Raw genomic sequence first — 122,876 nt, 5'->3', positions numbered from 1 at the left:
TATGGGGTTAGTGCTAGGACTGGTTTGTTCGGTGTCAGAATAATGTGACTGGGTGAGACATGAAGCCTGTGCTGCGACTTCTGTCTTGTGTGTGGCGCACGTTATATGTCAAAGCAGCACCGCCCTGATATCCATGGCCCTTCGTGGTCGGCTGGGCGTTAAGCAAACAAACAAACAAACAAAAGTTGACTTGGGTATCCCTCAAATTTGACACATAAACATCTCATCCGTGAGATCGACACATACATCAGTAGGTACAATGGCACAACACTAGAAATATGCAAGATGGCGAAATAAAACAACCTGTTCTGGATGGATAATCAAGTTGACTTTCTCTTCGTATACAACAGTGACCCAGTTGTGCCTCAGGAATTGTCGTCGGCTTTTTAAAAGGTACCCGAAGTTTTTGTCACATCTCTTTGTCACGTCAAGGGTATCCTTATTTTGACGGCGTAAATGATGATGTAAAAAAAATGTGCCAGATAGCGAAGATGCGAGCCTTTAATGGCATAGACAGTTTGAATAAAATGACACAGGAATAAATGTTTGAGTTGGGGTATGAAAATGGGTGCAATAATATTTTTGCACAGTTTAGATGCTGACAGTTTTCACAGGCATGCAAGCACATTTGCAGAGAGCTGTGCTCTGCAGTCCTTCTTAGCAGCATTTGCAGCGTTTTGTTGTACAGCTCTTCTTGCAGGCACACCTCATGAGTTCTCGGCACACGCTGGATACCTCTTGAAAGCTCGTCCAGAATGACTCCCACTTTCCAGCCTTGAACTGCCAGCCCACAGAGTTTGGAAGTCTAATAGGTAGATGGCTCTTCTCAATCTCATGTCCTGCAGCAGCACCTCACTTGTAAGGGGATTATGGTCAATTTGGCAGCTCTTTTTACTGAAGAGGTACCGTCTAGCACTGTTTACACCCAGTACGTTGCTGGTTTTGTCCTACAAATGTACACCAAAAAGCTCTTGTGGTACTCAGCTTACAAAGAGGAGCAGACAACCTGAAGAAAGTTTGAGTGACGTCTTCAAATGCTTGCCATACTTCCCAAGCCTTCTGATTCCCCAATACCATTGAAGAACGACATAGTGTCACAGCCTGTAAGGCTATGCAAAATGGGCAGACAGGGTGACTTCTCTTGGCCAATGGCTTTGGCAATGTGGCAATACACTTCACGAGCAGAAAAAAACGCAACACAGCTGGAATGAGAAGCAGACTGTCTGGCCTCCTCTACATCCATGGTGCAGGAAATCAGCCTGGGGTACCCTTCACACAAAAGATGAAAAGTGACATTTTTATTTGAATGTATTTGAATAATGTTTACTATCTCAGAGAGTCGGTCAAAGCCGGGGCAAGTCTTCACACAACAGACCAAAACGAAAGAAAATTTTATTTCATGAATTCGTATAATTCTTACTGTTTCAGGTTAAAAAACAAACAAACACAGTTTCCAGTGACCCAACTGATTCTGGAATCTTTCTGACCGCTACATTTATTCGCTTCAAACAGTCGCTAACAGAATGTTGACCATAGTGAGGGTACGTTAAACCCATCAAACTCACAGAGGTCGCTTACAAATGATGTGCAAACATGTTCCAATTAATACAAATAAAAAAATCTTACTGTTAAGCTAGACAGGATGTATTAGGTAACAAACCTTGATACAGTAGTACTAGTGAAATCAGCTCCCTTCTGTGGCACCGGAATAAATGCAGAACGCTTGCTCCCAGGAACCGACATGTGGTGTAGGCCTAACTCTTGTATATATCCTGTAAAAATAAAATTCACACCAATGCACGGTCAACTTAAAATAAGCAAAAGGATGAGAAACAAGCAACAAACCAAAATTGTAAAACTCAAAGAGCGGTACCTCTTCATTTTTCAAAACCACTTATCTCATTTGATTAGCATACACTGTATGCTTTTGTCTGTTACCTACCGTCTTTGAAAGTTTGATCACAACACTGTAAAGACATGGGGAGTGGGGTGTTTTTATCTCCAGCTGGTCATCCTACTATCTGGCCTACCCTCACTCAGTTTTTGACTCTACCCCTCCCCACCTCAGCCGTTTAGAGACTTATGGAAGTCCTTAACGTAGGCAGGACTAATCATTGATCATACCATGAACAATCTCTTTCTCCTCGCCTTTTATTCAAAGTTCGTTTAATCTGTTTAAAATCACCAGCGTGGCGATCATGATTTCTTTACGTGTAATCAACAGATAGATCTAGATCTATCAGCATCACATGTGTGAGCTATTGCAAGATTAAACAAAGTCTCTGCATTTCAGCGCTTCACCCGATGAATAACAGACACCAGGGGAGAATTAAACAGTAAAATGATGTGACATTGGTGAATGGATGCGTATTCTTGAAAACTTACCTTCAGAAACGTTGTTTTCGCTCAAATCAAAACACGCAATGTTGCGGAGGCCGCCATCTTGAATTTTCATGCTGCGGATATATAAAATTCTAAAAACGATCAAATTAAATACCAGAACACAAAAATACCCATAAGAGTATTTATGTCATGCATGTGTTATCAGCAGACAACTTCTGGTGCATGGTAAACCATTGAATTTTACATTTGCTGAGTTGGGAATATTTACTGCTGAGCGCTTTTGGTACGAATTTCGTCTGCTGTAAATGCAGCCTTTTATTCCCTATCAAAAACAAAAACAAAAACGATTTCTGAAGTGGCTCTGTATCTGAAATCCCTTAAATAATCATAAGGAACAATATCACAAAGTATGATGTTTGTTGCAAGATGTGAATGATTGATTAGTGCGTCTGCAACATACGAGCCCCACTACAAAGATCGAACGCGGCAGCGACAATTTAGCTAGAGTGTGTCAAACGTGACAACCCTCAAAAATGGAATTCACAACAATGGGAATCAGTGTCAATAACGCGTGTGCCCTCCGTTGTGTGCCAGGCATTCAACACATCGTTGGCGCATGGAGTGGATCAGGTTGTATATGAATGCTCTGGGAACTCCATTCCACTCCTGCTGGAGCCATTGCAGCAGTTGACCCAGATTGGCAGGAGGAGGGTGATGTTGCTGTACCCGACGACAAAGCTCGTCCCATTATGTGCTCTATGGGGTTCAGGTCCGGGCTGTTGGCTGGCCACAGCATCCTGTTGACCCTGGCCTGCTGGATGAAGGTGTTTACAGCTGCAGAGCGATGGGGAGGTGCGTTGTCATCCTGAAGAATCGCACGAGGGCCGATCGCTTGGAGGACTGGAACGACCAGGGGTTGCAGGATCTCATTCTGGTAGCGGACACCGGTCAAGTTGCCCATTACATGGTTCAGAGGTGTCCTTAGACGTGTGCTGATCCCTCCCCAGACCATCACAGAGCCTCCGACAAAACGCTGTTGTTCCAGAACAGCGCCTTCTGCGAAGCGCTCTCCGCGGCGCCTCCACACTCGGATGCGACTATCAGCAGGTTCCAAGCAAAAGCGGGACTCGTCTGTAAACAACACCTGAGCCCACTGCTGACGTTGCCACCTCACATGTTGAGTGCACCAGGCTCGGCGAGCTGCTCGGTGATTAGCAGTCAGGGTTGTTCCTCGGACTGGACGCCTTGCACGCAAGCCAAAGTTGTGTAAGCGGTTTCGGATCGTCTGACCACTAACAACAGTGTTGGTGGTAGCTTGTAGGTGTTGCCTAATGTTGTTTGCCGTAGCCATTCTTTGTTGCATGGCCTGCCTCTGAATGAAGCGATCCTCTCTTTGTGTGGTGACTCACGGTCTGGGCCGACTGACCAGAACGGTGTCGCTCCTGCACTCTTCCAGTTGCTTGGAATCTCTGTTTTAGTCTGATGATGACAGAGGGAGCCACTGCAAGCCTCTGGACCACTTGCCTGGCAGCAACACCGTCTTGTAGCCATCCTATTGCCCTTTCTCTATCCAAATCGCTCAGTTTTCTTCGTTGCTACTGTGCATAATTGTGTCAGCGTGTCAACCTTTAAACACAAGCTGGCGAGCGATGTTCATTGCCAGGACCCTGTTGTAGCACGTGCACCACAACCTTTTTCCCTGGCATGCGTTCCGCAAATTTCATGGGGCTATAAATAACACCCTTTTTCTTCCAAAATGCAAAAGCTTTTGAGAAGTCCCACAAAGGGAGATAACTCTGCCTGCCAAACAAAATTCTAGGTCAAGACTCATTGTTCATTTGTTAATTCAAACACATTAATCTTTTAATTATTATGTCGATGTTTAAGTTTTTGGCAATTTTTTATAATTAGATCCGTTTTTTCATCCGATCCTTAACTTTTTTTGAAGAGTGTATACAAACCAGAATTGTGAAATATGGACTGAAGCTGAAGGAAAGATTCCAGAAAATATTGAGCATCCTTACAGCCTTCTCGGATGGTTGGACTTGATAAAATCTGACATACGTTGCGCTGACGTATGGAAGGGTTTGCTACGTGAACACGTAGGCCTACCTAATCACCACATGCAGCGCGACCCGCATGTGAGATACGTGTCCTGGTAGGTGACGTAGCTGATAGGTGACGCAGTTTCAAAACCTCCTTAATGTTAGCGCGACATTCCGTTTATGCGAGATCCCATTTGGGCGTTATCCCATTTCGCCCCCAATCCCATTTTCGGCCCATTTTGCAAAGCCAAGCGTCATTTTACTCTCGTGTTATATCGCTAGCGGGACATCCCATTTTGGCGCCATTCCGTTTCGCCGCCATTCCATTTTGCCCCCATCCCATTTTTGCGACATTTCACAATTTAAGCCAAGCGTCATTTTACTTCCGTGTCATCTACCACTATCTCCATATGTCATCACATTTTGGCGCAATCCCGTTTCGCCGCTATCCCATTTTGCCCCCATCCCATTTTTGCGACATTTCACAAGCAAAGCGTCATTTTACTACCGTGTCATGCCACTTTGCCATGCCGTTTTGCCGCCATCCCATTTCGCCGCCATCTCTTTTTCGCGACCCATTTCGGCAAAATGGGATTTCGCGAAAACGGAATGTCTCTCCAGTTGAACGATGACGCAATAGAGTAAGACTCGGCACGAAAATGGGATGGTGGCCAAACGGGATGGTGTCAAAATGGGATGTCGCGCTAATGTTATGACACGATAGTAAAATGACGCTTGGCTTGTGAAATGTCGCGGAAATGGGATGTAGCCAAAATGGGACGGCGGCAAAACGGGATTGCGCCAAATTGGGATATCGCGCTGGTGGTATGTCACAATAGTGACTCAGTCGACTCGAGATTGACGCTTGGCTTGTGATCCCATGAGTACGAACGTTCACCGCGAAATATAAACCAGGGAGTAAACATCTCGTACGAGGTTTTTACTGGGAGAAAAAATTTGGGGAGTAAAAATTTTGTGGAGCGAGTAATTTTTTCGTTCCTTGTGGAGTTCCTTTTTCGTACGAGATCATCTTTTACTCCCAGTAAAAAATTTTTAGTCCGGAGTCACTCAGTGAATTTTTCGTGGAGTAAAACTTTCGTGTTACACCGGCAGCACGCACAAAATGGCAAAATGGCAAAATCTGAAGTTTCTTATGTAGACTACATTTATATCTATAAGGCCTAAAAAAAAAATAGGTGTGGTTACGGTAACCCGACCTACCCTATTTTTAGGGGCCGATCCTATAACTTTTTATTACATTTGTCAAAAAAAAAAAAAAAAAAACCGAGTGCAAAAAACGCAATGAGCGAAAGCGCCCGTGTCGCACACTTATTTCCCTGTCAAGTAGGTTTAATTTGTACACATTAGAAAAAAAAGTTAAAAAATAAAAAAAAGTGATTGCCTACCTACCTACCCTATTTTTTTTGGCTATGTTACCGTAACCACACCTATTTTTTTTTTTGGCCTAATCAATATTTCGGCACGTTACTGCCTTCTCAGTTCGGCCGAACGGCCGTAAGCTTATAGAAAGAATAGAACTATAAACGTCAAATACGAGACTGGATTGTTTTAATAAAATTTAGTTTTACACAACGACCGAACAAATTATTGTCGATATTTAGTCCCAAAACGTTGTGATCTCCTAGAGACAGAGAGAAAGAGCGAAATACCGTGCTGAGCCTCGGCCTGGTGGAAATAGAGAAAGAACGTGGCACGTAAAAGACCTCCGCTCGGGTCTTTCTGCCATAAGCGCAGGTGGCTGGTTACCCCTAAACACGCAACTATGTATCTGATAATCTAAAGTCAGGGTAACACCCGGGAACATGCCCCTATAATGGTTTTACCCATGGGTTTTACCGTGAGGGCGTTAAACAACAGTTGTGCGCATCAAGACTGACTCGGAAAGAGCCTGGCAGAGACTGGAAAAAAAAGCTAGCTTGTAGTTGTATGCTTGTGGGACAACCCTTGTAAATAAAGATTTATTTTAATATTCTATTGTATTTAATGTGATCTTGTCTCTGTCGCTGTACATCCCCGCTCAACTGACGCACCGATCTGACGCCGATCAAAACTGTCTCTGATCAAAACCACATGAGTAAGCCAAGAACTATAACCCAGTCCTCCACGCGAATCCGGAAACAAGTTCTAGTTTTCTCCCTTACGTCTTTCAGTCAGACTTCCGTCTGAACACGTTCCTTTCTTTCATCAACTTCAAGAAAGTTCGCACGCGAATTCCTTTCGGCCAGGGGCAATGCTGTTGACAGTCACCACCCTTTCCGACTACATATTCACTTTAGAAGTCGGGGAGGATTTGGATTTAGCAAGTTTCAAAGGATTATGCGAAATAGAAACTGGCGTCCCTGCGCAGCAAATTGCTATTTTATGGAACGGGCGACCACTGCACGATGACAAGCTTACTTTGAAACAGTACGGTATTAACAATGGCGACATGCTACTGCTTCAACACATCCAAGGCCAAGCCGGACAGAGCCAAGGTGGCGGTGGGCAGGCTCGGTCGCAGTCTGGTAAGAACCAATGTTTTAAAAAATCGGTCTCTTGTTTCTTTTCTCTGAAAATGAGGTACACACTAGACTACACGTAAAACCGGGTTCTTTGCAGTCAGTGTCACCGTTCAGTGATCTGCTCATTTCTAAGAAGCATACAACAGGGTCGTACAATTTGACGATGTCTTTTATTTGCATTGCTCCCACTGATAATTTCTGTATTTGAACTTGAGTTGCAGAGGGATGGAAAAAAAAAGAAAATCATTCATACATTGTTCGATCTGGTTCTTCATTTGTACAGTTCAGCAGTAGCCTGTAGGTGTGTTTGAAGTGAAGGAAAAAAACATACACGTCTGAATTACTAGACAGCAAGTATACATGTAGAACCCAAAGGAAACCTATGCTTTAAATGAAATGATAAGTTGCGATTTTAAAAGGGCCTTTGATTCCGTGCCCCACCAAAGACTGTTGCTTAAGTTAAAATCTTACCGTATTGGAGGAAGTGTTATTAACTGGCTAGAAGGCTTTTTAAGTGAGCGTACTCAAAGGGTGAGAGAAGAACAAAGCCCCAGAGCTAAGGTCTTGAGTTGTATTCCCCAGGGGAATAACTTGGGACCAATTCTTTTTACCATCTTTACCACCAGGATGCAAAGGAATTTGTCATTTCAGAGTGTGAATCAGAAAAGGATCTAGGTCAGTAGGTGTTACCTTTGATCCACAGTTAAAATGTGATGTTCATGTTCAAACCGTGGTAAATAAAACAAACAGGATGGTTGGTCTAACAAGAAGAGCCTTCTCATTTTTAATTCGTGAAGTATTTCTACAACTATATAAAACACTTGTCCGGCCACACTTAGAGTATGGCAATGTAATATATATGGTACCCTCACCTTAAATATCAATCAGTCGATATTGAAAATGTACAAAGAAGAGCAACTAAGTCAGGGATATTGCCACTAATTCATTATCATTCATACCTATAGGACACATGTCCTGGGCTCTTCGGCATCAATAGAACATTTGACAGTCCTGCTTTCAGACATTTTAATAGGACATTATAATTGTGTGCAAAACACAAAATCATGTGCAAACACACATATCAGTATATGCACCAACATTGTGTGCATATATTGTTTTATTACTTTTGTTTCAAACAGGACACACACAAAAAAGAAACAAACAAACTAAAAAGCAACCAAAAACTTCAGCACTCTTACTTTGATTGGCACACAAACTGCATGATTTCTTGACAGAGCTTTTTCTTGACAGATTCGACAAAACGGTTTGTCTTTTTGTTTGTTCCGCCGGAAAAGCAAAAGTGTCCGCCGAAAAAATAATGGGGGGAGGCACACAAAAAAAAGCACCTGTTACTTTTGCCTTTGCGCAAAAGCCCGCGAAAACTGTCCGTATTTTGTTCACGCACTGCTACCGCCCGCCTCAGTTACTTGAACTTTGAGTGAAACAGCTCGCTGTTGATTCGTGGGCATGCTATAGTATTCGCGGGCACGCGACAGCATTGAACGCAGTGTACCGGTGAAAATGTCGATCGCGCGTGTTGTAAAACGTAGTCAAAAATTCGATGACACTTGATGCGCGAACAAATGGAAATGGGAGTGGGTGTCGGCTGTTGTGGAAGTGAATAGAGACAAACAGCGCGTCGGCACCCGATTTAGAAAAATTGATGTCCGTCGTTCAGCATGGTGCATCGTCTGCAACACCTGCGTTTCGTATGCCAGTCGGGGACTTCAAGCACTAACTGACCATCTCCGCAGGAAGAAGCACATTGAAACGTGCTCTTCTCTGAAGGACAATCAACGTTTGCCAGGTGGTTTTTTTATGCTCAAGTAAGGCACAGTGCTCCTGAATTGTTGGATTTTCCTTCGATTTTATACGGCAGAAGAACAGATTTTGGCTCAAGTCAAGCGAAGAACACTGCTCTAGATCTAAACTTTAGTGATCGACAAGAAGAAGAAGAAGATCTAAACTTTGCGCATCTGTTTCAGTTTTTCTCCATTCGAATGTCACTGTGCTGATCGTATTCTTCGAACTATATTTACCAAATTTAAGCAAGGGTTGGAGCTGGGCTAGTACCCAAACCGCTAACCCACAAATCGAAGAAAAATCTATGCGTTGAGCCTTATTTTCTTCTTCTTCTTTTTTATATTTAGTCAAGTTTTGACTAAATATTTTAACATCGAGGGGGAATCGAAACGAGGGTCGTGGTGTATGTGTGTGTGTGTGTGCGTGTGTGTGTGTGTGTAGAGCGATTCAGACTAAACTACTGGACCGATCTTTATGAAATTTGACATGAGAGTTCCTGGGTATGAAATCCCCATACGTTTTTTTCGTTTTTTTGATAAATGTCTTTGATGACGTCATATCCGGCTTTTCGTGAAAGTTGAGGCGGCACTGTCACGCCCTCATTTTTCAACCAAATTGGTTGAAATTTTGGTCAAGTAATCTTCGACGAAGCCCGGGGTTCGGTATTGCATTTCAGCTTGGTGGCTTAAAAATTAATTAATGACTTTGGTCATTAAAAATCGGAAAATTGTAAAAAAAAATAAAAATTTATAAAACGATCCAAATTTACGTTTATCTTATTCTCCATCATTTGCTGATTCCAAAAACATATAAATATGTTATATTCGGATTAAAAACAAGCTCTGAAAATTAAATATATAAAAATTATTATCAAAATTAAATTGTCCAAATCAATTTAAAAACACTTTCATCTTATTCCTTGTCGGTTCCTGATTCCAAAAACATATACATATGATATGTTTGGATTAAAAACACGCTCAGAAAGTTAAAACAAAGAGAGGTACAGAAAAGCGTGCTATCCTTCTTAGCGCAACTACTACCCCGCTCTTCTTGTCAATTTCACTGCCTTTGCCATGAGCGGTGGACTGACGATGCTACGAGCATACGGTCTTGCTGAAAAATGGCAGCTACTTGACTAAATATTGTATTTTCGCCTTACGCGACTTGTTTAAACTTTTTTTTAAAACTCCTTGTAAGAGATCATGGGAAAGTAATTTAATTAAGTAGGCAATTCTTATTGGTGAGCCTTTGTAACTTTTATGTTTGAAAGTAAACCAGATTGTACAGATTGTGTTACAAGTTACATTTTCCTGTTTGTCTCAACAGATGAATTTTTTAACAAATTTCAACTATATAATACATGTATATATATTTTTTATCTTCAAAAAATCAAAAATTGGTACTAAAAACTCTGATTCTAAAAACAGAATTTAATGGCAAACTTGGAGCTCAGAAGACACTAGATTGCACCATCTGGGTTCTTTGGAGAAAAAATTTCCGGGGGGGGGGCATGCCCCCAGACCCCCCTAGTAAGACTAGGCGCTTTGCGCCGTCGACTTGACGCTTCGCGTCTTCAGTTAAAAAATTTCAGCCTTTTTTTTATAATTTTCAATTCCCATGCATTGATGGTCTCTTTGCTGTCAAATTCTAACCAACTAGGGTCAGCCCATTCTGATCATCATCGTTCCACGGCTATCGCCAGTTATCTCTCTGACCGGACGCTAAAGTCCTACGCGATCTATCAAAACAAGAATACAGAGTTATCTCCCATATATGTTGTTCACGGGCAGTGTTCGCGAGACGAAAGACGAAAATGATTGCAGATTGGCCGACTTCGACTGTGATCTCCGTTCTGTTCTTCACAGTTATGATAAAGACATCGTTCTAACTCTAAGGTCAAAACAAGTTGAATATTTGGGACTGCTGCCAGAAGGAGACCGTAATATGTGGCCATTTTTGCGAAAAGGGACACTCTTGACAAATTTATTGATTTTGAGTTTTTGATTTTATTTGACAGACTGTTATATTTAGAACGTGATGTGAGAATTTCAGACCTTGAAAAAAATTTCACAGAGTTATGACCCTTTTTCGGAGATACCCCCAAAATGACTTAAAATGGCCAAACTGACGGGCAAACTTTTGCCGGGAAATAGCAAGTTCAATCATCTGCCGTTATGACTTGTAATTGTATGGGTTTAGGTCAAAATAATGCCCTTTTTGTAACGTTACCCTAATTTGTACTTTTCTCGTCTTTTTCTATCATTCTCTCATCCCATGCAAGAAAAACAATCAGCCATATGATTTTTTTTCTTGAATATCTCTTCTTCTTTCATACTACCTCTCCCCACTCCATGTTCTATTCTTTCTTCACCCACGCACATACAGACACAAACTATTTGAGGCTGTCTGCTGAAAACAATACCAGATTCTGCTGCTTGTCGACTTGAAGTTGTGGTACTTCTAATTTCATAACAAGGATTAATTGTTCAGTTTTCATGGTAAATACAGCTTCCAGTTGTAGAAAGTAACATGGTGCTGTGTGTCCTTGCACACGTGGGTCTGTCAGTCTGTCAATCACTTCACTGAATTGAAAATGTCATCCCTGCACTCTGCTAGTGCTATCGAACGTCTCCCTTTACTTTCAACAAACTGAAATGCCAGTCAGGGTCGAACTTGATGTGGCCAACGATCAAGACATTTTCAAAATGGATTCGTGGTGTTCATTCACACACAAAACTGCATGCCTAAGTATTGATGCACCATGCCGAAGACTGAAGTTGCTACCCTCCTCTGTACCCCTGCCTCATTCGCAAGGTAAAATTAAGACTTGCTTCTCTGAAACAAAGTTGATCAATATATTATTTACTAACTACTATTTGCACAGCTCAAGTCTGATTTTGGGTACCTATCTACTTGCTATTTCTAAGCTGGTTTGGTGATATTATTGAAAATGTAGTGTGTGTGTGTGTGTGTGTGTGTGTGCTTCTTTGTTGGAGAAAACAGCACATAAACACAAATATAACTGTATTTTCCCCCTTTTTACATTTAGTCAAGTTTTGACTAAATGTTTTAACGTAGAGGGGGGAATCGAGACGAGGGTGTGTGTGTGTGTGTGTGTGTAGAGCGATTTAGAGAAAACTACTAGACCGATCTTCATGAAATTTTACATGGGAGTTCCTGGGTATGATATCCCCAGACTTTTTTTCATTTTTTTGATAAATGTCTGATGACGTCATATCCGGCTTTTCGTGAAAGTTGAGGCGGCACTGTCACGCTCTCATTTTTAAACCAAATTGGTTGAAATTTTGGTCAAGTAATCTTCGACGACGCCCGGACTTTGGTATTGCATTTCAGCTTGGAGGCTTACAAATTAATTAATGAGTTTGCCAAGTTGTCATTAAAATTGATTTTTCGCAAACAGATTTAAAATTGATTGCATCGTATTTTTCATGACATTCTGAATCTAAAAATATATACATATGTCATGTTTACTCTTAAAATGTGATCACAATTAACGAAAATAGATTAATTAGTCTTACGATTAAAATTTAAGAAATCGATCCAAATATGATTTCATCTTATTCTTTATCGTTTCCTGATTCCAAAAACATATAGATATGATAGGTTGTATTCAAAACAAGCTCAGAAAGTTAACATGAATACAGAAAAGCGCGCTTTCCTGCTTAGCACAATACGCTATCGCGCTATTCTGGCGTGTGCATATCACTGCGTTTTGCACGTGGGAGGTGAGCGATTTCCTTCTCGCAGGGATTGACGAAACTGTACTGTCTTGGTGAAAAAAATACAGTGCGTTCAGTTTCATTCCGTGAGTTCGACATCTTGACTAAATGTAGTAATTTCGCCTTATGCGACTTGTTTTACTGAGACTTGCCAGAGCTTCACATCTCTCTTTGTAGAAACTGATTTTGACACGGGCAAAATCTCCTCAATTGACCTCCTCAAGCCTAACCTCTGTTTTCCGAGCTATGGACGACCTATTTTTGATGAACGGGGTTATGGAAGCAATCATCATGCCCATTCCATGGAAGGTATTCAGGCCATCAATTGTTCCAGTGTTATGATCGACATTGTCTGCCATGTACTGCATGAAATGTTCATCTGTGGCTGGCACGATTATCTCCTGGGTGGCAGCCGCACTCATTTCGTACGTCTTTACTTCTCTGTAAGAGGAGCTGAATCCAAGGGAGTACACCGTGTCAATCAGGAATTTGGAACCAAAACAGTGGTGCATCTGAACTCCAAGACCAATCTGCAGCGAGCTGCTTGCATAATTGCTTGGCCAATTGAAGCAACCTTCACATCAGTGTCCTTTCCACTGAAGATCTCTCCGAGGAAAGTTTGCAAGGATTTTGGCACAAAATCAAGGTTTGCTGTAATTGAGGAAGTGCTGTCTGGACTTGGGTATTCTTTTCTGCTGGTGTTTATCTTCTTAATGTCACTTTTGATAAGTTCAGCAGCAGCTCTGATGATGTTGTCTTTTTGAGTTTCTTCGTCGGTCGTCTCAGGTGTCAAATAAAAGGAATGAAGAATAGACCATGTAGTCCTCTGAAATGTTACCACGTTTGCTTTCCCATCCATTTCTGTGATGATAATTTCATCACCAAAATGTTTCTTTAATTCTTCTTTCATCTTTGAGTGACTATAACAGTCACCACCTGTAAACTCTTTCATTTTTGTGATGAGGTGGATGATGGTGACTTGTTCTGTATCGTTTTCTTGCAGATAATTGACAACTTTTCTGAACGCTTCTGCTCTTTTTTTTTAATCGACTGGTCTTCCTTGTTTTGGCCTTTTGTTGTCAGTGTCTGATGCAAAGCACTTTGGAAGTTTCCCTTTTGTTCTAAAATTGGTGCTGCATGATTGGTGGTACAAAGCATCAGCTGCTGGAAGGTTCGAGACGAATTCTATCCTGCCTTTTACCTTTTCAGCCCATTCGTCTGCTCTTTCAGCACAGATTCTATAGACGGTCTTCTGAAAATCTAAAGTGCGAACAGGAAGTACTGTTGGACCTCGTTTTGAAACAAGTTCTGCATGCATGCCACAAAATAAACAACATTTCCTGAAATCAAAGGGCTGATTCTTTGACCGCAGTCCTTGGTTCAAATTTGCAGCAGTATCTTCATCTTTTTTTCCCCGAAGGTAGGCTGCTATGTTGTGCTTGTTCGTATGAACTGCGACAACGTACATGCACAGCCTGCCCCTCTGCAACAACAATTGAATCACCACGCTCGGTACTGACTCTGTGTATGGTGTCTCTTCCCTTCTGTTGCGGAATGACGATCTGCTCCCCTGAATAAAGGCTGCCTCCACACAGGAAACACAACTGCTCCATGATCTGGAATTTTTTTTATTTATAACATAAACTTAAATAAAGCAGTTGGATTGACACTGTATGTATAATTGTCCAGACACTAATTAGCGCAAACATATTTTTGGTTACAATAGTCAAATTTTGTCTTTAAGTAGTACAGCATATTTTATTATAAAATATCTTGAATACAGTGAAACACCCTTATTAAGACCCTCCATTTTAAGACCTGGTTTTTTCAGATTATTTTGTTGGTCTTAAGAAAGGGGGTTCCACTGAAACATGATTTATTGAAAATATAAACATATACGGGATTTGTTTTATAAAGCCTTTTTTTTTAGCCTTTTATAGAAACTGCTGATATGTCAAACCTTCCTCATTCTTATCTCATTCGCAGTGGTCACTGGTGTAGAGCAAGGATTTTGCCCAGAAAGCAGGTGACTGTAGAAAAAAATGATAACATTAATGATTTACGCATCAAATAAAGGCTATCGTGATAGCATTCCATCAGAGAACTGCCTAAAGTGTCAGCAATGGCAACAATAACATAAAAAACATAAATAAAACATCACCGAACAGTGCAACAGGAAGGTTATTTTTGACAACATTCGCCTACCAAACATACTGGAAGCACGATCAACAATTCGCACGGTCTTTGAGTATAATATATATACATTTTTTTCTAATCTAACTTCATAATTGTATTTGTGATGCTGAGCTTATCCACTGCAAAGATTATCTGCACGTATGAAACGGTAAAACAAGTTTTAGACTCATGTTGTGCTGTCTGGAAGCAGACAAACTTTTAGCGAAGCTAGGTCGTCTTCATATCAGGCTTTTTTCTTTCCAATGCATTCGTATGGCATAAATAAAGAACTAGCGCTACCCCCCGCGGGTTAGGGGGAAGAATTTACCCGATGCTCCCCAGCATGTCGTAAGAGGTGACTAACGGATTCTGTTTCTCTTTTTACCCTTGTTAAGTGTTTCTTGTATAGAATATAGTCAATTTTTGTAAATATTTTAGTCAAGCCGTATGTAAGAAATGTTAAGTCCTTTGTACTGGAAACTTGCATTCTCCCAGTAAGGTAATACATTGTACTACGTTGCAAGCCCCTGGAGCAGATTTTTGATTAGTGCTTTTGTGAACAAGAAACAATTGACAAGTGGCTCTATCCCATCTCCCCCCTTTCCCCGTTGCGATATAACCTTCGTGGTTGAAAACGACGTTAAACACCAAATAAAGACAGAAAGAACTAGCGCTAGCATTCTACACATGCAGCCGAGAAAATGAGGTGGTAAAAATGTTAAAGGACGAATAAAAACGTAAAGATTATCGATTACTCACCTTTTTGCATGTGGCCACACGAAGCACGTTCGACCAGACTTTGAGTGCATGGCGCGCATAAACTTCCGGCTTTGCGACGGCAGGCCAAACCAGTCAAATCTGCTTGTTCCGTGTGATTGCATGAGTTTTCTGATCCGATAACTCACTTATTCCATTACCTCAGGGCTTAGATTTTGAACTGGGTACTAAAGGACACTTTATCTACCAGTCTGTGTTGATTTCATTTTTTGTTGCAATAAGTGGTACCCCTTTAGCTCCGTAATTCCACTACTATGGCAATGTACAGAATCAATTGAACAGCAAAATTCCAGTCTTGTACAGAAACTGAGAAAGGATTGTGATTGTGATTGTGACCACCAAGTGGAATGATGCTCAAGAAAGAAGATATCTTTGATCAAGGTAATGCTTTGGAAACTGCTTTCAATACTTATCTGACAGATACAATTTCTGCATTTTACCATGGACCCTGATAAATAAGATTATAATTTATATTACGACAAACAAAATCTCGGCCTGCTTAATTTCTATCCATATCAAAGCTATCTCCAACTCATTTTAATGATAGGAATGGTATGACTTTGACCGCAGCAGTAAAAATTCTAAAACTAAAAGTAACAAGAGGCGAAGCCTTCAAGGCTCACGTAAGAAATCGACAAACAGTAACACAAACTCAATCACTCCGTCACACATACACACACACAGTAAGCACAGGTGACACGGTGCAAGAGTGCGAGACAGACACTAGATCTAGTGTCTGTCTGTAGCCTACTTACGGGGACATGACTGCCAGATGGCCAGATCGACACTGCGCTTTCGACAGCGCTTCCTCGCGCAGACACTGGAAACACGCTGTGCAGATTAACCTGTAGGAAATCTTCTTTATCTATTTTTCTGGAGCTACGAAACCGAACAATGGGAAATCGTCTTCTCCGATTCGGCGAACTGCAGCTCGGTGATAACTGCATCTATACCACAATCCTTCACGCGATCTGACCTAACCTTGACCCCTGACCTGGTCTACATACCACACACGGCACAAACCAGTCAGCTGTTTTTACCCCCCCAAAACCCCCCACCACCCGTTTTCTTTGGATACACACTTTAACTACATACGTGCCGACAAAATGTTGATCATTGCTTCAATACTTTGAAGCTGTTGCTTGAATAATAACCAGGTAAAATGAGTATTTTGGTATTCAGTCAAATGTTAAAGTTTCTACCACAGACATACATACATACGCACGCACGCACGCATGTACGCACAGACAGACAGAAGTTAGCATCGCATAGGCTACACTTACGTGAGCCAAAAACAGACCCCAAAAAATAAGAAATAAGAAAAAATAAAGAACTTATGTCATGTTTGTTAACGGAGGCTTTTTTGAAGGAAAATTTGGTGGGGGAAATCTAATTTTCTTTTCTTTCTAAGTTTCGTATTATTTTGTGTGCTAATCTGTCTGATTTGATTATTTATGGGGTTACGGTCACCTGATGCCTAATGCTAGGCTGCTTTATCTCTGGTATGAAGTACATCATCTGGTTGGGTCACAAAGTTCCCCCCGCGGGTTAGGGGGAAGAATTTACCCGATGCTCCCCAGCATGTCGTAAGAGGCGACTAACGGATTCTGTTTCTCTTTTTACCCTTGTTAAGTGTTTCTTGTATAGAATATAGTCAATGTTTGTAAAGATTTTAGTCAAGCAGTATGTAAGAAATGTTAAGTCCTTTGTACTGGAAACTTGCATTCTCCCAGTAAGGTAATATATTGTACTACGTTGCAAGCCCCTGGAGCAATTTTTTGATTAGTGCTTTTGTGAACAAGAAACAATTAACAAGTGGCTCTATCCCATCTCCCCCCTTTCCCCGTTGCGATATAACCTTCGTGGTTGAAAACGACGTTAAACACCAAATAAAGACAGAAAGAAATGGGTCACAAAGAGAAAGCTTTGTTTCTGGCTGGCCCTTTTTGCACATAGATCTCACATTTTTAACCATCAGTGTCGTGAGCTTCTGGCTGACCTTTTGAAACTCATTGGTAATGTTCACCTTGTTGTAGATGTTCCGAGGATTGACTTCGCAGGCATTCAGCTGCCAGGAAGCAGCCAGGCGGCGGCAGCAAGTCGAGCGGGACCAGCAGGAGGAGGAGGAGGAGGGGAGCATGATCCAGCCACCGTTCGCGAGATGTTTCTTGAAAACCCTCACCAGTTGGCCCTGCTGAAAGAACGCAACCCGCCTTTGGCAGAAGCACTGCTGAGTGGGAGTTTAGGTTGGTTTACCTGCAGATGCCCAGGGATGTAGTGATACAGTTTTTCATGAATGGGACAAATGTCCTGACCACGTCAACATGAAAAGGACATTTGACCGGCTTCATGAATTTCAATAGGGCATTTTTACGTGATGTTTGGTTGTCAGGTTTCATGATGGCAGTGAATAGTGGGGCCCCAAGAGCACATTTTGGAAAGAAGAGGGAATCATATTGAGTGGACACAGGATAGCATGCACAATGGAGCTGTGATTCCATTATCACTTACAATTACATCCAGTGATGAGGGGCTTGTGTTAAACTTTGCTATCCAAGGGGCTTCAACAGCCAATTAAAATCAGGACAGGATTATTCAAAATATTCAGATGATCTGGCACAAGTTTTCAGCCAAAGACTATTGGTCTGGAAGTGGAAAACACTAATGTTTTAGATCCAGACGCTTGTGTACAAGAGACAAGCAAATGATTTAAAGAGTGAGACCAACAAAAGCAGACCCGTGGTGCTAGCCAGACCTCATCATGCTTCTTGGGGCTGTGAGTTTAACTGAGGCCGTGATGTTGGTTTCAGACTGTTTTTTTTTTTTACACACCCGACTTCTTTTTTGTTTGAATCTGTGACGCACATACCCATATATGGTCAGGAATCTGTCAAGGTGTCCAAGTGCCTAAATCCTGTTCTGGATACTTTTATTACTTTGTATTTTATTCTGTTTTTAAATGACTACAATATAAACAATACAGTTATAAAGTATTCTTCATGCAGATTCTATCCATACCAAATTTACGTCTGTCAGTCGTCTGGATGCTGAGAAAATTGACTTTGTTCAAGAAAAAAAGCACCTTTTTGGGCACACAAGGCGTTACACGAAACGCATGGTACATTGTGCATTGAATAACCAAGTACTGATAAGGGTATCATCTCAATCTAATTTATAATAGGTCCAGAAATGGATGGAGAAACATATGTTAGATTAATGAAAGTTTGATCTGAACATAGGTTTTGGATTTTGAGCGTTCTTTTTTAGCTCGTCTGTATGTTACATTTGGTGTAAATAATCATGAAAAAAGGGAAACTATCTTAAAAAAATGTTTTTGGTCAAACTTACTTAAAAATCATAGCAGAGGAAGGTCATTAGGTAGGATGATTGTAATTTTTAAAAAATTGAGCGAAAAAGTTGTGTTTGATGTAATTTAATTGTACTTCTAAGTTGAAAATATGGGTTTGGTGTAAATGAAATTGTATCTACTTGCCCAAACAAGTTTTGTCACAGTCTTTAAATAATGCCATAATACACAAAAGTGTGTGTTTTCTTATACCTCAGACACCTGGTAGTTAAACTATGGTCACAGGATTCCTAGTTAGTTAGTTAGTTAGCTGTTGCTTTTCGGGTCCAGCGGACCATAATAGGCCAAATCAGGACCCCAGGATTCCTAGTGCTTGCACCTGTTGGCTTGTAGAGACTTAAGTGAGGCCTTCTGACAGAGGTGTAAATGTAACGTACATACTGAGAATACTTGAAAATGACAATAAATTTGTTTTAGAGACAGAAGATAACTTATCATTGTTTAAAAACAACCAGCAAGACCAAACCTTTGTTTCAGCATGAAAACAAGCAGACTGAATGACAAAATTTACCTCACCTTGTTTTTTTACTGAGACCATATGCAGCACATAATAATGCTAAAAACAGCACATAAGTCTGTTGAGGGTTTATGAGCTAAATAAAAGAGAAATTACCCTTGAAATGGACCTGCAGATCTTCGGAGCCTTCTGTATGTTACTTTACACTATCCTTTTGTGTAAAGATGTACACACAACCAAAAAGGCACAACCATTAATTTAACCCTTTATTTTGACTTGAGACAGGTCGCTTAGAACAAACAAGTTAGAAATACTGTTTAACTGATGTGAGCATAGCCCATTAAATGTAAATTCAGTACCTTGTACTCGCTGTTTGGTGTAAAGTAACGTACAGATCATGGGTAAAATTATCATTTGGTACCGTAGTGGAGTACCAACCTGACTATTCTATCGTTATGATTTCTTGTTTGTAACTAAAAAAACTGCAGACCAAAATAGTGCAAAAATATTTAAAGAGGGTGATTTGATAATAATTTCTACACCGCTGACAGTGCTTTTATCAAATTAAGTAATAACCTTATGATTGAGGTTAACACTATTGTGACTAGCATTGCCACGGCGTTAACGTCCTGCCTGCCCAAGCTTGCCACCAAGAAACTTCCCAAAAAACAGTAACTGTAAAGAAATCTGTCTAGCAAGCTTGAATTAAGTCCAATCACCACCAAATTTTGTGTACTAATTAAAAAATGGATGCCCAGTTCAGTCGTGCTATTTATAAGTTTGTCACGCGATTTGTTTTAGCAAAGGGGGGTGAAAGGGGGATAATTTGTGTTTTTTAACGTTTTTTTGTGTGTGTTTTCTTTTCCACTGCTTTTTTAAAAGTTATTTTTTAACAGAAAGTATTATAAATAATGTTATAACCAAACAAGGTGTAAAACCTATGAATTAGCTGAAATATTGTTAAAATTCTACACAGAAATAAGGAGACAGTACAAAGAAAAAAACAAGCAAATCCCGCATTCACTCACAGCATCCTGACTCAAATGAAACAAAACTGTAACACTCACCAAATGATGTCTAGGTAATCCATATTGAATATAAGTCACATTTTCACAACAAAGTCCCAACTGTACACCTATGAACATTTCCAAAAGGATTAGGCTCCAGCCATCCATTGTTATCAGTGCTGCCACGCCCCCCTTGCAACTACACATTCGAAGATTCATGCAGTACCACCCTAACACGTGTAGTTTGCCGACTCATACTAGCAGCAACAACGGGACTGTTTCTTCCTCAATATCACTGCTATTATCGCTTTCTTGAGGCGAAAACATGATCTACAGGGTCCTCAAGATCCAACATCCGGAGAATCTCCTCCCGTGACAAGGCTCGCCTTCGATTCATTTTTTTTCTCGAAAAAACCGCACAAACCAGGCTAATTTTACATATGGCGGAAGGGCACACCAAGTGTGTCAAGGGAAACAACTCAATTTACTGCAAGCTTCAAAAACCGGGAAGCAATCACGAGTCGTGTACCTTGTATGTCTAATACTAAAATAGTCACTTCCCGTCCGTGGGCGTTGCAGCGCTATTACTAATATAGTCACCTCCCGTCGCGAAAGTGTTAAGGTTTGCAAAACAAATGACATGAACATTTACTGGAACCTTTTCTGCACTTCCATAGAGAATTTCATTGTTTTAAAAACAGTGTAAATAGGTAAATGTTGAATTGTATCTTTGATTCTGGGCTTTGGTGTAAAGTAAATAACGGATAAATTATTTTGCTTATATTGAGACAGGAGAAACTTTGTTCAAGTGTTGCTTTAGTACAGATCAACTCTACATTCAGCCATCAAGCCATTGGATAGTGAAACAGTTGCCTAAAGCTGAACCTAAGAAAATGACAGCACCTTAAAATTATGTTATGGTGTAAATGTAACATACAGTCATTTGTGCTTTATCTGCAAATATTTGATAAACCGAACACTTGACTGAAAAATGAAATGCTGCAATTGAAGGACAGGAATACCGAGATGTTTATTCATGTAAATTTAAGGAGGTTTAAAAAAGTCTAAAAATTTTAACACTTTTTAGACTCCTTGACAGATTCTTGGCCATATACATATGTTAATAGATATGTTTGTCTGCTTGGTTACAGAGAAATTCACCGGAGTGTTTCTGCAACAGCAGGAAGAGAGAAAGAAAGCGGAGCGTGACAGGATATCATTGCTCAGTGCAAACCCGTTTGACCCCGATATTCAAAAACGTATTGCAGAAGAGATAAGGTGAGCTGTAGGAAGCAGTTATCTCATGCAGGAATACTACTAGTGTTGTAAACAAGGCATGTTTGTGTTTTCCCTCAATGGCTTAGTGATTTTATTGTTATTATTTCTTTCTGTAATCTTGCATTTCTTGTTTTTGTCTGGATATGTTTGTTGTTTAGCTAATTTTCTTTGTTTTTTTCTGTTGAAGAGCCTTTCAGAAAGTTTAGGCTGGTTAACACAATAGCACAGATAGTGTAATTTTAATGCAGAATTGATCTGGTAGTTGTAACTTGTATGTATATTTGATCCTTATCTGACTTCCTTACTATATAATTGCATCTAATTTGAGATAAGTGATTTGACACTCATGTACCAGATGAAAGCACCACCAGCTGTTTATAATGTATTGCTATTTTATATGGCACCAAGTAGTAGTAAAGGTAACTAGGTATTACATGTTTGTTTTAAGACAGACCTTTCCTGTTGGATGTGTTTTGATATTCCAACTCCTACTCCAAGTCAGGCTCAATGAGTACCTAATGTTTTTAATCTGTAAATTACAATTTTGACTAAGCCCCAAGTTGTTTGTTTGGTAAATGTTGATATGTTTTCTCCCAGTAAGGTAATATATTGTACTACGTTGCAAGCCCCTGGAGCAATTTTTTGATTAGTGCTTTTGTGAACAAGAGACAATTAACAAGTGGCTCTATATATCGCATCTACCCCCCTTTCCCCGTCGCGATATAACCTTCGCGGTTGAAAACGACGTTAAACACCAAATAAAGAAAGAAAGAAAGAAAGTTGATATGTTAACCTGACTGGTACTTTTGATACACTCTGCTCGCATGCAAAGTTGTGTATATCTCTCTCCCCTGACTGTTTTGGATTTTAAGTTTATGTGGTGTTGGTGTGATTTTTCTGCTTTCTCTTTCAGTTTTTTTTATTTTTTAATTGTCAGTGTTATTGGAGGCTTGCATATTGGAGTATTCAGTTGATGTTTTGGGGTGTATTTGATCATCAAGGTTTGATCTCTGCCCGTGTGGATTTATTTGGTGCCTGCTGTGTTTATTATTTGCCAGCTAAGAGAAGGTCAGGATGCTTGCAATATTGTGACTGAACAGCAAATTGCACGTGTCCCGGCCTATTCTTGACTGGCCAAGCCTGCTTTAATTTCCTTTCCAGTTTTCTGTTTTGATTTGTTTTGTGGTTTTGCAGTGTTTACACCCCCTGATTTAGTTTTTGTGGAACTGAATGGTTTAACACATACATTAATGTCTTCAGAATTCAATGATTAGCACATTCTGTTCTGCAGAATGATTTTGTGTTTGTTGTCATTTTTGGTTTTCAGAACCTCAGTTGTTTTTCTGTGGTATTGAATCATTCTGTGGTTGGATTCAGTTGTGGTTTCTTTGATTTCATTCCCTTATGGACCCTGGTTTTCTTTCAATTCACGATTTCTGCTAAGTTCCTGTGGTTGCCCCATCCATCTTGTCACCCTAAATGGTGGTGATTAGATGCAGTTGTTTGTCTTTTGTTTTGCTCACAAGGTAATGAAGCTGTGAATCTGTGCAGTGTTTTAGGTTTTCAGTGTTGTCATTTTTGTTTTGCTTTGTTTTGTTTAATGTGTGCTGGGTGTTGTTGTGAGCTTGCAGTCCCTTGGAATTGAAAAACTAGTTGCTGCAGTTCTATAACACATGGTTCATATTTCCTGCTTGCTAGTTCATGCATGTGCTATCCGCAGAAAAGGAACAGTTTTAAACAAAAAAAGGTGCAAGAAAAGATGTCCGTTTCAGTCACACTGAGCTCAGACATACATTTTATCTACATGATTTACCCTGGACTACAAAATGTCTGAAATACTCAAATGTTAATTGAAAAGTATAATTTATGGGTGCTGAAGAGTAGGTTAGGATTTGAGTAGCTTGTGTTGCATGGAACAAATTGCACAAGTCCCGACCTTCTCTTTGCATCTCCTTTCCTCGCTGCCACTTTTCCCCTCTCTTTGCTTTGGAATGCTCACTGCTTTGCCCTGAAACTTGTTTCTGTGGATTAGCAATTTGAACTTTTGTTTGCCTGCACAGTGTCCTGGTTGATCAGATGTGACTGAGGTACAGTGTGGGTGACTATAGAAGGAGTGATGCGCAGTGAATGCTTGGTTCTTGAGGGGACTGGCTCCAATTTTGCTTGCTTTGTCCAAGCCTGTACTGCATAGGGCAGTGTTCCTAGTTTAGGTGATTGTCCATGGAAATCGGTCACCAGTAGTTTGTCCATATTGTGACTCACAGAATGATTTTACAGCGATAAATGATAGCTTAATCATTGTTGCTATTACTTATTTGTTTGTTTGTGTTTATGAATGAGCAGAACTAGATATTGTGCACATTTTTACTTTTAGTGTGTCGGTTGTCACACTTACTGCACCATTGGTCATGGCGTTGTTATGGTAAAGCAGTATTTGTGTGTGGAAGTGAGCTGCCTGTAGTTGATGCATGTTGTTGATGTTGGATTGCACTGGATGTTGTGGGCTGCTTGCCTTGGGCCGTGGGCTGTGCATTACTGTAGTTCTGTGTCAGATTGCACATCCCTCGGCCTTTGGTAGGTCCAGAGTCTCACCCCTTTCTTCTGCCTCTTGTCTTGTGCACCTGGCTTTTCATCGACCTCATTTTGTGTTGTTTGGTTGATGGGCTTGTTTTTCTCTGCTTCAAGATGTTGACCCACTTGTTTCGCTGCTGGTGGGCTTGGTTTTCCTTTGCTTCAAGATGTCTACCCACTTGTTTCGCTGCTGGTGGGCTTGTTTTTCTCTGCTTCAAGATGTTGACCCACTTGTTTCGCTGCTGGTGGGCTTGGTTTTCTCTGCTTCAAGATGTTGACCCACTTGTTTCGCTGCTGGTGGGCTTGTTTTTCTCTGCTTCAAGATGTTGACCCACTTGTTTCGCTGCTGGTGGGCTTGTTTTTCTCTGCTTCAAGATGTTGACCCACTTGTTTCGCTGCTGGTGGGCTTGTTTTTCTCTGCTTCAAGATGTTGACCCACTTGTTTCGCTGCTGGTGGGCTTGGTTTTCCTTTGCTTCAAGATGTCTACCCACTTGTTTCGCTCTTGCATGGTGCACCTGGTGTAGAGAACCTGCATAGCCTTTTTTCTAACCTTTTATTTTATAATTTATTCACTTATTGTTAATTGTTGTGAAAAAACTTCCTTTCTGACCCCTTATACACTGAGTCAGTGATCGTACTATTTTTTATTTATTTATTTATTTATTTGGGGGGGGGGGGGGATCAGTTGTAGCTTGTTTTTTGTGTGGTAATATGTGACCCTCCACCACGGAATGAGTCGCATGTCACCTCGCGCGGATCTGCGCTAGGCTTAATATGAGTCCGGGGGGTGTGAGGGTCACCTTAGACACAGGCTTATAACTCAAAAAGTTTTCGCTCTTTTCTAAAAACGGTTTTCACCACTGGATAGAGCATAAAAAACTCTTTAGGAAAATGTAAAAATATGAAAATCATGCAAAGGTGACATGCGACTCATTCCGTGGTGGAGGGTTACATATTGGCTGCATTTGAAGGTTGTACTTGTAATGTATAGGTATTTGCTGCACTTTCCAGTTGTGCGAGGCACTTTGTGAACTACATGTCAACTTTCACATCTTTCTCTCCGATCGTGCAGTATTGATCGGAATCGCTGTGCAAATTACCTGTTTTGACTCACCTGAGTATTCATTCAGTGAAAGTATTGAGTTAGGTTTGGATGTAATGAACTCAACTGGCAGCCGTCCAGCTGGTGGTCTGTTTGTCTGTCAACAAAAAACTGTTGTTTTACAGCTACTTTCTAAGATGCTATTTTTGAGATTTTGACGTTATTAGGAGTCCAAGGGACATTGGCTGTCATTTAGACAATGCAGTGATTTGCGAGTTTGAGGGGTCTGACTGCAAACATTCTTGACAAAAGTCAAACTTGCTGCAAGAAATGTAGAAAAAGTCAAATGTTAAATGTTCAACAACAAAATGGCCCCAGTGTGACCTTAGCTCACTTAGAGCTTTGTTCATTCACAAAGTTTGGATGACCTCCATCAAATGTAAAGGTCACTGCTAGAGCTACAATGAAAGCCCTCAATGTATGACTTTGGAAAATTCTAAAATTGAGGTCAAGACGGTTGTTAGTGTTACCATTGTGAAGATGGGTCAGACTTTTGCCATACTTGTTTTGGTAGATAAAGGGCGTGCTTTAATTTTTGTCTTTTACTGGAAGTGTGCTCTTGCATGTGCTCTTGCATGCGTTTCTGATGAAAAATGTGAATACAAGCACAGTACGCCTCCTGTAAACCTTCACAGATACTGTCAGGCTTTTACACACAGTACAAACACCCTTCCATTTGAACGCTCACCGAACGGGAACATCCTAGGTGCCCTACGTAAAGAGCGAGCAATTTTCAAAGAATTTGATTTTGCGGATTGTCTGATAACAAAATCGGACCGTGGTGCGTTTTGGTGCTAGACCTAACTTTTGAAATCTAAATAATAAATTGACAGCTTGTTACACAAACATTCTTAAATCATAAAAGAATTCTTTTTTCATCAAGACAAGATCAGTACAATTAGAAGTTTTGAAAGTTTGAAAAAAGAAAAGCCCGGAAGCAGGGTCACGCAAGGTCGTGGTTCTCGTAGCAGACGACGGTTATGCCTATCGCCAGTTCCTCTGAACAGTCAAAAGCCATCGCAAGAGTTCTTGTGAATCACAGCCGTTTGTTTCGTTTAGATTCAGAGGTACATAATAATGTGTTATTGCAGATAAGCTTACAGCGAGTCGCATTCAAATCACAAACTGACGCCTACAACAGATGACTGGGATTACAACAAGAACAACCAAATGCAATAGCACTGTAACAGACACACGCCCACTAAAAACTCGGAGCAAGCACCAAAGGTCTGAAACGCTGCATGCAACTGTATTCAACAGACTTTTTCAAGCCAGCCTTGTTGCCGCCAAGCTGATGTCATTGGTGTCTGTAATAGGGTTGTTGCATTGTAGAGGTCAGGTAGACGAACATATATATATATAATGATAGAGAGAGAGAGAGAGGTTACAACACGAGTGTTTTTTTTATATGACTTGTATTTCAGTCAAGACCCAGCGGATGAATATCAAGGGACTCACGAGCCTCTGGCAAGTGAGTCCCTTTGATATTCTTGCTGGGTCTTGACTGAAATACAAGCCATATAAAAAATCATGAGTGTTGTAACCTGTATACAGACCTGTTTACCCTTACGATTTTGGCGTAATTTATTACGATTTTCTGCAAAAAATACGCCATTCCGCTATCCGTGTCAAGACTACAATTTTCATTAAAAAAAAAAAAAAGTAAAATTTTTTTATTTTATTTATTTATTTTTTTTATTAATGAAAAATGTTTGGCATTGTTTTTTTCAATGGTAAAATGGGGTGAAAAAGCACATGACTGACCAGAGATCATGTCTGTCTGATGAGACGCTGGAGAGCCTTCTAGTGGTAAAGTCTCACCCTCACTCATGCGGCAAGCGCAAGTACCGTAGAAAAGCGCTTGACACACTGAAAAAGGCCTACTACGAGCAAAAGAAAAAGAATCAGTGATGCATGTGCTTTTGATGTGATCTTCTTTGAAATTATGATGACTACAAAAACTGACTGATGTGTTTTGTTTGTGAATGATGGATATAGGTGCATGATTGCGTTTCGCAGACACAGTTGTCATGTGCGTTGTAATTGGCTGGATGATTACTATTTTTGTGCCAGGATTACTATTTTTGGGGCTGAGCATTACTCCAAAACACTCATGGGGGTAAACAGGTCTGTGTATATCCCATGAAGATCTAAAAGACAAAGTGTGACGGAAACATCAAGCTTTAGTTGTCTGTTCAGATGAGGCACTGAGGGCTTAACCTCTGCACATATCTTATTCTAAAGGCACGCCTGTTGATCTGTGTCAAGTCGGTGCATAATGGTGGCTTGGTTGTCCCCGTCAGTTGAAAGCCTCTTACACGGATTTGACTGAATACCTAGTGGTTACACAAGCATCTCCTGAGATCTTGGACACCTTCGTCTATACTGCGCCACAGAAGAGCTAGAAATACTCGGAAAATGCATTAAACAGCTTGTCCAGAGAACAATCGTAGTCGATGATGTACTGATAAGGGCGTGTGTACCGAGCACGCCTGTAACTTCACATGAGCATAGCCTGAACATAGCAGTGCTGGTCGGACGGACTGGGTTTTTAACAATTGCTAGTTTGACTTCTGTTTTAGTTGAGAGAGCCGGCACCAACGAGCATGCACACTCAAACACATACGGCTTGTCATGTTGATCACAAGAGAGAAATAGAACAGCCAATAAAAGGAAACGTAACAGATTACGTCCCCAGAATATGACGCGATGGACGACAGATGTCATGAAATCTATGACGCTGTGATGATGGTCTCGGCAAGTCGAGACTAAAACTCAGCTATAGCACTGAACGACTCTCGCGCAAGTTCTCAAAAGCGTGGTAACCCCTTGCACATCCGGTCGACAGGTACATGTGCATTTTGGAATGTCAAGGACGACAGAAAGTAGAGCCAGCTATGATGTATTTGTTGCACCCTTATTTATCCACTATTTTATGTGTTATAAGAGTGCAATTGTTACATTATAGATGTAACAAGAGAACAATTGAAATACAAGAAATATACCTAGAGTACATTTACAGAGACAAAGGAGGGAGGTCATGGGATATATATGGTGTTCTTAGCTTGAAAAGTCAGGTATTCCAAAATGTTTGGAAAGGTTAAAGTATGGTTGGAAACTTAAGTTAATAAATGCATGGTGGTCAGTCACACTCACAAAACCTATGTTTTTAAAGGCTCAGAGGTATTTCTTGTTGTATTAAATAAGAAATGTATGCCTTTATGTTCTTTTCAAATTTTTACAAGTACGTTGGTACTTTTACTACAGCAGTCCCTGCAATGTACGGCCCCCGGCGTGAGCGGACACCTGACATGTACGGACACATTTGCTCGGCACGGAGTGTTTTCCTTCTATATTTGCCCCTCCTTAAACGGACACCTGCAAAACGTGGACGCGGACACTCATTTTCGGTCCCAACAGCAGGTCATACCTCCAATGTACGGACAGACCATCGTCAAATTTTCACCACAACAAAATCGATAACAGAGCAGTCCGGCTCTTGGTACAAAGATCACAGCCGCAATGGTGTGATGACAGTCACTGATAACTTGAGTGCACGTGTACCCATCGTGTGTCTGTGTGTAACCTCTTTCATTGACAAGATACTCTTGTTTCCCCTCAGCCTTGACCAGTGGCAGTGAGTCGGTTGCCTAATCTGTGAACCCTTCAGTTGTCTTGCTTTGTCAAAAGTTACGACACAGTCAACTGGTTTTGCTCTGAGTGAACAGTGCAGCTGGCCTCTCTGGCCACAGCCCCCAACAGTACATGGCTGGAGGGAGTGAGAGAGAGAAAGGGGGGGGGGTGGAGGGGTAGCTGGCTATAGTACTCTGTGGGGTGTCCGGTAGTCACCGCATGTCAGCAGGAAGAGCATTGGAGAGAAATAGAGAGGTGTACTCTTCCACACAATTTCCAAGCATCAGTTGTCACGGCTTGGAGTAGGCATTAGTGAGGGAGAGTGGGAGCTGTGTTATGTACAGTGTATTTCCGACTGAAGAGTGAAAAGTCACTGCCATGCCACATGATCGGCATGCAGTCAATAAAGCCAGACAAGAAACAAATAAATTACTTGATTATGACATGCAGCTCTATCTGCTGCTATTTATTCAAACTGGTTTTCAAGCTTATTCTTGCAAAGCATCTGCACACGCTCCTCTGTGCTGTGTTTGTGTGGCTGCTTTCGTATGTCAGTGCATGGTGAGTGTGTTCACTGCCTTGAGGATTTATTTTATCTCTTCTTTTCAACACTTTTCATACAAATCCTTTTTACAGAACGTTTAAAGAAGTATTAGGAGTTTATTGTTATTGTTTAGTAGCCACAAGAAGTGATTAGCATAGACTCAATCCTGTTGTTTGTGTGTCTCTGTGTGAGTGTATGGGGGAGGGGGTGGTGTGGTCACCCCTCCCGTGACCGGACACCTGCAATGTACGGACAGTTTTGCTATGGCCCAAGGGTGTCCGTTCATGAGAGGGACTGCTGTACTAATGCATATCACACAGTACGTTAACAAATGTTTAGCTCTTTCAAGGTATTTATTAAGAAAAAAAATTCCTTACTTTTTCAAGTGTTGACTAACTGTTTTCAGATAGACTATGAATCCAGACGAGGATGATGGTGTGTGTGTTTGCGTTAAAACTTAAATGATTCCCAGAAAAAGACTGGACCAATCTTTATTACAGAAGTTGACGCAGCACTGTGGCAACCTCATTTTTCTATCAAATTAATTAAAATTGATTGAAATTTTGGTCAGAACATTCTTCAACCCAGTGCGGACTATAGGATTGCATATTAGCTTGGAAGCTTAAAAATTGATGAATAAATTTCTTCATGAAAATTCTAAAAATTTGCATTAATATTAAAATGTTATTGACAGATTAGAAAAATGAATGCTTTGCATTCTTCATCATTATCATTCTCGGATTCCAAATATATAGTTATGTCATGTTGACTCTGAAAATGTGCTTGCTCAGCAGACTAGTTGAAGAAAATGGGTTCTGTATTTGCATGCTTTGTAGACCCCACTGCAATTCATCTTGATATTCGGGTTTCGGCTAGCCATTAGCCTCACAGTCTCCATAATGACTGATCCTGGGTATTCAGTATTGATCTAATGTTTTAATATCGCTTCATACAATTTGTTTTTCTTTTTACAATTTGAAGCAAGCGAGTGTTATTGCTATTTGAATTTGTAATTACATTTAGACAAGTTTTGACGGGGAGATGAGCGTGACCCATCTTGGTTTTCGGCTAAGACAAGCCTTACTACTTGTACAAGTAATGTAGTCTATGTGAAGACTGGTTTTGAGTGTTGATCTTTTGTTTCAGACCGACATATTGACTAAATGTTTTGTCAGTTCACGCGACTTGTTTTTATTAACAATGACATTTACACCCTATTTGTAACAAGAGGCGAAGCCTTCAAGGCTCACGTAAGAAATCGACAAACAGTAACACAAACTCAATCACTCCGTTACACATACACACACACAGTAAGCATAGGTGACACGGTGCAAGAGCCTGATATGGCCCTTCGTGGTCGGCTGGGCGTTAAGCAAACAAACAAACAAACGGTGCAAGAGTGCGAGACAGACACTAGATCTAGTGTCTGTCTGTAGCCTACTTACGGGGACACGGCTGCCAGATGGCCAGATCGACACTGCGCTTTCGACAGCGCTTCCTCGCGCAGACACTGGAAACACGCTGTGCAGATTAACCTGTAGGAAATCTCCTTTGTCATCTTCTTTATCTATTTTTCTGGAGCTACGAAACCGAACAATGGGAAATCTTCTCCGAATCGGCGAACTGCAGCTCAGTGATAACTGTATCTATACCACAATCCTTCATACGATCTGACCTAACCTTGACACCTGACCTGGTCCACATACCACAAACGACACAAACCAGTCAGCTGTTTTTCCCCCCCAAAACCCCCCACCACCCGTTTTCTTTGGATACACACTTTAACTACATACGTGCCGACGAAATGTTGATCATTGCTTCAATACTTTGAAGCTGTTGCTTGAATAATAACCAGGTAAAATTAGTATTTCGGTGTTCAGTCAAATGTTAAAGTTTCTACCACAGACATACATACATACGCACGCACGCACGCACGCATGCACAGACAGACAAAAGTTAGCATCGCATAGGCTACACTTATGTGAGCCAAAAAGGAGCGGTATGTAACTGTAAGGGGTGTAAAGTAAAGATAAGCCTTGCTGTTTGTGACAGAATGAAGAATGTGGAGAGCAACATGGAGACTGCCATAGAGTTTGCCCCAGAGAGCTTTGGTCAAGTGGTCATGCTCTATGTGGACTGCACTGTTAACGGTCACCCTGTCAAGGCTTTTGTCGACTCAGGTAAGCTTGAGTTATTCAGGGAAATTTACTTCATTTTTTTTCTCAGAAAGTAGAAAGCATAGTCTTGCAGATGTCAAAGGCTTCTTCTATTTACACTAGCGTTTGACCCGTCCTTGAATGCTACTCGTCGGTTGTTGAAGGGATTGCATGGCAATGCTTTCGTGAAGGCAGTGCCCACCTTGTTGCGTTTACATTCCCCATCCTTGATTTTGGTCAGGTGCCCGTTTCATCATATATTTTTTTTATAACGCAAAGGCAAAAACTATATAGAGATTACACAAAGTTCTATTTATAACTCACGTTGCGAATCCCGAGAGACTTTCTTTATTTAGTGGGGCACTTACGGGGGTCGAGGCTTGCCGATTTTGTTTCGAACATTCGATGTCACAAGTTCTAAAGTCAGTCTGCTGGCAAATGTGTGTCGCGCGACATTTCAATGTGCTGTCGTTCACAAAGTTCTAGAGATCGTTTACAGTGGCCGGGCGTAAAATAAAAAGAAATGTTCTTGCAGCACGTACTCATAAGGCTACAGAAAGTAAGTACTTGTTGTAGGAATTGTCGTTATCGTTCATTCTTTAACGTTCACAATCTCTATTGCTTGTCGCTTTTAGATCTCACAAGCAGAAACACTCTGCAGCCAACAGAAATGTCACAGCGTTCAAGGTTTCATTTCTTAGGTGCATTTTATTTGTAAGTGGACGCAATTTAAGCAATATCCTTTTTTCCAGATCCATGATGATAAATATAGGTGGTATGAAATTATTCCAATGTGACTAGACTGGAGATTTTGTTTTGAACCTGTGAAAAATCTCTTTTTCCTTGGAGCGCCATTGTTGTTTCCAAGCCAGGCGTTGGAAGATTCGTGCGCAGCTAAAATTAGACGTACAGTGAATTTTGACGAGTTTTCACCACGAGTGCGCATGCTCAGATATTTACTAAACGTTTTAGCTCTTCAAAGCGCATGCTCAGATATTTACACAATGGTTTCCTGGGTTTTTCCACAGCTTTACACCACCATTTACCTTATATGGAGATTAAAAAGATGCGTTTGACCATATAAGGAACATAAATTGCAGTCAAAGAGTGTACTAAATATATATTTGGCCAAGAATCTGTCATGGCGTCGAAAGAAGAAAAGAGCCCGCTTGAATTATTTGGCAGGCTCCTGCTTCTAATAAACTTTCTTTGCAAAGAACATTTTTGTGTTTGATGAAAGAGGATGAATGGACGAACGTTTTTGTATAACATGGTGGCAAATTTATGCCGTAAGCAATGAATAACAGACATGTGATTCCAACCTTACCTAGTCATTCTGGAGAGAAAAGCGTTACGCGATTTTGGGTGCTTTCAGTTTTGTAAGAACTGTACTCCGAACACCTGCGCGACGGGTAAATCCTTCATACAAACCAGACAGGAAATGAATGCAGTGTTTAATGAGACCAAAAATGAGCTCAACGGAGCTGCCAACTTCGTTCATTTCGCTTGATAAAGTGATGCGAGATGTACGTTATTATCCTTGTGTCAATTCGGTATCGGTCAGTCAAACGGTTGCACAAATCGCGGTAATTGTAAGATGGCCGCCAAAGATCGATTTCGAGGCTCACAAAGTCTAAGTCTAAACAAATTTTAAAAAATTGCTTGCAATGCATGCTTTGTCTGTGATTCGTGAAAATCGACACGATTTATTGATGTTGTGTAAAGAAAAATTACTTTTAACCAAAATAAAATGTTCTCGTTTTGCCGAGATGTTGTGACGAGCGTGACCAAACTAGTCTCCCTTGGTCATTTGAATATGATCTATCAATGACAACAGGACTTTCACACCTACGTGCGAGATGGACGAGCCCAGCCCTACGGGTAAGTGTGCATGGTCGTCATCCAAATAGTAACGTACATACTTTTGAGAATGAAACTGCTATAAATCGAGTGATTTCTTACGAAACATGATAAAAACAATGTTTGAAAGGAAAAAGTATTCGTACCTGAATGATTCAGTCGAAAATCGGAGGCAGTCGGGCTTTTGAATGTTCGCTAGGTTGAATATGGTTTCAGATTTGTTGTAAATGTAACGTACTTAGGATTTATTCTGCACTTCTTGCTTAGGACGATAGATTCTTAATGAAAAAGCATTTTTTAGGAAGTAGCATGGTTAACATTATCAGGGAGTAAAAAACCCCACGCGTTCCATCCCGATCTGGCGATTCGATTTATTGCACGTTAACTTTACTACAAGGCTTTTGTGTCGGCTGTAACGTACAGTGCAAAATTCCTCTCTTTTCAGTTTTGGTGGTGAAAAATGTACAGTTTGCAGAATATTGTGTCACTAAGCTTTCAAAATTGACTCCTTTAATCCATAATTAAGCATTTTGGGTTGATATCTCCGAGCTTCGTCACTTTCACCCGCCGTTCGTTAGTTTACCAAATCTATGTAGTGAAAAGTAGCGTACCTTTCGGTCTTTGTCGAATCGAGTGTTTTCTTAACTTTTTTGATGTAAGATTTGCGTGATATATGTTGAAGGCCAATGTTACCAACTTCACTGAAATTAAAAACGCCGAACACCTGTGGTTTAGTTGGTCACATCCGTACGTTTACACAAAACGCTGGCTCTGACCGGATGTGTAAAGTGGCGTACGTACGTGCTACATGGAATGTTCCACTTTCCCCCACCAAATTCATGGAGGCTACACGTTTTAGGATGTGGATTTTGCTTGCCTTCCAGAATTTGTCTTCCTGGCTGTTGCAGTTGGGATTTTTTTTAGGGAGGGGGGGGGGGGGGGTATTGTGAGTTGGTGTAGGTGTTAGTGGTGCTTCTGATAGGTCTTTATTTATATGATCAGAGCTTGCTGGTGACTGCAAATATTCTTAGTGTTATTTATAACCAGGTATATGTTTGTTTTCATAGGACCAACAAAACAAAAAGATTGTTTCCAAATGAGATACTTAAAAAGTCCCGAGGACAAGTGAAAATAATAAATTTTAGGATTAACTTTTTATTTTTATTTTAACCATGTGGCATGTGCATACACTTTTTTAATGGCTGGATTTGTGCAAGAACCATGTCACCTGGAGTTTAGAAAAGTGTTTTGATCTGGAGGGGTGGATAAATGCGTCCGGAGTCAGACACCGATGATTTTTTAAAGTTGGGATTTTGTATTTGTTTTGTAGTTTCGACTGTTTTCTGTGGGGAGAGAGGTATTTTTAGTTTATAAAAAGACATATTGTTACAATGGAAGGAAATTTGTTTGGCAGTATGTCTGAACATTGATTTGCAATTGCGAACTAGGTTTTGTGAAAGAGATTACATAATGGCTGTGCTGTAGTGTATTAGCCTTGGTATTCACATTCAGCTTTGCATGTGGTGAATCATTATGGGTATTATGACACACATTACTTGTAATAGAGGGGCATTTCAATGTTTTCACCACAGCTGTTCTTCATGAGTTATAACAATTTTTAAATTGTCTTTGCAGATGATGATGCTGCATGATCAGCGAAGGCTACATTTCCAGCAGCGAAGAAATATGTGGTCCAAGTATTTCCACGACTGGATTAAGATTCTTTTCTGTATTATGGAGCGACCAATAGCAACAAGCTGAGAGTCAAGCTGCGACCTAGAAGAAAGTGGTTGGATGACGAATGTTTAGAAATGCTACTGCCTCCAAGTCCAAATACAACCAGACCCTACAAATGCATGAAGCTCTAAATACTACTTCATCATTTTGTGAACAAGAGAAGCAGCTGTTGGTGCAGTTTCAGAGAAGTTTGACTGGTGACAGGAAGGAGAATTACTAGTTGAACATTTGATTAAGGCAGCAACCTTTCTTCGCCTGTACCAGAGGCAGAGGCGGGCCAACATGTCGCAGTAGTCGGTCATGCAATGATCAGAAGTTTCTTGGTGTAAAATAACATACCATCTGACCACACTGGGTCGGAAACAACACAAATGCATCAGATTGTACAGCATTCTGGGTTGTTTGGCCATATTTCTAGTCTAGTTGATCATATACAGTTGTTTTCAGTTCACCATGTATTTTAATTTAATATCTTCCACTTGAACATAATAGTTTGAAATGGCTTTGGTGTAAAGTAACGTACAGCTTAGTTGTTCTACAAGTTATGTCTCCATTACTTATTTCATGATAGTTACTTCTTACAACTACTGAAAATCACTCCTGATAGCATTCCCTTTGTCCGTATCTTACACAAAAGACTGATTTAGTATGCTTTGAGGTTAGGCACATATTTGGTGTAAAATAACGTACATCTGGCCATACTACTTCTAAAAAAGAACAAATGCACAAGTTTGTGCCACCTTCTGAGCTTCTTGTTTTTCTCTCAATTCTGAATTGTGGCTCTAAAAATGATATTAACTCATGTTTTTTTGATTTTGTACCTTATCATTTATACAGGCGTTGATGAGACTAAACGTTATTGGTGTAAAGTAACATACACCTAGCATTTTAATTTACAAGTCTGCCATGTCATGCATCATAATCACACCTTTGACAATTTTAAAAGTGTGGAGTCAGTGTTTCTTGAGATTAAGACATTTTGGAGCAATCTAGATGATTGTATTCTACCTCTGAGCTCGTTTATGTGCTTTTTATGGTGTAAAATAACTAACAAACAGGTTTGGCGGTGATTTTTGGGTCACATAGTTGTCTTTTTAAAATAAATGTTCTTTATAACAATTCAGAGCTAAAGTCTTTTTGTTCCTGTGTGCATATGCTGTAGTATGGCAGTATGTTTGGTCAGTAAGAAGTGAAAAACTGTGTACTTTGGTGTAAAATAACATACTGACTGGAGCAGTTGTTTTTAAAAAGGCCACATTTCTTTCTGGATTCATATTTCACAGTAATCAATGTCATCCCTGCTTACAAGGGACTTCCACAGATGTGTTTGAACTGAAACTAGCCAGAGAATTATAACGGCTTGTGGTGGAGTGAACTTTTGTTTTAATTAGATAGTACAGATTTATGCAGTGAAGCTGTTTTTATTTTGTTAGCATGATGCTGCCTGGAATAAGACTCTCATTAGTCTTAAAAAAGAATATGGGTACTCCTTAAACCTAAAATACTCACCAGGCTCTGAAGAGATTAAGCATGGGGTGAAGTTTACACATGTATGTAAAGTGATTTTTGGTGTAAAGTAACATACGGCCACTAAACATCCTGGCAGGCATTGATTATAGACATCTGACTCGCCATGTTTGTGGTAACAGTAGTACCAAACACAAGACTACATGACTGCTGAATTTTAATGGGAGAAATAACTCAGGGGAGATTCCATGATACTTATTGTATGTGTTTTGGTGTAAATGTAACATACATACCTTAAGTGCTCGAGGCACTATACTGACCCCCCCAGGCGGCCCATACCAATAGAAACAGTTTTATTCTGCTAAAAACCACATATCCTTCCTTACCCACAACAACATTAATAAGATAAAGCAAGTCTAAAGAATGGTGTTTGTGTAACACTTTTTGGACACACTGACAGATTCCTGGCCAAACACTATATTTATTTTTAAGCTTCCAAGCTGAAATGCAATCCCCGTAGTCTGGGCTTCGTTGAAGATTGCTTGACAAACATTTCAATCAATTTGATCGCAAAATGAGGATGTGACAGAGCGACAGTGCCGCCTCAACTTTCACAAAAAGCTTGATATGACGTCATCAAAGACATTTATTAAAAAAAAAATTGGGAAAAATGGTCTGGGGTTCTCAGGAACTCTCATCTAAAGTTTCATGAAGATCGGACCAGTAGTTTTCTCTGAATCGACACACACACACACACACATATCTCTGTATACACACACACACACACACATACACAACTACCCTAGTCTCGATTCCCAGTCTATGTTAAATCATTTAGTCAAAACTTGACTATTTTTGTAAAGATTTTAGTCAAGCAGTATGTAAGAAATGTTAAGTCCTTTGTACTGGAAACTTGCATTCTCCCAGTAAGGTAATATATTGTACTACGTTGCAAGCCCCTGGAGCAAATTTGTGATTAGTGCTTTTGTGAACAAGAAACAATTGACTAGTGGCTCTATCCCATCTCCCCCCTTCCCCTGTCGCGATATAACCTTCGTGGTTGAAAACGACGTTTAACACCAAATAAAGAAAGAAAGTCAAAACTTGACTAAATGTAAAAGGTATATAAACTGTGCGAAATAATTATTGCAACAACTTCCATACCCTAACTAAAGAACTCATTCTCGTATCAATTCAATCAGACTTTCTATGCCATTTAACTTTTAAGGCACTCAACTTGGCTATCCGGTACACATGACCCCTGTAAAAGAAATCTTTGATCTTAAAATTGTGCCAGAGAGCCAAGTATGGCATAGAAAGTCCGACACAAGAATTTATTCTTTAGTTGTGGCAATAATTTTTTGGGCACAGCCTAAAATAACTGTACACACAATGGTACCGTAGGCATCTCTTTAATGCTCTAACCATAAACATGAGCACTTTCCTTGACATGTCCTTCGTTTAGCTAATCCTGAGGATCATGTGCACACTTTTTGAAAGAAAGCAGTTTTTATTTATTTTTTTTGGACTGAGAATCATAACCAAATAAGACAAGGGGCTAATGACATTAAGATCCAATTTGTTTGATTGATTTTTTAATGAAATATTGCAATTTTGATAAAAAAAAGAGAGACAAAATAAAAAGAACAATGGCTATCCACAAGATAGGTCAGGTATAAATATTCCGTCCATTAAGGCTTATATTAATTCCTTAAAACTAAATTGGATGAAGAAAGTTCTGAAGACAACATACAATCCAAAATGGAAAGAAATATTATTGATAAGATGCCCTAAATTAGCACTGGTGTCAAAGTTTGGAGGGAAATTATTTAACGACTGTACAGTAAATTTGTTTTGGAAAAATGTATTTGAAGCTTATGAAGTTTATTTTAAAACAGAGATCACTACATCTGAAGAACTGTTGATAGAACCACTTTTCCTCAATACCAAATTCAAGATTAATAACAGAGCGTTTCATTTTGTGGATTGGACTGAAAATGGTATATTGTACGTAAAAGACTTATTAAAGAATGAAAAGTTTTTAAGTTTTAATGAGTTTAAAGAAATATTGCAAGTTGAGACATCTTTTCTGGGATATTACGGTTGTATAAGCACAATCAAGAGTATATGCGGAAAAAAAGTATTGTTATTGAATCAAAAAAATCAATGGACATTAACAATGCACTTACTCTTTTCATATCTGGTGGAAAAGGAGCAAAAATATTTTATGAATGTCTTGTTAGAAAAACTGATACAATTGTGTCCCAAAAGCATGTCAAAGTTGGGAAAACATCATTGAAACTGAAATTGATTGGAATAAAGTCTTTTACAAAACAAAAAAATACAAGAGGTAAAACTACAATGGTTCCAAATTAAAATAAATAATAGGGTTTTAGTGACTAATGCAATATTGAAAGACATGGGGGTAGTCACAAGTAATGTATGTAATTTTTGTGAATTAGAAAAAGATACAGTTTATCATTATTTGTGGCAATGTGAACATGTCCAGGTTTTTTGGACTGAATTTGAAAAATGTCTGAAAGAAAAATGTTATAACTGTGACAGACTCAGACTTACACCAACACTGGTACTATTGAACCATGAAAACCACATGAAAACAGACGCTGGTTTTGATTATATTTTATTAACAGCAAAGTTTTTTGTTTACAAATGCAGAATAAACAAAATTCGTCCCCACATACAAATATTTTTAAGAGAATTATATAATTTGTACCAAATTGATAAATATGCTCACAATGTTCTCATGAAACAGACTCAGTTTATCCCCGAGTACGCTAGTACTAGGGCTCAGCAGACTTTAATTGTGTGTCTGTCTGTCTTTCTCCACTTAACAGCTTATTGCTGGGAAACTACTGGGCGCAGTTCGTTCAAAAGTTGATACACTAACTTGATAATAGGTCCGATTGATCGTATTAAAACTTCATAATGTTACCTGGGACCTAAATGCGAAATAAACCACAAAAACGACTTGGCCGTAGGAGGAGTTCACACTGGCGGGGCAACACGCAGCCATTGACCTGATAGAACAGCCGAATGCGTCGCACAAAAATACGTCATGACAAAGTTACACGCAAAGCGAAAGAGACTTTGACGTCATTTACTTTTGTTCGGAATTTTCCGTCTGTTCCTAGCTTGTCAGTGAAGACCTGACGTGAGTAAGCTTACCCAAAACGTCTTTGTTCTCTATTCTCATTGCAGCTGTGAAATAATCAGTCTTGTGTCTCGGTCGTGTAGGTACAGAGTTTGCTTCTGCAATCATTGTGTTCGTGTTGATGACGGCTTCATAAGACAAAATAATAAGCGAATCTATCGCGAGGAAGACGTTTATGTACAAATCACCGAACCCAACCCATTTTTTGTGTGCATTTTTCTGAAGAATAAACTGCATGTGGTTAATTTCATCCGTTTAATGCTTGTCGAAACATATCTGATCACAGATGAGGTCGCAGTTTGTAGGTTGAATCTATGAATCGGCCAGAGATAGATCTGCATTTCTGGTCAGAAACCAACATTCACACCACAGACATTCCAAACATTTATATTTATTGAGCGAGCCAGTCTGAAGAGTACTCGGGTCCAGCGCGAGCATTTTTTATTAAAAAATGGATTCCGTATCGACAGCTTAAGTAACGGTTGGATAAAGACGAGTGATGTACATTATTACAATTTAGTCAATGTATTCCTCTGATTTTTTGGACGTACTCTGAAAATGTAAGAAGTAACTGAATATCGCATGTGTGTTCAGCTCTGTCATTGCTGTGACTTATCAGTGACAATGCTTTTGAATGTGTCATTATAAATCTGTGCTTCCTGAATAACAAATTGTTGAAGAAAAAAAACCACATTGCAATTTTATGTTTATTTGTTTGTTTTGTCTCAGTAATGATCACATTTATAAGTGAGACTGTGTGTTTTTTTATGATGCAGGTGCTCAGATGACGATCATGAGCCAGGCATGTGCCGAGCGTTGTCACATCATGCGATTGGTCGACACACGCTGGGCTGGTGTAGCTAAAGGAGTTGGTACTCAGAAAATCATCGGCCGTGTGCATTTATGTAAGTTATGTTTCTCTCTCTCTTTCTGCATCCTTGAGTAATAAGATTTGTTCGTTCGTTCTCTCTCTCTCTCTCTCTCTCTCTCTCTCTCTCTCTCTCTCTCTCTCTCTCTCTCTCTCTCTCTCTCTCTCTCTCTCTCTCTCTCTCTCTCTCTCTCTCATTTTTTACATTTAGTCAAGTTTTGACTAAATGTTTTAACATAGAGGGGGGAATCGAGACGAGGGTCGTGGTGTGTGTGTGTGTGTGTGTAGAGCGATTCAGACTAAAGTACTGGGCCGATCTTTATGAAATTTGACAGAGTTCCTGGGTATGATATCCCCGGACGTTTTTTTCATTTTTTCGATAAATACCTTTGATGACGTCATATCCGGCTTTTTGTAAAAGTCACACCCTCATTTTTCAATTAAATTGATTGAAATTTTGGCAAAGCAATCTTCGACGAAGGCCGGGGTTTGGTATTGCATTTCAGCTTGGTGGCTTAAAAACTAATGAGTGAGTTTGGTCATTAAAAATCGGAAACTTGTAATTAAAATTATTTTTTTATTAAACGATCCAAAAACAATTTCATCTTATTCTTCGTCATTTTCTGATTCCAAAAACATATACATATGTTATATTTGGATTAAAAACAATCTCTGAAAATTAAAAATATAAAAATTATGATCAAAATTAAATTTCCGAAATCAATTCAAAAACACTTTCATCTTATTCCGTGTCGGTTCCTGATTCCAAAAACATATAGATATGATATGTTTGGAGTAAAAACACGCTCAGAAAGTTAAAACGAAGAGAGGTACAGTAAAGCGTGCTATGAAGCACAGCGCAACCGCTGCCGCGCCAAACAGGCTCGTCACTTTTACTGCCTTTTGCACTAGCGGCGGACTACGTTCAGTTTCATTCTGTGAGTTCCACAGCTTGACTAAATGTAGTAATTTCGCCTTACGCGACTTGTTTTGTCTCAGTTTGGTGAGGTTGCTTTTGTTTGGTATAATGTTTTATTTTTCACAAATTGTAGGAAAGTTAGCATTTGATGGTTTCATATTTTTTCACCAAACATGATTTTTGTAACCTAAAATACATTGAAAAAATTGCAATTTGTGAAGAAAAACTGAAGGAAGTATTGTAATGAAAGCATTTCAGACAATATCTGTTCTCCACAAATCTCATCTCGTCAAACAACACTAGTAAATGGGGCAGTGCTAGTGCTAATCATGTGATCTTTCAATTTTTAATGTGTGCACCAGGCACCTCATTTTGCTTCTTACACTGCTAGACTGCTTTGTTGCTTTTATTGAGTCTACTTTTTCATGATTCTGAAACTTATCTGACTTTCTAACACAGTTTTTATTGCTGTTTCTAACCTTGATACCACTTGTGAGTATTTTCTGTTTGCAAAGTAGATTTTTACATTTCATGTCGAGTTTTGTGTCAAAGAGTTTTACGTTGAATTTTTGTGTGGAAGTGAAGTGAATGATATGTGTGTGTTGTGAATGCTTTGCATGAGACTGGAAAACCTGTGAAGAGTGACCACTTGCCATGAGACCACAAAACAAAGTTCTTTCTTTGAATACAAGACTTGTGGAAACTGAAACCACTGAGGCAGAATTTTTGTTTTGAGGAGAACAGTGTCATGTATTTGTAGTTAGCAATGGATCGTGATTTCGCTTGCTTATAGAAGCTTTTCATACCGCTTGTTTAATTTCTTTAATATGAGTGATTCTGAGGCTTGGCATGTACAGTTCACTTAAATGTTGACTTTTGGCTGCAAACTTTTTAATTCTTGTGGCAGCACTGTTCCCCATGATGTTTTCCAAGCGTTGCGGAAGAGTTGCACCCCGATTTAGTCCTGTTATAGGGTGAAAAACAATGACATGTGGTCGACCAGTTCTTCTTCTTCTTTTCGATCGCCGATCACACTTGGAGTCCAGATCTTGAGATATAATTAGTGGTCCTCTGCAGCGCAGCCACTGGCCCGTACAGCTTGTTGTGTAGGGACTCCGGCAATGGCCAGATTTCCTCTCTCAGCACCTGGTGGTTCCTGCAGTCTCGTAGGATGTGGGCCGTGTCCTGCTCTGCTTCTCCACAAGAACACATGGGGGAGGGCACAACATGCAGCTTCCCGTGGAGATGCTTGGTCGACCAGTTAAAACAACGTTCGCAGCAAAATAATTCACTCTTCATACACAGATGCCTGCACATCGGAGCCACGATTCACTGGCGATGGCCTGCAGTGATAGCCTAGCACTCGTCTGTCCCAAATGTTGTTGGCTATCACTCGGGACAAGCAACCATTGCGGCTTATTTGCTGCTATCAGGGTTTTAATTGATCGACCATGTGTTACTGTTTGTCAAGCGGGGCACAACTCTTCCACAAGGCTTGAAAATCCTGAAAGAGTCACTGGCTGCCCTGATTTTGAGATGAATTGTAATCTTGCTGAAAAAAAAGAGAACACCAACATAAATTAGGCTATGGAAAATGGATTTGCAAGTAAATATGCGCAGGGAATGATTACAATATCCCTTCACGAGCACTCAGATCATCTGCCGACTCCCTCAAGCTCAACATCCCCCACACCAAACTCAAAACAGCAGGTCAACGCTCATTTTCTTTCCAAGCACCTAGCCAATGGAACACACTACCTCTCCCCCTCCGTCAACAACAGTCCCTCGAATCATTCAAATCTGCACTCAAGACATTCCTTTTTTCCACATAATCCATGCATTCTACACTGCCCACCCCATCCCACCCTGAATAACTGTACATATTTTAATGGTTGATGGTGTGTGTGTGTTGGTGACTTTAAGTCTCCGTGTGTGTGAATGAGTGTATGTGCGCCTTGAGTCGCCTGTTGGTGAGATATGTGCGCGTTATAAATATTCGTATTATTTATTATTATTATTATAAAATACAGTGCAAAATGCAACTTTCAACAGGCATTGAGATGGAAGTTAGTGCAGCTACTGCTTCTGTTCGGATGAGTTGGGTTGTCACTCTGACCAGGTTGTGCTGTCGAGGTGTGGCAAAAGCGAAGAGAAAGCGAAACAAGTTAACTGATGTGCTTTTCTGTTTGGATACTGGTGCCGACCATGTGTATCAGGTAGCATCAGCTTCCAGAATTGTGTTGACGCAGGTCAGATCCAGATCGGCCCCGTCTTCTTCCAGTCGTCCTTCTCCATCCTGGAGGACCAGCCCATGGACATGCTGCTTGGCCTGGACATGTTGAAACGACACCAGGTAGGCCAGTCTACTGCACCACTCCCCACACTGTCTTGTCCTCAACTCTAGGCATTTCAACAAACTTTCTGGTGGGCATTAGTCTGTGAAGTCAATAGTTGCAATGACCGTGTGTGTTAGTTACTGAGGTACTTGACACTTCTTGAACTTTTTTGTTTTGTTTTTAAAGGAGATCTCCCGCAGTGGGGCACTGCGGTTATGAAATTAAAGGCCCCTCCTGTTTTTGGAACCGCAGGAGCTTTCTAGTTTGCTGTTAGGTAGATTTTTGGTTCCTCTTTCCTGTCATGCTCTCTTTTTCTTCATGAATTCTTTTCTTTTTTTCTGCCTTCTTGCTCATTCACCTGTATTTTTTCCAAAAATCTCTTCTCTTGCCGCTTGTCTCGCGATTCATGTATAGTTTAATCTGTTAGTGTTCTGATGTAAGTCCAGCAGTAGATAGGTTAAGCCTATTTTAACATACTGGAAACTGGTAATCTTCCAGTAGGTATTAATTTAGTTTTACTAAAGCCTGCTGGGACACAAGTAATGGGTTAGTGCATTTGTAAACAGGAATCGCTTGACAAGTGGCCCCCTTCATCCCCCCCTTCCTCGTCCTGATATGGCTCTGCGTAGTCGGCTGGACGTTAAGCAACAAATAAACAAACAAACAAATAAAGGAGATCAAGATTTATAACTGAAGTACTGTGGTACCTCTAACGTTTTTGAAAATGTAACCTAAATTTGGTTATATGGAAGGGTTGTAATATAGAGTTTTGGTGAGTTACGTCCATATCCAGGTCCGTCAATGATCCGATGGGCGTTTAGCTTGATGATGCAAAGTGATCATGTTATTCTTTCCTTAACCTCTTCACTGCCACAGTATAACAGCATTTTGGTATTGCTGTGTGCCAGGGCAAAATTTCGCTTTCTTCGGTAGGTTCACTAATCTGTTCACTGCTCGATCATTTATTGAGATATCTCTTAGATCTTTGGCATGTGTTTTGCTTATACCCTTGGCTATTATAGGATGACATGATCATTGGACTTTGTTTGTGATTGTTATAGTAAAAATTGATATAATGACCATTTTCGTCAAAAATTACAGTTTATGGACTTACACACACACAGTGACACACATTGCAGCACGTAAAACCACACAAAACACTGCTAAAACTGGTGTCAAACATCAGGTACTCACATTACAGCCCATAAAAGTATTCTTCTGGGTGGTAATCCATAAATCACTTCTTGTAGAGCTTCCAGAACACTGTATCGCTTGAAAACAGGTCTACGAGTTGAGGTCCGACTTCGGCCGCCATTGTGAATGGCGAGAATGCTAACACAGTTTTCAACATGTGGTAGAACGTGGTAGCAACTTTAGTAACTTATCCGAACGGTCTATGGGAAAGAACTGTGTTTAGAACCCCTACAAGTACTTGGACAGTGGTTACCTCCCATTTAGTTTTCAGAAATGTCCTGAAATGTTGGTGACACAAATCCCACGAATGAGATACGGTTATGGGCGTACGACAAACCAAAAATGACCACGTATTACATACGGGGTGGGCAGTGAAGGGGTTAAACGATTATGGTAACCAGTTGACTATCAAATTAATTACCCACATATAGTTCTTTTGCTTGTTTAATTCAGCCCCGTAAGTACTAATAGGTAAAAGTTTTCAATGAAGACACAGGAGTCAAACGAAAGCATACACATCAATGTCGATACTAGTTGCTACTCAGTCATATGATACCCAGCAAATATAGGGTTAAAAAAACAAAGAACAGTGTCCCAAACGCAAGGTACCGAAACTTATGAGCCCTTGCATAGTGTTGAAACTGATGTAAAATGAAACTTGACTCGTTCCTTCAAGGAACACAACTGCACTGCGAACTGTCAACTTTGAGTAATTTAGGACACTACACTACTCATCTTCAAACTTCAGTGATGGGATTTTGCGGAGAATTTATTGATTCAAACGAACGTGTGGTTGCATATCGCGTCACTACATCACGGATTGGGAAAACAAAAAAACAGTTCGAGATTTCGAAACCATGGTCATCTGCCATTAAGCTGGACAGAAAACATTAGCACGAGCTTTGCAGACGTACATCGCAAAATTTCATGACGTCACCACAACTTTCGGTTTTGGGTTGATGTGTTGATTACTTTCTGTAAATTTGCATGCGTATAAGGTTGGAGTTCTTGCACAGTTCTTTGCAAAAATAAATTAAAGATCTGGCAAATGAGCTTTATCTAGTCAAAATAAAATAACAACCTGAAATAGAAAACGTGGCTGTACTTTAGCCGTATGCGTGCCGAAGTGATGTTGTGCGGGGAAAGGTTTTTAGCATGTTTTCTCGTCGGTTTTGCGTACTGACTTGACTGGAGATATAAGTTAAAAAAAACCAACCTTGTGATTATTTTGGAAAAAGTCGTTATAAGTCCACTGATGGTCTGTGGTATGTCGTAACATAGAGGGGGACGTAATATAGAGGGGGACGTAATATAGAGGTAAGAAATAGAAGAAAAAATAAACCATCACAGAAAAATGGGTCGTAATATTGAGGGGGCCTTAAAATAGAGGGGTCGTTAAGGTAGGTACCACTGTAACAAGTGTGAAAAGATATGAGCTTTTTAGAACATTCTTCGCTTTGCTGTGATAGTCTTAAATGTAAATGTTTTGAAACATGGAGACAACCATGTAAATAAAGGACACAAAATTGATTCGGTCCCGATTGGCCAAATACAGGGTGACACAAAAAAAACAGATCTATCCCACCAAAAGTTTAATATTTTCTGAAATAATCAGCCGATTCTTTTATTTTTTCAGGTGAGCCAAGCTGAAATGATGTTCTAACAGCCCACCAAGTTTGAGCTTCAAGATGTCATGGACAACGGAGCATAAGACATTTATAGTCGAGGCCTATTTTCGGTCGAATTCTATCCAGACTGGTCAGCCGCAGATGTGACCCAGAGTGGTCCCCCTATTCACCGGACTTGAACCCCCCAGATTTTTATCTGTGGGGGTACCTCAAGGACAGGGTATATGGCAACAACCCCCAGACCATCCCTGATCTTAAGGCAGCAATAACAGCAGCTGTAAGAGCGATCCCACATCTGCGGCTGACCAGTCTGGATAGAATTCGACCGAAAATAGGCCTCGACTATAAATGTCTTATGCTCCGTTGTCCATGACATCTTGAAGCTCAAACTTGGTGGGCTGTTAGAACATCATTTCAGCTTGGCTCACCTGAAAAAATAAAAGAATCGGCTGATTATTTCAGAAAATATTAAACTTTTGGTGGGCTCTGTTTTTTTTGTGTCACCCTGTAGGTTGAGGGGACATGAACACCGAACAACAATCTATCTTGTGGATTTCGCACAAAATTACGTTTTTTTGTGTTCGCGCTACACACTAGAATACAAACCGATTTGCACAGTACATACTTGAATTATTTAAGGAATGCAGGGTGCAAATTTCGTTATGATATCTGCAGAAACAATGTCATAACATTAGATTTTTAGGACCAAGTGTTGTGGCGCCAACGTAAATGGTCGGAGTAGCGTTACACACATGTGATCAAAACTATTTCTCCGATTGTCACCACATTTGGCTGAAGTGTCAAAAATGACTTCTCTGCGTTTTGTTCCGCCAGCTTTTTGACAAATGCACAAACAGGTTGTTTTTGACCAGCCCAAACAAGTACCAAATAGAAAAACCGTAACAACAATGACAACTTTCTTCAGAATTCTTATTCAGAGGAACAAAATGTAAAATTATACATGAACAAACATCGTGCCAAATTTTATGACAATCGGTTGAATAGTTATGAAAATATCCATGTAACCGCAACGCATGCTACGAAAAACGTTATTTTTAGAAAATCGCGCCTGAAGTTGAACGGAAGTTATCGGTGGTGTATTTTCAGTGACGGATAGCATATCGTCATCGCTCAACACTGTGACGTGTCTCAGATCCTTATCACCTCATCATCAGCTTGTTCAAAACTAGCAACAGCAACTTTCTCGTCGCGATATAACCTTCGTGGTTGAAAACAACGTTAAACACCAAATAAAGAAAGAAAGAACAGCAACTTTGTTTGCGTTACTTTGTATTTTCTTCTTGTGATTTGTCCAACTTTTCGTATTGGGAGGTGGTGGCATGTAGATTCCCGAGAAATCTGTGTTGTGTCTTCTGAGAGCAAACATAGCAATCCGTAAACTTGACGCCGCGAACACTTTTTAGACTTACTCATACCGATCGACTACTGTTATCCTAGCACAGCAAGTTTTCAGATCTAAAACTGTACAAGATATACACATGGCATATTTAGATTCAGCCCGCAAATGTACAATATAAGACACGCTCTGTTTTGCAAGTGTTGCTTCATACCCTTTCACACATCAGCCAATCAAAAACAAGGCTACCCACTTTCGGGCGACAGCAGACAAACACAAGCAGCATATGTAAATCTACATTTTGATACCTGAATCATCTTCCAAAGTGGTTTTAAACGAAAGTTATGGCGATTTGAAAATAATGAATATATAATGAGGCCAGAAATTATTGCAAAGCAATCAGTACAACAACAATAAAAAAGTTTTTAAACAAGTCGCGTAAGGCGAAAATACAACATTTAGTCAAGCTCAGTCGAACTCACAGAATGAAACTGAATGCATTGCATTTTTTCTGCAAGACCGTGCACTCGTAGCTTCGTCTGTCCACCGCTCGTGGCAAAGGCAGTGAAATTAACAATCCAGAAAAGCGCGGTAGCGGTTGCGCTGAGGAGGATAGCACGCTTTTCTATATATCTATTCTTTTTACCTCTCTGAACATGTTTTTAATCCAAACATATCATATCTATATGTTTTTGGAATCAGGAACGGACAAGGAATAAGATGAAATTGGTTTTAAATCGATTTCGGAAATTTAATTTTAATCATAATTTTTATATTTTTAATTTTCAGAGCTTGTTTTTAATCCAAATATAACATATTTATATGTTTTTGGAATCAGAAAATGATTAAGAATACGATTAACGTCATTTTGGATCGTTTTATAAAAAAAATAATTTAAATTACAATTTTCAGAGTTTTAATGACCAAAGTCATTGATTAATTTTTAAGCCTCCAAGCTGAAATGCAATACCAAAGTCCGGCCTTTGTCGAAGATTGCTTGGTCAAAATTTCAATCAATTTTATTGAAAAATGAGGGTGTGACAGTGCTGCCTCAACTTTTACAAAATGCCGGATATGACGACATCAAAGACATTTATCAAAAAAATGAAAAAAATGTCTGGGGATATCATACCCAGGAACTCTCATGAAAAATGTCATAAAGATCGGTCCAGTAATTTACTCTGAATTGCTCTACACACACACACAGACACACACACATACACCACGACCCTCGTCTCGATTCCCCCCTCCACGTTAAAACATTTAGTCAAAACTTGACTAAATGTAAAAAGTACCTTTTCTGCCAACAATTCACATTTTCATTATGCTCGACTGAAAGAACATAGGTCAAAGTGTGTCATAGTGTCAAAACACACCTATCAACAATTTTTTGTTAATTTCCATGGGGTTTCCTTACCTTAAAGAGTGTGTGCTTTTGGCTCACGTAAGTGTAGCCTATGCGATGCTAACTTTTGTCTGTCTGTGCGTGCGTGCGTGCGTGTGTGTGTGTGTGATAGAAACTTTAACATTTCCGAGTCTATGGATAAAGCTCGCATAAGAAGATTACGTCTCGGTCAAAAGTGTTTGACGTGTGTGATAGAAACTTTAACATTTGAAGACGTCACATTATGACGTAAGAGGGTTAGACGTCACGCGAAGGAATTACTGAAAGTCTCGGTCATTGTTATTGTGAGCGGGCCGAGACTAGTTGGCAGATCTAGTGTCTCGCTTTCTTGCACAGTTTCACCTATGCTTACTGTGTGTGTGTGTATGTGTGACGGAGTGATTGAGTTTGTGTTACTGTTTGTCGATTTCTTACGTGAGCCTTGAAGGCTTCGCCTCTTGTTTATGTTGTACTTGATTTTGAAGAATGTGTGCCTCTTTTGAGGTCACTCAGGTGTGTGAAGAGAACGCAGTTTGTGTGTGGGTTCTTTGACTGACCTCAGTGGTGATCATACCCACAGAGGAATAAAGCACTCTGAAGGTTTGTTGTTATGATTTTCTTACATTCTCTCTGCTTTACTAAATAGTGATATTTGTCCCCAGTGCATCATTGACCTGCAGAAAAATGTGCTGAAGTTTGGCACGACGGGCACAGAGACTCCCTTCCTCTCCGAGTCTGACCTACCCGACCACGCACGCCTCAACGTCAACCAGAGTGAAAACGCCACAGACGAAGATCGGCAGCTAGCTGAAGCCATGGACCGTTCACAAAAAGAAATGGGTGTGTGTAATTTGAGAGGAATGTTTTTGGTTCATGCACATGCATGTACCGTAAAATCCCTTGTATACGCCCACCCCCCCTCCGCACATATTTCGGGAAAAAGTAGGGGGTGGGCGTTTGCTAGGTATACACCCCTTTGCAGGATAAAGTGTCATCACATTTTCACTAGAAAAAAAAGTGATACAACCATGTGATTTATGCAATTTTAATAAAAAATAAACACACCGTTTGTTTACGCAAATAAAGATCAACGTTCTGTGATAGAAAAAAAAAGAACACAAGTGACCTTGATTTTTCTCATTCTCAGAATAACGTCAGCACAAACACAGTTTCTTCTCTTGTTTGGAGACCCTCTTCCAAGTATTCCATCACAACTTGTTCAACTTCTTCAGATCTAACTGGCGGTCTTTCAGACAACTTTCATTTTTTCTTTTCATTCCCGTATTGCTGTTCTAATATGTTTCTGTGTTCCCTCCACTCTCTCATTCTTTTTTCTGTCAAAAGAAAACTCACGGGCACATAACGAAACATTGCCTGCAGCTTCGTTTTCAAGATATCTCAGGGCTTTCAGTTTGTATGTCACTGTATATGATTTGTGCTTCGGCATGGCTGAACATAAGCTTAGAAAGGAAGTGCTTGTCAACGAGAGAAGTGTTCAACACTCAATAAAAGACGTCACTGAACGACGTCACTGAAAGACATGACGTAATGTTATCCCATCCTCCCCCCCCAAAAAAAAAGGCGAACCATTGAACAGTCTGCACAAATCGTAGATAAAGGAGGCCGACTGTCTTCAAACAAATTTAAACAAGTCGCGTAAGGCGAAAATACAACATTAAGTCAAGTAGCTGTTGAACTCACAGAATGAAACTGAACGCAATGCAACGCAGCAAGACCGTATACTCGTAGCATCGTCAGTCCACCGCTCACGGCATAGGCAGTGAAATTGACAAGAAGAGCGGGGTAGTAGTTGCGCTGGGAAGGATAGCACGCTTTTCTGTACCTCTCTTCGTTTTAACTTTCTGAGCGTGTTTTTAATCCAAACATATCATATCTATATGTTTTTGGAATCAGGAACCAACAAGGAATAAGATGAAAGTGTTTTTAAATTGATTTGGAAAATTTAATTTTGATAATAATTTTTATATATTTAATTTTCAGAGCTTGTTTTTAATCCGAATATAACATATTTATATGTTTTTGGAATCAGCAAATGATGGAGAATAAGATAAACGTAAATTTGGATCGTTTTATAAAAAACATATTTTTTTTACAATTTTCAGATTTTTAATGACCAAAGTCATTAATTAATTTTGAAGCCACCACGCTGAAATGCAATACCGAAGTCCGGGGTTCGTCGAACATTACCCGACCAAAATTTCAACCAATTTGGTTGAAAAATGAGGGCGTGACAGTGCCGCCTCAACTTTCACGAAAAGCCGGATATGACGTCATCAAAGACATTTATCAAAAAAATGAAAAAAACGTTCGGGGATTTCATACCCAGGAACTCTCATGTAAAATTTCATAAAGATCGGTCCAGTAGTTTAGTCTGAATCGCTCTACACACACACACACACACACACACACACACACGCACATACACCACGACCCTCGTCTCGATTCCCCCCTCTACGTTAAAACATTTAGTCAAAACTTTAGTTTAGTGGCTAGAAGCGCTGACCAACAAGTGTTCAGATATTTTTCTAATTGTCGTTTCTAGATAGTAAAATATGTGCTGAAAACGGTCAGCTATCGCACCATCAAGAAATCGGTTCCCTAGTACCCCTTTAAGGCTCTGGAACCACCCCGGGTGGCAATATCGGGTCGCAACAAAGAGTGTTCCCCATAGCCGGAAAGAGCCTCAACCGTGAAAGATAGAAAGAAAGGTATTGAACAAAAAAGACGCACAACACCAATGTAAACCATTTGTGTTATCATACTTATATTAAAATATTGATGACCATGGAATAAATGGGTTATTTTTAGATTTCTGACAAAAAATCGCGAAAAAACATGACAAATTGTTTTTTTTATAGCCTAAACTATGAAAGATTTAAAGACAAGTATTGAACACAAAAGATCGCAATGGATAATGGCAACAACATTTGCTCTCATTGTGGTACAAAATTGTTGATTGTTTTTTAATACTTTTCCGTTTTTGTGGATTTCACAAAGCATACCAATTAAACGGCAGTCCAGGTAACTCGTCCGAATTTTTGCGGCTAAGAGCCTCAACATTTGAAGATAGAAAGACTATCATTGAACAAAAACTATGGTAAACACTAATGGTAATAACTTTTGATCTCACACTGATATTGAAATATTGATGACCATGCGACGGGCGCTGTGGCGTGGTGGTAAGACGTCGGCCTCTTAATCGGAAGGTCGAGGGTTCGAATCCCGGCCGCGGCCGCCTGGTGGGTTAAGTGTGGAGATTTTTCCGATCTCCCAGGTCAACTTATGTGCAGACCTGCTAGTGGCTTATCCCCCTTCGTGTGTACACGCAAGCACAAGACCAAGTGCGCACGGAAAAGATCCTGTAATCCATGTCAGAGTTCGGTGGGTTATAGAAACACGAAAATACCCAGCATGCTTCCTCCGAAAGCGGCGTATGGCTGCCTAAATGGCGGGGTAAAAACGGTCATACACGTAAATACGTGGGAGTTTCAGCCCACGAACGAAGAAGAAGAAGAAGAAGATGACCATGCAATTAATGGGCTATTTTCAGATTTGTGGGTACAAAATCGCCCAAAACATGACAAATTGTCTTTTTTCTAGCCTAAACTATGAAAGATTTAAAGACAAGTATTGAATATAAAAGATTGAACGGGATAATAGGAACAACATTTGCACTCATTGTTGTACAAAATTGTTGATTGTTCTTGAATATTTTCCGTTTTTGTGGATTTCACAAAGCGTACCAATTAATCGGCAACCCGTGTCAATCATCCGAATTATTTCATGCTGCGCCAAAACGATTGAAAATGGATGGAATATTAGTGTTTGAAGACAAAAGGCGCACATTGTCATGTTAAGCATATCTTGTTACACCGTATACACATCAAAATCGTGATAGCTCTTGGTTTGAATGTTACAATGTTTGATTTTGTGCAAGTTACACACATTGATACTGACAAAATGTAATGATATTCCAGGACAATATATCCAGCGCGCTCTTTGGGTCCCCAAAACACTGTACATGGTGAGTCCCATTGTGGTGCCAAAGTAGAAAATAATTATATTCACTTTAGCGATAGTCCGCAGTAGACGACATCAAATGACACAGACTGTAATGATAACTCAAAACTCGTCATCGCTTTCAGCAAACGCGTCAAAGTCAACCTCCTCATCTTCTTCCTCGTCATCCTCTTCTTCACAACCACCATCTGCCAGAAGATCGATCAGCGACACAGGTAGGATGGGCTTGAGGCACCACACGGGTTCCAGGACACCGTCTGCATTTTTCGTCCATCCCTGCCCCTGGTCGTAGGGTTTGGGCCTCTCCAGAATGCCTTCATGAGCACGCTTGTACAGGGCAACGCGGTGGTTTACTCGCTGAATGTGCGGCATCAGAGCAGATTGGCAGGGAGGCATGCGGGCTAGATCGACCTTACACTTGGACGTGAGTTTCTCGTTGTCTCCCACCATCTTGCGGAGTAGCTTTCCACGAACGACATCAACTGATTTCTCACGACTGTAATTGTACATCAGGCACGTAAACTCTTCCAACTGCTTCACCACCCGAAGTTTGACATCCCAGTCTATGAAAAGACCTTGGAGATGGTGAACCTCCTCGACGATCCAGACTGTCCAAAGGTGGGGAGACATCGCGAACTGGAGAAGACCGAAATCAAGAAAAGCGAGGAGGCTGTTCAGAGAGTCATCACTGCTGTCAAGAACTTCACGAACCCGTTTTCCATCTCAGACAAAGACAGGCTCTACTCCTTGGCGTCTGGTGCCCCTGTCCGCATGGACGTCGAACAGGACTTGCTTCAGGCGGAAGCTAAAGGCATGGTCGCCAAAACTGACTTCATCACCCGCCTTCAAAGTGGAGAGCCAGGAAGCTTCTTTGACACTATAAAGAGGCAGAAACTTAAGACAATGGAGGCTTGCAGCAAGAAGGTCACGCTCACATCCCCACAAGGAAAGGCCCTCCAGTACCAGGTGCAAAGCGACATCGCGTTTCTACTTCTCGTCAAGTCACAGCAACTAGACGAACCATTGGACTTGGACAAAGTCATGATGGGTGGTGATGTACCTCCATCATGCCGCAGCGCTGGGATACAAGAACGCTGTGGTCAGAACCCCGGACACGGACATCTTTGTCATTCTTCTCTACCACGCTGAAGCCATCAAGTTGACTGTATACCTGGATACGGGATCAGGAAAACATCGGCAACTGATCAACCTCTCTGAGCTTGCAGAGTCCCTGGGGCATGACTACTGTGCCACTCTTCTTGGGTTCTATGTGTACAGCGGAGAGGACTGCACCAGTGCATTCAAAGGAAAGGTGAAGGTGGGGCCCTTAAGAAACTGGAAAAAAATCCCAAGTTTCCCACGGCATTCAGGCAGCTTGGTGACGACTGGGATGTCAAACTTCGGGTGGTGAAGCAGTTGGAAGAGTTTACGTGCCTGATGTACAATTACAGTCGTGAGAAATCAGTTGATGTCGTTCGTGGAAAGCTACTCCGCAAGATGGTGGGAGACAACGAGAAACTCACGTCCAAGTGTAAGGTCGATCTAGCCCGCATGCCTCCCTGCCAATCTGCTCTGATGCCGCACATTCAGCGAGTAAACCACCGCGTTGCCCTGTACAAGCGTGCTCATGAAGGCATTCTGGAGAGGCCCAAACCCTACGACCAGGGGCAGGGATGGACGAAAAATGCAGACGGTGTCCTGGAACCCGTGTGGTGCCTCAAGCCCATCCTACCTGTGTCGCTGATCGATCTTCTGGCAGATGGTGGTTGTGAAGAAGAGGATGACGAGGAAGAAGATGAGGAGGTTGACTTTGACGCGTTTGCTGAAAGCGATGACGAGTTTTGAGTTATCATTACAGTCTGTGTCATTTGATGTCGTCTACTGCGGACTATCGCTAAAGTGAATATAATTATTTTCTACTTTGGCACCACAATGGGACTCACCATGTACAGTGTTTTGGAGACCCAAAGAGCGCGCTGGATATATTGTCCTGGAATATCATTACATTTTGTCAGTATCAATGTGTGTAACTTGCACAAAATCAAACATTGTAACATTCAAACCAAGAGCTATCACGATTTTGATGTGTATACGGTGTAACAAGATATGCTTAACATGACAATGTGCGCCTTTTGTCTTCAAACACTAATATTCCATCCATTTTCAATCGTTTTGGCGCAGCATGAAATAATTCGGATGATTGACACGGGTTGCCGATTAATCGGTACGCTTTGTGAAATCCACAAAAACGGAAAATATTCAAGAACAATCAACAATTTTGTACAACAATGAGTGCAAATGTTGTTGCTATTATCTCGTGCAATCTTTTATATTCAATACTTGTCTTTAAATCTTTCATAGTTTAGGCTAGAAAAAAGACAATTTGTCATGTTTTGGGCGATTTTGTACCCACAAATCTGAAAATAGCCCATTAATTGCATGGTCATCAATATTTCAATATCAGTGTGAGATCAAAAGTTATTAACATTAGTGTTTACCATAGTTTTTGTTCAATGATAGTCTTTCTATCTTCAAATGTTGAGGCTCTTAGCCGCAAAAATTCGGACGAGTTACCTGGACTGCCGTTTAATTGGTATGCTTTGTGAAATCCACAAAAACGAAAAGTATTAAAAAACAATCAACAATTTTGTACCACAATGAGAGCAAATGTTGTTGCCATTATCCATTGCGATCTTTTGTGTTCAATACTTGTCTTTAAATCTTTCATAGTTTAGGCTATAAAAAAAACAATTTGTCATGTTTTTCGCGATTTTTTGTCAGAAATCTAAAAATTACCCATTTATTCCATGGTCATCAATATTTTAATATAAGTATGATAACACAAATGGTTCACATTGGTGTTGTGCGTCTTTTTTGTTCAATACCTTTCTTTCTATCTTTCACGGTTGAGGCTCTTTCCGGCTATGGGGAACACTCTCTGTTGCGACCCGATATTGCCACCCGGGGTGGTTCCAGAGCCTTAAAGGGGTACTAGGGAACCGATTTCTTGATGGTGCGATAGCTGACCGTTTTCAGCACATATTTTACTATCTAGAAACGACAATTAGAAAAATATCTGAACACTTGTTGGTCAGCGCTTCTAGCAACCGTACTACTTGACTAAATGTAAAAAACAAAAAACCTGGGTGGGCGTTTGCTGCACAACATTTGGCCGAAAGTAGGGGGTGGGCGTTTGCTAGATACTGGGCGTTTGCTAGGGATTTTACGGTATACTAAACAGGAGATACTGTTGTGTACATTTTGCCTCTTGTATGCACGGACAATCGGCAGTATACAGAATTGTCAGCAACGCACAAATATTCCAGTCTTGACTTTTGTTTTGATGCGACTTTATTATTGTTACAACTGTATTGTTGTTACAAGGAAATGCTTAAACTAAAGAGAGTACAGATGTTGATTTCCAGGAATGTAATGAGAAGGTATTATTAGACGGATTTATTACGATTGCACTGCGTATTTAAGGCAAGATAATGTTCGGTTAACACGGATAAACCAAGGGAATATTTGAAAAATTGGAGGCCTATCTCCCTATTAAACGTTGTATATAAAATTGCAACATCCTGTATTGCAGAAAGGATGAAAACTGTCCTGCCAAAACTAATTAGCGAAGATCAGTCTGGTTTTATGGCCAATAGATATATTGGATTTAATGTGCGTTTAATTTATGATTTGCTTGAATATTGTAATGAGCATAAGACAGTTGTGGGATTTCTTCTGTCCCAGACGGATTTCCGTCCCAGGAAGAATTTTGGCATTTTTACATTTAGTCAAGTTTTGACTAAATGTTTTAACATAGAGGGGGAATCGAGACAAGGGTCGTGGTGTGTGTGTCTGTGCGTGTGTGTGTGTGTAGAGCGATTCAGACCAAACCACTGGACCGATCTTCATGAAATTTTACATGAGAGTTCCTGGGAATGATATCCCCGGATGTTTTTTGTTTTTTTTTGATAAATACCTTTGATGACGTCATATCCGGCTTTTTGTAAAAGTTGAGGCGGCACTGTCACACCCTCATTTTTCAATCAAATTGATTAAAATTTTGGCCAAGCAATCTTCGACGAAGGCCGGACTTCGGTATTGCATTTCAGCTTGGTGGCTTAAAAATTAATTAATGACTTAATAAGGAGATATGGAGACGTTTTTGGAAATAAATTAAGAATAAATATTGACAAAACAGCAATTGTTTGGTTAGGATGTACATGTAATATAAATAGTGATGTAAGGTATATGCCACACCTTGATTTTGAATGGAACCCCCCAAAGTTTATAAAGTATTGGGTATTTGGTTTACGAGTGATTTAAAGAATTGTGTACAAATAAATTTTGATATACAGTTTTAAGCAGTAAAACGATTATTTTTGATTTGGTCTAAGAGATTGATAACCCCTATAGGTAGAATAGCAGTTTTGAAATCCTTAATATTGTCCAAGCTTGTATATTTGTGGATGTTGTTGCCAAACCCTCCAGACAAGTTTGTAAATGATTTACAGACTATCCCCCCAGGGGGAAGAATTTACCCGATGCTCCCCAGCATGTTGTAAGAGGCGACTAACAGATTCTGTTTCTCCTTTTACCCTTGTTAAGTGTTTCTTGTATAGAATATAGTCAATGTTTGTACAGATTTTAGTCAAGCAGTATGTAAGAAAGTCCTTTGTACTGGAAACTTGCATTCTCCCAGTTAGGTAATATATTGTACTACGTTGCAAGCCCCTGGAGCAATTTTTTGATTAGTGCTTTTGTGAACAAGAAACATTTAACAAGTGGCTCTATCCCATCTCCCCCCTTTCCCCGTCGCGATATAACCTTGAACGGTTGAAAACGACGTTAAACACCAAATAAAGAAAGAAAGAAAGAAAGATAGCTCCGTTTACACTTTTTGTGGTGGGCTTGCTTCCCTTTAAAATTATTTAAGACGGGTAGCCTTTTCAGACCTTCGCATCTCAAACTGTGTCAATGCTTTATGTGATTCGGGTAAGTATATTAATCAAATGAAAATTTACTTATGAAATTTTCGATTTAGAAACCTCCAAAGAAATATTAGCAGAACCACTTTTTTTTTTATAATAATATAAAGATTGGGAAAAAGACTTGTTTTTTCAGAATTGGTTTGATAATAACATTTATTTCATTGGTCAGTTGGTGAATGACGATGGACGTTTTTATACCGATAATGAGTTTTGTGAAAAGTATCAAATCAGAACAAATTTTTTGAGTTATTTAGGATGTGTGGGAGCAATTAAAAAATATATAAGAACATTTGATATTGTTGGAGAATAACAGTATGATTGATGGTATTAAATCCGTGTCAGTCATTCATTCCCAAATGAAAGGAGCAAAATTGTATTATGAAAAATTATTACAGGATGGAAAGCGTCCAAATTGTTGTACAAAATGGGAAGATAAATTAGAAGGCGACGTTGATTGGAAATTATGTTTTAAGTATGTAAAGAACATCTCTGAAGTGAAACTTAAATGGTTTCAAATCCGAGTATTGCATAGGATTTTGGCAACAAATGTGATGTTAAAACAAATGGGAGTAGTTGAAGACGTGATGTGTCATTTATGCCGATCCCGCAGTGGGGCACTGCGGTTATGAAATTAAAAGCCCCTCCTGTTTTTGGAACCGCAGGAGCTTTCTAGTTTGCTGTTAGGTAGATTTTTGGTTCCTCTTTCCTGTCATGCTCTCTTTTTCTTCATGAATTCTTTTCTTTTTTCTGCCTTCTTGCTCATTCACCTGTATTTTTTCCAAAAATCTCTTCTCTTGCCGCTTGTCTCGCGATTCATGTATAGTTTAATCTGTTAGTGTTCTGATGTAAGTCCAGCAGTAGATAGGTTAAGCCTATTTTAACATACTGGAAACTGGTAATCTTCCAGTAGGTATTAATTTAGTTTTACTAAAGCCTGCTGGGACACAAGTAATGGGTTAGTGCATTTGTAAACAGGAATCGCTTGACAAGTGGCCCCCTTCATCCCCCCCTTCCTCGTCCTGATATGGCTCTGCGTAGTCGGCTGGACGTTAAGCAACAAATAAACAAACAAACAATTTATGCCGAGATGAGAGGGATAGTATTCAACATTGTTTATGGGCGTGTCAATATATACAGTCATTTTGGAATGATCTGTTAAATTATGTTGAAAATGAATGTCACAATGTTGAGAACATTTTCTTTAATGAAAAGTTTATTTTGTTTGGTATTGATAAAAATATTAAAACTACATGTAGTACAGTGTTTGATTTTATAATATTAAATGCCAAATTTTTTATTTACAAGTGTAAGTATGCAAAAGCTGTTGAGAAAAAGATATTTGGTAGAAGAATATTTAAGTAAAATTAATTTTACATGTAATAACATTTTTCTTGAGTGGTACCCATTGTACTCTGATATTGTCAAATCTTTCTTTCTTTATTTGGTGTTTAACGTCGTTTTCAACCATTCAAGGTTATATCGCGACGGGGAAAGGGGGGGAGATGGGATAGGGGAAAGGGGGGAGATGGGATAGAGCCACTTGTTAATTGTTTCTTGTTCACAAAAGCACTAATCAAAAAATTGCCCCAGGGGCTTGCAACGTAGTACAATATATGACCTTACTGGGAGAATGCAAGTTTCCAGTACAAAGGACTTAACATTTCTTACATACTGCTTGACTAAAATCTTTACAAACATTGACTATATTCTATACAAGAAACACTTAACGAGGGTAAAAGGAGAAACAGAACCGTTAGTCGCCTCTTACGACATGCTGGGTAGCATCGGGTAAATTCTTTCTCGTCCCAACCAATATGGGACTCCCCCTAACCCGCGGGGGGAATATTGTCAAATCATTGATTGGTTGGGTTTTTTTATTTATTTTTTTATTGAACAAGATAAGGATATTCTATAATTATGTTGTTCGTTATAATTTTTCTTTAAATTCAAATTTAATATCATATTCTTACTCCGAATCACATTAGCATTGAGTCACCTGAGATGCTTATCACTGAAAAACGCTTACCCGGCTAAAGAATTTAAAGGGAAGCAACCCCATCACCAAAACGAAAGTGAAAGTAGCTTTGGTAATGGGCCAGTACACCGGGAGTTACCTCCCATACGGGTGTATGCCACGTCACTTCCTCTAGGAACACGTGCCTATTATCATACGTCTTTTTCACCTCGGAGAGGACGGTTCACTTTTTGACGCTCTGTGGCTGACCTTGTGTGTTTGAGTGACACCCGCCGGCCACGTTACCCAGCTTGTCTGCTCGCCTTGCCTACAGTTTGGTGAGCTCGTTCCCGTTTGTTGTTGGTTGTTTGCGCTGTTTCGTTACTGTACGTTGTCCGTTTTTTACGGACTTGTGTGTCAGTGACTTGCGTGTTTCGCCATTTTGTTGTGTGAGTTAGTTAGCTAACTCGTGTGACTTTGCTAGTAGCTCTGCGTGCCCTCTTTCTGTTTGGGCAAGTGTAGCTTTAGTATTTTGTTGACGCGTAAGCGTGTGTGTTTACTGTGTTTTCAGTCGTTTTGACTTACGTTTCAGTAAATCTTTTTACTTTGCCACGTGTTGTTGACGTTTGTGTCAGTGTCTTGCGTGTCGCCATTTTGTTGTGTGAGTTAGTTTTCTAGCTCGTGTGACTTTGTTTGTAGCTCTCCGTGCCTCTGCTTGTGGGGCAAGTTTAGCTATAGTATTTTGTTAACGCATTAGTGCGTGTGTTTACTGAATTTTCCAGTCGTTTAGACTTATGTTTCAGTAAATTTTTTCGCGTTGCCACGTGTTGTTGTCAACATGTCTGATTCAGACAAGCGCCGTGGCAAGTCGGACCCCAAGGGGAAAATTAAGGCTAAGTCTTCCTCTTCCAAAGCAACTTTACTTGTTACAGACCAAGAGCGTAACACTTTGTTGGCTGTACCAATTTCGGCGCCTAGCGCTGTTACTACTTCTGCTTCTTTTGCGGCGCCTAGCGCTACTGTTACTTCTGCACCTGTCTCTACATCGGAGACTTCGTCTTCTTTGTTAGCACCTGGACAAGGTGCGTTGGTTTCCTCTCTGTTAAAGTCACTGGTTCCAGAAATCCGCAGCTTGGTGCAGGCAGAATTTCAGCGTTCCGTCGCCAGCAGTTCGGCGTTTCCGGCATCTGGCAGTGACGTCCGGGCATTGGCTTCCGTGTCTTTGTCCTCCACTTCCGGCTTGGAGCAGCGTCCTCCCTCTTCAGCGTCGGTTGGTAAGCAGAGCTGGTCCGATAGCCCTCGTGAGGCGCCTGGACGTTCTCCTTCGGGGGACAGCTCTTTCGCATCGGGTCACGACCGATACCTTGCTGATCTTTCATTTCCGGCGATAACCTACGAGGCCCCGGACTTGTTCGAACAGCGGCGGCAGTCGGTTTCGACTGCCGCATTTCCGGCACTTGCCGGAAGTGATGATCCGTCCGCTCCGGCACGCTACGGCGGTCGCGGCAGGATGGAGTATTCACTGACTTCCGGTCCTTCCGGATCGCGAAGTCAACCAGTGCAGTCTTCACTTCCGCATTTTGCGGTTCCGTTGACTACACTTCCGGTTTCGGCCGGAAACGCTTCTTCCTCTTCTGGTGGTTCCTTCCGGATACCAGATAGTGGATTACAGCGTGCGCCTTCCGGCTTTCAAGCGCCTAGGCTTGAGCAGGCATCACTCCACTCAGTCGGGGGAGTGACGTCAGCTCATCCAGCTCCGGTTTTTGCGGATGGTCGTCCTGCTTACCCTTTACCTTCACAGGGTTTTGGGCGGCAGGATGACGTTAGTGCTCAGGCTTTTCCGGTTTCCGGTTTGCCAGGGCATGCTTCTGCTTCCGGAACTGGTGACTTCGGTCATGGTTCCACGTGTGACTATTCTGATGCTCCATCAGTGGTCAGCGAGGAGTCGCGGGGCGTGTTTCCGTCGAAGCTCAAGTCTGTTCTTGACGTCGCGGCGGAAGTAACGTCTCGTTATTTTCCTGAAGGGGTGGTGGCTGCGGACTCTTCCGCATCATTCGTTCCTTCTGCCATGGCGGACTTCCGGCCGGCACAGGAGGATGTTTCTTCCTTCCGGTTCGCCGAGTCTCCGTCAGTGGCTTACCAACTTTCGCATTCACTGGTTCGTCCAGCACATGCGGGGAGTGGTATTCGGCCAGTGCCTGTTCCGTTACTGCTTCCTTTTGGTCCAGTTCCGGAATCAGCTCAGCAGTGGGTGGCTTCAGCTGCCCAAGCCTCTTCCTTCGTGCCTACGGCCAATAGGAAGCTTGGCATGCCCAATCAGAGCCAGAATTGGCTGGCGTCTTTTGCACTCCCTAGGGCTACCCTTCCGGTTTCCCGGGAATTGCTGCCTCTTCTGACTAAACCGATCAAGCGTGATTCGGTTTTGCCGGTTTCCGAGGCTTCCCTCCTCTCTGCTGAGGAGGTTGGACGTCGGCAGATCGAACTGTCCTCCATTGCGGAGACTCTCGTTCGGGCTCTGTCTCGGGCATTGACCGATTCGCTAGTTCCTTTCACTCTCAGTGAAGAACAGAATGCGGACGATGTCTCTGCGCTTTTGACCGCATTGGCCAAGGTCAATGAGGAACAATTGCGTCTTTCCTCCCTGCAGTACACCCAAGCGGTACTCTGCAGGAGGGATCTCTTCCTCTCGCAGTCCCAATTCACGGAGCTGGCTACTAGGGAGACCTTGAGAGTCTCCCCGGTCTCAGAGGAGTCTCTCTTCTGTCCGCTGGCACTGGATGCCAGACAGAAGGAGATTCAGTCAAACAAGGACAGTCAGTTCCTTGACTACACTCTGAAGGGGGTGAAACAGTCTCAGCCTTCTAAACAGAAGCAGGCTCAGACATCGTCTAACCCCAAGCCAGCTCAGAAGCGGCAGGCTTCGCCGGCCGCTCATGGTGGGAAGAAGAGGACGGCATCGGGGAGGGGGCGTGGCGGCTCTGGAAGTAAGCCACACCCCCAATGAAGCGCTCCCGATCTCACCTCCCTCCCGCCCTCCACCTTGGTGATGGCGGGAGGCCCCTCCCGGGCACTTTCTCGTTGGATGTCGGTAGTAGACAGCCAATGGATTGTGGGAGTGGTGAGTTCGGGCTTCCGTCTACTCTGGCGGGAGGAAAAGGCGCCTCTTACCCGAGTGCCTCCGCGGTTCAAGCCCCCCTTCTCGCAGGAAGCACGTTCCGTCTTGCAGTCGGAAATTGCCTCCCTGGAGCAGAAGGGCGCGGTGGAGAGAGTTCGGGTCCACAGCTCCCTGGGATTTTACGGGCGTCTGGTCGCTGTTCCCAAAGCATCAGGAGGATGGCGTCCCGTGTTGGATTTATCTCTCCTCAATACTTTCTTGAGGGAGATAAAATTCAAGATGGAGACGCCAGCCTCTGTCCGAGACTCTCTCCGCCCAGGAGACTGGGTGACCTCGATCGATCTCACGGACGCATACTTTCACATTCTTATGCATCCGACCGACCGGAAATGGCTTCGTTTCCGGTGGGGAGATCAGATCTACCAGTTTCGCGCACTCCCTTTCGGGCTGTCTCTCGCACCGTGGATTTTCACCATGGTGGTGAGACAGGTCTGTGCACTGGTGAGGTCCCAGGGTATCCGTCTGCGGGCTTATCTGGACGACTGGCTCATCATGAACCAGTCCCAGAGCGGCTGTTCGCAGGATACCCTGACGGTTCTTCGAGAATCCAACTGGTTGGGGTTCTCGATCAACCGGGTAAAGTCGGAGCTGACCCCGTCACAGACATTCACTTATCTGGGGATGTCTTTCGACACGGTCGCTTGGACTGTCCAGCCTTCTCAGAGAAGGGTGGACAAGCTCCAAGCTCAGATTCGCTCCACTTTACCTCTCCTGATGGCTTACATCCGCTCGCTCGCCTCCATCTTGGGGCAGATGGAGTCTATGGCTCTTCTGGTTTCACTGGGCCGGGTCCACAAATGTCCGCTTCAGTTCGCGCTGAAGCCGTTTGTGGACTCTCCTCTGGTGGACTGGGACGCCCTCATCCCTTTGCAGGGATGGTTCCAGTCTGCGACCCTTCCGTGGTTGCACACGGAGTGGGTCTGCAGAGGTGTTCCGATCGTCGTGCCCCTCCCCGACCTGGACCTCTTTACAGATGCGTCCAGGGAGGGTTGGGGGGCACATACAGATCTTCAGACTCCTCCCTTTCCGTTACTCAGCCGAGTAATCCGGAAAGCGGAGATGGAGGAGCCGGCCCTTCTTCTTCTGGTCGCTCCTCTGTGGCCGTCGCAGGTCTGGTTTCCAGATCTTCTTCGGCTTGCCCAAGGGCCCCCCATTCCTCTCGCACTCGTGCGAGGGGAACTAGTGCAGCCCCGAACAGGCATTCCACACGAGGAGCCCAGTCTTCTGAAGCTTCACGTGTGGAAGTTGTTCGGGACTCGCTGAAGCGCTCTGGGGCGTCGTCTTTGACTCTGGACTTGGTGGCTCGCTCGCATAGAGCGTCCACCTCTTCAGTTTATGCTTCCCACTGGAAGGCATGGACTGCCTGGTGTTCAGCTAGAGGGGTGAGTTCGGTGGCTCCGCGCTCTATTCAGGTCGCTAACCACCTCTCTTTCATGTCTTCACAGGGCGCCTCAGTCTCCTCGTTGAGGGTCCGGCGCTCCGCTATCTCGGCGACTCTTCAGCAGATTGGTCGTTCTGTTCGAGTCGGGGGCGTTATAGCTGCAGTCATTAAAGGGGCTGCTCTTAAGGAAGCTAAAGCTCGTTTGCCCGCTCCCAAGTGGGACTTGTTTTTAATCCTGGAATTCCTTCGTTCTGCGGATTTTGAGCCTTTAAGCGAGGCCAGTCTGTTCAATGTCACTCGCAAAGCGCTGTTTCTCCTTTTGTTGGCTACGGCCCGACGGGGTAGCGAGGTCCACGCCCTGTCGGGTCAGCCTGGAGATATCTCCTTTGAGCCGGACGGTTCCGCATCTTTGCGTTTCCGGCCTGATTTCCTGGCCAAGAATCAGTCTCCGGGGCAGGCCTCTCCGCTGGTTAGAGTTAAGGCTCTGACCAGCGCGTTGGCCCCGGGTGACCCCGATTCGGTCAATTGCCCTGTGAGGGCACTTCGTCTGTACTTAGCCCGGACTCAGCCGATTCGGTCTGGTTCTCAGAAGTTGTTGTTTATCTCTCTCCTTACTAGGCGCGAGAAAGATTTGTCGAAGGTAACGTTGGCCCGGTGGGTGTCCTCGCTCATCAAGCAGGCTTATGAGTGGAGGCGCACAAAGAGGGGGGGGGTTATGCCCTCCTTGCCACTTGACTCGGCCCGAGCCCATGAGACGAGGGCGTGGGCATCCTCTCTGGCAGTTCTGCGCTCCAGACGTCTAGAGGAGGTGCTGACAACTGCGTATTGGCGTTCCGAAGATGTTTTCATAAACTTTTATCTTCGGGACGTCACAGCTCTTCGACAGGATGGCTCCAGAGGCCTTCCAGCGCTCATAGCAGCAGGCCAGTTCCTGTCCAGAACTTGATGGTGAGTTTTGATTCATTTCTAGCCCACCGCCTTGTTGATGTTATCTGCTAATGTGATTCGGAGTAAGAATATGATATTAAATGGAAAATTTCCTAAATAAATTATCATTTAATTAATATACTTACCCGAATCACATACTGTATTCCCTCCCACCTGCCCCGCTTATGGTTTTAAGATTTTTTAAAGCCGTATGATAATAGGCACGTGTTCCTAGAGGAAGTGACGTGGCATACACCCGTATGGGAGGTAACTCCCGGTGTACTGGCCCATTACCAAAGCTACTTTCACTTTCGTTTTGGTGATGGGGTTGCTTCCCTTTAAATTCTTTAGCCGGGTAAGCGTTTTTCAGTGATAAGCATCTCAGGTGACTCAATGCTAATGTGATTCGGGTAAGTATATTAATTAAATGATAATTTATTTAGGAAATTTTCCATTATTAACTATGGAGAGAACAGGATGTTGTTGCTATGAGTAGTTTTATAAAATAATTAAATAGAAAGACAAGAGAGGAGACGAGGATTATGTTTATATAATTTAGAAATGTGTTGAATATGGGCTATGTAATTGTACGTTTTATTGTGCCTTCCTGTTGTTGTTTTCTTTTCTTGTTTCTTCTTCTTATTTTTGAAGATTCATATAGCATAGTCTTGTATGTCTGATGTTATTTGATGTTGATGTCTGATGTTGTTGTCTCCCATCTCCCCCCTTTCCCCGTTGCGATATAACCTTCGTGGTTGAAAACGACGTTAAACACCAAATAAAGAAAGAAATGATGTTGTTGTCATGTCATATGTACCAAAAAGAAATAAAACCATGTTGAAAAAAAAAGAAAGAAAAAAGTTCCGTTAACACACCTTTCCCTTTACTTCGCAGGGTGGCTTTGATCAGTTGAAGCGGACTTCCCCTCCTACCCCCTCCCCTAAAATATATAAATGAAAATCAACAAGAACAAAACAAAATCAAATGCAGATGTTACTTTTTATTGCAATGTTTGTGGTTTTGTTCATTCATTAGAACTATTGAAGTCGTAGGAAGTGCTCATTTGAGTGTAGGTTTTTATTGTGGTTATGAACTCATACACACGAAGTCAAACTCGTACGCGCACGCATGAGACAATGTGTTTTTTTATTATTGAAACACACTCCATTTACATTTTATGTATTTACATTTTGTGTATTACATGACCAAATATCGCCATTTTATATAGGAACTGATCATGCACAGGGTGTAGTACCTGGTAAACACCCATCCCCTACTTTGGGGCAAAATTTGTGGAGAAGGGTGGGCGCTTACAAGGTAGTTTACAGTCAAACTTAATTGTTGTTACAGGTGCTTCTCAGGCTTCATCCTCCCAAGCAAAACCTTCCTCCTCCTCCTCAGGGGCCGCTGCACCTCAGCCATCACAACCTTCAGCCGGACCGTCAGGCTCAGCCGGATCCAGTCTCACCTTCTCTGAGCAGAGTATAGCCAAGCTGACCAACTATGGCTTCTCTAGGGCAGCTGTTATGGAGGAACTGAGACGGGCCAACGGAAACGTAGATCAAGCTCTGGCAGCGCTTTTCGCCAAGTCTTTCCCGATGCAGTGACACAGAGGATGGCAGGGGTGGGAGGGAAAGCGTGTGGATGAGTTGAGAGAGACAGGGGTAAGAGAGAGGAGGGAGAGATGGAAGGTACACAGGTTTCACATGGAGACAGACAAAAAGGAGTACTTTTTTTATGAGTACATGTATTTTGATGTACTGAAAGATTATGTGAGTAAATATGGAAATACTGAAAGCTGACCTTTTCTCTTAGAGTAATGTTGGGCAGGAGAGGGTGAAATGTTTTTTTGTATTTTTTTTATAGTTGTTATGAATAGCGTTTTTGTCATCTTATTTTCTGAACTTAATTTTTTTTAATTTGCTTTTTTGTGGAAACAGGTTCACAAGATATCAAAAGTTTTAACACAATTCAGCAGTCCCTCACTCCCGGCAGGGGGCCGTACATTGCAGGGGCTGTTGTACAATAATCTTCGTGTCTGCTACATCATTTAATGGGCAATGTCTGGGAACGCCACAGCCTGATGTGTGGGGTTTATGGTAAGTAACCCAAGACAAAGTATGTTCATCTGGCATTTCTAAATATCTTCTATATTAGTGAGACACCGGGCTAACAACCAATAAATGTTAGCAACCAAGATAAAAGTTACTCTTGATCTCATTTGTCTGTAAGGAAAAATGTGGTGTGAATGTCGGTTTCCTTCCCTCCCTGTGGTTGTACATTGATTTTTAACTGCTACATTTTCATGTTTTTGTGCAATCATTTTGCTGTTGTGAAATATTTTGAAAAATGAATGGAGCAGTTACAAGCGGGCATTATTATAGACTGGCAATATTGTGCCTATGAAATGTTTTGAAAAAGAGGCAAGTTTTGAATTTGCTCCGTAGCTGCCCAACACACCCATGAACAGGCAATGTAATGCCTCAGGCTAACAACTTCTTTGTAACAAGTCTGTCATGGTTAGTTGAGAATGTCCAGAAAGAAAGAAAAAAACCAGTTTGAATTGCTACCAAGTGTAATGGGATTTTGTCGCAAAGAAGTACAATTGGAGAGAAAGGGAGAGAGTGGTTCGCTTGTTTATTGGCTTTGTTATGAATATAATCTAGGTTTTACAATTTTGTCAGCCCCCCCCCGCGGGTTAGGGTGAAGAATGTACCCGATGCTCCCCAGCATGTCGTAAGAGGCGACTAACGGATTCTGTTTCTCCTTTTACCCTTGTTAAGTGTTTCTTGTATAGAATATAGTCAATTTTTGTAAAGATTTTAGTCAAGCAGTATGTAAGAAATGTTAAGTCCTTTGTAGTGGAAACTTGCATTCTCCCAGTAAGGTGATGTATTGTGCTGCGTTGCGGGCCCCTGGGGCGAATTTTTGATTAGTGCTTTTGTGAACAAGAAACAATTGACAAGTGGCTCTATCCCATCTCCCCCCCTTTCCCCGTCGTGGTATAACCTTCGTGGTTGAAAACGACGTTAAACACCAAATAAACAAACAATTTTGTCAGCGCAAAATGTAATTCTCTGACAAGGGCAGAGCATTGCATTCTACTAGGACTGCATCGTTTGCAACAGCTTTCAAATTGTGTTAATGCAAACACTGTCTTTACACCTCGCCATTCTAATACAGTGGAGTCCGGGTACAACGAATCTCAAGGGAGATACATTTTAGTTCGTTATATCAGTAATTCGCTGTAGAGTTTTCAACCCTAAATGGCCTCAAGACAAGTTGTCCCACTCGCCTTCAAATGATCGTCCCATCGATCTTTCCTTGGAGAGTACAATCTCTGCATGTTTTCAACAGCTTCATAATATAATCCATAGAGAGGCATAGTTCAAATGTTCACTTTACTGTAATTTTAGAAGTAAAATTTAAAAAGTCGTGTAAAACCATGTATGTACCGTATTTTCCGGGTCATAAGGCGCGACTTTTTTCCTCCTCGAGTGTATCAAAATACGAAAAAAATAAAAAATAAAAGAGACCGCCTGAGTACCAGTCAAACAACTTGTGATAATGCATGTTTCAGCTACTAGGTACTACCCTGGCCATGTTTCCTCTCAAGACATCAAAGAGACCGCCCCATAGGTTAAACTCGCCCCATAGGTTAAACTCGGTCACTGACCCCGGTGCAGGAAGTGTTTCCTCTCTCAGATATGACAGGGGAACCACCTCTCATAGCTACCCCCCGCGGGTTAGGGGGAGTCCCATATTGGTTGGGACTAGAAAGAATTTACCCGATGCTACCCAGCATGTCGTAAGAGGCGACTAACGGTTCTGTTTCTTCTCTTCTTTTGTCTTATTTCTGCCTTACCAGTCCTTTCACCTATATTTCCTTCCAAGAAAACTCTCCCTACTATTCCCTGCAGTTTTCCAATTCTTTTCTTGTTGTCTTATTTCTACCTGACTGGATCCATCACCTTTATTTCACTTACCAAAAGTCTTCTTTTCCACATCCTTATTTCTCTGCACCCCGCATGTCGTATGAGGCGACTAACGGATTCTGTTTCTCCTTTTACCCTTGTTGAGTGGTTCTTGTGTAGAGTGTGGTCAATGTTTGTAAAGATTTTGGTCAAGCAGTGTGTGAGAGGTGTTTGGTCCTTTGTGCTGGAAGCTTGCATTCTCCCGGTAGGGTCATATATTGTACTACGTTGCAGGCCCCTGGAGCAATTTTTTGATTGGTGCTTTTGTGAACGGGAAACACTTAACAAGTGGCTCTATCCCATCTCCCCCCTTTCCCTCGTCGCGATATAACCTTCGTGGTTGAAAACGACGTTAAACACCAAATAAAGAAAGAAAGACACCTCTCATAGCTAAAACTGTGTCATTGACCCCTGGGAAGAAGGTCAGTGTCAAGGCATCACAATGGACCTGCCTTTGATCTCGCCGCACACACAGAGCACACATATTTCCACTCTGTATTCTTCCTTTGATGTGCGGCTTATTTTCATTCTTCGACCGTTTGTTACCGGTATACTTTTACTTGTGTTTGTGTATTTTTGTCTTTGGAGAGAATTATTGACATCAGTTCGTTGTAGCCTTGTGACTTTTAGAGACAAAACGGCTTTGGGGCGATGAAAACGTGTTTGTTATAAGAGGGGTTCGTTATGCAAATGAGTTCAAAAGGTTCGTTGTAGCCGGAAAGTAAAAAGTAAGAAATTGAAGGCTGTCTGCCGGGAAATCAATGGCAGTTCGTTAAAAGCGGGATTTCGTTATATCCAGGTTCGTTATAGCTGGACTCCACTGTACCTTAGATGGTGTTGGGAATTTGAGTCTGTTTATTCATTCAAAGGAAGAAGTATGAAGGCATAAAAAATGTGGTTGTTAAATGATGTGTCAAAGGAATAGATGAGCATGGAAGAACTCTTGGCAATACAATTATGATCACATTATTTCCTAGTCATGTTGTAGGCATACATAAGGAACTGTTTTTGGGGGGTGTTTTTTTAACACAGCAAGCAATGTACTGATGTGCACATATGGGCCACTGAATTTCCTATTTTTAAACCATCATCTAGCATGTCTCACACCTTAGTAAATGTTGAGTAAAGGATACAGTCGCAAGTGAAAAAAAATGTGTCTGAAAGTTGGGTTTCCTGGGCTGCCCACTGGATATCCACAGTTACCTTACCAGAGCTGCCAACCCCTGTCAATTCTACAGTGTAAAAATGTGCAATTTTAACTATAGCTTCTTCTTCAGCGTTCGATGATGGTTGTGTCTAAACTCGTTGGCCCATGATGTGGACAAAGTGGGCTGTCAGGGTCCTGGGTGCTGCCCCACAGCTTGGTGTCCCCATGGGCCAGACTTGTTTCCTCTTACTGCAGTATTTACTATAGCAAATGGTGTTAAATTGTAGCATACTCTTAAATATTCTGGCTGCTGACACAAAGGAGTACCCCCCGCGGGTTAGGGGGAAGAATTTACCCGATGCTCCCCAGCATGTCGTAAGAGGCGACTAACAGATTCTGTTTCTCCTTTTACCCTTGTTAAGTGTTTCTTGTATAGAATATAGTCAATGTTTGTAAGCAGTATGTAAGAAATGTTAAGTGCTTTGTACTGGAAACTTGCATTCTCCCAGTAAGGTAATATATTGTACTACGTTGCAAGCCCCTGGAGCAAATTTTTGATTTGTGCTTTTGTGAACAATAAACAATTGACAAGTGGCTCTATCCCATCTCCCCCCTTTCTCCGTCGCGATATAACCTTCGTGGTTGAAAACGACGTTAAACACCAAATATAGAAAGAAAGAAAGAACACAAAGGAGTACCAGGACTTAAAACAAAGGACACTAACTAGCATGCTTGTAAACTTTAGTTTGAACGTATTAATTTTGACTTGGCGTAACAGGTAGTTTGCGACGCTGGAAGCGTAACAGTTGGCGGCTCTCAACTACATTGTTGTCTCTTTTTTTTATTTTTATAAAAGCTTCCTTCTGCTGTTGTTGGTATGTAACATTAGCTTGTCAGTTCAGCTTGGGTCCACATGACAGTAGTAGTGTTGTCAATATTTTGTGCCTTGATTTTGAACATGGCAGAAGTTGCTTGGGAAAAAAATACAAAATGCTCCCTGATGATTGGCAGCAGTGAAATAGTCATGGTCATATTTTGTGTGTGCTCAGGAATCTGCATTCCATGTTTATTGTGTTGATTATTGTTATTTAGTTGAACATGCCCTTTGATGCGTTTTCATTTGTTTTGTGACCAGAAAAGTTGGTTCGAAGTGAATGCACAGGGAAGCAAGAGTTGAACAGTTCATTTAACATTTGCACAGTGAATCTGTTACTTGACAACACTTTAGTTGGAAGTAAAGATACTGTTCCAGTTCTTTGGATACAGACATTTTGTACAGAAATTAAAAAATACATGACTGGGACACATTTTGTTGGTATTGAAACACATTTTAAAGATTACTTAAAAAAGGAATTTTGGACCAGCTTTTGTGATTTGTGAATTATGAGCCTTTTGCATCATATCCTGAGCAGTCTTCTGAGAGGAAAAACAGGGTTTTGCTCTTATTATCGGATGGATATTCTGTCAGCTCTGAACCCCAAGAAATGTCAACACACATTATTCCTGCAAACCATTTATCTTTCTGTCACCATACAAAGGAATTCCAACAAGAGGTATTGTATTTGTAGAACTGTGCAGTGATTCTTTAAAGTGGGCAGCCAGGTTATTATAAGATGTTTTTGTTTTTCCGAGGGGGGGCATATCGTCTTAGTTTCAACTTTATCGACCGAGATCGCAAGGCCGTCGCGATATAACCTTCGTGGTTGAAAACGACGTTAAACACCAAATAAAGAAAGAAAGAGATCGCAAGGCTGAGGTTGATAAAGATGTAACGGAAGGTGATATGATCCCCGCGGACCAACACAAATATGCACATCTGGCGACAAGCCACCAAACATCGTTTTTGTCATTATTTTGGTAGTGCAAAGGTACGCACAATCACCAACAGGGAGCCTAATTTTTAAAAATCAATTCAGGGCCCCAAAGCGCGTCAGAAATTCAAGTGATTGCGTCATACTTGTACGTGACGTTAAACGTACACTTTGTGTCGCTTTTCTTCGAGTTTAAAAATGCACAAAGCTGCAATCATATTTTCGAGGTCAGTCACATTTTAGCATGTACCATAGTGTTTTAAGACTTTTCATTGCGCAATTTGCGATTGCACGGCTCAGTTGCAAATTGACCATGAGTTGTCGCGGTAATTTTCAACATTGAGTGGGTCTTTGAGAGTGACTATTGTCAGTCGTTGTCCTTGAAAACACGAATCCAAAGCAGCGATGGTTTCACATATCAAACAAACTGCCTGACTAGCGTTTACTTTGATAATCCACGTTTCACCTGAAGCTTAAAACCATTGGCAACTTGAATTTGTCACATATGAACATTGATTTTTGTTACCCAGCTGGTTATAAATGAATACTAGTGAAAATAATGACAAATCCATTTGTTCAATTGCCTTATTTGATACTGATAAGTTTGAAAACCAGTTTTGCTCTGATTCAAAGAGTATCTGACTATTTTACATTTGCCTATGTTAGTATGTGACTTGTGTTTTCTGTGGAATGTTTGAGATTAGAGAGGTTGAAAGTAAGAAGATAAACGAAAAAAGTGTGTCTGGGGTAATAAGGTGAGGGAAGTAGGAAGGCAGAGAGACGCCAAGTGCTTGTCAAATGTGTGCAATGGGGATAATGTGATGGTGTCAACATTTGCAATTCTTCCTGCAGTTGGTTTTATCACATGCGCATTACTTTTTGATTTTTATTGCTCTGGTCTGCAAATGAACAATGACTGTCAATGTGTTTAATAAAATTCTTTTTGATATTGAAATATTGTGTAATGTGGAGTGGACGTAAAATCGGCTTGTTACACAGCAGGTGTTCATGTGATGCATCCATGCATTAGTTGCACTATCTCAAATTGTTCACTTTAAATTGATATGTACAACTTAAAGGGGATATTGAAACATCTGGGATATGGCCACTGATCCTTTCAGATTCTTTCTCAGCATTCATTTAACAGCTGTGGGAGGCATGCTTTTGGATCATCCCCTTCTGGTAATGATTCATGAGTTACATGCGTCTTTGCAAGAATGCAAAGAGATAGTGTTTGCATGGGTGTCCTCCCCTGTGCATGGGTGAGTCTGAGAGTTGTTCCGTCTCAGAGGGATTTCCGTCCTAGGAAGAATCTGCCCGACACCATGGCTCAGTGCCGCATCAGTAGGAGAGAAGAGATAGATCTCTGTCGCCTTCATATTGGTCACAGTTTCATCATACATTTATACCTTTTGAAAGATGAAGACATGCCTTAGGCCTGGTCTTAATATACGCTCTGTGCACAGTGAGAAAAAGTACTGGGTGCAGTGAATTTTGCTGCACAGGATTTGCTTTCAGTTGTAGGAAGGTGTGTCTTCCGCAGTAAAGACTGATTGGCTGGCTAGAAATGGCACATTCAAGTTATACTGTATGGCAGGGCTAACACCAAAAAATAGTGAAAAACCTGAAAATCCAGGGGCCACGGCGACGCCCCCCAGAAGCCGAGGCTCTTTTTTCATGGGTGGGAGCCCAAAATGTTGCCAGGACTGAACATTTTGGAAGGCCGGGGTCCAGGGGCCGTGTGAAGGAAATCACGAATAACACTAACGGGCAAAGTTTGATAGTGATATCCTCCACGCTTTTAATAATAATAATAATAATAATAATGGAAACTTATAGAGCGCTTACCTAGAAGCTCCAAGCACTTTACAATGACATTATTATACACATGTACAAAACCAAAATACAAGCATTAAGACACAAAAAGAACAGGAGTACAAAAGCAAATTCATCGTTTAAATCCATGCAGTCACAAACACATGCGTGCACATACGCGTGCGCATACACACACACATGCTATCACCACACACATGCACAGATACACACAGATACACATTCACACACACGCACACACACACACACACACACACGCATACAGACAGGCACACAGACATACATACAAACACATACACTCACACATGAATACTAATATACCTACACAAATCTGCATACATGGCGTACACACAAAAATCGCAAATATAATCACAAAACCAAGCTCGTGCTTATGCACATCCATTTATCTAACTAGATAAACCGATATGTAGTTTGCACAAGGAAAAGAGAAAAAGTCGCAGCACACGATTTCCAGATCACTGGCTGCTGCAGTACAATTCACGGATTGTAAATTCAGCTCACTGACTGAGAGAGTTGACTTTGTAAATCGCAACGAAGATATCGTTACACTTAACCACTGTCCAGCGACAGGGAGGGGTTGTCACGGGAATCGACCGGGAGAAAGGAAGCCCGAGTAGAGCACTTAACAGTGCGTCGTGTAACCGGTCATGAAGGAAAATAGCGGCCAGATGACAGAATGAAGGATCTGAGGAGCCGCCGGAATATTACGCCTTTAGACTCGCATAGCTGAGATTCGACGGGATTTCTAGAAGCTAGTGCACGGTAATGTTTGTCCGTAGAGTTGGACCATAGTGGTCACAGGGCGGTGGAAACTGAGTAGACCGAGGTCACCAGTAGCAGGAATTAGTGGTAAAATACATTTCCTAGTGAACAGCAATAGAAGCTGTGTAATTCTGCGTATGACCAGAATTAAAATATGTCTACAATATCTTAAGAGATAAGGAATATTTAGTAGACAGAGCAGACAGTGTTTTAAATCTGCCGTAGTAGAAACTATAACTGGTTTTTGTTGACTACACACGAGCCGTGAGTAGATATTTGTAAACTAGATATCGTGTCAACTCTCTCGGTCAGTGAGCTGAATTTACAATCCGTGAAACCGCACTTCACTACGTCACTCTATTATCTCTGGTTAGCGCTCTAAAAGCGTGGAGGATATCACTATCAAACTTTGCCTGTTAGTGTTATTCGTGATTTCCTTCACAGGCCGCTAAGGCTCCGGCGGGGTGCAGGGGCAGCGCCCTTGCTGGGGGGTCTAGGGGGGGGAGGGGGCAGTGCCCCCCAGCCGAAAATGAATTTTAGCATTTTAGGGAGGGTTTAGGTGGCCTCTCCCGACTTGTAAATTTTAGAACAAACAAGCTTTTAGGAGATGAATAATATATACATCTTGTAAACTTGAAGGTTTTTGTAACTGACCAGCTGAAAATTAATGTTAGCATTTCATGAGGGGGCTATTTGTGCCTCTGCTGGCTTTAAAACTGATAACAGCAAACAAACAACAACAAATGGGGGGGGGGGGGGGGGGGGGGGGGGAGGAGAGAATGCACAAAATCAAAAACCTCTATACATGAAGATGTTTGGTTGTATCACTCTTGCTAGGAGGTCTACAAAAACAAGTAGTAAACACATTTGAAGAAGGGTTTTAGAAGCTCCTATAAGCTTCAACAAAATCTTAAATTTGGAGATGCACAAAAGTAAAAAATCTTGTAAATTTGAAGGTTTTTGTAACTAACCAGCTGAAAGTGAATTTTTAGCAATTCAAGAGTTGCTATTTAAGCCTCTCCTGGCTTTAAAACTGAAAACAGTACACACTTTTGTTTTTGGGGGGGGGGGGGTGGGGGGATGAATGCACAAAATCAAAAACCTCTATACTTGAAGGTGTTTGGTTGCATCACTCTTGCTAGGGGGTCTACACAAACAAGTGGTAAACAAATTTCAAGAAGGGCTTTAGAAGCAGCTTAAACAAAAACTTAAAATTGGAGATGCACATAATTAAAAAATCTTGTAAACTTGAAGGTATTTGATTTGATCACCTACTTTTGTCTTTGTTTAAAACAAATGTTTACTGCATTAAAGGAAAATCGCAATGCAAACAAAGCAAACACAGAAAATAACAGTCACCTACCTTGTACTACACATTTTTACTTGTAGATTATGATTTTATCTTTGCAGGTGGTATATTCTCAAAATAATAATTGTTGAACCATAGCTTGAACCAAATGAGAAACAAGTTTCAAGTCAGTCTGTTTCAATTCAACACCTTCAAAAGGGCTAACTGCTCAGGTTAGAAAAGAAGGTTGAGACAAAAACAGAAACCACCAGAGTTATATCCCTTGCTAATGCTATACACTGCTTTTCAATTCATCATTTCAGGAGTTATATTCTAAAATTATTGTTGAATCATAGCTTGAATTAAAAGAGAAATATGTTTAAATTAAGCGTGTTTCACTTGCAAACTTGTGGGTGAGCAGAACACCCCCCCGGGGGCCCGGGTAGCTCAGGTGGTAGAGCACTGGACTTGTGATCGAAAGGTCGCTGGTTCGAATCCGGGCCGGGACGGACACAGGTCAACCTTATGTGCAGACCCAGAGACGGTATCCATCTCCCACCCCTGTGTCACCACAGTGGCACGTAAAAGACCTCGGTCATTCTGCCATAAATGCAGATGGCTGATACCACCTAAACACGCATATACTTGTGTATCTCATCTAAAGTCAGGGTAAAACCCGGGAACATGCCCCTAATGGCTTTGCCGCGAGGGCATAAAACTTGAATTTCATGCGCACGATAAAGATACCAGGGTCACAGCAAAAGCCTCAGGCCTTGGAAACACGAATACATGCATGCAAAAATATGAAGCCCGGGTGTCCGTTCGGCCAACAGCCAATAAAGTAACCATTTCAGCACTGACCCAAGACGACCCAACCCGGTCCTTAGCCCATTTCAGTTCTCCTCTAGCAGCCGGCAGCCAGCTTTCTACATCCCCCCGCCCCCCCCCCCCCCCCTGCATTTTGATTTTTGATACAAAGCTGGGTTTTCCCGTGTAACATGCCCCTAATGGCTTTGCCGTGAGGGCGTAAAACTTGATGCCATTCTATGACGGCTTACTAGTATCAAATCCTAGGGTTAACAGTGTTAATTACTAATTTTCATTTTTGCCTCATTTTCGGTCACAGTAGTCGGATTTTAAGAGTCTGCACTGAGAGGCTTCAACGTGCGGCAAACATCACTCTCACACAATTTCTTAAATATCTTTTAATAGAAGGCCTTATCGAGCAAGTTATCCGACGGGAAGATGCATATCACAGTTTTCTGCAATAGCGCTTTCCTTAAAGCCATATGTACTCGATGACTATACACGCTAATTGCTTTACCAACAGCTGGAGACATGCTAAATTAAGTTCCCTGCAAAATATTGTGGTCTAGGACCCCTTCAATGTTGAGATATTTGAATTTTTATTTTGATCTAGATGGTCCTATTTATAGATTTGGCAACACATGTAACGTTGATGCAAGGGAGCTAACACCGCGGCTTTGTTGACATCCTCACTTTTTCAGAGGCTAGAACAAGCTGTAATGCATGTATTATGGTCCGCGCATGGTGACATATCGTCATTATATGGTCTTATGGTGCGTTTGACATCGATTGTGGGCAAACTACACTTTGTAAACACGGGAGTGCGTTAGTATGCCTTTAAACGTTGTTTTGGGTATCTTAGAAAACAATAATCGACCCCAAAAACTTTCGAATCGAAGCTGTTCGTAGCAGACGAATTTTGATCGGCTGAGGTCTCACACTTTCACAGATATCTTTCAATAAAATTCCTTATTCGACAAGTTGTCGGGCAGACAGCCGTACCTCATATTTGTTTCCACTACCACACTCATAAATTTGCTTTGTAGTGAGTAGTGAAGGACAATCAATCCGAAAATGTTCGAACCGAGAGAGGAAAAATGGTGGCCGCCCGGACATGTGCTAAAGGTCCGACAACTAGCAGACGGAACTCTTCGGTCGTGACTCGCACACTTTCACAAATATCTTCCGATAGAATTCGTTATTCAACAAGTTGTCGGACAGACAGTTGTATGTCAAGGTTATCTACACATGCGCTCAGCTCTCATTGTTAATTTGCATCGGATTAAAGAACTATGGACCAGAAAAGTTTCGAATCGAAGGATGTTTCGCTCTGGCCGGCGTAACAGTCGCGCATGCGCATTGAGCCCCCACAGTCACGAGGCACATGAAAATTAGTAATTAATGCGTGAAAATTACTAATTTTTAATTTTGGCACAAGTAAGCCGTCAGGAAGCGAGCCCAAACTGAAAATTAGACATTAACACTTGAAAATTAGTTCTTAACACCTGAAAATTAGACATTAACTTTCACGTAATAATTGTAATTTTCTTGTGAAAATTAGTAACTTTCACGGGTTAATTACTAATTTTTAGTTTTGGTGCTAGTAAGCCCTCATAACATTTGCTAGGATGCCATGACATAGCTGCTCCCTACATGTCACTCAATTTGGTCAATTTAGTAATGGTGAAAGGTAGTTGACCTTCTGTACACAGAACGGAGTGTAAACAACAGCTGCCAGGGATTAACAAAACAAAGGGTAAAAAGAGAAATTCAAGTTTTACGCCCTCAAGGCAAAGGCATTAGGGGCATGTTCCCGGGTTTTAACCCGACTTTAGATGAGATACACAGGTGTATGTGTGTTTAGGTGTTATCAGTCATCTGCACTTATGGCAGAATGACCGACGTCTTTTACGTGCCACTGTGGTGACACGGGGGAGGGAGATGGATACCGTCTCTGGGTCTGCACATAAGGTTGACCTGTGTCCATCCCGGCCCGGATTCGAACCAGCGACCTTTCGATCACAAGTACAGTGCTCTACCACCTGAGCTACCCGTGCCCCTCCAAGGTTAAAAAAAAAAAAAAAAAATTTAATTTAAAAAAAAAATTTTTTTAATAGGTTAAAAAAAAAAAAAAATCCAAAATTCTTCCTGGGACGGAAATCCGTCAGGGACGGAAGAAATCCCACCCCTGTTTTTTACAATTAGTCAAGTTTTGACTAAATGTTTTAACATAGAGGGGGAATCGAGACGAGGGTCGTGGTGTATGTCTGTGTGTGTAAAGCGATTTAGAGTAAACTATTTGATCGGTCTTTATGAAATGTTACATGAAAGTTCCTGGGAATGATATCCCCAGACGTTTTTTTTTTATAATTTTTTTACCCCCCGCGGGTTGGGAAGAATTTTCCCGATGCTCCCCAGCATGTCGTAAGAGGCGACTAACGGATTCTGTTTCTCCTTTTACCCTTGTTAAGTGTTTCTTGTATAGAATATAGCCAATGTTTGTAAAGATTTTAGTCAAGCAGTATGTAAGAAATGTTAAGTCCTTTGTACTGGAAACTTGCATTCTCCCAGTAAGGTCATATATTGTACTACGTTGCAATCCCCTGGAGCAATGTTTTGATATAGTGCTTTTGTGAACAAGAAACAATTAACAAATGGCTCTATCCCATCCCCCCTTTCCCCGTTGCGATATAACCTTGAACGGTTGAAAACGACGTTAAACACCAAATAAAGAAAGAAAGAGACGTTTTTTCATTTTTTCTGTAAATATCTTTGATGACATCATATCCGGCTATTTGTAAAACTTGAGGCGGCACTGTCACACCCTCATTTCTCAATGAAATTGATTGAAAGTTTGGCCAAGCAATTTTCGACAAACGCCGGACTTTGGTATTGCATTTCAGCTTGGAGGCTTACAAATTAATTGATGACTTTGGTAACTAAAAATCTGAAAATTGTAATTAACTTTTTTTTTAATAAAACGATCCAAAAATAATTTCATCTTATTCTTCATCATTTTTTTTATTCCAAAAATATATAAATATGTATCGATTGGAGATTGGATTTCCCTTCTTTTAGCATGTGACGTCAGAGGCCTACAAAACTTTATAATTGGGCGTTTCAGGTTGACCGAAACTTTAAAGGAACTACAAAACACACGTCATGTGTTTGATTGCATGTGTGTGTGCTCTTTAATGTCAAAACAACAACAAAGTCAGTACATGACATGTGTTTTGTAGTTCCTTTGAAGTTTCGGTCAACCTGAAACGCCCAAATATGAAGCTTATGTGTTTGATTGCATGTGTGTGTGCCCGGGCTCGTTCAATCGTCAAAACAACAACAAAGTCATAGTACCTGAAAGGAATTCGATCGATACATAAATGTTATTTGCGTTTTTGACCAAAATATGACATTTTACACAGATCTCGACAGTCATTGTTCACCTCGACCGCTAGCGCGGTCTCGGAGAACAATGACTGTCTCGATCTGTGTAAAATGTCATATTTTGGTCAAACACGCAAATAACGTATAATGTTATATTCAGATTAAAAACAAGCTCTGAAAATTAAAAATTATGATTAAAATTTAATTTCCGAAATCGATTCAAAAACAATTTCATTGTATTCCTTGCCGGTTCCTGATTCCAAAAACATATAGATATGATATGTTTGGATTAAAAACAAGCTCAGAAAGTTAAAAAGAATAGAGATACAGAAAAGCGTGTTATCCTGCTCAGCGCAACCACTACCGCGCTATTCTGGATTGTCAATTTCACTGCCTTTGCCACAAGCGGTGGACTGACGATGCTACCATGTATACGGTCTTGCTGAAACAATGCAGTGCATTCTGTGAGTTCGAGAGCTTGACGAAATCTATTTTCGCCTTACGCGACTTGTTATATTATCTTGTATGGACAAAGAACAGCCTCTCGTGGTACCAAAATGTATGTTAATAATTTATAAATACACATTTTGCCTCCATCAACTATTCAAACTTAAAAAAAAACAATTTTTGTAACCCCCCGCGGGTTAGGGGGAAGAATTTACCCGATGCTCCCCAGCATATGTCGTAAGAGGCGACTAACGGATTCTGTTTCTCCTTTTACCCTTGTTAAGTGTTTCTTGTATAGAATATAGTCAATTTTTGTAAAGATTTTAGTCAAGCAGTATGTAAGAAATGTTAAGTCCTTTGTACTGGAAACTTGCATTCTCCCAGTAAGGTAATATATTGTACTACGTTGCAAGCCCCTGGAGCAAATTTTTGATTAGTGCTTTTGTGAACAAGAAACAATTGACAAGTGGCTCTATCCCATCTCCCCCCTTTCCCCGTCGCGACATAAATTTGTGGTTGAAAACGACGTTAAACACCAAATAAAGAAAGAAAGAACAATTTTTGTAAAAAGTTTTACTTTAAGAAACCGGAAAACACAAAAAACGGATTTCCGGCGAGAACCGGAAAGGTGTTAGCCCTGCTGTATGGCGACATGACAACGGTTGTTCAATACTGGGTTCCAGTCTAGATCTTTGGTACCATTTTGTGCTTTGTGTTGCTTTAAGCCTGTCCTTCATTGGACCAAGTCCACTTCACGTAGCTCACTTCGCCAAGCTTCCAGAACGAGACTTCGTCAATTGAACTACTTTCAGCATAGCTTCGCCAAGTCTAAGGGAATGCACTCTGCTCTTTCTAGTGTGATTTCTACGTCCATCTTGAATCAAAAAGCACTCTTTTAAAAAATAAAAAAAACTTCGTCACAGCTACAGCGTAGCTTTGCATGTTAAAACTTGCGAAGCAATGTAGTGGACGAAGTACTTCGCCGTAGCTACAGGTTTTCGGTATAAAGACTTCGTGAAGCTTCGCGTAGTCGACTTTGTGCTCAATTAAGGACGGGCTTAACAAATGTGCAGCGCAAGAATATCAAGCAGAAAACACTGCGTGCAGCGGAGCAATTGTGCTGTGTCTTACTGCAATTAGGCTTTACAGCCTTTACTATTTTGGACCATTGAACTGATCCTTATCAAATGCCTGGACGTAAGAGAACTTTGTGACAAACACTACAGACACTCTGAAGGTTTTATTCTGGAACGGGACAAGATTTTTAACTTTTCAAAGATCAAGATTGTTAACAAGATCTGAACTAACAACTTTGAAAAGACATGAGCTTTTTAGAAACTTCTTTATTTTGCTGTGATAAACCTAAACGTAAATTGGAGACCACCATGTAAACTTGGATAGGAAACATTTGATTGGATCTGCATAGCCAAATGGATTGAAGGGACAACCAACCCAACCATCTCTCCACTTGGACACATGCCAAAGTCAACATCCTGCTTGTTTTCTGTGTAGAGTTGGATTTTGTATAAAGTAATTTTGCAGATGGTCACCATTGGCTGGTACTAATTTCATTGCAAGAAATCCCACTCTTATTGAAAGCATCCAGACTGTTGATGTTTGGTGTATGTCTAAATGCGGGGATGACCTTAACCCATGTAAATGCCTGGTTAGATCCAAGATGGTGAATTAAATGTACATGGTGTGTGTAAGATAGGTGAAGTTGAACTTTAAAATAGATAAAACAACCATTCCCTTTTCTGACAGGAATTGTCAAGAAAAGTATATAATATTCTGCTGAGAAAGTCACGGACCTGTCAAGAAAGTGTATAGGTTTTTGTTGTGGAGGCATGTTGCTACAGTGCATTATTTCGTCAGTGTGTCAGCTTTTAAACACGAACTGGTGAACACCATTCATGGCCAGGACAACTTTTTTTCCCCTGGCATGATTTTTCACAATTTTGTGGGACTTATCCCCCCAAAGCAGAATCTGTCCACATGTGAAAGCATTGCGCTACAGCACTGTCTGCCATAGCATGTTTCTAAAACAACATTCTTATCTTAATAAAGGCAAGTTCCAATTAAATCATGGGATTGTCGATACTCAGCAAAGTTTAAAAGATTGTATACAAGTTCTCAACCAGTCCTCAACTTTTTCTTCTGAAAGAGTACAATCATACTTCTAACCGGAACACATCACACAGCTTAGGAACAAAGAATGAACTACATGTACGTAGGGTGTTCTGGAAGTCCTTAGACTCCAAGCTCCTGGCAATGCCTCATGATATTTAAAATGACGTATGCATACTGCAATCTTTCATTGGCGATGACACAAATTTTCATGCATCTCAAAGTTTCCTCTGCAAAGAAAACAGCTCTCAAAGAACGCTACCCGTCCATGTTTACTTGTCTGTCATGGAGCTAAAAAAAATGGAGTTTACAGCAATGATGTATAAACATCTCTGAAAAGATTGTTATGTTTCTCACACCTACTGCATATTGTGGGAATTTTGGGGGAAGAACGCTCCTTCCGAAACAAGTACTTACAACTGGTACATTGAATTTAAATCGGGTAGACACGTCTTCAAAGTTGACACCCGCCCAGACCAACAGTTGAATGCTGTTACTGCAACAAATGTTGCTGCCGTTGAAAGTTGAAGAGAGATGATGCACGAATCACACACACGGAGGTCAAGGACACATAGATAATTGAATCGGCACTCATCGATGTGATCTGGCACAAGCCTTTACGGGTACACAAGTGTTGCAGACAGTGGGTGCCCGTGATCTTTCTGGTGTACAAAAGGGGATATGTCTCGGAATGTGCATACAAATATTCTCCAATTGTCACTACAGAGAGTAAGGATTTTGTGAAGGTTGTCACAGGCGATGGGGACTTGGGTCTATCAATCTGACCCCAGGCAACACATCGATTAACCGTTTGGATGTTCCTAAACGGCTCCACCCCTATCAACTATTGGTGATCTTGGAACACTGGCGAGAAGAAGATGGTCCCATTTGTTTGAAAATAAGGACAAATCGCCACAATTCTAAAAGGGGAGCAGCGTACAGTTACCTTAGTGCAGTACATGCATCATTGCCTGCCCGTGGTGTTTAAAGCTTGGCGCCAAACACGGGTAGTTGAGGGTTGATGCTACTCCATTGCAACATCCTGTTTTACACAGCTTCCAAATCGGTCGAATTTACCAACAGATTAGGATGTTTGCCTGATGTTCCGTTCACTATATTTTCCTGAATTAGCCCTGTTCGACGTTTTCCTGTTTTTACATTTGAAGAAAAAGCTCCGAGGAAACCGTTACAAGAGCCCTGATGCTGCTGTCCGAGAGTAAACGAGGGTCATTGAGGGTATCGGCAAATGTTGGAAAGGTATTTCTACAGAATATTAAAGTGTGTCGCAGCTCAGGAAGGATCCTTCAAGAAAACGGCGTGGTCAAATTAACGATGAGCTGTGCGCTGATATGAGATTCTAAGGACTTCCAGAACAGCCCTCGTACCAGCCAAAACACAAACCGTAATTTGAAAAAATCTTTTAATTATAATGACCAAATTATGGCTTGGAAATTGAGAATCGTCATCATAATTGTACAAGACTGGTGGACGGACATGAGCAAGAAGCAGTTGAGCTGCTGCATCGGTTACAAGTAATGAGGAATGCATGAGAAGGCTACAAGGACAAACCACATGCTGTGAGAAAATGTACTGGTATATATACCGAGCAACAAAAGAAACGCGAATTATTTTTCGATATTTGGATTTTAAAAAACGCAGTTAATCTGAGAGTGACAATTTTCGGGATCTAGATGCCCTATGCAGTCATGTGTAACAAAGCTGTTGTGTGAATATTTTCCCATTGCTGCTGTCTCAACGCACGGGACAAGCAGTTTCCACGTGAAACACATAATGTGCGCTTACAGCACGTGCAAGCGGAGTAGGGGAAACCTCATGTGTGAGATGTGTTCACTGATGCATTAGTAATAAAAAGAGACCATGGCACGCTTACTGCCAGTCTAACTTTTGACAGAGTCAAGATGCCAAGATTGACACCAGAACAATGCGAGAGGGCAGTGGGTCGATTATCCGCTGGTGATGACCCAGAAGCAGTAGCAGTCGCTTTTAATGTGCATCTGTCGACAGTATATCGCCTTCAGCAACGTTTTGTCAACACTGGAAGCACTGCTGATACACAACGAAGTGGAAGACCTCGCGTTACCACACATAGACAAGATCGCCAGATCCTGCGTCATCATTTGAGAAACCGATTCCATACTGCCAATGAAACTGCCAATGAAACAGCCAGGAACACCGTCGGTAACCACCAGAGACTCATCAGTGACCAGACAATACGCCGAAGACTTGCTGAGTGAGACCTCCAAAACTGCCGTCCAGCTAGAGGACCAGTCCTCACTCAAAGACATCGCATGGCGCGCCAGCAGTGGGCCCAGGATCACATCAACTGGAACTGGAGACAATGGCGAAACATTCTGTTCACCGATGAGAGCCGTTTCTGCATTAGTCATGTTGATGGACGTGTCAGAGTGTGGCGAAGAAGAGGTGAACGCTATGCTGATGACTGCGTCATGGAACACAATGCCCAGGGTGGACCAAACGTCATGGTCTGGGGTGGAATCGGCCTCAACCAATCCCTGGGACCTGTGTTTTTCAACAATCTTGGTCCTGGTCGGGGAAACGGCATCACAGCACAGCGTTATATTGACCAGATCCTACAGCCTCATGTTGTGCCCTTTTTCCAGGCCCACAGAAACTGTGTTCTGCAGCAAGATAACGCTCGGCCGCACACAGTCAGGGTCACCCAGGCCTTCCTGCAGCATAATAACATCGACATCATGGCCTGGCCCGCCCTCAGCCCAGATTTGAATCCTATTGAACATTTCTGGGACCAACTTCAAAGAAAGGTCAACCAGTTACGCCCAGGACCAAGAACTGCCGCAGAACTGCGTCAGGCCCTTATCCATGCCTGGTGCAACTCCCGAGAGACGCCATCAACCGACTCATTCACTCCATGAGGCGCCGCTGCCAGGCCGTCATCAACGTCCATGGGGGTCACACACCGTACTGACCATCTGCAGAGGCTCCCTTTGCACGTGGCAGCAAAAGACTATGCTATAGCCAAGAACAGTGTGCAAGGAACATACCACCGTGATTTTGATTTGTTTCGATGTTACGTTTATGAGAAATGACATTTTAAAATTGTGATTAATCGTTTTTCTGGAGAAAATTTGCGGTTTTTTTGTTGCTCGGTATATATAAAACATGAACAGAAGAAGATCCCAAACTTCACAATTCAATCTACTTTTTAAGTCTAAAGATATTCTGGTAAAGGCTGATGTGATATAAAAGCAACAACATATATATATGAGTAGCTAGAACAATGCTATAAAGTCCCCCCGCGGGTAAGGGGGAAGAATTTACCCGATGCTCCCCAGCATGTCGTAAGAGAGGACTTACGGATTCTGTTTCTCCTTTTACCCTTGTTAAGTGTTTCTTGTATAGAATATAGTCAATGTTTGTAAAGATTTTAGTCAAGCAGTATGTAAGAAAATGTTAAGTCCTTTGTACTGGAAACTTGCATTCTCCCAGTAAGGTCATTTTTTGTACTACGTTGCAAGCCCCTGGAGCAATTTTTTGATTAGTGCTTTTGTGAACAAGAAACAATTAACAAGTGGCTCTATCCCATCCCCCCCCTTTCCCCGTCGCGATATAACCTTGAACGGTTGAAAACGACGTTAAACACCAAATAAAGAAAGAAAGAAAGAATGCTATAAAGTCAAAGTCCAGAAGCAGCCGGTAATTGTCTGCTTTGCTTTGAGGTAAATTTACATCCTCACAAAATGATTACTCATTCACAATTATTTGTTAACAAACCTGCAATTCAACCAGCATTTCACAACCAATCTACTGCAGCTGCAGGTCAGTACACTGTACATGTTGGTGGGAAGGCGCTTACAAGGGTTTCCATTTTCGTCCTCTCTCTCGCTCTCTAGCTCTCTATCTTTCTCTCTTTAAAATAAACAATCTTTCAACCACTCTGAAACATAAAATCATTACTGAACATCCACTACATTTCACTTCTTCAAATGTACAGTTTCATTCTCCTTTCTTTTCAGTCAGCACACTCATTCACCACACACACCTAGATGCTCTTCTTGAAAAAAAGTACACCAAGTATAGTGATGATCTCGGTGAATGCAGGGAAAGCACTGCAGAAGCCAAAGATGTACCAGTACCAGTCACACGGCCATGAGTCGAAGAGGAAGTAGGACAGAGCCACCGCTGCACCAGTGTGGGCCACAGTGGCTGGGACTGAGTCAAGGAGAAACGCAACACATAGAATCACAACAGTTGAGCATGAACATCTGTAAGTCTCCATCAAATCTTAGTTATAATCATTTTAACTGTTTTTTGTTGCAAGGAATATTCTGTCACTCTCGACAGACCAATAGCAACAATAAAATTGACATGTAACCTTGCAAAACTTTGTTTCTTTCTTTTGGACATAAGTTAAAGAACTACAAACTTAAACTTGTATAACTAGTGCCCTGTCTTTCCTTAGTAGCAAACAAGAATACTGAGACAACCAACCAACATAGGCTCCATTGCACTTACGAGAAAAGGAGGCGAGAGGCAGTTTTCACAGTATGTAGCACTCGCAAACCAAGAGCACTTATACCTTGGAATATTGAATGATGCTACTTCAACTAAGTTCAAGAAACCATTCACTTTTCTGTAGCATTAAAATTTTATTTTGAAAAGGATACAGAGGAGACTCTGAAAGGGAAAGAACATGGTGATGCCGCCCATGAAGCCGATGAACTCAAACAGAAAAAGACCCAGCGTCACAGATAGCCCAATGATCATCCTGCACGCATGAAAATCATATACACTACTCACAAAAAGTTAAGGATCACTATGAGAAAACAGGTGCTCAATAAAATCAGTTCGCTACTGTTATTTATTTCTCAGTCAAACCAAATTGTTATGAATTCTTGTTCAGCTGTAAGTGGGCGATGTTGTGTTAGTGGGGAAATTGCACGGGGTTCTCTACTACTGAGCTTGGTAGCAAAAGAAAAAGCGGAAACTTGCGAAAAAGGACCTTGTTTTGGACCGTTCAGCCCGAACACATTGCACAAGCCACATGGAAAAACCATTATGCACGTGCAAGCACTGCTGTTTATGTGTGAGATGCTGTCACTTGCTTGGCTTTTTGGGAAGACATACCACCAGTATTAGGCATTATCTGACAATGCCTCCACCACAAAAATTGAACGAGTTTGAGAGGGGACGAGCTGTTGCATGGTTCCAAGATGGTGTCCCCAAGCGAGAAGTGGCCAGGCGACTTCACGTGTCCATCTCGGTCATTGTCAGACTGATTCAACGTTTTCCAGCCACTGGGAGGGTCCAGGAAAGACGCAGACCTGGGCGACCAAAGAAGACAACTCCACGTGAATTTTTTGTTTTGTTTGTTTGCGCCCAGCCGACCACGAAGGGCCATATCAGGGCGGTGCTGCTTTTACATATAACGTGCGCCACACACAAGACAGAAGTCGCAGCACAGGCTTTATGTCTCACCCAGTTACATTATTCTGACACCGGACCAACCAGTCCTAGCACTAACCCCATAATGCCAGACGCCAGGCGGAGCAGCCACTAGATTGCCAATTTTAAAGTCTTAGGTATGACCCGGCCGGGGTTCGAACCCACGACCTCCCGATCACGGGGCGGACGCCTTACCACCAGGCCAACCGTGCCGGTCACAACTCCACGTGAAGATCGTCTCATTGAACGACTAGCCTTGCAAACAAGAACAGCCTCTTCCAGCATTATTCGAAGGCAGCTGAGGGTGGCTACTAACACCAACATCAGCCAGCAGACCATACGGAATAGCCTTCATGGGTTTAACCTCCGTTCTCGTCGCCCAGCTGTACGGCCACGCTTAACTCCAGCCCATAGGGCAGCACGCCGCGCCTTCTGCAGACGTCACGTGAGGTGGACACATCAGCAATGGTCCCAGGTCCTGTTCAGTGATGAATCACGCTTCACCCTGAACCACAACGACGACCGACTGAGGGTCTGGAGGCACCAAGGGGAACGCTACATTGACGTACGCCACTGTCCAAGAAAAGGTGGCCTTTGGTGGAGGTTCTGTAATGGTCTGGGGGGCCTTCAGCCTTCACCACAGAACACCCTTGTTTCATGTACAGGGTAATCTGACTGGCCTCCGATACCGGGATGAGATCCTTCGACCACTGGCTGTGCCTACACTGCAGCAGATGGGACCGCAGGCTGTCTACCAGGATGACAACGCTCGCCCCCAAAGGGCAAGGGTGGTCAACGACTTCCTGCAGCAGTCTGGAGTCAACAGAAGGGAGTGGCCAGCATGCAGTCCCGATCTCAACCCGATTGAGAACCTCTGGGATGAGTTGGATCGCAAAGTGAGGAGCAACCACCCCCCTCCCAGCGATGTCCAGCACCTCTACCAGATGCTGCAGGCTGAGTGGCAGGCGCTTCCGCAGAGGATCTTCACCACCCTGGTCAACTCTATGAGGACTCGCTGCGTCGAGTGCCAGAACAGCCAGAGCGGTTAAACGAATTTCTGAACTTTTGGGAGCATCTGAATGCCATGTCTTGTGATTTCAACGACTTTGTGAAATTAAATTTCGATACGTACACACTTTGATAAAATGTACAGACCAAACGATTGCTCGAAATTGAAGGAAATGTTGTATCGTTATCACTAAAGCATTGAATTAAACGTTTGCCAAATACCAACGCATTGGCTTTCTTATTTGGAAAGTTATGAATTTGTGTGCAAGTGATCCTTAACTTTTTGTGAGTAGCTTAGAATCACATTCACTCCACTAGCACTTTGAAACATAAAAGCACAACAATCGTTTCTTCCTGACTTTCCAATTTCCCCCCAAATACAACACCCTCCATCCTACAGGTAATTTCATGGCAACATAAACAAGAGAGGAAACTTGATTGAACATGAACAGTGTTTCAGTGTTGTGCCCAGGGGTGTCGTTTGGGTCGGCCCTTCGGCCAATCGCCGATTTTTTTTTACTTTGGCCGAAACTTTCATGTCCCTATCGGCCAAATGTCAGAAGAGTATTCGCCTAAATCGGCCAAAGTTTGTCCATTTTTTTTTGTATTGGTCAGGCTTTGATTGCTAAAACTGCTGCCGATGTACTTAGTCAACTGACTGACGTTTATTTCCTTCGCGAATACCAAAAACGAAACATCAATGTTTGGAACGGAAGCCATTGCCAAAAAATATAGATGCCGGAGTGGTTTCCCTCAGCGTTTGCGTTCGCCGGTTTGCGATAGTTTATCAGTCAGTCAGTGCTTTCGATTTGGATTTGAACATTATGTCGCAACCAAAAAAGAAAAAAAACTAAATTGCCCAAGGTTTGCTACCCTTCGCCAAGGTAAGTGATTCCGGACAAAATGACAGGAACACCGCGAATGCGGACAGTGTGTGTGAGTGGTAGTAGTGTTGTCGAGTCGATCGAAGCAGACGACATAGCAGACGATAGTCACCGCGAATCGAAATCTGCTGAGCCAGAGAATGAAAAGCGTCCTCCAAATCGTGGTTTCCAAGCAAACTGGCTCACCCTACACGGTTTTTTTTATTGGATTTTTTACCAGTCATGTTTCCCAAGGCTTGTCAAGATTAGCACAAGGTTGGAAGAGTTTTACTTTCAAGAAATTAAAGTTAAAGGCTTGAAAAAGTTTCAGAGAACTGGTGTCTGATGTAGTTAATCAGCAAAGCTGATTGTTTCAGTTGCAGTAAGCAACATAAAATCAAGGATAAGCCACAAATTGTTTATAAAATAGCTAAAATTCTTCAGCTTCAGGGGGGCTTTGCCCCCCCAGATCCCCCAACAGGACCCTGGACGCCAGGTTGTACCCCCCTCCCCTCTGGCTTAACTGCTCCGCCCCTGTAATCTGTGTTCCTAAGACAATGATTGTATGTATTGGTGTTCCCCTCTTGAGTCTTGTGCTTCAATGTTGCAGTGACTTTGTATGAGCCAAAATAATAGCCGAAAATTTTCCAAAGCTTTCTGACAGTTTCGGTCAAATGTCCCAACATGAAAATGTCTAGCAACACCCCTGGTGCCTAAAACCAAAATCATTAACCTTCACCGTGCTTCCTGGGATGTGGACGACCCAGAGCCTCACAAAAGGCAGAAAAATTGACAGATGCTTTTGTAGCGCACAACATTACAAGAACTTACTGTGTGAAACACTCTCAAAGCACAGAAAATCCGTACATCTTTTGGCTATGAGCCGGACACAAGCATTATTTCATCATCACTTTTCTGTAACAACAAGAACTTACTGAAGGTCCTTTTCATCGTACTGGGACTCGGTGTACCTCTCTGGCAAACACATTCGGATGTTCTCCTCCTGCAACGGCCGTAAAAACAAAGGGGAAAAAAGGGTTAGGCTGAACATGAAAATATTCAAGTGAATTTAAAACAATCTGGAGAGAACACCAACTACAACTGTAAACATTGGTAGCAGGCTAATTGCCCCCCAGACAGTTGCCCCCCATCATGGGAGGACAATTGCCCACCGGACCCCCCCCCCCCCCCCCCCCCCCCCCCGTTTATAAATAGGCAACAAATACCGTACTCATTTCTCTGCCTTTGTGCATGAAAGTTGTTCAAACCGCCCTCTTCTCTTTCATAACATGATATGATTGATTCAGTTTCAAATTGTCTCTGGTAAAGCGAACATGCAGCTTCAAAGTGTACGTGTGTGAATTGTGTCACGTTTCACGTTTCGCATTTCGCCGACAACCGACTTTTTCGAAATAATCCACAGATCTTATATAACTCAACAGACACAGATTTGAACACAAGAACTGAAGAAGACATGCATATATTGAAATCAACTTATTTTGAACAGATCAGAACAGGTTTGATTGAGGTGCATGTAGAATGGTTGCCTTTACAAGGCTAGTTTTGTGACCAACTCGTGATACAGGCACTCGACGCTCTGTTGTACTCTTGACCATATATAAAGCTTTTGCCAGGGGAAAAATAAGATAAGGCTAAAGATAGCAGTTTGATAATATTTGCAGTACAACCTACAAGGTCACTTTGCAGCTAGAATGAAGATGCACAAACATCCTCTGTTCTCCCATAACCCCTCATCCCCACCAAAAAATTCCCGCTTTTTCTTGCAGCCGTCACCAACATACCATGGCCTAAAAAAGAACTACTTTAAAGTCGAACATCAAAAACAGCTCACCCGCGACCAAAATATGACGATTACGATGATAAGATGAGCGATGATTGTCAGAAACCGTGCAGGTACAAGCCCAGACACTTGCATTTTGCTTGAGAGGCGTTTTACCACTTGCGTAGACAACGGCGGGTACGACCTCTTCACCGTTCACGTTTAGGCTTGTTGCAGACGAGTTTGCAATACAATGCTCTGAAAGAAATTACTGCAGCACTCAGCCAGTATGAATGGAGACGATGTGCATGAAACAAACCAAGTTACGACATCAGTAAATAAGAGGCATCCGTAAACTCTCAAATCCACACCAGCAATTAAAGTACATTCATCAATTCCGGGCTTGTTTATGCTTGTAGTCCGCCATGTTGTTTTGAATCTCACCGGAAGCAACAGCGAAAATGTTATCTTAAAACAGAAATCTCACGGTATTAAGTTTACCCTCTCGAGATACTGACTTGCACATGTTTGTCAAAACGGTCGCACACGCAAACAACACACCACCGTTAGGCAGTGTTTCTCTTTTTTTTTTTTTTACACTTTCGGCAGCGTTTACTCTAAATTTGACACTTAAAACGGACTAGTTTCTGTCTACAGATAAAGCTGTTAACGGCACAGAAACTGAATTGTGCCGTTTAGGATGACATCATCTAAGACTGTATTCAAGGTGTTACATTTTAGCTGTGTCACGTTGTCCCTCAGTTTCTAGCACAAACAAAAAAATAATAGCAAAATCTCAAAGTATGTGTAGTGTGTCCCATAATGAGCCACTTTCAACAAACAGAAGAACAGCCTGAAAATATAAAGGCTGGATTCAGTCAGTCATTAAATAAGCTCGCTGAAAATAACCTATGATTAAGCCCTTGAGGTTCCAAAAAAATAAACCAAATAGTCTTTTTTTCCATGTGAAACTGAGCCGAGGCTGATGATGACATTTACTTTCGAGTCTCTTTCTTTTTGGATAAGTTTCTTTTGTTTCCTGTTGTGCTTGAAATAATGTTCTCGTCGAACCGAAACAGTAAATCTAACTTGCTAGCTACTATACCTACTGCTTATGGACGCGATCACGCACTCAGTCTTGCACGCACGCACGTACGTACACACATCACAGAAACACAGACTGCACAGACACACACACCGGCACACACACACACGCCACACTAGTACTGTGACACACACGGCGCACACACACACACACACACACACACACCACCGCGCACACACACACACGCACATACGGCACATACACACACACACACGGGCACACACACAGGCTGACACACACACACACACACACACATACACACATCAGGTAAACTGACTCAGGTAAAACTCAGGTAATATGTCATTTTTCATAACTTGTTCTGCACGAGAAACGTCAAAAGTCAACTTCATGGAATACACGGGGGCGAGTTGCTACTGCTTGCGGGGGGCAAGTTGGCACCCTTGACAGACTGAAAGCAAGCCGCAGAGCGAGAAGTCGGCTACTACAAAGCGGGGGCGAGATGGGAAGGGGCGCGTGGGTAGCTCGCCTCCACCTCTCCCCGGGTGACAGCCATTTTTACGCATGTTCTGCTTTTTTTTTTTATTTAAACCTCTTAGGCGATGTTATTGATCTAATAACCGATGGAAGGAAGTTCCATACCATGGATCGACTGAAACAGAGAAGACTAGTTTTGTATAGTAAATCGATCCGGGGTATATATGTGGTAGAAAATTGATCGAGCCATATAGTTTGGTGGCTGTGTGAAACAGGGTCTGTATATAATTGGGCACTTCGCCATGGTATACTTCAAACATCAGTACAGCCTTATTAAACTGTAGCTGTTTAACTAGAGGAAGAAAGCGAAGAGTTTTTAATTAAAAATCAGCTGACACGTGTGGGCAATTTAACATACGTTTGGCAACTCTGCGGTGCAGAGAGTTCAACTTTTTTATGTGGAGACATCGGAGACCCCATCCCAAAGATGCATAGTTAATGTGGGACAAGATGTGGGCATGATAGAAAACATTCAGTGTTTTACTATCTACGTACTGCCTTAACTTCGATAACAGAAACACATTCTTGGACACTTTTTTCTCTCATTTATTTACAAATATCATGTACATGAGACTGCCATTTCAATTCTTGTTATTCTCTCAGGTGCCAGGAGAAAGGTTCCGTATAACTCTCGCTTACTCCATTACACATGTCGTCAGTATACATAAAGAGCGCTTACTTCCCTTTGGTTATTTGATATCTTGTTCAACTGTCACGTCTAGTACACGATATACTTTAACCTGCTCAACAGAGAAAGTTTTAAGTCAAGAAGTTGTGTCAAGTCAAACAGTTTATTTACCAAATGCAAAGCACAGGATTTTGTTATGGTGTATGCATAAAACATCACACTCCTTCCACACGCATATATCATAATAAATATGTACAGATAAAGTGTTCAATTTCACTGGGCCTATTTACGTGTGTATACCAACCAGACAGTTCACATGTGACTGGTGTTTTTGTTTGGTGGTAATAATAATGTATTTTGTCTTTTCTGGATGCACTATCAAAGCATTTTGAATACACCAACTATTAATTTCATTCAGACTGGATTGCAAGGCAACTTCAATTTCTGGAACAGTTTTACGACGCGTGTGAAGCGTCGAATCATCCGCAAAAAAAATCGCTTTTTACTTAAACAGTAGATATATGAAGGAGGAGGTCGTTGATAAATATGCGAAACAAAAGATGTCCTAAAACTGATCCCTGTGGAACCCCATTCCGTACAGGCCCGTTGGAAGAGGTTTTACAATTTAGAGAAACATACCGTGTTCTGTTAACAAGATAGGATTTCAAGAATGAACACGTTAAATTTTTAACGTATAATTTGAGTTTCTGTAGAAGTAATGTGTGATCTACAAGATCAAAAGCTTTTTTTGAAATCAAGAAATACAGTTCCCGTTACTTCGGCCTGGTTAATTGCCGACAACCAGTTATCCCACAGTGATGAAAGAGCAGTACTACTACAGGAATGTTTGGGTCAAAAGCCGGATTGAAACTCGTGAAATAAATTGCACCTTTTCATATAATTCAGAAAATGTTAAACGCGCGTTTTGATATTCTTTCTAATGGTCAGACCTTGCTTTTAATCCAAACATAACATATCTATATATGTATGTAGTTGGAATCACGATACTATTAAAAAAGAATCAGATGTTTTTAAAATACTGAACCGATCTTCATGAAACTTTACATGAGATTTCCTTGGTATGAAGATCGGTTCAGTATTTTACTCACATATCGCTCTACATGCACACACACACACACACACACACACACACACACGTGACACACACACACACACACTGACACACACACACAAACACACGCGCGCGCGCACACACACACACACACACACACACACACACACACACACACCAAGACCCTCGTCTCCATTTACCGTCTATGTTAACACATGTGATCTAAAATTGACTAAAAGTAAGCAAAACAAGAAATTCCTCCGAGGTAGGAAAAACACCCCCGTCCTTACCATTCTCACTGCCACCAACTGAGAAGGTTATTTCCCTTTGACCATTAATATATGTCCCTCTATAAGTCATTGTAGAATCTTAATCCACCAATAACTCTCTAACCGTGTGTTTGACTGGTCCCAATTTTTGTAAGGACCGTCTCAGGAATGTATAGAACCTGTTCACCAAGTTTGGTGACGATCGGTCCGTTCATTCTTGAGATCTATATGCGAACACAAACACACAAACAAACAAACACATCGACCGAATCCTACACACACCCCTATACCGGGGCCGGGTGCAATAAGACAACGCAGACTGACAACAACAAGAACAAACAAGCCAGAGCACGGGTGTTTTTCTTGACAGAGCACGACTACAGTTAACCAGTCTCGCTGTCTGGTTTTCGAAGAGCTGATGACCCAGTTTGAACACTGGCTGAGATTTAAAAAAAATAAAAAAAATATGTGCACCACACCGGGCTGACACGTGTGGGGCGATCGAGGTCACTGGGCATGGACATGATTCACGGACTTTTTTTTTTTTCTTTTTCCCCCACGAACTCCGCTTATTTAGTTAACGCTCGTTTTCATATGACGTGCAGATATAGACAAACACACAGACAGACACACAGACCCAACCACAGACACACACACATACCCCCCCTTACACACACCAAAACAAACACACACACAGAGTGACACAACACACACTGCACACCGTTACACACACACACATACACACACACACACACACACACACGCACCAGCTAGGATGTGAAAATCCACTTTGACGTAACGATAGTCATGCACTGTCATCACTTCCACGAACAAACTCCACAACGGCATCAACACTGACAAACACCCGAGTGTTGTATTTCTCTAGAAATCCAGTCTTTCTCAAAATTTGCACGCACTTCTCGCTCAGTTGCGAGAAGAACACTGTGATTCCAACCGCTTCATATTCCGTGATAATTCTCTCCAGCGCGCTCACCCCCATGGTGTCTAAGAAGGATGTACCGCTAAAGTCGATAATCAAGGTTGTGAAGGGAAGGTCTTCGGTGAGACCTGTTTTTAAAGATACACACTGCTTCGTTTTCAAAAGAGTTTTGGCGAGAGTGTTCGATCCGTTCGTCTGTTCGTTGTCTTGCTGGCAAGCGCTTACTTCATCAACATCTGATGTCTTTCTAGGATTGTTGACACAGGACTGGGTGTAGGACACTTTCTTGACAGCATGTTCGGCCATGTCCTCATGTGCAGCTGAACGTGGATCCTGGATAGTAATAAACCTTTGCTTGTTTGCTAGCTTGGTGGGGTTGACCCCACACATGTCCACAATCTGTGTCTCTATAATTCCAGCGTTGACGAAATAGAAATCACAGTTTACCCCCAACACCTTGATGCCCATTAGTTCTTGAGCGCAGTAGTATTTTTCTAAGGACTTCCAAACGCAACGAACCCCGACTGTAACTCTTCCCAAAACGTCTACGGGGGAAAATCTGGAGCGGACCAGAACACTAACGACGCATACGAACATTCCGACGAAAAGTCCCAGGTCAGTGTCAAGGACGACTGTTGCTGCGCACGTGCTGACCCAGATAATTGCGTCAACACGTGACTTCCGCCACAGCTCGGGAATGGTGAGCAGTTTTAGAAACATGGACCTCATGTTGACAACAAGTATGGAGGCCAGTACACTTTGCGGCAGGAAGTAGAAATAAGAGCCGAAAAACATGACCACTAAGAACACTAACCCCGCTGAGAAGAGAGCGGCGATCTGAGTTCTGCCCCCTGCGGTATCCTTGACAACGGTGCAGGTGATCGAGGCGCCGGGGATGAAGCCCCTGAAAAGCGAGCAGACGACACTGGCCATTCCGAGAGAGAACATCTCCTGGTTGGCGTCCAGGCTGTAGCTGTGTTTGAGCGCCATGATTTTGCCCAACGCCACAGTCTGTGTGAAGGACACGAGGATGATGATCATGCCTTCAGTCAAATACTCCATCCCTACCGACACGTCTGGCAGCTTGGGTTTCGGCACGCCCAGCGGAATGTCTTTCACGATCTCCACGGAGTAAGTCTCGTTCATCTTCACAGCGGAGTTGACAGCCGCGGCCACGATAACCACAAGAAGGTCTATGGGAACCGGCAACTTCAGCCTGTGAGCGTACCTGTCATTGACGAAGCGCTTGACGCAATAGGCAATCAAACCAGTGACAGTAAAGATGAGGAGAGTGGCGAGGTTTGTGCGGTGGAGGTTGGTTACTATGTCGGCCAGCAGCCTGAATATCTTGAAGGCGCCACTGTGGGCCGGGAGCTGCAGACCCAAGGCCGGGACCGCCTGACCCAGCACAACGTGGAAGGACACCCCCACGGTGAAGCTGATGACCAGCGAGTCGGACATGAACGAAGCTAGCCGGCCCAGCCCCAACTTGCCCATCACAGTCAATACCACGCCGGTCAGGAACGTCACTGAACACGCCAGTTCCAGTTTCTTCTTCGCCATCAGGTCCTCCAGTTTCTGTTGCATGTCAGCAGAGGTGGCGTTGACTGACTTGCTGGAATCACCCTTCTCTATTCCGTCGTCCTGCTTGTCGTCGCTATGTGGAAGTTCATAAATCGGACCTGGTCTCGCAAGGTCGTTCGTTGAAGGGTCAGACAAACTGAAATGCGTCGTTTCTTCTTTCCTCTCAGCAGGGGCGGCTGGTCTCTGAGGGTTGTACATACCGCCCAAAGCAAAAGCTTTTGATTCTAGAGTGTGGCCACCCTGCGAGAACAAGACCGATGGGAAACCTTTAGAAAGGACACCAGAAGTCCCTACTGCCATGCCTTCTTGTTGAATCTGCAGCTGAAGCTGATGACGCACATTGACGTCATACTTATCCAGCAGGTTGCCCATCATGATGCCCAGGACAGCCACGCAGTTCCAGGCCAGGTGATGCCCGGTGCCCAGCAGACAGTAGGTGAGAGAGGAGAAGAGCGCGATGTAGAGACCAACTATGGGCGGCAGGCTGGCCACCAGAGCGAAGGCCATGGCTTGAGGGATCATCATCACACCCACAGTCACCCCCGCTACCGCGTCGTTCAGCAGGTCACCGGACACGTGGTATTTCCTCAGCGTCTTGAGGAGAGGAACGTTCTTCTCCGCCACCTTCTTAAGGCTCACCTTGGACCATTTCTCACTCAAGTGCCTGACAGCGACCTTGGACGAGCGAGCAGGTGGCTTTTTTCTTTGACTCGTTTCCAGGTCAAAGACTGTTGAGGGAAGCCGTTCTCGTGATGCCGCGAGTCGAACGCTACCTGTGCTTGAAACAGCGTAGGAGAGAGAAGAACGGGGCAGGAAGCTCTGGGCACTGTCCATGTCCTCTTTGTCGTCCATTCTTTATGATTTCCTGATTATAAAAACATAGGTATGTTATGTTTGGATCAAAAACAAGCTCAGAAAGTTAAAAAGAATAAAGTAAAGCGCGCATTCCTGTGAAGCGCGACACGTTACTGCGCTATACTGACTTGTCACTTCAGGCGATTAGCGAGCCGGGCAAGGGTTATACGCCGAGCTATTGTCATTAAATGCCGCAGTGCGTTCAGTTTCATTCTGTGAGTTCGACAGATTGACTAAATGTATTAATGTCGCTTCTCGTGACTTGTATTTTTGTCGTTGATGTTGTACTCTCACTCTACATCACGTTATCAGGGGAGCAAACTACAAACACACGTCCTCTCTCACTCGATCAACAACACGTTATCAGGGGAGCATATATACTACAAACACACGTCCTCTCTCACTCTACATCACGTTATCAGGAGAGCAAACTACAAACACACGTCCTCTCTCACTCTACATCACGTTATCAGGGGAGCAAACTACAAAAACACGTCCTCTCTCACTCTACATCACGTTGTCAGGGGAGCAAACTACAAACACACGTCCTCTCTCACTCTACATCACGTTGTCAGGGGAGCAAACTACAAACACACGTCCTCTCTCACTCTACATCACGTTATCAGGTTTCGAGTAAGAGAGGACGTGTGTTTGTAGTTTGCTCCCCTGATAACGTGATGTAGTCACTTAGCTCGTTTCTGGCAAAGTTCTCCTTCTCTTGCAGCTGTTGTTAGATGGTCACAGGTCACAGGTCACAGGTCACAGGTGCATTCCAGCACTTACAGTTTAAAGAATAATGAACTGACACAAAACACAAATCGATCGGCAACATTAACTACAAACACTAGACTGGAAAATCAATAACAACAGAGTTAGAACTGCTTTACTCCTATCTTCCAAAACGAAATATAAATTAGGATTACCATGCAGCTCTGTTCTACTTATCTTCAACCCAAAACTTACACTGGTATATATATGCTTGTTAATTTTGTTTGTTTGTATTAGAATGATATTGTACAGCGCCAGAAGCTAATTAATGGGACTCGCGCTAGAGACAAATTATTAATCGATTATTATTTTTTTTTCGTATTATCATTACACGATTTATGTCAAGGTAAAAAAAGACAACGACAAAAAAAACCACCCACTAATCTTACAGCGAGTAAAATATCCTCCACGAATCTGTTTTTCTTTTTGACGTAATATTAGATAATATAGATACTGTAGAATAAATAATATTGGTTTCATATTTTACAACAGTTTGAAAACGACGAAAAAAAATCACTTGCAACAATGTGGCGCGTTTCTTTTGCCTCCTACTGTACAGAATGAAACTGTGTACCTCTCGGCAGAATTAAAGCAATAAACCATTGACGCTGTGTGCTAAAAAGCAACTGAGGCGAGCAGTAAGAGTGTGGTTGTCTAAAGAAGTGAACGAGAAGAAGAAGTGTGCTCCGTCGGGTGAGAATGGCGTTTTGTGTATCGGCCTGCAAACCTCCCGTAGAGAGCAGTAACTTGAGTAAGGACTGCCGCGGTTTTGAAAGAACAAGAGGGTTTTTGCATGCGTTAAGAACACCGTTCTACTTTGACACCAACATTCAAACAGGTTGGCTATTACATTTCGTCAAGTTTTGACTAAATGAAACTGTGTACCTCTCGGCAGAATTAAAGCAAAGACTTGAATCGAGACGAGGGTGGTGGTGGTGTGTGTTTGTGTGTGTGCGTATGCGTGTGTGTGTGTGCAAAACAGAACAGAGGAACTGAAATAACAGAATCAGTTTTCAAGCACTGGGATAAACAAATGATGAAAGTACAAAAAAGACAGACATAAGATGTAGGAGTACAATAGAAACGAATTTCCGCATTATGTAATTCACCTATAGTTATATTACAAATTGTTCTTATTCTATTCATCTTTATCTGAGACAGACAGACGAAAGACAGTCAGACACATATTTTTATTTCTTTTTACCTTGCTTAGTGAATCATCCGCACATCCACGCAACCACATATCACTTACTTCAGTGACTACACCAGCTGTCTATCTTTGTATCTATCTAAACCAGGTCTGTTACATCGAAACAGTGCGTTGTGTACTTTCACGCACACACCACACATGAACGACGCCATAGGCGCAAGGATTTTTTCTCCCAAAAAATCTATAAAAATCGCTTGTTCATTTTGATGCTTGTAATTAATCGTTAGGCCTAATTAGAAGTGTGTTAGCTCTGATAGACATTCAGCAAAAATTAAATACAGACAAAATCACAAATGGTCCATATTAGGAGGCCTTCACGAATCACTGTCAAAAGCCCCCTATACTTCAAAATCACATGATACAACTTGGTGTGCAAGTCAGACTTATTCAAATATGCTTTAGATTTATCTGTTTTGGGTTGATGAGAACATGATAAATAAATTACACACACAGGACCTATTTTGTAAGTGGTTTTAACCAGAGCGTCCTATACGCACTAGAAGCCAAAAACACGTACTAGAAATGTGTGGAGGGGGTCCCGGGACGCACTATAAAATGTCAAAGAGGGGGTCCTGGGACGCACTAAATTCCCTTTATGGTGCGTACCGTAGATACTATTTTTTGGCTGCAATCGTCAGCTATTATGTACTTGAGGTACAGCTTTCAGATTTTGCAAGCACCGATGTCAATTTCACGCGAAGGAAATCGGAAAGGAGGTTGAAACTATATATATATATATAAAACATCAGAAATTGTGAAAGAAACAATTGAAAGTCAGCAGAGACTTTCTTCCGAGATTTGTTAAAATCTCTTTGCAGAGAAAGAGAGAGAGAAAAAATATCCCTTCACAGACAGCCTATTGGGAGCATCAGACCCTCCTCAAGGGGGACCGAGATTTACAGAGTAAAGTCCCTTTGTGGGGGACGTATCACAAGGTAATCTAGTCCTGAGGAGGACCATTGTTTTCGTACCTAGACCACAGGCGAAGGTATCGTCCACTGGACTACTACTATCACAGAAAGACTACAAGGTTCGTCACTCACCTTCGAGTCTTCTGTGTTCTTGGAGTCGCTTCCTGGGGAAAAATATTGTTCAAGACGGTTTGCCTCTTCCTACAGTCTGTGTAAGGTCAAATAAATACAGTTGAATGATTGTTTGAACTGTATGTACCTTTAATTTTCAGCTTCCGTCCGCTGCGTGTGTCTGTGTGTGTGTGTGTGTGTGTGTGTGTGTGTGTCATGTCCTCCTAGAATATGTCAATGATAAAGACACTTCACAGTAAACTATGCGTGACCACAATGTTTTATGAGTACAACGGGACTTTTCGGCTTTTGGACCCTTGGGACCCTCTAAAATTCTGCAGTGGGGGTCCATGGACCCTCTAGAAACTGAAAGTGGGGGTCCCGGGACCCTCTAGGAGGGGCGTCTGTGGGGAACCCTGTTAATTCTTGGTAAACAATTTGTTGTGATGATGTGTTTCTATTTGAATTATTGTAACTTGTCTTTCTGATATGTGTTTCGTACCTGTTTCCTGTACCTGCCTCGGTGGCCAAGTGGCAAGGCGTCGGTCTCGTAAATCGAAGATCCAGGGTTCGATCCCCTGTCGGAGCAATTCTGATTTTCTCAGCCCGTCCTTCTTCTTTTTACATTTAGTCAAGTTTTGACTACAAATAGACATTTTACCATAGTTTGGGCATCGAGACGAGAGTCGTGGTGTGTGCGTGTGTAGGTCGATTCCGAGGAAAGTACTGGACCAATCTTCATGAAACTTTACATGCACATTCTTTCAGATGACAATTATTAATGTCTTTGAAGTCGTCATATCCAGCTTTTAGTAAAAATTGAGGTGGCATTGTCACGCCCTAATTTTTTCATCCAATTGATTGACATTTTGAAATTGAAATACTTCGCCGGCATGCATCTTGCATGCGAGATTCATCGACGATTTTTAGTTCATTATTTGTATCATAAGTGTTAATTAATGAGTTTTGTCATTAAAAATCTAAACATTCCACACAAAATTAAACATTTTAGCAATCGATCCAAAAATGATTTTCTGAATCCAAAAGTATATAGATATGCCATGTTCACTCTGAAAATGCACTCAACATGAAATTAAAAAAAAAAGGTTTATTAGGCACCACGTTCGCGTGGTTTGCAGAGACGAGCTGGACCCGTCTTAAGTCTTCGGGTTTAGGCTAGCGAAGCATTAGTTAGTACATGTAGTATCGGTGTCGGCTGCGCTTTATTTTTAATCTTTTAAATGTTGATCTGATTTTTTTATGCCGACCGAGTGACTAAATGTTTTTTATATCCCTTCACGCGATTAGTTGATTAGGTTTTTTTAATATGGGAGAGAGAGAGAGAGAGAGAGAGAGAGAGAGAGAGAGAGAGAGAGAGAGAGAGAGAGAGAGAGAGGGGTGGGGGGACACAAACAGGTTTGTTTCGCTCAAATTAAAGGCCCACTCCGCTTCGCATAAACCATCATTCAGTTTCCGATCACAGACACCGCCAGGCTTTTACAAAAAGTACAGACTCCCTTTCGTTTGAACGCTTACCGCTGGGGAACACCCTACGTGCTCTCCATAGAGAGGGAGCATTTTTCAAAGATTTCATTTTGTGATCGGAACCCTCGATATGGCACTAGACTTAACTTTTAGAACCTAAAAAATAAATTGACAGCATGTGAGACAAACATTCTTAAAACACGAAATAATTTTCTATCATCAAGACAAAATCAGTTCAATTCAAAGTTTTGAAAGTTTAAAAAGGTCAAGCGAGGTGTGTGTGTGAGTTGAATGGTGCGTGTATTGTAATATACAGGCAGCTCTTTTCACTTGATGGCGGGGAAGTAGGCTACCGAAAACATGCAACCTTCCCCTGTTGTGTAATGCTAGTCGACTGAGATTTCCGAACATTTGATACTGTTTGTTGCTGTGCCTGTGCAGAATGACAATTGCGCTAACAAACATACTATTGCGACAGGGCTACCATCACACACAGTCACACACACACCGCACACAGCCAAACACAAACACACACTCTCTGTCCCTCTGTGCCTGTCTCTCTGTCTACGTCTCTGTCTCTCTCTACGTCTCTGTCTCTCTCTCTTTCTCATTCTTTCTTTCTTTCTCTCCCCCCACCCCCATATCCCTCTTCCTGGGTCTTCCTCTTTCTTTTTACCTCTCTCTCTATCTGTCTGTCTCTCTTTGTGTCCCATGATGAGCCTTTTAGGCGAATGCTGATATCGTTTGTGAGACATGACTGTTGTCATTTGCTAACAGTCCGCATATTAGAAATAACGATTTTATTATCGTTTAATTTGACCAAACCAAATTTCGATGCGACCCCGCGAATTAGACAGAACAGCCGCAATGGGAACTGGAGCGCTCCTACCTGATTATGCCTGTCAGTCAAACAATTCTCGTGACCTGGGTCAGCCAATCAGAGTAATACTCCTGACGTGATGAATATTCACAGATCAAATGCGTTTGACACACAACAATCTCACAAGATAAACCATGTTCAACATGCGTTTCGCTTGCTTCGCTTTTTCTTGTTGAATAGAGAGCGACTGATTTAGAACCGACTCAAGACGGATGAAAAATTTGACGATTTTCCGAACTAAGGTAATTTAGATTTCAAGTGAGCGGGTCAGCATTTCACACTCAGAGGATGGGCGGTACCTTGCCGTTCCGTAAAGCACCCACCGACAAAACTCGCTTATCGGTATTTTTTTTTTTTTAGATAAAGAGAGTATTATCTGACAGCATTTGAAGTGTCATTCTGTAGAATAAATCACGCTGATATTGTTGATTTACATTTTTACTTTGTTTTGTCAATTTTTTAGCTTGATATACAAAAAGGGTCCCTGCCTGAACGTTATAACATTTAACAGGTCACCTAGAATCCGTCCTGATTGGTCAAAAAGCCATATGGGGCACTGAATTGGTAATAAAATGGTTTATTATACTAACTTGCCACAGACTCATATACAAACCACGGGGGATGGGAGAAGAACAAAATCAAAAAAACAAAACACACACCAACAACAACCTTAAAATAAATACGTGGTGAAAAAAAAGAGAGAGTGAGAGACAGAGACAGAGAGAGAGAGACAGAGAGAGAGACAGACAGACAGAGAGAGAGACAGAGAGAGACAGATCCGACAGCCAGCCATGCAGACATATCTTCTATATATATATATATATACACTCACACGCAAACACAAAGGGAAGTGTCTGCCGTTTGAACATATAGTAGTGCTATCGACACGTAGCGCTACAGTACATTGGATTTTCAAAAATAGTGATAGCCTATCGACACGTAGTTCTATTGAGACGTAGTGATAATGGCATGTGTGAATTGTGGCAATAGCACTACGTGCCGATAGCACTACGTGCCGATAGCACTACGGTTTTTGGCAATTTGTGTCGATAGCACTACAGAAAATAGCGCAAACGATACGTAGCACAAATGACACGTAGCGCTAGCGGGACGCACCGAACTGTACCTGCCAAAGGCCGCTTCGCGGTAACAAAATGACTACCGGAGTCGCAAGGCTCGGGATTTTTTTTTACAACAAAGTCACATTTCGTTGTTCTAGTCCGAATAAATATTGAGATATGGCGAGTTGAAAACGCTGATTCTTTCGCCAGAAACACGTCGTCTGTTTCCATACCGGAAAGAAGGAATGGACCGAGAGCTACTCAGTAGAAGAACGGCGCCGTTCGCACACTTCACCGAATTATGTTATTCACACAATACAATCTCGCGAGTCTCTCAAAATCATATAAAAACAAACTAGTTGACATGTAATGTACGTTTTTATTGACTCACATGCGAAGCAAAAGTGAGTCTATGTACTCACCCGAGTCGTCCGTCCGTCCGGCCGTCCGTCCGGCCGGCCGTCCGGAAAACTTTAACGTTGGATATTTCTTGGACACTATTCAGTCTATCAGTACCAAATTTGGCAAGATGGTGTATGATGACAAGGCCCCAAAAAACATACATAGCATCTTGACCTTGCTTCAAGGTCAAGGTCGCAGGGGCCATAAATGTTGTCTAAAAAACAGCTATTTTTCACATTTTCCCCATTTTCTCTGAAGTTTTTGAGATTCAATACCTCACCTATATATGATATATAGGGCAAAGTAAGCCCCATCTTTTGATACCAGTTTGGTTTACCTTGCTTTAAGGTCAAGGTCACAGGAGCTCTTCAAAGTTGGATTGTATACATATTTTGAAGTGACCTTGACCCTGAACGATGGAAGATAACTGTTTCAAACTTAAAAATTATGTGGGGCACATGTTATGCTTTCATCATGAGACACATTTGGTCACATATGATCAAGGTCAAGGTCACTTTGACCCTTATGAAATGTGACCAAAATAAGGTAGTGAACCACTAAAAGTGACCATATCTCATGGTAGAAAGAGCCAATAAGCACCATTGTACTTCCTATGTCTTGAATTAACAGCTTTGTGTTGCATGACCTTGGATGACCTTGACCTTGGGTCAAGGTCACATGTATTTTGGTAGGAAAAATGTGTAAAGCAGTTCTTAGTGTATGATGTCATTGCTAGGTTTAGTTATTTGACCTTGACCCTGAAGGTCAAGGTCATGTAAAGGTCAAGGTCAAGCATGTGAGTCGTATGGGCTTTGCCCTTCTTGTTAAAATTAATAAGTATCTCAGTTCTAGCAATGCAAAATAGACACCCTCTGGCGAATACACACTGGACTCGTGTGTATACGCCGTCGCAAGCACGATACGTAATTTTCATGAGTAGAAATTTAGCAAGGGAAGCAACTTGAATACACTCAGAACACCTTAAATCATAAAGAATTCTTTTTTCATCAAGACAAGATCAGTACAATTCGAAGTTTTGAAAGTTTGAAAAAAGAAAAGCCCGGAAGCAGGGTCACGCAAGGTCAGTCGTGGTTCTCGTAGCAGACGACGGTTTATGCCTATCGCCAGTTCCTCTGAACAGTCAAAAACAATCACTAGAGTTCTTGTGAATCACAGCCGTTTGTTTCGTATAGATTCAGAGGTACATAATAACGTGCTATTGCAGATAAGCTTACAGCGAGTCACATTCAAATTACAAACTGACGACTACATTGTGAAACAAGTCGCGTAAGGCAAAAATACAACATTTAGTCAAGCTCAGTCGAACTCACAGAATGAAACTGAACGCATTTCATTTTTTCCGCAAGACCGTACACTCGTAGCATCGTCTGTCCACCGCTCGTGGCAAAGGCAGTGAAATTAACAATCGAGAAAAGCGCGGTAGCGGTTGCGCTGAGGAGGATACCACGCTTTTCTATATCTCTATTCTTTTTAACTCTCTGAACGTCTCTGAACATATCATATCTATATGTTTTTTGAATCAGAAACGGACAAGGAATAAGATGAAATTGTTTTTAAATCGATTTCGGAAATTTTATTTTAATCATAATTTTTATATTTTTAATTTTCAGAGCTTGTTTTTAATCCGAATATAACATATTTATATGGTTTTGGAATCAGAAAATCATGAAGAATACGATAAACGTAATTTTGGATCGTTTTATAAAAAAAATAATTTTAATTACAATTTTCAGATTTTTAATGACCAAAGTCATCAATTAATTTTTAAGCCTCCAAGCTGAAATGCAATACCAAAGTCCGGCCTTCGTCGAAGATTGCTTGGCCAAAATTTCAATCAATTTGATTGAAAAATGAGGGTGTGACAGTGCCGCCTCAACTTTTACAAAATGCCGGATATGACGTCATCAAAGACATTTATTGAAAAAAAAAAAATGTCTGGGGATATCATACCAGGAACTCTCATGAAAAATGTCAGAAAGATCGGTCCAGTAGTTTACTCTGAATCGCTCCACACACACACACACACACACACACAGACACACACGCACACATACACCACGACCCTCGTCTCGATTCCCCCCAGGGCCCTCTATGTTAAAACATTTAGTCAAAACTTGACTAAATGTAAAAAGGAAACTGGATCACAAGGGTTCACGATGGCTCAGGGTATAAACCACGCAAAAATGAATTCTTTGAAAATTGCTCGCTCTTTACGGAGGGCATGTTCTCAAGCGGTTAGTGTTTAAATGAAAGGGTGTTTGTACTGTGTGTAAAAGCCTGGCAGTATCTGTGATGGCCGTTTACGGGAGGCGTGGCTGATGGGGTCTACGGTCGACCAAAAGAGCCTGGCCGGATTCCCTGTAGGTGGAGTTCCTGGAGGGGGATTACAGGGAATCCCACAGGGTGGAGTTTTTCAATAAAACTTGCAAACCATACTCGAATTTCTAAGAAATATAAAAAAAGATTGAAAAACGTCAAATTCTACCGATGTCGCCAAGCATCACGTGACTTTCAGCGATATCAGCGACACGCTACAGGAACTAAATCCTGTGGTATTCCCTGTATACAGGGAATCCCCCTCCAGGAACTCCACCTACAGGGAATCCCACTCTTTTAGTCGTGCCTTACTGTGCCGTATGCTTATGGGTGCCCTCGGTTGGCCTAGTGGTAAGGCGTCCGCCCCGTGATCGGAAGGTCGTGGGTTCGAACCCCGGCCGGGTCATACCCAAGACTTTAAATTTGGCAATCTAGTGGCTGCTCCGCCTGGCGTCTGGCATTATGGGGTTAGTGCTAGGACTGGTTGGTCCGGTGTCAGAATAATGTGACTGACTGGGTGAGACATGCGGCCTGTGCTGCGACTTCTGTCTTGTGTGTGGCGCACGTTAAATGTCAAAGCAGCAACGCCCTGATATGGCCCTTCGTCGTCGGCTGGGCGTTAAGCAAACAAACAAACAAACAAACAAAAATGGGTGCCCTGCCGGATATTGAACTGCTGAGTTCAGTCAATATCGCTCAGTGAGGTGCATGGGCAATCAATGAGAGTTAATTAACTTTGCTAAACCGGCACAGGCTAAACACCGATCATGTATCCAGTCTCAGGTTTAACAACAAAATTGTCTTTAATTAGAAGTTTACCCATTAAAGCGTTCAACATTATTTATGAAATAAAGGAATACAGAAGGGGAACAAAAACAAACAAATACTTTTGATAATAACTTATAAGTGTTTAGTGTCTTAATATCTACCCGGGCGGGTGAAATTCGCTGCAAAACGGCAGAAAAAACCCACGGGTGTCATAGTGGTACAATGTATTTTGTTTTGTGACAATAGTGGTTGTTGAAGACAGCGAACGATTATTGTTCACATAGCCTGGGCCTGGGGTAAACAGACAGAATCGTAGCAGGGGAAACCACTCTACAGAACTAACGCCGACTGCAGCAGTATGCGATAATTGTGGCTCGAATTACACAATTTGTAAGGAATCACGAACGACCCATCACGAATATCTGGATCTGGATCTGCGTGCTGTGGTTGTGCAGTTGCAAGGTACAAAACTTAACCTGCATACATATATAACTGTGGTAGTATTAGTGTGGTTGACACCGTAACGCTGAAGAGTGTTTGTGTCTGCGTCTGATTGGATCCACAGAGATATAGAATAGAGCCACCAAGCGCTGTGCTGGCAGGGGAAACGATTGCAGCTACCGGGCCGCCATTTCGCTGTGCCCATCCCACAGCCTGACCAGTGTACATTTCAGTGGGAATGTGGCACACTGGGCTTCTTATCTCCGTCGGTTGATTAGAATCAGCTGGCATAATGTTATTGAGTAATGAAGAAACTATTCAGAAAATAATATGATCTGCTAGTGGCGGTACCTGGTGGATGGAAGGGGGAGAATGGTATTTCTTACCGCATACTAAATACGTTACACTGATCGAAAGAGAAAAAAAAACCGGGCGCACAGTCACACACACGAACGAACGAACGAACACACACCTGAGACAGAGACTGTCAGACAGATTGAGACAAAAAGGTTATACGAAACCAAGAACATTAATTTTATAACAATTAAAAAAATGATGCAAAACCAGTTAGTGTCACAAGAGAAGCCAATCAGACGAAGCAAACATCAAGATGACAAAGTTAAACAAATTTGTAGATGTTATTCATAAACCTCTCTCTCTCTCTCTCTCTCTCTCTCTCTCTCTCTCTCTCTCTCTCTCTCTCTCTCTCTCTCTCTCTCGCATGATGTCTCTCTCTCTCTCTCTCTCGCATGATGTCTCTCTCTCTCTCTCTCTCTCTCTCTCTCTCTCTCTCTCTCTCTCTCGCATGATGTTGAAAAAGTGCAAGCTGCACTATACCACTTAATTCACATCAATTAACTCGCAATTGACCTCAATGCAATGCATTTTGTGTACATATATGTATAATGTGTTTTCACTTTAGTTATCTGTTAAAATGTAGAATTTTAGTTTTTCTATTTTCTATTTTTTTTATCTTGTATTTTTATTTCATTTTTTGTAGTTAGTCTCTCTTTATTCATCTTTCGGATGAGAAAAACCGAGGTCCCTTCGTGTACACTACATTGGGGTGTGCACGTTAAAGATCCCACGATTGACAAAAGGGTCCAGGAAAGGGTCTTTCCTGGCAAAATTGTATAGGCCAGACCTGTTTACCCCCATAGTGTTTTGGAGTAATGCTCAGCCCCAAAAATAGTAATCCTGGCACAAAAATAGTAATCATCCAGCATTCGTCGCCAATTACAAACGCACATGACAACTGTGTCTGCGAAACGCAATCATGCACATATATTATTATTATTCTCTTTATTTATATAGCGCCTTATCCGAAGTTCAAAGCGCTTTATGCCGTGTGAGATGGAATTTTTTTTTACACAATATATCACGCATTCACATCGACCAGCAAACCTGTTAGGCGAATGTTCACCTTTCGCGGCCTTTATTCCAAGTCACACGGGTATTTGATGGACATTTTTATTTATGCCTATACAATTTTGCCAGGAAAGACCCTTTTGTCAATCGTGGGATCTTTAACGTGCACACCCCAATATAGTGTACACGAAGGGACCTCGGTTTTTCGTCTCATCCGAAAGACTAGCACTTGAACCCACCATCTAGGTTAGGAAAGGGGGGAGAAAATAGCGGCCCGACCCAGGGTCGAACACGCAACCTCTCGATTCCGAGCGCAAGTGCGTTACCACTCGGCCACCCAGTCCATATCCATCATTCACAAACAAAACACATCAGTCAGTTTTTGTAGTCATCATAATTTCAAAGAAGATCACATCAAAAGCACATGCATCTCTGATTCTTTTTCTGTTGCTCGTAGTAGGCCTTTTTCAGTGTGTCAAGCGCTTCTCTACTGTACTTGCGCTTGCCGAATGAGTGAGGGCGAGACTTCACCACTAGAATAAGGCTCTCCAACGTCTCATCAGACAGACATGATCTCTGGTCAGTCCTGTGCTTTTTCACCCCATTTTGCCATTGAAAAAACAATGCCAAACATGTGAATTGATTAAAAAAAAAATCGTAGTCTTGACACGGATAGCGGAATGGCGTATTTTTTGCAGAAAATCGTAATAAATTACGCCAAAATCGTAAGGGTAAACAGGTCTGATAGGCATAGATAAAAATGTCCACCAAAATACCCGTGTGACTTGGAATAATAGGCCGTGAAAAGTAGGATGTGCGCCGAAATGGCCGATGTGAATGCGTGATGTATTGTGTAAAAAAAGTCCATCTCACACGGCATAAATAAATCCCTGCGCCTTGAAAATGTGCGCGATATAAATTGCATAAAATAAAAATAAAAAAATAAAAAAATAAATCCTTGCGCTTAGAACTGTACCCACGGAATACGCGCGATATAAGCCTCATATTGATTGATTGATTGATCTTTAGGGCGAGGGCTGGATGTACAAAAGCAGACTACTGCTTAATCTACTACCCTCGTTAAATAAAGAATTGTCATTGTCATTGTCATCGTCTCTCTCTCTCTCTCTCTCTCTCTCTCTCTCTCTCTCTCTCTCTCTCTCTCTCTCTTTCGCCCCCACCCTTCTCCACCTCTCTGTCTCTCTGTCTCTCTCTCTGTCTCTCTGTCTCTCTGTCTCTCTCTGTCTGTCTCTCTGTCTCTGTCTCTGTCTCTGTCTCTCTCTCTCTCTCTCTGTAAATGAAACAAATCTTTGCCGTAATAAGAAATGCAATAGTGACATCAAAGCTAAATTTGTCAATTTAAGTCAGTATACACGAGTGACACAAAAACGATACAGCCATTTGAGGGTGGGGTCCCGCAGTGGGGCACTGCGGTTATGAAATTAAAGGCCCCTCCTGTTTTTGGAACCGCAGGAGCTTTCTAGTTTGCTGTTAGGTAGATTTTTGGTTCCTCTTTCCTGTTATGCTCTCTTTTTCTTCATGAATTCTTTTCTTTTTTCTGCCTTCTTGCTCATTCACCTGTATTTTTTCCAAAAATCTCTTCTCTTGCCGCTTGTCTCGCGATTCATGTATAGTTTAATCTGTTAGTGTTCTGATGTAAGTCCAGCAGTAGATAGGTTAAGTCTATTTTAACATACTGGAAACTGGTAATCTTCCAGTAGGTATTAATTTAGTTTTACTAAAGCCTGCTGGGACACAAGTAATGGGTTAGTGCATTTGTAAACAGGAATCGCTTGACAAGTGGCCCCCTTCATCCCCCCCCCTTCCTCGTCCTGATATGGCTCTGCGTAGTCGGCTGGACGTTAAGCAACAAATAAACAAACAAGCAATTTGAGGGTGGGGGTGTCTTTAAAAGGGGGTTTCCATTGTAAAAGAAACAGCAATTTGATAAATGATACACGTACACTTGTTTTCGAACCAAAAAAGTCGGCTGAAATCATGTCAAAGCTAAATTCTTTAAATGCGAGGATTATACACAGAAGAGTACTCAAAAGAAGAATGTACAGCAAGCTTATTACAATCAGTGAAACATGTCAGTGTCTGTATCAGTCAAACAAACCTGACATCTTTCAGCCAAAATCTTTAATACATGATTAAGTACAAACACATGAGTGAACTTATTTATGAACGATACATCAATCTCATCATTAAAACATGAGTATTTCAAACGAATCTGAATTGTTGAAGTCGATTGTCCTCCATACAATAAATATACAATATAATTGAAAGTAAAACTAAAGAAAAAGCAGTGCAGGCAAAATGGTCCCACTGAAAACCGACTGAGAGAGAGAAGAGAGAGAGAGAGAGAGAGAGAGAGAGAGAGAGAGAGAGAGAGAGAGAGAGAGAGAGAGAGAGAGAGAGAGAGAGAGAGAGAGAGAGAGAGAGAGAGAGAGAGAGAGAGAGAGAGAGAGAGAGAGAGAGAGAGAGAGAGAGAGAGAGAGAGAGAGAGAGAGAGAGGGGGGGAAGAGAGAGAGAGGATGAAAGAGAGAGAGAGAGAGAGGAGAGGGAGAGGGAGAGAAAGAGGAGAGAGAGAGGGAGAGAAAGAGAGAGGGAGAGAGGGGAAGAGAGGGTGAGGGAGAGAGAGGGGAAGAGAAAAAGAGAAAATAAGAGAGAGAGAGAGAGAGAGAGAGAGAGAGAGAGAGAGAGATGTCTTACTACAAAATCAACAGGTTAGTATTTTCAATAATAATAAAATTTAAAAAAGCAAAATTAAGCAGCATACAGACACACGCATCATTATTCTACAACTTTGCTTTTTTTTATTAACATGATTATAAGGTTTAAACAAGGTGGTATTGAGATTGTAGCTCTCAAAAAACAAAGACCGGACAGAGCGAAACAGGGTGTGCCAGCGAAAGAATGGGCACACCGCGATGGCCGGCGCGCGGGTCTCGGTTACTGCACGTTTTGCGGCGCTTGGTGGCTCTATTCTATATCTCTGTGATTGGATCACAGGCGGAAGGTATCGTCCACTGGACTACTACTATCACAGAAGTAGTCTTTCTACTATCACAGAAGTAGTCTTTCTGTGATAGTAGTAGTCCAGTGGACGATACCTTCCGCCTGTGATTGGATTCAGTGATTGAGCGTGGGTGTGTGTTTGTGTGTGTGCATGCGTGTGTCTATGTCAGCTTATGCCACAACCCTCGTAAAATAAAATTTGATTTGATTTGATTTGATTTGTGTGTGACCTTTCAGTTTCAACTAGTCTGTTTGTCTTAGTGTCTAGTCTACTGCATAAAGATAACCACCCAGGAAGCCTGGGTGGTTAACCTTTATGCAGTAGACTAGACGCTAAGATAAGGTTTTGACCATTTTTTAACCGATGTAGTGCGTTCAGCCTTCTGAATCGATATATATACCCGACATTAAGATGTTGTTTCTTGGTCAAATAAAAATTAAAAGAAGTACACTTATTTTGCGATCACCAGGTGTTGTCCTTTAGATTGTATTATCTGATGTTTTAAGAGAATACAGAGGATACAAAATATATTTATGATCTGAAAAAGGGGATTTTGACACTTTGAGGTGAGACTTTGGACTGGTGGGTTAAGAGTGGAGATTTTTCCGATCTCCCACGTCAACTTATGTGCAGACCTGCTAGTGACTTAACCCCCTTCGTGTGTACACGCAAGCACAAGACCAAGTGCGCACGGAAAAGATCCTGTAATCCATGTTGGAGTGCGGTGGGTTATGAAAACACGAAAATACCCAGCATGCCTACCCAACGAAAGCGGAATGAAGCTGACTATGCTCTCAGAGTGTGAGGAACCTAAATTGGCAAACGAGCTCACACATCACCAGAATTTCTGGAACGCTGAAGAAGAAGAATATTTTGAGAGAAATTTTGAGGATTAAATGCAATTTAGATCAAACCAGCAATAGCGAAAGTGTTAGGGTACGCAATCAAAGGCGTAATTTGTCTAAGTAAGCTAATCACAAATGAACTGTCTCTCACAATAGTGTTTTTACATGTATCTGTTTAAATATTGCACCTCGGTCATAATGACCCGGCATTTGTCTATGTAAAAACATAAATATCAAGACTGTCAAATCTCATTCCAACCTGTCATAAAGCGTGAAAACGACTTTCCGGACAGAATTTGACCTCCAAAATAAAGGGGGTGTACTTCTATAATGAACTCTCACACTTTGTGTTTAAGAGGTATCTCCAAAAAGTTACTTGCTACATGATGATGATTACACTTTCCTATGACTGGTATTTGATCCGATTGTGACATGAAAGTCTTGGGGGAGATTTGACATTATCCAGAAAATTAAAAACGGCATGACGTTACACAACTTCTGAAGTTCAAGGCCTGGTGACGCTCTTATGTGCTACAGTCAAACAAGCTTCTTACTTGCTGTTTTACATCTTGCAATTACTTGATAATTCATTCACTAATATTCACTGTAATGCATGCGGTTAAGCTGATATGGCCCTTTTTCGCAACAAAGTGTTTTTTCTGCAGTATACATTTCAAAATATCTAGGCTACTTTGCCTTAAGATATGGGGCGGGGATATAGCTCAGTTGGTAGCGCGCTGGATTTGTATTCAGTTGGCCGCTGTCAGCGCGAGTTCGATCCCAGGTTCGGCGGAAATTTATTTCACAGAGTCAACTTTGTGTGCAGACTCTCTTCGGTGTCCGAACCACCCCCCGTGTATACTACATTGGGTGTGCACGTTAAAGATCCCACGATTGACAAAAGGGTCTTTCCTGGCAAAATTGCTTAGGCACAATTAATAATTGTCTACCATACCCGTGTGACTTGGAATAAGGCCGTGAAAGGTAAATATGCGCCGACATGGCTGCAATCTACTGGCCGTATAAAATTTCATCTCACACGGCATCACTGCACAGCGCCTAGAACTGTACCCACGGAATATGCGCGATATAAGCCTCATTGATTGATTGATTGATTGATTAAGATTGCGTATAGCTGCTGCCACTTTTGGGTTCCTTGTTAGGTTAGGTCAGATTCTATGCATTTATCTTTTGCATGATACCCCATTTGCTCGGGAGTACCAACTGTGCATTCAAATCGGGCTGAGAGCTGTCGTGAGAAAATCACCAGTTTTGAAAAGCAAGTTGATCAAACCTACCATGGAAAAAGAATTAATAATAATAATAATAATAATAATAAATGAGCATTTATATAGCGCAACATCATAACTTTACAATTATGCTCTTTGCGCTTGACACATTTAAAATTAAAACAGAGTTATACAAGCACATTCATAGTCAACAACGCTTAATTAAAAGCATACACCATCAAACATACATTACAATTGGCCTTGTTCACAGTACCAACATTTACTAATGCAGTGGCCACATCTACATTTATTTTAACTGCTTATGCACCACCTTGTGACATTTTTTGTTGAGCAAGATTTTGCTGAGCGAAATTTTTCATAACGCGATTCAACGTGCCGACACTATACCAAATTTCTAAGAATAGCCAGCAATCATACGGTGTTTGCTTACTTATTCTTGTAGAAGTTACACTCAAATGATGTGGTCCAGATTTCTTCATGACTTCTACATAAGTCAATAGGTTAGTGAAATTGCGAGGAATAAAACCGAATTGAAGCCTGCCATCGTGTTTAAACTAATTAAAGTCACGCGCCTCGCTGACAGCCGAGGGTGTCGCTGCCTTGCCTCTTCTGAATGGTCAAATCCTCACCACATGATCACCACATCATGACTTTTGCATAAGCAATAGAACACGGTCAAAGCCTACGATTACATTGTAAGCTCATGTGCAAGGCGATAAATAAGAGATTCATAAGTCCTGAATGTGGCTGGCCCGAAAGAGAAAGAGCAAACCGTAATTTTAGACTGTATACATCTTAACTTGATCTACTCTCAAGACAGATCCAGATAATATAGTTCTGCCCGCTGTCTCCCTCTACTTTCTTTCCTAGACAAATTATATTAAAGAAACAAACACAAGACTTATGGACAGTGCTTGTCTTCTCGTCACAGGATGGAGGGAGACCAGCCAGCAGTGAAGACAGAGGTGAAAATAGAGATTGATGTCGCTGAAGAGCCACCACAGTCTTGGTTTATGACCCAGCAATATCATCAGTGTGAGTATATGTACCCTGTGTTGTGTTTGTACAGCAAGCAAGGTTGTGTGTGTCACTAAAGTAAAACCTGCATCTAGCGGACCCTTATTTCGGCGGACACCTTAGCATAACGGACAATTCGAGTGAGGACGGATGTATTTTACTCTCAAAAACACCTTAAAAGAGCGAACACCTCAAAGGCGCGGACACGGACACCCTTTTTTGGTCCCGATTGGGTTCGTTACTTGTCAACAACGGACAAACCCTTGAAGCAGACAGCTTTTAGCAGACGCTGGTCCGCCATCTTGGTTCTGCAAATTAAATCTCGCTGGCGATGTGAACGCGCGAGAAGCTTATTTTGTAAGCCAATGACAGCACTTGAAAGAAGTTGATTTTTGTATGGTGCACGCTCATTGGTCGATGCCGTGAACTCACAAACATTTCGGGTTTCTACTTTCTGTACTGTGATGCATCTTCGTCTCATCATTCATGCCAAAACGAAAAAATTTGACTTTAGAAGAGAGAGTCGATGTCATAAAGACCGTTCGAAAAGTTGCTGATGAGCTGAATTGCGGAAAAACTCAAATTTCCAACATAAAAGCTGATCGAACACAAATTCTCAGTCAGTGGGACTCCGGTGCCAGATCGACGGCAAAATGTGTTAACTCTTACCAGTTCGCTCCCTTACCCATCGTAAGCAAGCTTACGATGCCCCGCCCCCTGTAGTTTTCTACTGACCAATTATCTAATTATCAAGAAAAAAAAATGGTTATTTTACATTGGATGGGTCGGACAGTGGATAAACTCATATGTTAGACAAACTTTATGACAGAAACAAGCTGGGTTTTTGTTATAAGTTAGTTATAGGAATGCATTATTAGGCCCCCCAAAATAAATAGTCTGTTAACGGTAACATAGGCAAAAAAAATAGGGTCGGTAGGTCGGATTTTTTTGATGTTTTTTCCAAAAAAACATAATTTTAAGTTATTTTGCCAAAAAACAAAAACTTTTTTATTTTTCCTTCAAAAAACCATATTTTTAAGTTTTTTAGCCAAAAAAACACAGATTTTTTTCTTCTTTTTTTTCCCCCCCAAATGCCAAAAAAAAAGTCTAGGGTCGCGCAAAAAAATAGGGTCGGTCGGTTGTTTTGGCCTTAGGCATGCGTATGTCATGAAACGTCCAACTTTGAAATTTGGGTGGGGGTATTCAGGTGACAATAACTTTTTTGTTTATCAGCAAAACTCAATAAAACTTTGCTATGTTATGTAAAATGAGTGCCAAAACAGACTAGTTAGCAGCATATCTAAAATAAACTGAACACAAAAAAATGTCTTCTTTGTGTTTGTCACGTGTTCCGAAAAATGGGCGTACAAATTTCAACAAAAATCATGTTGTCACCCCCATAACCTTTTTTACCTTTGAAGATAGCACAATTCTCTTTGCAAATATGAAAAGTATTCATTTTCCTTTCATTTGATATATAACTTTCTATATTTCATTTAGAATATGACCCCAGATAGCCATTCGGCAAGTAGGCACCAACAGCACTGTAAAATATGCCCTAAAACCCCCGAACTGGTAAGAGTTAAGAGAAGAACAAGTCGCGTAAGGCGAAATTACAACATTTAGTCAAGCTGTCGAACTAACAGAATTAAACTGAACTCATTGCATTTTTACAGCAAGAGCGTATACTCGTAGCATCGTCAGTCCACCGCTCGATGCAAAGGCAGTGAAATTGAGGGTAACATGAATAAGACCGAATATACATACGTGCCTAAGGCCGAAAATATACATTGTCGCCCAAGGTCGAAAATATACATTGTGCAGAAGACCGAATATACATCGTCGCCTAACACCGAATATACACTTGCGCCTAAGGTCGAAAATATACATTGTCGCCCAAGGTCGAAAATATACATTGTGCAGAAGACCGAATATACATCGTCGCCTAACACCGAATATACACTTGCGCCTAAGGTCGAAAATATACATTTTGCCTAAGACCGAATATACATTGTCGCCTTAGATCGAATATACACTTGCGCACAAGGTCGAAAATATACATTTTGCCTAAGGCCGATAGAAACTAAGATCACAGTTTATCCGATAAGCGCACGTTTTCGTATTGCTAATAAACGCGCATGGTTAAAATAGATCCTAGATTAAAATGGATTCGTCCAATACCAAACCAATACGAAGGTCTGAAATAATGAATGATCATTTATTGAATTTATACTGTAGCGCATACAAACATAAATCTCTCTCTCTCTCTCTCTCTCTCTCTCTCTCTCTCTCTCTCTCTCTCTCTCTCTCTCTCTCTCTCCCTCTCTCTCTCTCTATCTCTTTCTCTCTCTCTGTCTCTCTGTCTCTTGTACAATATAATGATGGAAAGTTTAAAAAAAATACATTAAATAGACCGCATGCGATCGAATCAGACATAAGTCATAAAGTAGCTCAGAAAAACATAAATCCACGAAGTTATGTCTCTCTGTCAGAACTTTGGATGAAGGTGGACGGGTATGAAAGGTAGCTTGAAGTGCATCATACACCAAGCCTTGAACACTCCCAGGACATCCCGAACACGCGCACCACACTCCCAATGTCTGACCGACAGCAATGACATCGGTTCAATGGCGGTACGTTATTGCTGATCTGGACAGCGCAAAAATGACACAAGGAGTGGCCGCATGGTACGAATATCGAGTCGGGAGAGTGATGAAGGCAGACAGGACATTGATTCGGCGGAGCATCGGCTTCGGATCCGGCTTCAGGTTCGGCGTCGGATTCGGATCCGGCTTCGTCTTCGTCTGATTCCGAATCATCATTGGCGTCCAACGGGCGATCTTCAAGTTCGTCAACATATCGACGGATGTGTACACAGGCACGGGTGAGGAATTCATCGTTGGTCAAGCCGTCTGCGCCGTCCAGACGTTGTGCTAGCCGCGAGAGACGTACTTTGTTGATCACCTGATTCGCCGCTCGTCTGCGTGTGATGCGTTCGCCGTTTTTGACGAGTCGAAGGTCACCGAGCTTGGTCACGATGAGCTTGTTCAGGAATTCGACGAAGATGTAGAAATTGGGGTGCGCCCGTCCTATCTTCCGTTTCAGTGTAGCATGAAAACTCTCGACGCCGTTGTTCGTTCGGTGCTGTAATCCAAACACAGTCAACTTCTCTGGAGTAATCCGCGTCAGCCAGAAGTTGTTGATGTATCGTTTGAGGACTACGAGTTTACGGTGGTCGTGAGCAGTAAGATCAGGCATGTCCGCGCGCAGGATCTCAAATGCTGTAAGAATCCGGTCGGCAGGTAGCAACGGCATGGCCATCATCTTCTTCACTAAAAGCTTCAGATCGGCGTTGCGTTTGTACGCTGTGATCAAGCCGATATTCTTGACTCTCTTCCTGATCGCCTGCGAGTAATGAAACCAACATCCTCGAGTCGGACAATCAAAAACGGATCCACACGCGTTCATATGAGTCCCAGCTCGTAGTCGGTCATCGAATGTGTGATGTCCACGTTGTCAGGCATGTGCCCCTTCATCTTGGATAGTGTCGCGACGTAAAGTTGTTCGGTTCTCATCGTCATCAGCGCGTAGAAGACGGGGAAGACGTGGTTGTCGCGCGCGAGGTGAAGCGTGAGCAGGGAATCAAACAGTGTCGGCGTGACGTAGAAAGTGCCGTCCACGTAAATCGGCCCGTTATTCACGTGCTTGATTGTTGTGCATTCTCGTGTTATTGACACATATTTGCCGCTATTGTTGTTCGTTGTTCATGATTCACGTGTCATTCACACACTTTAGTCGCTATGTTGTACGTGCTTTGGGATTTTGCCCTTTCACGTGTATTCGATCAATTGCAACATATTTGCCGCTATTGAAATTCGTGCCAGAAATGTATTTTCGACCTTAGGCGACAAAGTATATTCGGTCTTGTCCGCAAATGTATATTCGGTCTTAGGCTGCAACGTATATTTTCTACCCACCGCTGCAATGTATATTCGGTCTTGTCCGCAAATGTACATTCGGTCTTAGGCAAAATGTATATTCGGTCTTATCCGCAAATGTATAAACACTTTCATTCGACCTTAGGCGCATATGTATATTCGGTCTTGTCCGCAAATGTATATTCGGTCTTGTTCTGCTTCCCCGAAATTGACAAGAAGAGCGGGGTAGTAGTTGCGCTGAGAAGGATAGCACGCTTTTCTTTATCTCTATTCTTTTTAACTTTCTGAGCGTGTTTTTAATCCAAACATATCACATTATTTATATGTTTTTAGAATCAGGAACCCACAAGGAATAAGATGAAATTGTTTTTAAATCGATTTCAGAAATTTTATTTTAATAATGATTTTTATATTTTTAATTTTCAGAGCTTGTTTTTAATCCGAATATAACATATTTATATGTTTTTGGAATCAGAAAATGATGAAGAATAAGATGAACGTAAATTTGGATCGTTTTAAAAACAAATTATTTTTTTTACAATTTTCAGATTTTTAATGACCAAAGTCATTAATTAATTTTTAAGCCACAAAGCTGAAATGCAATACCGAAGTCCGGCCTTCGTTGAAGATTGCTTGGCCAAAATTTCAATCAATTTGATTGAAAAATGAGGGTGTGACAGTGCCGCCTCAACTTTTACAAAAAGCCGGATATGACGTCATCAAAGGTATTCATCGAAAAAAAGTCCGGGGATATATCATTCCCAGGAACTCTCATGTAAAATTTCATAAAGATCGGTCCAGTAGTTTGGTCTGAATCGCTCTACACACACACACGCACAGACAGACAGACACACACACACACACACACATACACCACGACCCTCGTCTCGATTCCCCCTCTACGTTAAAACATTTAGTCAAACCTTGACTAAACGTAAAAACAACCACGAAGAACTTTTCGAGTGGTTTTCAACAGCTCGATCAAAGAATCTTCCAGTGAATGGCCCATTGGTTCAGATAAGAAACCGATTGCACAGGTCTCTCTCTCTCTCGCTCGTTCTCTCTCTCTCTCTCTCTCTCCTTTTCTTTGAATAAAAAAAACAAAAACAAAAACTTGAGGGCTTCAAAACTTTGAGTTTTAATAATTACTGTGGCAAAAAAGAATCGGTGCATTCATATTCATAAGAAAGGATACCTTGCTACAAAGGACAGTGGCAAGGCTCCCCAAGAGCGTCCTTTGCTCGCAGGTTTTACTGTAGTGATGTGTGCATCATGTGTTTGTATGTATGCCATGTGTGTTAGTTTGTCATGTGTGTTTGTGTGTCATATGTGTGTTTATGGTATCAGGTACACTAGTGAAAACTGCCAGGACAGCGCCATAGCTCAGTCAGTAGCTCTACGATGTGTCTGATGTATCAGGCTTGTGGAGACTTGAGCCTCCAATTATTATTGTTCAGGGTCATAGCTCAGTCAGTTGCTCTGTGTGTCTGTGGGTGTTGTATGTGTGT

At 41.6% G+C, this 122,876-nt stretch overlaps 4 protein-coding genes and 1 non-coding gene across 7 annotated transcripts in view; 3 read left to right on the top strand and 2 right to left on the bottom strand.

Moving 5' to 3' along the window:
- The first annotated feature begins 6,575 nt into the window (after positions 1-6,575).
- Positions 6,576-73,796, top strand: LOC138979021 (protein DDI1 homolog 2-like). 2 transcript variants are annotated; one of them, XM_070351837.1, is made up of 8 exons: positions 6,576-6,913; positions 17,442-17,651; positions 21,388-21,514; positions 31,418-31,545; positions 40,534-40,662; positions 43,794-43,897; positions 50,106-50,283; positions 67,260-73,796. In XM_070351837.1, the coding sequence occupies exons 1-8, from the start codon at positions 6,640-6,642 to the stop codon at positions 67,514-67,516; spliced, it is 1,407 nt and encodes a 468-aa protein (XP_070207938.1). In that variant the 5' UTR covers positions 6,576-6,639; the 3' UTR covers positions 67,517-73,796. The 2 variants fall into 2 exon arrangements, with proteins under 2 accessions (XP_070207938.1, XP_070207937.1); XM_070351836.1 differs by having other exon boundaries at positions 43,761-43,897.
- Positions 73,797-82,608: 8,812 nt separating this feature from the next.
- LOC138979029 (transmembrane protein 107-like) lies at positions 82,609-93,069 on the bottom strand. Its single transcript, XM_070351847.1, has 4 exons — positions 92,679-93,069; positions 91,762-91,829; positions 88,178-88,278; positions 82,609-87,716 (listed from the first exon to the last, which is right to left on the bottom strand). The coding sequence occupies exons 1-4, from the start codon at positions 92,760-92,762 to the stop codon at positions 87,553-87,555; spliced, it is 417 nt and encodes a 138-aa protein (XP_070207948.1). The 5' UTR covers positions 92,763-93,069; the 3' UTR covers positions 82,609-87,552.
- A 2,977-nt stretch (positions 93,070-96,046) lies between these two features.
- LOC138978574 (prestin-like) lies at positions 96,047-100,274 on the bottom strand. The gene has a single exon (XM_070351320.1). The coding sequence runs from the start codon at positions 99,549-99,551 to the stop codon at positions 96,981-96,983; it is 2,571 nt and encodes an 856-aa protein (XP_070207421.1). The 5' UTR covers positions 99,552-100,274; the 3' UTR covers positions 96,047-96,980.
- A 2,797-nt stretch (positions 100,275-103,071) lies between these two features.
- On the top strand, positions 103,072-103,143 carry Trnat-cgu (transfer RNA threonine (anticodon CGU)). Its single transcript has one exon. It is a non-coding gene; the product is annotated as a tRNA-Thr (tRNA).
- Positions 103,144-109,811: 6,668 nt separating this feature from the next.
- Positions 109,812-122,876, top strand: part of LOC138979028 (uncharacterized) — a 22,531-nt gene continuing 9,466 nt past the window's right edge. For both annotated transcript variants that reach the window (XM_070351845.1, XM_070351844.1), the window contains exons 1-2: positions 109,812-109,949; positions 117,345-117,448. In XM_070351845.1, the coding sequence (XP_070207946.1) occupies positions 117,346-117,448 (103 nt within the window). In that variant the 5' untranslated portion in view covers positions 109,812-109,949; position 117,345. The remainder of the gene's footprint in view (positions 109,950-117,344; positions 117,449-122,876) is intronic.

Source organism: Littorina saxatilis, linkage group LG10 (genome assembly GCF_037325665.1).
Source record: "Littorina saxatilis isolate snail1 linkage group LG10, US_GU_Lsax_2.0, whole genome shotgun sequence".
Classification (NCBI taxonomy): Eukaryota; Metazoa; Mollusca; class Gastropoda; order Littorinimorpha; family Littorinidae; genus Littorina; species Littorina saxatilis.
Note: the sequence above shows the minus strand (reverse complement) of the source record. Positions and strands in the feature narration are given on the sequence as shown.

What these genes read in the sequence shown, in the direction of transcription:
- LOC138979021 (XM_070351836.1), top strand. Translation starts at nt 6,640, where the DNA reads ATGCTGTTGACAGTCACCACCCTTTCCGACTACATATTCACTTTAGAA. An exon ending in GCAGGCTCGGTCGCAGTCTG is followed by an intron (nt 6,914 to 17,441) that starts GTAAGAACCAAT and finishes ACCTTGTTGTAG; the next exon opens with ATGTTCCGAGGATTGACTTC. An exon ending in ACATGTTGAAACGACACCAG is followed by an intron (nt 43,898 to 50,105) that starts GTAGGCCAGTCT and finishes ATTTGTCCCCAG; the next exon opens with TGCATCATTGACCTGCAGAA.
- LOC138979029 (XM_070351847.1), bottom strand. Translation starts at nt 92,762, where the DNA reads ATGCAAGTGTCTGGGCTTGTACCTGCACGGTTTCTGACAATCATCGCT. An exon ending in TCGTCATATTTTGGTCGCGG is followed by an intron (nt 91,830 to 92,678) that starts GTGAGCTGTTTT and finishes CGGCCGTTGCAG; the next exon opens with GAGGAGAACATCCGAATGTG. An exon ending in TACGATGAAAAGGACCTTCA is followed by an intron (nt 88,279 to 91,761) that starts GTAAGTTCTTGT and finishes TCATGCGTGCAG; the next exon opens with GATGATCATTGGGCTATCTG.
- LOC138978574 (XM_070351320.1), bottom strand. Translation starts at nt 99,551, where the DNA reads ATGGACGACAAAGAGGACATGGACAGTGCCCAGAGCTTCCTGCCCCGT.